The sequence below is a fragment of the Watersipora subatra genome, chromosome 1 (assembly GCF_963576615.1).
Source record: "Watersipora subatra chromosome 1, tzWatSuba1.1, whole genome shotgun sequence".
Taxonomy (NCBI): domain Eukaryota; kingdom Metazoa; phylum Bryozoa; class Gymnolaemata; order Cheilostomatida; family Watersiporidae; genus Watersipora; species Watersipora subatra.
Window position 1 is genome coordinate 4,537,498 of NC_088708.1, and position 125,114 is coordinate 4,662,611.

General features: G+C 37.2%; 5 protein-coding genes and 1 pseudogene across 9 annotated transcripts; 4 read left to right on the forward strand and 2 right to left on the reverse strand.

Moving 5' to 3' along the window:
* The first annotated feature begins 521 nt into the window (after positions 1-521).
* Positions 522-14,710, forward strand: LOC137394958 (protein PHTF2-like). Its single transcript, XM_068081740.1, has 11 exons — positions 522-1,400; positions 1,851-1,963; positions 2,182-2,288; positions 4,717-4,816; positions 7,060-7,071; positions 8,508-8,654; positions 9,704-9,995; positions 11,063-11,245; positions 12,646-12,777; positions 13,326-13,547; positions 13,926-14,710. The coding sequence occupies exons 1-11, from the start codon at positions 777-779 to the stop codon at positions 14,100-14,102; spliced, it is 2,109 nt and encodes a 702-aa protein (XP_067937841.1). The 5' UTR covers positions 522-776; the 3' UTR covers positions 14,103-14,710.
* A 754-nt stretch (positions 14,711-15,464) lies between these two features.
* On the reverse strand, positions 15,465-38,061 carry LOC137385764 (inactive phospholipase C-like protein 2). Of its 2 annotated transcripts, XM_068072311.1 has the most exons (26): positions 37,592-38,061; positions 35,535-35,684; positions 34,217-34,435; positions 32,961-33,017; positions 32,430-32,557; positions 29,957-30,069; positions 29,268-29,334; positions 28,689-28,782; positions 27,953-28,070; positions 27,397-27,482; positions 26,409-26,526; positions 25,152-25,320; positions 24,129-24,230; positions 22,994-23,026; positions 22,294-22,393; positions 21,878-22,063; positions 20,053-20,237; positions 19,223-19,361; positions 18,967-19,113; positions 18,025-18,119; positions 17,754-17,858; positions 17,260-17,445; positions 16,935-17,003; positions 16,741-16,794; positions 16,292-16,384; positions 15,465-16,138 (listed from the first exon to the last, which is right to left on the reverse strand). In XM_068072311.1, the coding sequence occupies exons 1-26, from the start codon at positions 38,013-38,015 to the stop codon at positions 15,986-15,988; spliced, it is 3,390 nt and encodes a 1,129-aa protein (XP_067928412.1). In that variant the 5' UTR covers positions 38,016-38,061; the 3' UTR covers positions 15,465-15,985. The 2 variants fall into 2 exon arrangements, with proteins under 2 accessions (XP_067928412.1, XP_067928413.1); XM_068072312.1 differs by lacking the exon at positions 22,994-23,026.
* Positions 38,062-38,386: 325 nt separating this feature from the next.
* On the forward strand, positions 38,387-47,926 carry LOC137385542 (serine/threonine-protein kinase STK11-like). Its single transcript, XM_068072023.1, has 9 exons — positions 38,387-38,814; positions 39,742-39,825; positions 40,042-40,264; positions 40,381-40,517; positions 40,981-41,108; positions 43,621-43,678; positions 43,846-44,069; positions 47,072-47,212; positions 47,348-47,926. Exons 1-8 carry the CDS (start codon positions 38,516-38,518, stop codon positions 47,164-47,166), a joined length of 1,248 nt encoding a protein of 415 aa, XP_067928124.1. The 5' UTR covers positions 38,387-38,515; the 3' UTR covers positions 47,167-47,212; positions 47,348-47,926.
* A 92-nt stretch (positions 47,927-48,018) lies between these two features.
* On the reverse strand, positions 48,019-93,076 carry LOC137385541 (asparagine synthetase domain-containing protein 1-like). Of its 2 annotated transcripts, XM_068072021.1 has the most exons (10): positions 92,866-93,076; positions 61,245-61,457; positions 60,168-60,290; positions 59,605-59,727; positions 54,635-55,213; positions 53,569-53,603; positions 53,144-53,323; positions 52,124-52,225; positions 48,966-49,056; positions 48,019-48,253 (listed from the first exon to the last, which is right to left on the reverse strand). In XM_068072021.1, exons 1-10 carry the CDS (start codon positions 92,899-92,901, stop codon positions 48,047-48,049), a joined length of 1,689 nt encoding a protein of 562 aa, XP_067928122.1. In that variant the 5' UTR covers positions 92,902-93,076; the 3' UTR covers positions 48,019-48,046. The 2 variants fall into 2 exon arrangements, with proteins under 2 accessions (XP_067928122.1, XP_067928123.1); XM_068072022.1 differs by lacking the exon at positions 61,245-61,457.
* On the forward strand, positions 69,088-69,731 carry LOC137410606 (uncharacterized; annotated as a pseudogene).
* Positions 93,077-93,452: 376 nt separating the features above from the next.
* Positions 93,453-117,858, forward strand: LOC137385256 (phosphoenolpyruvate carboxykinase, cytosolic [GTP]-like). Of its 3 annotated transcripts, none has more exons than XM_068071689.1 (9): positions 93,453-93,596; positions 111,966-112,208; positions 112,297-112,481; positions 113,358-113,561; positions 114,185-114,372; positions 114,495-114,708; positions 115,999-116,209; positions 116,414-116,619; positions 116,835-117,858. In XM_068071689.1, the coding sequence occupies exons 1-9, from the start codon at positions 93,508-93,510 to the stop codon at positions 117,281-117,283; spliced, it is 1,989 nt and encodes a 662-aa protein (XP_067927790.1). In that variant the 5' UTR covers positions 93,453-93,507; the 3' UTR covers positions 117,284-117,858. The 3 variants fall into 3 exon arrangements, with proteins under 3 accessions (XP_067927790.1, XP_067927791.1, XP_067927792.1); XM_068071690.1 differs by lacking the exon at positions 93,453-93,596 and adding an exon at positions 106,747-106,861; XM_068071691.1 differs by lacking the exon at positions 93,453-93,596 and adding an exon at positions 111,609-111,654.
* Positions 117,859-125,114: the final 7,256 nt, after the last annotated feature.

The window sequence follows — 125,114 nt, forward strand, 5'->3', positions numbered from 1 at the left end:
ATTTGCGTTACAAGTCGAATACCTAAATAGCTGCAATTACGTACTATTACAAATAAAATTTTATTCCAACTGGGTAACTTTTGAACTGGATACGCTGTTCATCTAAAAAAATGCTACATTTCATTGGTTGAATGGTAAATATTTCGCCTACAATTGGATATAACATGTTAGTTCGGCCGGCACGCTTTTAAGGTTATTATCTTGTAAAGATCATACCTATACTGCCATTATTCGTTCTCGCAGTCTACGCTCATCTAATACGATCATCGATTTCAGAAAATCCAGCGTGTGGAAACCACATTGTATAGTGAATCTGCGAAAACCCCTCATCATTTCTGCAATATTTGGTCGATAACATTTTTTAAAAACTTTTATCATCTTAATTGTGGACGAAACTGTGTTTTTTATATTGGTGATATGCATTATTTTTTCTTGTCACGGTTTGTTACGTTTTTTTGGTTCCATATACACTTATAAACACTAGAATTACTTATCATTTTCTGTTTTGAAAATAGAGTGATGATGCAGTTTGCTCCAAAAAAGGCAAGGTATTTGGTTATATTAGTGTAATGTAATAAAGTTTCAGATTGCCGTTATCCGAGCTGCGTTTTTGTAAGACTATTTCGCTTAATGAGCTGCATGCCTAAGTAATGTCGTCTTATTTTAACATATCTAATGATATCTTCAAGTAACTTTTTTCCATGTTGCTAAACTGGGTAATTGTTTTGTATTGAATATCATTTTTTAGAAAGTGAATCGAATCGTCAAAAAGTACTATGGCGACATTTAAAAGCACACTCGAGTGGTATCAAACAAAAATCGGAGATCACGACAAGCAGGTTTGGGAGCAAACTGTAGAAGGAAAAATATTAAGGAACATTGAAAGTCTGCCTAAAAGGGACTTTAATCATACGGAGCAAAACAGAGAACTCTTAGATATTGATCTCATAAAAGGATCAACATTCACCAAGGCACCTCCATCGCACACATCTTACATCAGGACATGGAAAGGACTTGTTAGAGTCATGTTTTTACCAATATTTTATAGCTGGTGGATCAAGCATACGACTCGTAAATTCTTTTTAATAGCGCTGGTTCTCTATGTGGCTCAAATCTCTGTAACAGCAGTTTATTTTTGTTGGTCAATCCCTGCATCACCGACAGCTTCTTTGTTTGAAGTGAGCAATCCACTCTTGCTCATGCTTGTCTTAAGTGTTATGCACACTCAGATAGTTTACACACAGACATCTAATAAAACACTTCATTACACAAATACTTCCTCAGCCAACATTTCAACATCTGATAAAACTAAACATACTCCAGCAGGGAAGCGAGTCAAAAAGTGTTCTTCTAAGCTACTAAAAAAGCGGAAACCAAAAGGAATTTCTAACTCTGAAAGCGTAAGTATAATACTATTCAGTAACTTGTATGAGAATAGAACATAGCACCTGGCATGTATCATCCAAGGCATGGACATGGTATAGCCATGGTATAGGTCCAAGGTATAGACATGGCAAGCTTCATATATTGACCGGCTGCTCTGCCAATATCTTTTGTTAAACAAGAACTGTTGTGACCTTGACATCTGCAGATGCAATCATTTTACTTTTTAAGCTTGTAAGTAACAAATGTAGCAATATTGCTTATGTATTTACTCATGGCACCTGCTTATCAGTTTCATTTATTTTTCATTTTAGAAAGCTAAAAGAATTTGTGAATATGGTTAGATATGCGAAAAACCTTTTTATATCTATCCAATAATAGCCCATGCAAAACTTGAATGAAAAGTTGTATACAAAGCTTCAACTAGAAATTAAAAATGAAAGTGTATTACAATCTTGTTTGTAAAGCTCTCCTCAAATATTGGAGCCCATGCCATCCTCACTACCGACTCATCTGAGGCAGGCGAAGAAACTCTAGATATCCAAAGTGGGCTTATCGGACTTGATGATGACGACGATGGGTACATACTTTTACATTCCTTTTTATGTGTATCTGATGTTGGCCTGTAATAGCATGGGTATCTACCATGTCATCAATAGATATGCCTGTGTTCTTTTTTGTTCTATTTTTGGGTTTATGTCCTCAGTTTATGGATTCATTTTTTCAATTGCGGTTAAAGGTGAAAATGAAATACATAGCGAATTTACAGGCTTTTGGTAGTATGTATTTTTGCTGCAGGTCGGTATGTTCGATGAAGGGTGCAGATGATCACATTTGGGAGGGGGAAGCTGTACCTGATGTGGCAGCAGATGCAGCTGGTTTCCATGCTCCCCTGAGGCATCAAGGTACTAGCAGTGTAGTAGAATACCACTATAGAAGAAGGGTTGAAAAATACAGTGCCACCTTTTAATTGAATGCCACCTATTTGCCTGCGACTTTGGCATTATTTGATCTTTAGATACCCATAATAGAAAGTGATCTGTAGAAAACTATCCACAAAATGGTACTAGTAATGTTATAGTAATTATAACATTACTTATACTTATTATAATACTGATTATGATACATCAGTAGCAATTAATTCTGGTGGTTCCAGAACTAATTCGTGGTTACCATTGTTTTAGTGACGATGGACCTGAGAAGGTCCAGACGATGGACCTGAGAAGGTCCATCGTCACAATCATTAAAACTCCACTCTGATTCAGAGTCAATAAGGTTTAAATCTGATCAGATTTAAATCTTTGTCTTCAGATTCATCCATAATGTGGTTTACAATTTGACCTGAAGCCTTTAAAGCATATGATTATACTCTTGAAAAACACCGTACGATGTAATAGCAGCCATTATTATGGCGTATCGAAGTCCATTTTTTAATTCCAAAGTTTTTAAGAATTCTTACGAAAGTTCTTAAGGAAAGAACTCCAAAGTCTTTTCTTTAAAACTTGAGGCGACACCTTCAAAATAATTAATAAAGGTGTCTGGCTAATGTTTTTTTTCTCAAATTAGTTCCTTGTTCAACTCGGTCTGATAATACTGCTTTGCTCGAAGGAGAGTGCAAAATATGAGTGTCAATGGCATCGCCTGTAAAAGGGCTAAATTTATTTTTCCAAAATTCTCATGAGTTAATCAAAAAATACAGCGCCATCCTCTTTTTGAATGTCACTCCTAATTAATGTCAAATAGAGGTTTTACAGTAACTTTATTGGAGGGGTAGATGCTTTAGTCAACAGATATAATTGGTGATCGTATTTGTAGTAAACCTTTAGTTTGTCCTCAGGTAATATTGTGCTATATTTAGCTTCCACTATTTTAACTTCTGATGATGTGAGGCACTATAGTTATGTAACAGTGAACGTTGGCTTCCGGCGGTATGTATGATTAATAAGAGTATAACGAGGCCAGAGAAAGAACTTTGATGCGCTTGCCACGTGCTTATCTCAAGTGAAAATCCCGCCAAAGCCAATGTGATTATGAATAGCTCCACACCACTGCGTTGCCCCCTTGTTGCTGAGCTCAATGATGGCTGAGGTCAATTTTCTAGTAATTAATCAACTCATCTTAACCACCTGTGAAATATTTTGTCTGGCTTCAAGTGAATTGTCTTTATTCGCGTACATTATCGGGTGACCATAGCCCAACCTACCGACCTCTCATTTTTCTTCATGCACCTCAGCTAGTTGATTTGCCTTTTACATGTCTAAATTCCATCTGAAAATGCATTTCAACTGGAAATCCGGCTGAAACCGGATTTATTTATCTCATTGATACATTTTGGATTGGCACACGCTGATATGCACTGCACTGTGTTTAGAAATCAAATGTTGAATCTTGAGAATAATTATGTAAGCTAACTTTTGACATAATTCTTGTATTGAATTCGACTCCATTTCTATAACATTTTTATAACTGCTGAGCAAGAATTCTTCATTCAAGTTGGAGCAGAAATTTTTGCCAATTTTTGAGATTCCAAATTATTTTTACATGGCAAGAGGATGATCACTGAATTGGCTTTACTCAGTGCTACACAACTGCGCGACTTTTTTCCTCCGGATGCTCTGCATTTTTGTGCTATTTCTAGCAGCCTCTGATGCGATAAGTTGTGCTCCAGTACACATTTTCTCATATCTTGTTGGTTGGATTTGGAAACCTGATGGAAATACAACAGAATTATGGAATGAATGCTCAGCTAATGATAGTTAATAATTTTGTTGGTTTAGTGAAAAATACATACACTTTTGAGTTATCTAAACATTGCGTTACTTCATGTGACGCGCGGAGCATCTCAGGTAACCTTAATCTATTCATAGAGCTTAAGATATTTGAAGGCACTATGCGTGTCACTACGCTCGTACTGGAAATAAACAGAATTCTCAGCAATTATGCTGTCATTTAGGGCGCGTTTTCTTATTTAGAAAACATACTTTGATTTAGTGTGCATACTGTAATTGAAAGTTCATACTTCAACTTAGGATACATAATCTCATCTACAGTTCATAGAGGCAATTAAGTGTACATATTGACGTTTATGGTGTATATTGTCTTTAGGATACCCGCTGCCGTTTAGGATATACATGTATACCACGACTTGAGGTGCATATGGTTATTGAGAGTGTGTTCAATTGACAGCCATGGCATGGAGTATGTTTACAAACCCGAAGCCTGGCAATGGTATTATGAAAGGAACAATATGGAAGTCTTAGCCGATATTTATTTAATGAGCCCAAGATCTCTACCTACTTTTCATCTTGCATAAAGATGATAATTTGACTGTAGTTTCTCGACGGCCTGTTGATAACAGAGAGGGTATTTATACTGAAACAGGAGGCATCGTTACATCGGATTTGGACTCGGATCTTGATTTGGAGAACAGCAGGTGGGTACCAGTTCTGAAAAAGTAAGTTTCTCTTGTTATTTCTTAAAGGTTGACTTGCAACAAAATTCACATTACAGTTATTTGATATCAAAAGATTCATCATGTCTTACTCCGTTGTGTTGTAGGTGCAAAATATATGGGAATGTGATTACAAGCTCTTAAAAGCTAAAAACGAACAGTTAATCGCAGCCGCACGAGACCGCCGTAGTTTGGATTCTCTTTCCAAAACGGCTCAAATGTGACATAGTTGTGGGAGATGTTTTTGTTTACACTTTCATGCAACCTTATTCGTCGAAATATTTTCACAAATATACTTCACGCATTCAATAAAACCATGTCTATTGTTCTTACGCATCTGTTTTATCGTCATCGTAATGCTGTCACTTTTAGCAGTGATAACCTATAATTTTTTAACCTTAGCTCGAAGGAGTACATATCATTGTCTGACAAACATGACGAGCCTGTCGGTCACCTGTGATAATCGAAAAGTGCTGCAGAAATTATTTTCGAAGTATTGGGTCACATGATCAGATTACGACTTTCCGATTAGACAAAACCGAAACAAAAATGTACAGTAGCGAGCATCTATATTTGATACGGGGTCTTCGGTAAAACCTGAAGTGTTTGTCATAAACTAGTACTACGATAAGTTTTATATTGAGCTTTTTATTGGCCTTTCAATTCACATGAGAATATCACGTGACAAGACAATAACCAAATTTCATGGCTACATCATCGAAATAAAGAGATTCCAATCTACGGCGGCTTTTCGTTTTTTTGCTTTTAAGAGCTTGTAATCACATTTCCATATATTTTACACCTACAACACAACAGAGTAAGACATGGTGAATCTTTTGATACCAAATAACTGTACTGTGAATTTTGTTGCAAGTCAACCTTTAAGGATTGAAGAGTTGTTAGAGTACATGTAAGTACATGTAAGTAGAGTACATGTAAGTAGAGTACATGTAAGTATAACAAATATCAGTGTACTTCTAAACACAATAAAACTAAATAAGATTTGATTTTTTTACTTAGTTTGAATCTGCTGTTTTGTTCAACAAAAGTCAATGTCTACTAAAATTCCTATTTTCACAAAAATTTATTTTATTGTTTCATTATATTTAGTGAAGAATTCACTCATAGGGCAGATTAAGCTCGGTTCCCTTAAGCTCAAGTCTATTGCCTGGGTCGCTACGGCTCATATACAGAATGCATAAACTATTTTGATATACTTTGTTGTTTACTCAGTGTGAAGGCGCTGGAGAATGTTGACACATGAAAGTTGTGGGTAGAAAACTTGTCTGAATTTCGTGTCATGTCAACTCATGCTTGCCTCAAATACTTTAACTTAAAGCCCTTGCGGTGCGATCATCTGTGTTTTATATCCAGCTCCTAAATGCAAGTCATCTTCAGTGTTTTTACTAAATATAATGTACTGCATTTACGAGTTGGTAAGAAAAGTAATTTTTGTGGTTGACGTTACATTTTTAAAGTGATCAGTTATGAGTGAGTTGGAATCCTACAATATAACCTAAAAATTATTTTGCTATAAATTTTTGCACTTTTTGTGGCACGTTCAACTATACTTTTGGTTGTATGTAGAACATACTGGATGGATGGTGGGTAGGCCTTACTTTAGGGTAGGTAGGCCATACTTTAGGGTGGGTAGGCTGTACTTTAGGGTGGTCGGGCCATAGTTTATGCTATTTGTGATAGTGGGTAGGCTGTATTTGAATATTGGATTGAGGGACCATACCTGATGGTGGTTAGGCTGTGCTTCAGAGTAAGTAGGGCTTATTTGAGAATGAGTACATGCTAATTCAGGTTGGGTAGGCCACACATAATGGTGTGCTAGCCATACTTAGTAGTGGCTGGGTTATGCTTGATTGAGGGTTGGCCATATTTAATGGCAGCTAGGCTATACTTGAAGGTGGGTGGGCTATACTTGAAGGTGGGTGGGCTATACTTAAGGGTGGGTGGGCTATAGTTGAAGTTGGGTGGGCTATAGTTGAAGTTGGGTGGGCTATAGTTGAAGTTGGGTGGGCTATAGTTGAAGTTGGGTGGGCTATAGTTGAAGTTGGGTGGGCTATACCTAGTGCTAGGTAGGAGGTTAAACTGATCATGGATTACAGGTATACCTCAACCTTTTTGTATCATTGTTATTATTTGCTCTGTTTACGTAACTGGAATTCCCATAAATTGTTAGACTGCATAATTTACAATATATTATTTAATTTTAGTCCTCGGAACTGGTTTGTACACATCTACTGTTTTGCTAATGTACTCACCACCTGGTTCTTCAGATAACACTTTCTGCATGCCTAAATTCTTCTTGCAAGGCGTCTTTATCAGCTCTTGTATAGCTCGACGCTTCTAGCTTCTTTTATTTCTAGTTAGATAGAGTCATTTTAGACTGCAGATTATATGTAAAGGTTTCTGTATGCGGTTTGAGTGTAGTTTATAGTACTCCATAGACACTGTCTGGTTATATAGCTTTTGGTTGAGGGTGAGCTGCTAAGAACCCAACTTTTTACATTCTCGAACTTCCCGGCATGTGTATGAGTGAGTTATCAACAAATGCCTCACCTAGCTCTCGACCAGTTGCCTTCTATTATAAAACCTGATTACAACTTATCAAAGATGTTATGTCAAAAGCTGTTCAGAAAGCATCAAATACAACTGTAGCTGCAAGTTTGTCATAATGTCTCTTTTCCTATCATCAATAAAATGTACAGTAAGCACCTTTTGCGATCAAGAATACTGGGTACAGTGAACACCTTTTGCCATCAATAATAATAGGTACAGTGAACACTTGCTCATTGATTTTCGGAATATATTTCACAGTAGTTTCCTAAAGCTGGGGTTGGAGGTGAATCGTTTGTGAATATTAGCAGTTCGTTTCCTCGTACGTACTGTACTGAAACTGTTCTATCGCACTCTTGTTGTCTGATTGAACAAATGTATCAACGTTTTCTGTGGATCGCTGTAGTCTAACAGTTATGGAAGTTATTCCTCGTAAAGTCATCAGCTTAACCTGATTTGCATAAAATAGTGGAGCTATTACATCGAGGAGCACTTCTATTGCATAATGCATTTAATTAATTATTAGCCAGTTACTTTCTTTTTGCCCTGCTTCATTTGCCAGCTTTTAGAATATAAGCTACTCTCCTCTCTCTTAGTACTAACTGATGCTATGCGTTTCTTTTTTGGGTTCTACTGTAGTTGCCCTACCATCTAACTGAACTGCCCACACGCTCAGCTCAGAGTGGCACAATCTCAGGCAATAAGATGCAGAACTATGTACACTAACAGATAAGATGCCGCCATTATAACAATTACACTTGTGCCTTTCTGCCTGTTGCAGCAGCTCTTACTAAATAAAATAATATGTAGCAGGTTTTATACTTTTAATAAGGTTTTTAGTCGCTTTGGCAAACTAGATTATATTATTATATATTATAAACTAGCATATTTTTTGAACAGAGTCATTAAAATATAAAGGTTGACAGCTTGATAAGTTTATCCAAGCTAATCTTATCTTTAATGACAGGCGTATTATGTGTGCAAGTTGTTTGTCTGCAAAAGTAAATCATTATAAAATGATTGGCTAGAAGGTAATAGCATTGTAAGTAGCAGGTAGTATCTTGTCTCTCATGGCATCTGTGATGTGGCATATGGTTGTCTGTAGGGTACGAAACTCGGAGGTAGCTGAGAGCAGCAGTGACACCTGCTCGGATTACGGGACAGATGAACAGCGTGAGGACGCTGAGGAGCCCTTCTCGCTCAACAACAGAAAGCCTCATTCTCTCGCCTATGTACCGTCTTGTCATGACAGGTGAGTAAATGTTAATACATTCTGCTGTCAAGCTTTTCACACTGCCTTTGCATTGCGGGTATATTGTGTCTAGCGGTAGGCATCAACCCCAGATATATTGTGTCTGACAAGGAGCAACGACTGATGATATTGTGTCTGACAAGGGGCAACGACTGTGATGACATTTTGTCTGACAAGTTTAACACAATGTATTTCATTTATCAATCGCTGTCATAAAGCATGGGCAATAGTCAGCTTAGATGAGATATGGCAGAATTGTGCAAGCTTTATGCAGTGCCAACTTTTTCATATGCCTGATTTGTGTTGAAACCAATTTTAGATTAACTTTCATCTGCCTTCTCTTTACGCCGCCGTGTGTTCAAATGCTGCCGATTATAAATTTGAACTGCTGTCTGGGCATATAAGCTTATATAACAGAAAAATGGCAAATGTGGTCTGTTTCCATAATTAAGTCCAGCTAAAAATGTGAGATTCTGCATATACTGTTTTTGCAATATTTTAACAATTGTGATAAAAAAACAAAATTTCAAGTAGCCTAAGATCAAACTTTCGCACTATTATAATAGCAATATTCTATTGCTACTGGATAGCAATTGAATATTGTTATTATAATATCAATATTCTATTTCTATTATAATAGCAATAGAATATCACTATTATAATATCAATATTCTATTTCTATTATAATATCAATAGAATATCGCTATTATAATTTCAATTTTCTAACGCTATTATAATGAGAGTAGCATGGAAATAGGTGTAGTACAAATGCACCCTTAATTATATTCGTAATACGAATTGTTTTTGTGATAGTTATTAGCCTGTTTTAGACTAAGTTTTACAAATTTCTCGAACAATAAAAATTGACCAGGTAATAATGTTTTACACTTTTTGTTCAACTATTTTAGCATTTGCCAGGAAACAAGAACCATTCTGGCAGTTACAGTTTTCCAATCTTGCATAACATTGTTACTTAATATGGATGTGATGAAGCTCTTTAGAATAACGACAGCAGGGAATAACCTCTATTACATTTTGTGTATCGGTAGGATCACATGCATTGTATGGGAGAAGGGGCAGTGCAAAAAGGTTGACCTCTCTTTTGTGGAGCTTGGAGGGCAGATAGAACAGCAGGTGGCCAATATAGACTATGACTCCACAGAGCTTTTCATTTGCTCGGTCACTTTCTCCTTCCTCATCTCTTTCTTTCCCTTTCTCTTCCGCTTCTATTACTCAGCAAAGTTAAGGAGCATGCTGGTTGCCTTGTTACTGGAAAGCAGTGTGCCTGACTCTAGCATGCTGATAGACTCTTTTACCATCCTTGCTGGTTCCTCCTGGCAGGTGAGTGTCTTTTGATACCATTATAAAGACACTAAGATGTTTGTAGTGTTTATCTTTCACATATAAAAGACACTTGACCTTTTATATGTGAAAGATGCATCAAAAAGGTATGGTCACATGTACCAATTTTTTTGTTGATTCTGACCGAAATCACGAAATGAACGAAAAACACAGAATTATTCGGCTGAAATTCACAGAATTGTCAGAGCTGTGCATGCACACTGAAATTGTCGACAAAACGCTTTTAATTAGCTAAGCAAATTATTAGCGAGCACTTTATATAGTCTGAGGCACATAACGCGACACGCAAGAAAAATACTAACACGATTTGTCATAGTAAATACGATGCAATTGACTTGATTGCGCTAAAGATGGCAACTCTTTCTACAACGGAACTTTTGTTGAACGAAACGATTTGTAGCCATTGTGTCCGAACGATATAGAACAAATAATAGTGCATTTTGGGCAGTTGTATCGTATGTACTATGTTGAATTGCGCTGGTACTTTTATTGTGTGTCGTAATACGTGTCTTGGACTATATAAATTGCAAAAGCTGCTAGAATCATGTTCGGCTAATAATTGTTTAGTCAATTAAAAGTGTTTCATCGACGATTTCAGTGTGCATGCACAGCTCTGACAATTCTGTGAATTTCGGTCGAATAATGCTGCGTTTTTCGTTCATTTCGTGATTTCGGTCAGAATCAACAAAAAAATTAGTACGTGTGGCCGTATCTTGAGTGTTATGAAAAAAACTAAAAATATGGGTTTGTTGATAGTAACATAAGACCACAACTTCTCTTAGTACCTGTTGGAACGCAATAATTCCCCCAACTTCTACTTGTTTGCCTTGGTCATTCATAGAACCTAGTTTATCAAATCATTTTTGTGTAACACTTGTACAGGAGTTAATATCTTACAAACATAGAAGCTGTAGACCTGCTGACTGTGGGCTGGCTGCTGGCTGGCTGCTCGCTGCTGAGTGAAGTCGCTATTATCTCAAAGTCAGCGCAAGGACTATGGTTAGACTCAGTCAATGGCTTATTAACGTCAATGGCGTATTTTACAGGAGTTCGTCATCATCATGAATGGTGTGACTCAGAGATTTGTATTGTCCGGCATCTTCTGCTTCTTCGTCAGTGTCGCTGAGAGATCATATTGGCAGCGTCTTCAGTTTGCTAAGTTTTTTACCTATCTTACATCGGCAAGAAGGTCGCGGAAGCACGGTGTCCCCCACTTCAGGCTAAACAAGGTAATCTAGTGTTACTAAGGCTAAACAAGGTAGTCTAGTGTTACTAAGGCTAAAAAAGGTAGTCTAGTGTTACTAAGGCTAAACAACGTTGTCTAGTGTTACTAGTCATCAGACAGCTTGTTGTACTAGTAACTTGTACAACAAGTTACTAGTACAACAAGTTGTACTAGTAACTCGTGGGTTTCTGTCACTTGTTTGGCATTCATAAACAATCTAATGGAGCTCACTGTTGGAAATATATTGCAAGCCCTTCTCCTCCTTTCGCAGTCATATGTGACAGCAGGTAATATTTGCTGGCTATAATCAACCTTCAATGGATTAATCTTATTTACCAATTGTTTCTGTTATTACTAGTTTCAATAGAATAGCTGTAGTACGTCGAACCTTTTGCAAGAAATTGTCTTTTGCAAGAAATGCAAATTACAAATTTTATAATACATTTCATTTTGTCGTTATGCACATGGCACAGACCTTTTCATTGGCAATTTTAGTAAGAATTGAATCCTATCTTATTGTTTCTTTTTTTTATTTTATTTTCTCATAATCACATTAGAGCTCAGCAGTGTTAGCCCTGAAGATTTCATGAAATCCATAAAAATGTCAAGAGATTTAGTAAATCATTAAAAGATTACTGAAAATTAAGGGGTTTTCTCACTCTAATTGTCTATATACATATTTGGTAAAGCTGTGAAACCAGAGATTTGATAAGAAAGTTGAAATTTTTGAAACCACAGATTTTGTTAAGAAGGTTATGAAATGGTAACAGCAAACCTCCTTGTTTGTGGTGTGATGAGTACATTATAAGTTATAATAATGACAGTTGACTTAAGCTTGCTTGGCTCAGCTATATTCCAGTGTTTATTGAAGTGTTTGGAGCCTTTTATATGAGGTGAGGTCAGCAGCAGGTCAGCAGCAGGAATCTCAAGGGATAACTAAACCACCATCTCAGTTGTTTCATTTAATTATTGGTTATTTTGGTGTTTTTGTAAAACTTCCGATTCTACCACGCTTTTAAGAACCTTAAAGAATTCAGGACTAATGAAATTCCTTGTTTTCATCGGCATGTTGCTCTACCTGATCCAACTCAGCTTCTGTTGACTCCTACTTGAAGTAGGTTTGCAGAACTAGTTGTTTTTGTGATTTGTTTGTTGGTCTGATCTGTTGAAGACAGAGTTACATTTAAAGAATCTAGGGCTTCATCTTTTGACTTTTTTGGCACTGGGTGGAATCAAATTAATTAAAACACACATTTATAGTATTCACTATTCGACCGGTCTTTTTTCATGTTCACTTTATTACAAATACAGTAAAGGGGAAAATTGTTTTAGGTCGTAATTGAGTCAATTGGTGTAACTGTACTCACAACATATCCCATTGTCTGGCATGTTTTTATGGTGCAGGTCAAGAACATTAAAATCTGGCTGTCTCTTCGAGCATATCTGAAGAAGAGAGGGCCACAGCGATCGGTCGAAGTAATTGTTGGCTCCGTCTTTGGACTGTTTGTGGTTTTCCTTGCAACAATGTGTGTTCAGGTAGGGAAATTTTACTCATTGAATAGTAGTGAAGGAAGGGATCGTGTTACTCGCGTGTTATGATGTGTAATGTCTTACAATGCTAGTAGCTAAGAATAGCCTATTATTGAACACCTATAGTTAATACGCACTCGGTTGTAGTTGCGTAATGAGCTTCTATATCAGATCAATTAGCTAACTGCAGCGTTCTCACCTTCACTGCATGCAAGCTGGCCGTCAGCATTCAGTTGTAGATGAGAGCATGATCAATTATGCTTGCAGTAATCAGTCTTACGTCACAGAGCTTGGCTTTAACAGTCTGTCTAGATAAATGTGTCTGCCACCTCGTCTCTTGCTTTCAAATGCGTTTCTCGAGGCTGAAATGGTATAATAACTGCCGAAATCGCTACCACAGCTATTTGTATTTAGTGTTAGACCTCGTGGGTGGTACCTTGAAATAGCAATCTTGTTTCTTTTGGCTAATATATAAGATATAGTGCTTGAGAGCAGCTATTGGTGATGCCCACTTTGTATACTGTAGTTCGATAATCAACTCTTTGTTCCGGTAGCTTCTGGCAGATGTAGAAAAGTTTATAAAGCTATATGCAAACTGGGAGCTGACTTTGTGCTGCCTCTTCCTCATGTGCTACCTCCTCAGATTCTACTCGCTTGGCACCAAAATCACCAAGAAGTATAGGAATCTCTCTACCATAATCACGGAGCAAATTAATCTCTTTCTACACATGGAACAAAAACCTCACAAAAAGGAAGAGCTGCTAGTCGCCAACTCGGTAAAGTTGCTACTAGGTTTTGTTTCTGGCTGGTCTCTAACATCGGCTTTAGCTACACAACTATCATGCTATAGGCTATATCTCTCAATACTCCAGTTTATTTACACATCTCTACAGCTCTATTTACATGCATATAAGCGTACTCCCCTGTGGATCCCTTAAGGTTAGCAGATTAGAATTGGGTTAGCTAGTCATTTCTCTGAGGTATTAGTAGAAGGACTTGAAGTTATGAGGCCTACAAATTGATCTTACAGGTCACTTACCTTCTCTAATCGTACAGAAATGCTAGTGAACAGGTGAGACTGTGGATGTTGTCCCGCAGCTGTAGATCTCTGTCACACGGTCACAAGAGTTTACCGCTCACTTTTAACGTTGTAGGTGTTGAAGTTAGCCGAGAGCTTGATGAAGGAAATAGAGAGTCCTTATAAGATGTCAGCAAATATTATCAACCCTGTTGTTTTCAATGTGGCGCGTGTCGCCATGCTCTCCGCATTCTCAGCCGTTATAAGCGAGCTGCTTGGCTTCAAGCTCAAACTTCACAAAGTCAAAATGTAGTTAGTGAGATGAGGAAAGATTTAGCAATGTTTTACTGCTAATTGTTCGAAATCACAACTACAAGAAACATTGATAAGACAAACTCATTGGACCAGGCAATAATTGTCATTCACTGAAGTTAATCATTTTAGAATCTCAGATTTTTAGTCATTGGTAAGTTCTCAAATCTTTTACTGCAATGAGCAAAATATTTTCCTATGTTTTTTGTTGTCGAATTTGTTCTGTCACTTTCAATGTCTCTGTAAAAGTCATAGTATTTTAGTTTACAATTTTACTGTTTTCAAAGTGTACTAATTAATATTGCCGTTATATCAGGTTACAGCTGGCTGCCACATGCATGTCTATTTCGTCTAATTGATCACTGCAACCAAATATTGAATCTCTGCTATTAATGTTCACTCACATCAAACATTCTGACGGTATTCTTGCATTGTTCTGTACATAACACTATCCTTTTGAATTGGATATGTATGAATGCTCTATTTTTCTCCCTGAATAGCTAATGAATGGTTCACTATGTTACCTTTCGCTCAAATACCCACTGTTCGATATCTTCAATTATTATAAGTAGTATGTAAAACAAACAATGATTATGTAAGTCGCAAGAATAAAGGTATTATAATAAGCTCATAGCACTGACTCGAGCTTCGAGTCATGTTTTCTTTAACAATAGATAGGACTTCAGCTGCTTTCCCTTGCGCTGTTGTAGCAGTTGATCTTGGCTAAAGCTAGTTGACTTCATTGTTGATATGCTTGGTTTAGCAGTACTTTGAACCCACTAAATGCATTCTATTGGCTGAACAGCCAGTGCTTCAGGGTTAAATTGCATGTTTTGCTATAACTTCATGTGAATATCTCTTTCCTTCTATACAACTTATTATTTTGCTGTAGGCTAGTAGATTTTACATGTCATTTCATTTCTTGCTCAACTATGATCTGATCAATAGACGCGTGAGAACGTCAGTACCAATAGCATTGACTACTGTTTGGCACAGGCACTGGTGAGTTGCATGCCGCATATGGGTTGTAGCCGCATATAAAATGGCTCACTGTAAACTTGACAGATAAAATCCTGCTGATTCAAACACATTTATACTGCAGGAAGTTGTTTCATCATCCATTGGTAAGACGAAAAACCATGACTCTCGCTATAGGCGAATTAGTGATAAAAATATTTTGCGGACTAACGGTTTCATTGAAAGCAGCTTTGGCAATAAGTGCTTATGCAATTACACAAGTGATATTGCTTCGTTGTTGCCACTTATTTGCTCACGCGTGTTCGCATGTCTTATTCAAACTGAAATGCCATTTCAGTTGAAAATGCGGATAACGAATGTTCAACAACATTTCCACAAATTCTATAGGTTACATACTGTATATTTATAGAATCTCATTTATACAATGATATAAAAATAATTTTATGCTTAACCACAGTACAAAATCATACATAATGCACAAAAATAAAATTGACATTGTGTTCAACAGAATTCAGTGCATTAGAAAGAAATGAATGCGATGAAGAGATGAGCACCTAGTACTCTCTGACACTAACTATTGCAGAAAGGTTTTGAACCAAACTAGGCCATATGGTTGGCTTCATGTAATCACATGCTGTCAGACCTTGAGAGAACTATGGTATCGGAATACCTCTAGGATAACAAAATAAATACACATGGCCAATGATGCACAATCAATAAGTGGCAAAAATAATTCGGAGTATCAACAAAAAAATTAAATTAAAATATTCATAAATAACAATTTTGAAAAAAATATTAGAGATCAGGCCATACATCTCTTCCCAAAACACTGGGCTTTGATAAGACCAAAGAACTGCAGAAATGACTAGATTATATCTAACAAAACAAGCGTGCCCGGTGCCTCAACTAACGGGAGCTATTGTCGACAACCTCTACTCCATAACTCTGCGCTGCCTCTACAACCTTCATAAATGAGTTCTTGCAGGTCTCTGTGTACTGATTCAGAGAGTTTATTTGCTCTGTGAGCACTCTCAAGTTCCACGCATAATTTTCCAGTGCCTAAAAAGCAAAATAAATTCTCACACAAAAAGCAAGATAGATAATTCTTTATTGATATTAGTCATAGGCTAGAGATGCAAAGAACCATGGCCTGTTGACTGAGTAATTGCGTCAACAATGACAATTTGATGTCAGATGATAAAGTGTACACACTTTTTGGGTTTTCTTCTCGCTAACAGATGACTGCTTCATATATGAGCTCATTTCTGGTTCGAGCGTCTGAAGGAGAGCCTTAATTTTGAGCAGCTGCAAAATTGATCACTCGAACTTGAAGGTCATAACACACATGAAGGTAAGCCGAGCATAAAGGTTCAATAAAAGGCGATCATTCTCTTACATATGGCTCTAGCAATACAAAATTATTCGGAGCAAATTTACCAACTAATCCCTTGTTCCCCTAATCAGTTAATTAGTAAGCAAAGGTTGATTGGAGTGTCTCATACAGCCAGCCCTATAAGATTCAGAACTCAAATGTAATTGATGATTGAATAAGTTGCAAAGCACTAGCGGGTTAACTTTCTGTCAGTCAATGATAAAAATCATTGCAACTTATTTCCATATAGAGCATAAGGCAACTCCTGGATACACTCTGACGTACTCACAGATTGGTGTTGGGTCTCTCCTTCATCAATGAGTGAATTGCATTCTTTGCACCACTACAAATCAGAAACGGTAACAAAATCTTACACCAATTATTCACTAAACGCAACAAACTAAGGGATATAAGACAAGATCGTGGATTGTACGATTCAAGATGCCTTCGATACACCGATACAGTGACCTATCAAACACTTACTACATGGTAGGCTTGCAGTGCTTTTTTCAAGATATCGGGTGGTGTCCCTTCAGATATCAGAAACAGTGGCTACAATATAAGATTTATTCATATCAGCTACACAATGTAATAAACCTCTACAACTTTACTGACCATAGTAAATCAGTAATCTAGTAAGCTCCCACCTTTGAGTTAAAGGGTGGGAGAAAATGTAAAAAGCCTGACAAGATTGCGCAGTCTACAAATGTGAATTGCTAGAGAGAAAACATGATGATGAAGGCACTGCACAATGTCATATATAATGAAAGAGTAAAAAGCTGTTTGTTGAGAAGTTGTCTACACTTACAAGGTTTCTGCTGAGCACAAGCTGCAGATTGAGGCCTTTGGTGCTGAAAGCCCTGTTGGCAATCGTCCTGATGCAGTGCTTAATGTTAGCCACACTGCCGACATCACACGCCTCCTTGAATTTGACAAGCGAGTATTCCACATTGTATCGCAGCTCAGCAGCCTCGAGCATATGTGAGTGCATAAGCTAGAAGTATAGATAATTCAAGCGAGTCTGTTTCATCTCCTTATTTAGTTGAGAAGAGAAGAGAGTGACCACAACCTCAATTCCGTACTAACCTTTTCATTGAATTACAATATAGAAGCGGAAAAAGCTACACAATTTAACATAAATACTTCACGCCCTGCCGCACACTGGATAATAGCATTTGATATAAAACTGAGAAGCGATATGGACATACTACAAAAGCAGGACATATCATACGCTATATCATGACATAATACCCATTAAAACAGGTAAAAGTAGGACAAGATGTGGGAATCAATCACACCAACCTTGGACGCTTCATCCATTGCCTTCATCCCTACAGGTTTAATGGTAATAGGCTCCTTAACAACCCGCACCTTGTTCAGTACGCTGTTGCCTCTCCTCATTGGCTTCTGGAATAATACAACCACAGAGCTGTTTGCTAATGTACCGGTCTAGCAGTCAGGCAGCCAGATTATTACAACCATAATATGACTAGACTATCACCAACATATCTAACTGTGCAGCCAGTATGCTAACAGGGTACATAAATACAGTAAATACAAGCATATTACTAACCTTGTCAACAGCAGGGGTGGTAGTTATGTGTACAAATAATGTGCATCCAGGTATCTCATCACCAGCACTTGATAGTAAGTTAATATGCCTGTATCCTACAAATGAGAGACCAAATGCTGTCAATAACTGTGGAAGGAGATATGCCCAAGCAGTAGTAAAAAATGCCATTGCGTATCCATGTGGTAGGGAGGCTATAGCACAACAATACCCATGAACATGGCAGGCAAGGTATAACATACTGGTAATCCTGCACATAGTGGGCAATGTATAGCATGCCAGTACTCAGGCATGTGAAAGGCAGGGTATAACATACCGGTACTCATGAGTGTGAAAGGCAAAGTATAACATACCAGTACTCATGCATGTGAAGGGCAAGGTATAACATACCAGTACTCATGCGTGTGAAGGGCAGGGTATAACATACCGGTACTCATGAGTGTGAAAGGCAAGGTATAACATACCAGTACTCATGCATATGAAGGGCAAGGTATAACATACCAGTACTCCTGTGTGTGAAGGGCAGGGTATAACATACCGGTACTCATGCATGTGAAAGGCAGGGTATAACATACCGGTACTCATGAGTGTGAAAGGCAAGGTATAACATACTATTACTCATGCATGTGAAGGGCAAGGTATAACATACCGGTGCTCATGTGTGTGAAGGGCGAGGTAAAACATACTGGTATTCATGCATGTGAAAGGCAAGGTATAACATACTGGTACTCATGTGTGTGAAGGGCAGGGTATAACATACCGGTACTCATGTGTGTGAAGGGCAGTGTATAACATACCAGTGCTCATGTGTGTGAAAGGCAAGGTATAACATACCGGTACTCATGCACATGAAGGGCAAGGTATAACATACCGGTACTCATGCATGCGAAGGGCAGGGTATAACATACCGGTACTCATGTATGTGAAGGGCAAGGTATAACATACCGGTACTCATGCATGTGAAGGGCAAGGTATACTGAGCTATGAACTCGTCTCCGATGAAGTCATCATCAAGGATGTTGAAGCGAATGAGAGTCATTTCAGGAAAGTGTATATAGAATGTGAAGCTTTCGTCAAAAAAGGGATTTTGTCCTAAAACGAAGCAGGAGGGTTAGAATGCACCAGCTCTTTTATTAGTAATATACATATGACGAAATAAATTTTATCTCATAGCTGTCTGGTAAATGCAGTATATACTAACCATTGCCTGGGACTGTCTTGGTTCTGGCATTGGCACGGTCTACTCTTAGCCCAAATACATCTAAGAGTACGTATGGATCAGTTATGGAGCTCTTCGTGCATGATCCTCTTGGTTTAGGAAACCGATGACCACTGATTATCTGCAGTCATATAAATTAATTTCACAAGAACTCACTCTTTTCTCACATTTTAACAACAGTTTTTACGTAAAAAAGGCCTTTCTTACCTCCTCCTGCCTTCTCCCCTTTGTTATCTCTCCACACTTTCTCTCCCCATCCTTTCCTACAAACCCATGTTTTTTCCCTTCCTTATCTCCTTCATCACACATCCCCTCTTTCACACACACCCCCTTGCCGCTACTACAGTACATTCATCCATTCACGCCTAACTTTTAAATTTGCCCGCTCTGTTTAGATGCCCTTAACACATCCAGTTGCATATTAGCATTCCTAGCATCTACCATAAGAACCGGAAGATATCAAAGATACTAAAAGGTTGGGCCAACTATAATTAGCCTATTAAAAATCCTGGACTTAGTCTTTACAGAGTTTAGAAGACAACAACAAGGCGACGTTATGTCGTGATAATATTCCTTAAGGAGAATAATTAAAGAGCAACAAGCACGCAAGCAGCTGTCCAATGGGACACTAACAAAATAAGCAATTCTGTTATTGAGATCTAATTAGCTAAGAGTCGGTCACCCAGATAGTTGTATTTAGCAAACTGTTTTACCGCTGTACTGTACCTACTGTACTGGTCATCAGACTACGTATAAAATATCAAGTTTAGTCATGAAATAATTAATCATTAATAAACACAATTGCAACAAACCTTGATTTGAAGGAGTTGAGGCACAATGCCTGGAAGGTTTTGCGGGGTACCAGACTGAGGATTGAATGGTATAGACAACTCCCTCAGAAGGGTGGGTTTCAATATGTAGCCACAGCTGCCATTCTGTTTGAATCGGGCTACATTAAGGTCAGACTCCAGACCTTGTGACTGCTGATTGAGTGCAACTATAACAGCAATTTCACCATCGTTGGGGAATATAAAAATGAAGCTAAACATAATTTGGCACTCGAACGTCTTTTGGTGCTAGTCATCCTTGTTCTAACACTATTTGCAGCAGAAGTCTAGTTGTTTGATAATATTAAAAAGCAAGCAAAGTGTGAGTACATGAGATAAATAGTTTTATCGATAGCGCAACAGTAAGTTATGTATGAAAAAGTTTTTGATGAAAGTTGTTCGTAGAATAAAGGGATAGGGTGTCACCAGACAATGAATTCATTATAACTCCAAAACAGTGGAGCGCATTTTCATTAATACATCAAAAGGTGGACTTAGTAAAGCCTATACAGGGTTACATTGTGTTCCGATAAGAAATACGAGTATATCGTGTGGAAAGTACAATCAAGGTGCACATAAATGAGCACGTACATGTTTTTTCATAGAAACTGATGGTTGCGTACTGATTATTGGCAGACGCTTGGGCTATTGCAAAACTCACGGAAATAAAATGTCGACATGTGCTGTCACCAAAATGCACCACCCTTGCCTATGTGTTGGTATAGATAAAATTGTTTACTAAACTTGTTAGACACGTTTGACTGAATGAACTCGAAAAACATTTATGCGAGAATGTTATCTCGCGTGCGACGAACTATTTCTTGTTCAAGCTAAAGATTCCTTAGTGGGCTTAGCTACCTAGACCTGTCTATTGACTACTTACCTACCTAGGCCTGTCTATTGACTACTTACCTACCTATACCTGTCTATTGACTACTTACCTACCTAGACCTGGCTATTGACTACTTACCTACCTAGACCTGTCTATTGACTACTTACCTACCTAGACCTGTCTATTGACTACTTACCTACCTAGACCTGTCTATTGACTAGTTACCTACCTATACCTGTCTATTGACTACTTACCTACCTAGACCTGTCTATTGACTACTTACCTACCTAGACCTGTCTATTGACTACTTACCTACCTAGACCTGTCTATTGACTAGTTACCTACCTAGGCCTGTCTATTGACTACTTACCTACCTAGACCTGTCTATTGACTAGTTACCTACCTATACCTGTCTATTGACTACTTACCTACCTAGACCTGTCTATTGACTACTTACCTACTTAGACCTGTCTATTGACTACTTACCTACCTAGTCCTGTCTATTGACTACTTACCTACCTAGACCTGTCTATTGACTACTTACCTACATAGGACTGTCTATTGACTACTTAGCTACCTAAACCTGTCTAATGACTGCCACGAAAAAGGGTTGTGATGAAAAGCCATCGTAAAATCTGTAAATGAAAAAGTAAAGTATTTTAGATATGTAAACTTAGGGATTAGTCAGAAAGCAAAGGAAGTACATATCTTAAATTGAGAAGGCAATCAATAACACTTCCTTTGCAAACCTTTGTTACGAATTTCACCTACTTTAAGTAATGTAACTGTGGCCTGCAGCACCGTATCAGCCAACTATATGCTAGCTGGTTAAACCAATAGAATTCTTCTTCTAGTAATAGCTGCCTATACCGATGTACATTTACTTGGCGAAAGTGCTTGAAAGCATGCTTCACCCAGATTCCTTATTGAAGGCTTACAAACATACCTACTAACAAAATCACTATTAGTCATACAAACCTATCTGGAAGCCACAGTTCCAGTATGGCTGAGGGTTAAAATTGCTAGAGTCCACTCTGGCACAGCTTGGATAGACCCTGGTTAGGCAATGCTTATTACATGTAATGAACTCATCGATGACTGCGGATGACTCCATACTCTTGTGCACAAACATGTCACTCACCGATGTTATGTGCCAAGGCTTTTCTGTCAGACATACAAAAAGCATTAATAGTTTTTAACCTTCTATATTGAATTCTTAATAATGTCCAAGAAAGAGCGACCTTCTCAGATGAGTTTTTAGAAAGATGAGTTGCAATCATAAAGAAAGTCGTGAGTGCTTTCATGAGTATTCGTCTACTCCAATCAGTATTATATGCTTGGCAACACAATATGTTTTACAAGTGAAATTCAGCAGATCAATTTTGTTAACTTACGAGAGTTTCGGTGATTGTTAAACTTGTCATATGAGCATGATTGGCACCAGTTGACAAGGTCGGATAACTCCCTAAGCATGGAAATCTTCTTAACTGGTTCCTGTAATGATAAAAAACACAGTTGAACATCTGGCTTACACTGCTTTGTATTTCTATGCTCAATACTAGTTGTCAACATTTAATGTTGAGAAGAAAGCCGCAGTGTTAGGTATAACCGTATTTATGACCCGTGATAGCACAGCGAAGTCATATTGTGTTAGATGAAATCATCAAAGATGTGATATCACAGCAAAGGAGGTGTTAGGTGTAATCATAGGTCTCATGATATGAGAATTAGCAGTAACTGAGTGAGTTTGTATTCTCAGCAATTTGGAGTAAATGAGATGTCATTGGAAGAGAAGAGAGAGAGGTTGTTTTCAGAGCAAATACGTTCACTTCCTGTTTACTGCTGATGGCCATGACAGCTAGAAAGGTAATAGCAACAACATGAAGTCAAAAGACTCGTCGATGCTTATGTAAAATGGTTCAAAGAGCTCATGTGCATTTATTGGTGCCCGGACCAAAGATTTCTTGATAAGGAAGTAAATGCAAATGTGTTAGAAGGAAAAGCGGAGGAGTTGGCAATGATGATGGCACAGGAAGCTGAATGGCTGCGTTATGGCTATTGGTTGGATTCAAGAGGAGACAACCACTAGATTACCTTGGGATGCTTAGCCTTGCACTTAAAGGCAATCTACAATGAAAATATGATTTGTCAATTTACTCAAGTGCAAGCTCTGCTGCCGGTGGCTCTTCCTGCTTAGTTATAATTACATGTATTACTAGCGTTTAAATTTTTTCTTTAGATAGAGCGCTTTCAGATTGCCTAAAGGGGTACGCATGACAAAATGTCAAAACTATTTATCATGGATCAAGATAAGCGAGAAACATCCGCATAAATATATTCATAAAATCGGAGTTATCTTCTACTTGTCACTGTCAATGGTATTAGAAAAACAGGGCAATTACTCTATTTAAAACCCGCAAACAAATCCAGTAAAGTATTTTTACCGTACAACAAACATATTTTTTTACCTAGCAACATTAAAATATTCATAAAGATCTGATCTCTGATTTTGTTGCTGTATGACCACACATACGCTTATTCACTGTCAATCCACCCTACCTGATTTGGCTACCTGATCTGATGTACCACCGCGCGGCGAAATCAACACAAAACCACGGTATTTTTACTAAAGTTGTGAGATGAGAACAATTATAACGCAAATGCCTCACATGTACCTGATCGCATACCCCATGTGTAAGGAATCTGAAAGCACCCATAGTCAAATTTAACATGACATATTATTTCCATGGTGAATTCAAAATATAGGTACCAACGATATAAGAATTTCTCAAACTGCATAAGTAAATTATGTTTCCAAACTAATTGCAGAACTCTAACATTTTTTATTCGTCTCGCCACATTTCATTGTAATATGACCAGCATGAGATAATCTCACAAGACCAGATTAGTGCGCAGACATGATTAATCTATTTATAGTCCGTTAGGGATACATTGCAGCATGCCAATCCTTTGTCTTGTCAGGAGGGATATACCCATGCTAATTATCCCATTAGTGCTTTTTCTTGTGCAACACTCAGTGTTATCAAGGATCAGCATCCATTTGCCAATTAGATAACGCATGCTCGCAGCCTTCGTCACCTGGCTAGACACGAGAACTAGATACAAATAACCAACTTCACCAAAATTATAGGGTAAAACAAACTGGATCTATAAAGTACTTGTTCAAATGGTAAAAATGGCTTGGCAGAACATGCAATTATCGTTATACCTTTTTGTGTAATTTTTTCCAGTCAGGATCAATAGATTCGTCTTCCTCCGACACTTCTCCATGTGGAGAAATAATGTGATCATCATCTTCTAACTTCTTGCACTGCAAAATGGCCAACACCTTGCATGACCATCACAACACATGACACTACCCTGTTTGGCTTTCTTATCACAATGACGGTGCGGTTAACACCTTCTCATATGTATACATACACACACAAACATGTGTCAAACCACGAAACAAAAAGGATGCAAATGACAACCACAAACATAAAAATCCAGCAAGTTCTTCAAAATTGCACAATTTCAGCAAATCTGCAATGAGTTAATGAGCTGAAAATTCTGGAGTCACATTTATGATAGTTTTTCTCTTTCTGCGCATGAATCAGCAATAGAAACCTAAAGATTAAAACAATTAAAACTATTCACAATTTAACGTTTCAGAATTCTAACATTACCCCAAGTAAAATCAGATAGTATTATGAGGTACACGCAAATGAGCATGTATTTAATCATAAGTTAAAAGAGTGTGTCTAAATTTGCAGTGGAGTTATTTTGGTGTAAAACCTTTTTCGTGTCCTTGATACACCGGATAAAATAAAAATACTGTATATTTGCTGTTAGCAGCTAATATAATGTATATCTGATGTGAAAGGGTGTCTTTTAGCAGCTCTCAGTAATGTTAAATGTTTGCCCCAGTACAGTTTACAATAAGCAATGACTGGCGTTTTTAAAGATAAATCACCGGTGCCACCATTACCCGTTTTAAAAGCGATTTTTCTAAATGTATAAAAATGATTCCAACGAATGACATGGTGGCAAACTGACAGACATATATAATATATTAGAATTTATTTTAAACATACTTTTAAACCTCCCACCCCGCATCCTACAAAAAAGGCAGGTAAAAAGACAGAAAGAAATGAGGTAGCGATACGATGGATGCTATGATGGAAATCGTCAGACATGTAGCAGCTTCTACTGATTACATACAACATAACAAGAGCTAGTCCAGCCTTCTTACCTTGATAAGAATTTTATACTTGAGTTTTTCAGGACTCGGAAGAGAGTGACTATCATCGCTGATAGGCCAGCTGTAGAGTTTATCTCCAAGAGTGGATTTGAGAGTATTTACAATGAGTTGCTGTTGGTCGAGAGAGCAGTGGTTCTCTATCGACAGTATAACTGGATACCTACACGCAGAGCTCTTTTTTTACAACAAAAATGATCATTTTGGCATAGTTGGAAGCCATTTAGACAGGTAGCTCAGGATATGCAGGACAAGCAGTCGCGAGGCAGGCCAGTCAGTTTGTAAAAGAGATATTTTCACATGTATACTCAGAGTATGTATGTATGTAAGAGCCCTCAGGTCTTTTATTCGGTCTTAAATGAGATGGCTGAGTGCATAGCAAGAGAGGACAATAGCTCCATTTCATTACTAAAATTTACTATCATCAATGGGGAAGAAGCCTCAATATCTACTCAATATCTCTCCCCAAACATATGGCTATACACCAGCAATATTCACAATCACTCAACAACAAAACTTTAACCTAATCATAGCTGCTGTATTAAATCTTTCAATGAATTACTCACAAAGCCAATTAAAGTTACACCTGAAACAAGCTTTACCTCTATGATATCTTTGTATCGCAATTTAGGAAAATATGGGCACTTAGCAAGCATGTTGAGCGAGAAGAGAAAAGAATAATGGAACTAGTCAGTCAGCAGATGGATCAAGGGTGAGCGGTATATTTGACAATAACTTTATATGTAGGTTTATATGTAGGTTTATATGTAGGTTTATATGTAGGTTTATATGTAGGTTTATATGTAGGTTTATATGTAGGTTTATATGTAGGTTTGTGTCTTATCGATGACTTTAACCATTTAAAGCAGTAAACATTTTCCCCTCTTCACTAATTTAACAAGAACAACCAGTAAAGCGTAAGATACACATAAAGTCAATGCTAAAATATTGCGATTGGTTTAGAGTTACAGGAGTAAATGCCATGTAAGAGAAATAAAACAGGCAATTGGTCGGTACAGGGCTGCTATAACAAAGGCACTGTTTTGCTACCGCCAGCCATTAATACTTGTAAAGTTGTGCTCTCTTTACGATGGTAAACGACAATGATTGTAATGATTTTAAAGTACCGATAAACTCTTCACATCGAATGAGTTGCAAATTTCTAAAACCTTCTAAAGAGGTAGAGTAGTCTAAAGCCAGGTTTTAAACTGAACTTGTACTATACACTGAGAGTTAATGGTAGCAACTCACGGAGATGTGGCGAAGGCGTACTCATTGATGGCGGATATGACATCACTAAAGAGAATTCGTGAGGTGAGTGTGCGGCCGTGGTAGACGATCGGCTGACTAGGGCCATCCCAACAGTCAACTGCAAGTAGTCAGCTAAAGGCATGAAAACGTGAATTAATAAAAGAAAATACTTGTGAAAGAAATTAGCAGGAGCTACTTCTTTGATGACCAGCTAAACAAGGTCTGTGGTTGGTAGCGGTTGAGAAAGTAGATGAATACTGGCATCACAAACCGCCTGTAAAGACTAGCAAGTGAAGTGAAACGAAGCAAGTGAAACTAGCAGTGAACTGAGTTGGAGGGTAAAAGAAGGTGATGTGTAAGTTAGAAGTGAAATAAAGGGGTTAAAGAGAAGTGTGAGCAGAACTAGAGTTGGCATGAAATGGGGTGGACATAAGTGTGGGTGGCCTAGATTATGAGCGAGCCTGAGGCTATATGAGCAGATGGTTGAGAGAAAGAGATTAGGTTTATAAAAGCTGGAATAGGTAGGCATGAGGTCGATGATCATATGTTTTTACATTCTTAGACGGATGGGGTCACAAAGTTAGGTGGGCAAGAAGTTGAGTGAGCCCGAAAATGATGGGCTACACATCGGGTGGGGTATAAAGTTGGTTTGGACAACAAGTGGTGTAGTCACGAGATTGATTGGACAACAAGTGGTGTAGTCACGAGATTGGTTGGACAACAAGTGGTGTAGTCACGAGATTGATTGGACAACAAGTGGTGTAGTCACGAGATTGGTTGGACAACAAGTGGTGTAGTCACGAGATTGGCACAGCAAATTCTGCTGCTCACTCAACTCCGACATTAGAACTTTTGATACATGCAGATAGATCAATGAAACAGGCATCATTTGACAACAAGTGATAATGACAGGATCCTGTCGTTACATTACTTTAATTTAATCTATCTCATGCGTCACGTTTTACTGTGATAGAGGAGAGTTACCCACCCTCAATGTATCTGCAGCCTTGTTTAAGAACCCTGCTATATGCGGCAACTGATGAAGGTCCCTTCAACTGGTCTTCTAACAAATAACTACAATGAAAATTTGCATTCCAGCATGACAATGATTTGATCATAAACCACAAAAGCACTCAAAACATATAGTGCCAACCTATGCAGACAACTATTGACGTAGCATAGAGCCATGACTCGCTTCCTCTATTGGTAATAATCGATATACATATGCTAAGCCGGCTGAGGAGGAGCAACTTGAACCGCTAATCCCCTCGCGGTAAGTGGAAGACTATTTATCCATTTACTAATCCTCCAATAGCGGACTACCTGCCCCACCACATCAAAGTTCACAGCTATTATTCAACTGTATATAAGACAAAAGAAATGATTAGGTGAACCTGTTTAGGCGGGTAAATCTGACGGATACGAACTGTAGTTGCAGCATTTGCTTCTATGTGAAATAGAGAATGTGAACTATCATAGCCTTTGATCATTGAGCAGGACTGAGCAGCACGCATCCGCATGAAAGTGAGAGTTTGATTACATACGTCTTGTGTGATGAGTTGATGAAATAGTGAGAGAGCGGCTGGTCCATATCCTGAAAGACTCTGTTCCACTTCTCATCGAATATGTTACATTCTTTACTGAGTAGATAGGCCAGTAGCCCTGTTACACACAGTCATAACATTTAGCGAGTTACATGTCTCTAGAACCAACTAAAGGTTTTACGATGAGTTTTACAAAGTTTTATGAACCAACTATCTAGAAGATTGCACGGCTTGAGACTGAAGGAGGAACATGCATAGTATCAATCAGGTATATAACTGCAAAAGATTCCCTTCCCTTTCGCTCTCCAATCTATCAACAACTACAGCTCTTGTCTTCCGTTGGACATCGGATATATGATGTCAACTCCTTACACTATCTGTATAACAGGATCTAGCTCAGCCAACTCGGGGGCAGCGAATAGATTATCTGCTTAGTCACTGCACATATTTGACAAATCCTAGCAAATATTTAATAATAGCGTAGTAATATAGAGTGAAACTTCTATCCTCTTAAACCAGTTTACCTATCAAGATAAATGTGACCTTCAAGAGACACATAGCACTGAGTCACTTCACCTGTGTGCCCACCTCATCACCTCCCACAGAATCAAACCATTATTTCGAAGGGTGTGAGCAAATTGTTAATGGGAAGTGTCAAATACCACAGCAAAAGTGTATCACAGCTACATATAAAACCACCACATCTTTCACAATAGTAACAATGTTACTCTCTTACCATCTACACCAAGCAGAAGTTTGGATTTGCCTTCTCGTGATGGCTCATATCGACTTATTAACTCTTCACACCTACGTTTACAGACGTCCACGACCTAAAAATACTCATATAGGTATTCATAGATACATTCATAGATACATTCATAGATACATTCATAGATACATTCACAACTCATTAGAGACTTGAAGCAACATAAAAAGGTACGCAGGCAGCATTAGGAGCCTAATAATGCATGGATGTTCATTTCCCTGCGGCCAAAGGACGGAGCTAGTCTAACGCATTTCGAATTCATAGCATGCGCCGTTTGCCAATACATGTACATTTGCGTGTCACCTACCCTGTGCTAATCAAGACATTTCTACATTACAGAGTTTGATGAAAAAGCAAAGCTGGAGGCAGAGTATGTAAAGTGGCAAGATCTAGTTCAACACCATGCCAACATACCGACTCAGACGACAGCTCTATTAGCAAAGATCTGAGAGCATGATGGAAATCAATATGCAGCACATTTTGTATGATGAGAGAGCAACCTAAATCATAGGAAACCCAGTGAACATCCTCTGAGTAGAATTCACTCACCCCTTGCTCGGTTTCCAGAAACAGCATAAGGTCTTCAGCATTCATGCAGTCACTGGAATTGCCATACCTCAAATCATCAGAATTGTATATTAAATTTACTTTATCAAACATTCTCCCAAGCTACGACAAAAACGCAGAGCATACCGCGTCTTTAGCAAGCTATCAGTTAGCAACTAAAAAAGAATAGATCTAATTTGAATGCGTAGATACCCGACTGCAATGAGCAACACGAGGCAGTTCACTAAATATAAAGGAAACAGAAAAGGATTCAGCCTGTGGCCAAGGCCGACGGCCCCTGAACTCACAGATTTACCTAAGCTGGCTTATAAACGTGGAAGGCTGTAGACAATTATATGATCATTATTCACAATAGCGAATATTAGAGCAATTACCTGCGCCACACCAGCGGCGCTAAACAGTATGCTAATTAGGTAAAGCGGAGAGGTAGGAGCTGCTAGATTCTTGGGCTTACACGGGAGACCGAAGATAAAAATGAGAACAGTTCCTTTGTTAATCCGCTCGGCAGACAGAATTTTTAATGCTCGCGCGTGTTGTAACATTGTTTATTCTGAATACAGAAACATCGACCGACCGGTTAAGAGATTTGTTAGAGCGGTGTGCCTTACCTACGTACAAAATGCAGCAATAAAAATAGAGTAGACAAAATGATTGCGTTAGCATCATCATACTTAGTCATTAGGAAATATATTTCTTGTCTGCTTGCCACATCTTTATAGAGGGAAACAAACTCCTGACAGGTAAGCAGTCCTTTACTGTGGGCCCTCTCGCCTGCGTATAGTTCCTGCAAACATTTCAGTAGTCATTGAGCAGTAATAGCGCATGGTACTAGCCCGGAGAATAAACCAACCAGAACGCGGCACAAACTCTACAAGCCGGAGGTTGCGAGTCCCTAGTACAATATTCATGAAGAGTTAGTTTATGATGGATGCACGCATTACCTATAAGGTTAGAAAATCGGACAGAAGGTAACTGAAGTTCATCCAATAACAAGTTAAGGTTACGCTTGTGAAATACTAGTAATAATGTCCGAGTGCCGACTTCATGAGTGTACCATAACAGCGGCACACAGATTGTATGAATAAAAATGTTGCTAATAAGCCTGCAGGTTAATTACAACACTAAATATACCTTTCCTTACAGATAAATTTGTCGGTTTGTGTAAATATTTGATTTTTTCTCTAATATTTCGTGATGAAAGATAAATGTGAATGCGGGAGGTCGTTAGGCGAGCTTAAATTGAAACTATGCAGTACAAAACTGACAAGCACGCGCAATTATGATGCAATAATGGTGCAAATATAAGCCCGTGTAGACAGCAATGGAAAGGCATGCACACTCGCCAAATTGATACACATTTCCCTATTCAATGCCAGCAAACTCATATATTGCAATCACCAGATTAATTTGATGAGTAACAAAAAATTTATTGCGGGATTACCAAAAGGTAGTTGAATATGAAACAAGAAGGCAGCTGAGCAGCGGTATTAGCTACAATCTACCAGGATATTAAAAGTTGCTCCTTAAGCAGACTCTGCACTAAAGGAAAATGCGGGCTGCCCTCAATGACACTACCGAGGTTCTACGGTGCTGGCTAACTAGACAAAAATTTGGATGCGTAATTTAGATACGAGGAGGGTAATGAATGATAGAGCATTCAGGATAGCTCTTTAGACTTTCCTGTCTTACTTTATTACATACAAACACAGCACAGCTAAAAATACCTGAGTAGCACTACGAAAGGCATTTGAGATGCATATTTAGACAGATGGTGTAATGAATTGCAAGGGAAATAACATTTGAAAAATTAAGCTATTAACAAAGCTTGCACTGCAAAGGCGGCATATTACAATTACACAGCATGGTTTGTTTAATAACTCATATTTATAACTACTACATTTCGCTCAAGGTGACATGAAGAGCAGGCTGTGAGCACACGAGTGGCTAGGCTCTCTATGCTATGTTTCCATGACACGCATGAAGCGCATCATTCGGATTTGGAGTTGTGCTCGAGTTGCCTTACCGTGCGAATTAGGTGTTTCTAAAGACATTCACATGATGCGAATTGACTCCGGCGCCATGTTAAAAAAGGAAGGAATTGTACGCTATAAGTTAATAATTAGCGACGCACATGTTAGCGACGCAAACGCGTGAAACCCGATTGAGAAAGGACAACGGAAGTATTGAAAATGTTTAAAATTGAACAGCTGGCGCGGTATTTTAATGTGCATCATTCACAAGTGCTGTTTCCATTATTCGCAAGCGTGATAGATTCGATAAAGTTTTGCAAAACGCAAAATTCGCTTAGCTTGCCATTTCCACGATGCGGTTAACTTGCGGATCGGCTCAAATTTGCCAATCATACGTGCCATGGAAACACAGCGCATACTGCTGAGTGCAAAGAGATACACTCAATGAGATGAATAGCAAGATACCCTTCGCTGCCTTCAATAGCCAATGTTACTATATTGCCCGAGAATAATTTGCTTATCTAAGTGGAAGTAGCTGGGGTATAGACCATTCCTTTACCACATAAAGGCCAGGTATTTTATCATTATTCTTTCGCTCATTTGAAAACGCTAACAAACAATACATCTGTTTATATTAGAAACATTCTACGGTCATCCATAGTCATAATACACCAAATTATAACAAAAATGAGTTTACTTAAAATCAATTTTGCTACAAAAATTTCACCTTTTTGTGAAAAACCGTTTAGGCTTTTTGCTGAGATCAAAAGATTTTTTTTATAAAATTTAAGTAAGTGTGACTAAACTGCTTTCTTTTAATTATGTGAAAAGAATGACTTCCTCAAATAAATGAGTTCATTCGCTGATCACGGCCACCTGCTCACTTGCCAAAAACAAAGATAATAACCACACAACTTGTTTCTCAAACTGTTCAATTCAAATTATTCTCCACTCATTCAACGAGAGTGTTAGCAGAAGAGCAGATACATACATGTGTAGAAACAAGCCACACCAACCCCCAAGTATTGCCAAAACCGAAAGTGCACCACACCACTTCTGAGAGTCAGCGTATTGAAGAAGTAATTGCCGCAAGGGCTGTCTAATCGGGTCAATGATGAAATGGTTTGCAAGCTAATGATAAAAAGGTCAGCAAAAACAGGTGCAATCAACCTGCCTTAAGTTTAAGTTTCATGTACTCGACATCTACAGCAGGGTTGAGGCTCATCACCATGGCGCCAGCCTGTTGCTCCCTCAGCAATTCATCGTATGATCCAGCCTCTTCCACAAACATCTCTACTAGCCATGTGAACATACCGAACATTAAGGAAAAGCAAAAGGGGTTCAAGGCGGAGGAGGCATGATATGACTCGGCAATAGAATATACAGAGTAAACTCAATCTGGCTGGTGGAAAGGTAAATTTGATGACATTGACAGAGGATTATTATGCGACTGAGCGGTCCTTGCACACGAGATTATTATAATACCTGAGCGAGTGACTAGCGGTATGAGGTGTCAAGTCGTACAGAAAAGATTATCTATCAAATACCACCAAACATCGCTTGCCAATAGCCGTAGCCCAGAATCGAAGTTTAAGAGGAAAGCCTGTTCCTGTTATGAGTAGGCAGATGGCCTAATGAGTGATGATGACAAGGGAATACTGAAGACATTTCATTTGATAAATGACTAGAGAGCGATTCAAAGGATATCGATCCCGAATGCTTGATTTTCTTCTTTCCGCAGCATCATCAAGACTCCCTTCCTCTGTAAGAGAGTACTTATTGTGAATGATAAGAAAATGGACACGCAATTAGAGTGTTGAGGTTGACTGCGTGTGAACACAGTGTGATAAGAAGGATGTCAAGATAATGCTATGCTAGTTTCGAGTAGCCCTCTGGTGGAAAAGGGTTGTCTCAGGTCACGAGACTCCCTCTTTGGGCAGCGAGACCACTGAACTTTTACACGAGCAGCGAGACCGCTGAACCTCTAGTCCGGTTGCCTGCGGTTTTAATTGGTGGGTTGATCAAACTTAGCGCTACCTTGGGGAGCCTCAAGGAAACCTTGGAGAGCCTCAAGGAAACCCACCTGCTACAATAACTAAAGTCAAATTACACTTTGCATTATACCTCGACATACGAGCTTAATACATACGTTCTTGCACACAGCTTGTATGTCAATTAACTCGTGCCTCAAAGCACTATTTCCTATATAAAATAACTAACTACAAATTAATCTGTTACCATACTAGGAAAAACCACATAAAATAGGATATTGCGGTGAAAAATTGTGTTTTTAACTGTTGTAATTGAGTAGCTACGGTAGCATTACTATGTACACTACTGTAAGCATTTACCTTAGAGACGGACGTAGTGACTAACACTTTGAGAGAGACTTGACAGCAATGCTTTAGGTACACTAAAATTTTGTGACGATATGTAACAGAAACTTTGAATTTAACTTAAATGAATTTAGTTTCCTAAACAGACACTAGGAGCTGAGTTTTAATTTTTATTACTAAACTTCCTTTAATTTTGTCATCCTGATATTTTATTACAATTTCCAGTTTGGCGGTTTTTGTCTCGCGTTCACTATAACTTTTAGCCACCCTTTTTAATACTTTTTTTCAAACTGATTTGAAAAGAAAGACCGAGTAACGCTATTTTCGAAAACGGCCTCTCGCATACTTGGACATACGATAGTCATCATGAATCGGCTCCTATTTCAAAGATTACTTGTATGTCAAGGAAGAAACTTGCTCAAAACTCTGCTCGCATCTCAATTTTGTTGTATGTTGAGACACTCCTATGTCTAGGTGTGACTGTACATTGATAGTATTGTATTAGGGTATGTAGGGTATGTAGGTGACAAAACAAACAAACTCTATAACTACTACTAATTTTAAATGTGTAACATTTAAAATTTAAAATTCTAACATTTAAGCCTTTGAGTGTCAGGCTGCCCACCTTGACTTTGTACATCACGCTTAGTGATGAGATGGCTGAGACCAGCTAACCAGATGTTTGCTTCATCCGGTGTCTTTGCAATGAGATCCAGAGAGGTATAATTGCTGCCGTAAAGGATAGTCAGCATGTACTCCTCCTGGCAGATGCACTCTATATCCTTGTTCTTGAGGCTGTCCAAACTCCGGCCTCCTTGAACCTCTTTGATTTGATTCACAACAACTACAAAATGATGTGTTGCTTTTCACAGCTGGGAACTTTGTCCTCCGCGTAAGATGACTTACCTTGCGTTGACAACACGCAAAGCTAATTCGCAACAGGATACATCAAATAAACCTTTTTGAATATGACAATTACATAATCATCACAAAACTCAGATACCAATGTATTGGAAATTAATGTAGCTAATCATTTGAAGTAATAATTCATGTACTAGTAGTAAGCAATATCTGACATAGAGCAACAGTCTGATTATCCGCTATAGTTATGATGTTTATCTATTTATTCTACCAAATGAGAAGACATTTAGTGGGAATTACTGTGACGACGATACATGACTATAACATGTGCAATAATACATGATTATTAACAACAAAACTGAATATATGTAATATATGACACTTGTGTATTATATTATAATCACAAGAATACCATGTAAATTTATAACTACCTTTTCATGTAATAAGTTAAACACTAATGTTTGATTTATTATTACACATGTAACAACCATTAATGACTTTCATCGGTTGAAATCTTGAACCAAAATCTGTAACCATTAATTTTTTAGCCTTGACTCTCAAAAGAGTTTTGTACAGATGCGGCGGATTTGCCTAGGATAGATTCAAGCAGGATGTAAAGTTATCAAACCAAGCATTGACCTCTTATTAATTTATGAAGCTATTTAGACATTCATGGTCAATAATGCACTAGCGCTTTGTCTAACTACCGAGTTAGTCTATTCCATCAAAACTATCCTAAACCTATAAAGTACAGTTCGGTTGATTGAAGCGAAGAGTGAGAGCAGTGCTTAGCTTACTCCCTATCTACTTATCTACGAGGAAATAATTGGACCATTACAGACGATTAGGCGAGGCAGCATGTCCCATAAACAACACAATCAAAGTTAGCTGAACAAAAATACAGATTCATCTCAACAATGATTTTCAGACCTACAGTTAACCTTACAGATTCCGTATTGGTAGATTTTAGTCACAATGTGAAGGATAACAATAATATACTAGTCTATTTTGTAATACGGTGTCAGGGTCATGTCTCGGATATGAAAGCTAAGAGCGATAAAAATGACGAATAGTTATCTCACTTTTGGACTTATTGTAGGATTTTGATGTGGGCATCCACCGGATCTCAGTCGAAGCATTATCCAACCAATAGTAGCGCCGATATAGTCGGCCATTTGTTTTTAGCTTTGTTAATTCAGTACCTTCTTGCATGAGAGCTAGACAGTCTTTAGCTACAAGACAAGAAGGACAGCGATGAAAAGATCTTTTAAACAAACTTAAGTGAGTGTGAATACCCACTACATAGAGCCAAGTTTCATGCACGGCCCCCAACAAGCCTGCACACGACACTGACTTGTTAACTTATTGTATGCAAATGCTCACAATGGCCAACAACAATTAATATTAGAGAATGTTGGCTCTCGTATCAGCCATTTCCTTGTATTTATGTAAGCTAAGAACATCCTGTATTTTTCACCGAGTAATACAATATCATAATAAGGCTCTCCAGTACTATCACTCACCTGAAGAGCCTATTCTCTATCATTATAGGAGCTTCCAATATCAGTGATACTTCATGAGTGGTACAATGCATTCTCCGACCACCCATGGTTGTAGGAAGGTAAGTATACAGGTTGCATCAGACCAAAAGATATATCCTATACTAACTAAACACTAGCGCTTAGCTTATCCGCGATAGGACGAACAAGAGGAGAATTAACCTAGTGGATACAAATGTCATAATAACCTTCCATAGCCTTACGCAAAAGTTATGCAAACTGCAACAATGTCAATCTATCTAGCAGCGGCTGGCTAGTGCAATGGTTGGGACTCCCAGCTGTATGACTTGACTTGTATGTGTGTTCATAGTTTTTGCTAACATCATATGGTCAGCTATTGAGGTTATAGACAATGTAGTAAAGGGTAGTAGCAAATTAGGTAATACAAAGAAGCAGAGGTGTGGCATTTAGATAACAATAATCTCGTAAAAAAACAAATAGCTCAACAGAAAACTCATAGAGCTCTCTCATCAATGGGAAACAAATGATTACCAGACTTAATGGCATTGCCAGCTGCAGTAGCTTTCTTTGGTTAAAAACAAGCTAGCCAACATGCGAAACTCATTGTCTTTGCGTTTAAAGATATGAAACTTACAAACTGTGAAAACAAAAAAACTTACAGTATGCTCATACCCAACACTTACGGAAGAGTGTTGAATCCCATGTTGAATCCCGCAAAATTCAGATTGATGCTAATCATAGCAAAATGCATAATAAATGTAAAACTAATGTCCATCATTTGCCATTCTTACAGTTCATATATCTTGTATGGCAATAAATTTACTAAAGTTCTATATTACATACATACTTAAAAAGCATTTCTAGCAAAATGTTAACCATTTGCTCTTTAACAATGTAACATTTATTGTTCAAATGTTGCTGCTCACAAAATGTAAGCAAGGTTTACATATGCACATTACTAATGAACCATCTTTTATGGAATACACGGCCACTCATTTTTTAATACCCACATTGAAGAGGTGAACTCAGCCACATAAATTTCAAACCAAAGTGGCAGTAAACCTTAACTAACAAAAGGCAGTTAGCCTTAACTAACCATATTTGAGTTGCCTTGTTTTTACAATGCAGACAGAGCCAACACTTTTGTTGGCTGCTCAAAGGAACCCACGTTTAGCAAGGCCTAGGGTAGAAGACACAAATATACAGATAGGCTTATATATTATTGTTAGAAACGCAACTATTTCTAATGCATATTAAAAAATGAGCACTCAATACACTTAGTGTAGTGTGAATTATACTATTATGTAAATATAAAACGTACTTAGCTGTTAGTCGATTACTAGAAATTTGTTTCAAATGGATATAGATATGTCCTCGTCAGGTGATAAATTACGATGAAAATGTTATCACCTGATGAGAGCATATCTGTATGTATCTGATAATCTGTATGAATCCATATGCAGGGTTGTAGGCCTATAGACGAACATATACGCATAAAGCAATACACGTATGAACACTAATCTATTCATGAATACCTTGAGACGGCGCTATGCGCTCACAAACAAGATTCCGCAAATAATTTTTATATCTAATTGCGACTACATCAGATGTATACGAACCATTAGACACTCGACGATCTTCAGGCATCGAACAAAAACTGACGGACTTTTTTACTTTTTGTCGACTTGTCCGGTTAGACAAAATGCTAGGATGACGCTTAGGTTTGGATGAAAACCCGTTTCTGGGCACTTCATTTGTAGCACTATTCGTGTCTTGTGGCTCTTTATTGCCACCTGGTTCGGTAGAATATATAAAAGTTTCGTCTCCAGATGCTGGTGATATAGTTCCTCCGCTTGTTGTGCTGTCGGTTTCTGTATCGGTCATTGTTACTGCAACGGAATCAACGATGTCACCTACAAAGCTATTGGAATCTTCTAACGTTTTGCTAGGAAATTGTGAGTGTCTCTGAAACAAAGCTTCTTTTTCTTTGCTTGTAAAACTATGAGACACAGTCATATTGTTTCCAGTGATGTTCTGTGCCATATCTCATTCCTACTGTTGTCTCATGCTCTGCTTTACTAAGTTTTAATTCCATTGGCGTTTTAGCTTTCACGGCCAACCATAGACTGAGGTTACGACGATCACTTTTGCCAGCAGAGACGCCGCTAGGTTCTCGTAATGAGATAATATTTATGGCTAGCATATGATATCCTTAACCTGACGAACTCTTTTCTACGTAAAGTTCTAACTGTTGCCTAAAGATATCAGGGTTATGACACTTCCTGTTGCCAAAGTTCTAAAATCTGAACATTGGCATGAGCTGAAGGCTGGTATCCAATTAGCGCCGGTCAATATTTCTTTAGATTAGAACGTGCAACTTTCGGAGACTCGTTTTCGAAATCAACAAAACCGACACAAGTATTTTAAAGAATAGCAAACAAATCGTCTTGCAAATAAAAAGTGGCTACGATTGTTAATGCCATTATTGTGATAGATCAAATTTACAGAATGCAGACCGCCTAAATGTTACAATTTTTAATGCTATGACATCGCCAAACTTCAATGGCTTTGCCATTTCGCCCGATTCAGAACAGCTGGCAGAGTTTTTAGAAGATGACGGACTACCGAATATAATCAGAATTAACTCGGATGAGATTTTATATCAGCCACCTCAAGCGTCTTTTATTGGAACTAAATATTTAAAAGGAGACCTTTTGGGAGAAGGGTCTTACAGCAAAGTAAAAGAGGTTTTAGATATAGAGACTCTTTGTCGGCGGGCAGTCAAGATTGTGAAATTGAGGAAAATTCGCAGGATACCCAATGGACTCGCAAATGTTAAAAGGTGCGTTATCTTTGTATCTTAAACATTATTTGATTAGCACTATTAGTATTTCTCATATTAGTTAAAAAGACGCATTTTCATTCACATCATGGATGATATAAACTGTTTGATTGTGGTCAGCTGTCTGGTTATCTAGAGATGTTTGTGTTGCTATTGAATTTTTTTTCATTCAGATTAATGTGACAGCTTTCAATAACCAAGTTTGCAAATCAAATAAAGATGTGCAGCAATGATCTTCCAAATACAGTTTCTAGGTTATGCTCGTAGCAGTTACTGTTGCAGCTCATCTACTAATGGTTTTGCCACATTCTAGTTTGTTTTTGGTTTTTGTATTCTTTATATTTGGTTAGAGTATTCTTCAAGTCAGAAAAAAATAATTTTTTTCAAATATTATAAGCCTATCTAAAATTGCTGTGTTTGTATGTGCAAGTCAGGGCAACGCATTGTAGATACCAAAAGTAGCTACCTTTCAATATACGATTCATGTTTCTGTCATTATTTGTCAGTCAATTGATAGTTTACATTCTTCATATAAACAATACCAATAAAACTGTTCAGCCAAATATGCCAGAAACATACATGCTGCAAATTTCGCCTGCTACTACCTTGCATGAAGTTTTTGTTTGAGTGCAGATTTATTCAATTGGTATGAAGCCTAGTTTTTTGTTTGTTTATCTCCCAGACGATGTATCAACCCTGTTTTATGGCAATCAGCCATTTTGCAATTGTGTAGTTCACTGTAAGCTATCATATATCACAAGCACTGTTGTAACCATCATAGGCTTGCCCTTTTTAATGTTTTAATTTGTGTAAGATGATAAACATGTATACAAAATTAATTAAAAGCAACTCTGTAAAGTTTGAAACTTTGTGCATAGTGAAAATATTATAAAATACATTGCAGATATGTTTTACTTTTATTTGTAGGGAGATCAATATAATGAAGAGCTTGAATCACCGCAATGTCATTCGCTTAATTGAAGTATTTTACAATGAAGAGAAGATGAAAAAATATCCTTGCAAATACTCTTGTAATATGGCTCAATGCTCATGCCTGTTTCATGTTTTGGTACTCTGCTATGTCAGTTAGTGCTTCCTTAGTGATGTACACATATATAGTTCTTGAGTACTGCTGCTATGTCAGTTAGTGCGTCCTTAATGATGTACACATATATAGTTCTTGAGTACTGCTGCTATGTCAGTTAGTGCTTCCTTAGTGGTGTACACATATATAGTTCTTGAGTACTGCTGCTGCAATCTTCAAGAAATGTTAGATGAATGTCCAGCTAAGCGGTTCCCTGAATGGCAGACACACTACTATTTTTGCCAACTGGCTGAGGGAGTAGACTATCTGCATTCCAGAGGAATTATTCACAAAGACATAAAACCTGCCAATCTATTATTGACTGTTGATCAGGTTTTGAAGATCACTGATCTGGGCGTGTCAGAGGTATTTTTTCTAGAATCAATCGTCTCATTTTTAGGAACTTGCTTTTCTTGTTCTTCATTGTTCTTTGCTAGTTCTGCAAATCTTTGGTTTTAAGTAATGCGTCATCACTATTGTAGCAACTTGATCGGTTTGCTGAGGATGATTCGATATCCACCAGTCAGGGCTCTCCGGTTTCACAGGCTCCAGAAATTGCTGCAGGCGACGAGACTTTTTCTGGCTTTAAAATAGACATTTGGTCTTGTGGCATCACTCTGTATGTAATCAGCAGGCCGACACGGCTGCCTATTTCAAACCTTCATGTTACTTTTTTTAAGTTGTGTGATCAACCACCTCTAGTAACTCACAGCAAAAATTCACCACGGTGCTTAAGAATTCTATGACCTATTATTATTAGTTATTGGCATTGTAAAACACATGGCAACTAGTCTGCAGTGTGTGACAACTAGTCTGCAGCGTGTGGATCAGTTTCTCAAAGTCAAAGCAATTTACTTTCCCAAACTTTTTAGCTGGAGTTTTGAGATTTTTGATGTTTTTATTTCATAACAGGGATGTTCTTATTCAGACTAGGCATAAAAGCTTTTTAGCAAATAACTTCTCACATTTTTTTATTGTAAGCTGTCACAGTTTATAAAGATTTAAAGAATGGAATAATTTTTTTTTTCGTTCTCGCATGTTTCTGGCCTTACATCGTTAGATTGGTCATTCGTCTCTTAAAGGTACAGAATGTGCGCAACGGACTACCCTTTTGATGGTGAGACTATTTATCGTCTGTATGATGCCATTGCTAAAGCTGAATATACCACACCTGAGAACGCCTCAGAGCACCTACAGGCCCTTATTAAAGGTAAGACCAATATGGTCATGGTATGGTCAGTATCGAGGCCATAATTGCTCACGAATCCTTTATCACTGATTCATCTATGAATATAGCTAATACACCTGTTAGCAGCATGCATTATTTTTAAGGACAATTTTATTTGTCTACCAAAGCCCATAGATATTTTATCTCTACACATGGGCATCATTCCTCATCCTTGTTGATGTTTGCAGATAAGAAAGGATTTATCTCCTCATGCACGAAGGGATAACTCCTTACTAAAATATTACTTGTATCAAGTTTGTTTTACAAGATTTTTTATGTAGTTTCATATTTAAAAAAACATTTTCAAAGCTGTCGTTAACTATCTGATTGAACTTAGTAACATTTATGCAATAAATTCAGTGTATGGACACACTTTTACAAATATTCAACGGTTTACCATCCTACTGCGGTAGTACAGTAGACCCCCGCCATATGGTTGTAATTCACTCCAGTGTTGGCATCGTAAGGTGAAAATGTCGTATAAAGGGTATAGAAGCCCATAGTAATTATCTGATGCAAGCACCCCCGGTGACAAGCATCAACATTTTATATAGGTACTGCACATATTAAAAACGAGTAACAAAATACATGTAGTATGATAGTATGTTAGCCTTGGCAACTATAGTTATCTGCAGTAACTTTAGTGTACTTAGTGATTAAATCTGCAATAAAATGTAAGATTACCATGTACTATGTGCAGTACGTACCATAGGGAGTTCTTACCTTTGAGACAGGCGTATAACATAAATGTTGAATTTAACTTGAAATGAATTTAGCTTACTAAACACATACTTAAAGCTAAGTTTTAGTATGTGTTTTACTAAACTTAACTTCAAATTGGTCATCGTCTGAAATTTTGTCACGTTTCTAGTTTTGTTTTGAATATAATTCATAACGAATAGCGCTGAACTGAGAGAGAGCGAGCATCACATCTCTTTCAAGCATTGTGAGAGAGATTGCAGCGAATAGCATATTGGCATCTCCGTTATTGCAACGTATTCGACATAGAGTAGGGATGGAAAAAAATTGTGTTCCACATCAAGGCGCAAAAAAACTGTATAACAGGGACATCATAACCCGGGGGTTCACTGTAGTTGGAAACATTTTTAAGTTTTTGCTAGTGCATACCATAAATTCCGGCGTACAAGTCGACCCAGCGTACAAGTCGACCCGGCGTACAAGTCTAGGTCTAAAGTTTGGTTTAAAAAATCTTGGTCTCGACATGAACTTGGCATATAAGTCGATCTCCTTCTCTGGTTTAAATTGTTTGAACGCTAAGTTCAATCGGCCTGAGAGGCGAGCGATGCATAGCCGAAGAAGTGGCATTCAAAGATGCCATCAGCAAAAATGCCCATGTTTTTAATGTGCCGTCAGCAATACGTGTAACGATTAACAAAAGAACTAGATACAACAGTAACAGTTCTAGTGAAGACCACAAGGCACAATAAACAATACTTCACCATTGTATTGGCCCACCTCGCCAATGTAACAGAAAAGCCATGCTGCAAAACAGATTTCTGTCAAGAATTGTGATTCGTATACAAGAAAAAGGGTGGACGATAGTGGATGTGTCAAATGGATTACTGAAGTGTGAGCTTGTAGGCAAATACTATGAAAAAAAGCATCAAATTTGAACAAAACATGTTATTCTAGAAGATAATTTTAGCGATGACAATTTGAAAGGTGAAGAATGGGACTTTGTGTTTCATCTCATGTTGAGTAGGATTACTAGGAGTTTACTATTTTATAAATAAATCCTATATCATTTAATTTTGATTTGCGATAGTTTTTTGAAGTTGAATTTTACTAAAATTCGTGTCATGAAAAACGTGACCGCCGTATAAGTCAATGATGGGTTTTAAGCTTGAAATTTAATGTCACATTTTCGACTTATACTCCGGAATTTACGGTACTTGGTTTTATTAAACTTTTACTTTCTTGTAAAGAGTCGATTGTAGTTGAAGAATTAATATATTGTCTCATAAACATGACAAGTGCTCCAAAAATATAGAAGACAGCAATGGTACTACAGTAGAGAAATTTGTTTGACCAGTCAACGCTTGGTGAACATGATTGAAAACACCATAGGTTTTTGCTAATACAATGCTTATTGTTTGTATAAGTGCACATGAAGTGATTGTACAGAACATAGCAAGAGTAAACTGACCATTTCTAAAAAGACCAGTATAGTGAGATTATAATATTATGATACATATATGCAAAGCAACCTCGCGTTTGAACTCCATGCCATATTCCTTGATGGAATGGTAAGTGTAGGCACTAGCTTTATAAGTTTAACCAAAGCCATTTTTTGTAAACAGATATTCTATTATTGTGTTATGATCACCGTACGCTGACAACAGATTTTTTCATGGACCATAAAAAAAATCTGGAAGATTGTTGGCGCATAAATACTTGCATAAAATATTCATGGCTATTATTCTACAGTGTTATTTCGTCCAGGGACTCATATTCTGTTGCAATCTGGTTGTAGGCATGTTGGCAAAAAGAGCGGAGGAAAGGCTTTCTATGAAAGATGTAAAAAATTCAAGGTAGTAAGAATATTGTAGTTAACACAAATGTGTCTGTCTGTCATGCACACTAAATTTTCCGACACGTGATGAGGTCTGTCAAATTTTGTTTATATTTCACTACTTATGTATGCATACAAAAAATGTCACAGGCGCGTGAGGCTGCTAGACTCACGCCTTGTTTGCAGATGGTTTCGAGAACAGAAGGAAATTATTGGCCTAGGTGTGGCTATGCCTTCGGCACCTGATAATCCAGCGTTTTCCATGACTGTCTTGTCTGGTCTCAAAATGTTGGTCGCGCCAGAGGAAGTGCGTGCTGATCAGATAAGTGATGACAATGGTACCGATGAAGTTATTCTAGGCGCTACTGCTTGTTACGATATTACTAACAACGCAGCAACTTCCTTAGAAGGTTAGCAGATTCACATTGGGTTTCTACTCTCAAAAATTTATATATTATATTTTATTAATGTTTGCATTAATTTAAATTGTTGCGTTGCCTGAAAAGGGAGTGATTATTCATCATAAACGTTACCTAGCCATCATGTTTACATTCGTTCATAAGTACAAACTCGTCATTCTACTCATACAATTGTGACAAATATATGGTGTCCTAAAACATTGATACAGGTGGATTATTAGCATTGAAGTGAAGTTCTAGCAACAATCAGAACTATCATTCACATGAGATAGTAAGGTGGCATCTGTAGGCAAACAAGAAGGTTCTAGCATTATCAACTCTTGTAGATGATCTAGTACAATCTTTTCCAGCACACGGATAACGCCAATTTTTACCGCATTATAAATGATCCAATTCTTCTTTCTGTCGCATATAATTGACATCTTTACAACATTTAAAATGTCAGAAGCCACATATGTATTTATTGAAAATCTATGAGAATTTTGAATGTTTGTATGTTGGGGATTAGTTTTGCCAATTTTGCCTCTACGATGTTTCTACTAATTTTGACCCCATGACCCTGTAAGATGCAGTGTTATGTGTCCATTTCTTTTGGCTCACATTGTTGTGTCCTTGATAGCTTTGCTGTTTAAACTTTGGGTGTTGACCTTAGAAGCACTCGCTGCTAATATGGATTATAAGATGCTAAGTTACTACTGCCTTCACAGGGATTTTCTTGGTGTAGGAGTTATGTTATCCATTTGCATATCAGTTAAATTAGAAAGCTTACTAAATTCTTGAAAATATTGCTTATCTCTGTTGTTGCAATTTGCTTCATTAGAGAAAGCAACTCACTTTGCAAGCTGCCTCAAATTTTATAAATTCAGCTTTTGTTTAAAACTACTCTCAAGCTTAAAGGAATCTACTTGACCAAGAGCAGGCAAAATTAGGTTGCATCGGATGAAAGCATTCGCAATAGAGCCTTTTCGCCTATATCGAAGCAATACGTAACAATGATGACGAGTGTTTGATACATTACCATGTTTGTAAAATAAGTACTGTAAAACTAGAGTTCTATGGTGTGTTCCTAAACCGCTTTACGCAAATAGGTCCGCCACAATAAAACACTACATATAATTTCTTTCACTTTGACTTATTACAGAGGTATTCAGGCTAGTAAAAGATAACTGTAATAGTTACTTTTAATTTTTTATATATGGTGTGTGGTGTAGAAGAGTGAGAGTTCGTAGTTTTAATAAGATTAATTATATCTTGAGCTCTATTTCAGTAATGACATACTACACATTTACAACTTGAACAAGTATTACAATCATTAATGGTAGTAGAGCCAGATATATAAACAAATGTGACTTTAAGATGAACAACAATATAAACAAATGTGCATTTAATCATATTTAGGGACAACAAGATGTTCATTTGGTACAAATTGCCGAGTAGCTGAATATTAAACTAATACGTATTCCACAATGCCCAAGCTGACGGAGAATACATAAATACAAATATATAAAATGTATTTTAACAGCACCGTCCTCTTTAATATATAAGTATAGTTTTCGTCTAGGTGATATTGCACAATGTGATGTTTCTAATTTTAGTTCTTAAATTTGTGCTCATTAGTGGTCTATATTTAGGGATTACCATCTCGAGATATACCGACAGACGCACAGACACCACCTGTTTACGCTCTAGCGAGCCAAAATTACCGCCACACAGGGTCAGAAACTGGAAATCGACTACATGCAGAGCCAGTGAGAAACTTGCTATAGTCGAAATAATGTGACTTCACGAAGTTGGAATTTCCGTCTCCACCACACTGTCTTGTAGATCTTCTGGCCAAAAATTAATCTCAAGAGTGGTTGAAACTGTCCAATTGCGGATTCGCCATGTAAGCATGTCCGCGGTGTAAGCATGTCCTAGTGATAGATTTCAGAAACTAAATATTTCCCACGGTATCTTCGTTCACTTTAATAGGTATAAAAATGAGCTCGAATTACTTTGACAAAGAGTTAATCACTAAAGAACTCACCTTTTGCTTTTCCATAAATCAAAGTTGTAAGCCATGTTGTGTTTGAACAACTGGCTTCGACATGCGTGTACCATACCTTGACATCAATGCTTTTCATATTTGTTATAGCCTAGGGTCAATATGTGAAAATACTAAGCTAGACACAATCTTATGCATCTAAACTTCACAGTTACTTTAAATAACAAATATTTCAGTTACACTGCGTGAATTGACTCCGACTCATAATTTGTGTTAGAGATAGTAGTGTGAATAAAATCTAAACATTGTTGATGTTTAGTACTTGTTTATAGGTGTTGCTATAGTGATGATGTGCTAAACTAGCGGAATTGAATATTAGCATTCAAAATAACCAATAACCATGCTTTGTCAGAGGCATTGTTCAAGTAACCAACCAACAAGGACTTCAATGAATCTGATAACATGAAATTGAGCAGTAGTATTACGAAACAATGCATTTTAGATATCGAGTATCTTCTTAGAAATTTTATATCCAAACAATGTTAGTCACAAAACAAATTCTAGTACCTCATCACCAGATTAAACAGTACTTTTTGGCTGAAACATAAACTGGTATTGTTTGTTTTTTAATGCCATCACCTGGTGATAACAATTGAAATTATAGGAACTTTGTAGAAAGAAATATGGGTTAGTTTAGTAGTCATTAAGGAATTAATTGTACGGCTAGACATGTGTACAATTCATTCTTCATTGTATACAGAATGCGTCTTTGATGCATTGAAACTCAGTGTATCTGTTCAGAGCTCATAGGATACAAACTTTTAAAAACAAGCTGGGCAAAACCAAAAGCCGTAGCATAAGCAGCATCCAAAGCAGCCAACAGCACTCATGATATGGTATAAAGCACAAAGGTAGCACATTTATTCCATGACCAGCTTACCATGTCAACATGGTTCTATTAAAAGTGATTCTATTAAAAGGCATGCATACATTTGTTATAAATGCGTAGCTGAGAATACAACGGAGAATGGCCAAAGGAGTTCCAATCACCTCCAAGCTCAAGCACCTACCCACAGAAAGCACCGAAAGTGTACGATAAGCTAGCTACCTAGGAATCACTCTTCTCTAGTCAAGATGGCCTGAATCCTTGGTGAGACTTGAATAATATTAGCTTCCATCTCTCTTTATTCCTATTTGATACATAATAAGTATTTTGGTAGTAATCATAAATTTTTACTTATTTGTGATACAGATGATCTATGTCATTATCGGTATAATTCTCTAGGTTGGGAGTCTAAACTGAGACGTGCTCGTCATACCGAGGTGCTTACTACATGAGCCGATAACTCTTAATTGAGTAAAAGATATCACTAATGACCATATATGAAGACTTACAATTATGAAACGTTCGGCAGTGTATGTGACCCTCTAGCTGTTACCTTTCAACTTATTTAAATTATAATCAAATCTATGCGGAGTGCATTGACCTCCGCAATCCTCCAGTACTGTCTCATATCGATTCGTTGTACCTGGTGCTACATAGAGTATATTTTATGGCATCACCAACACTAGACTACTACATGTGGTAGCAAATGGGTGCTTCCATCTCCAAATTAACATGTTGTTAGACACAGTTCTCCATTTGTTGGTATGTCAATATCTAAAATAATTTGTAAGTGATGCAGTTTTAACTGTTAATGCATCAAGCTGAACTTGATTCCATATCTCTTTCTTTTATCCTCAATTGTGCTGCACAATTCTTACAAGCTTATACATCTGAAATGTTTTTGTTAAACTATACTGACAGTCACTCCAGGCAAATCATCAGGAGTTCTTACCAACACATATTTAGATAACTAAATTGGAGCACTCTCTATCAATGTGTATTTTAAGATGGCAGCCGTTCTAGCTGTAATAACATCAATAGCTGGAAGCTGAAAAAATAGGTTAGGAGATGGTCACGAAGTGATTCCTTGAGCCATAATCATGTGTCATCACAGGAAATGGCATCATTAGTTAACCTCACACAAACGTCAGACCCTTTTTCCTTTCTGTTCTCACATTTGGCTATGCGAGAACCAAACTGTATTGCCCTCTTAGCGAAATGAGCAGTCATTGATAGCCCACAGCGCATGGCGCAAGCACGAAGAAGCAGTTTTTCACCAACTCCTCTGGGTAGCCGCAAATCCATCTGCAACAAAGTGTTGTATATGCATACCCAATAAATCTAAGCGTGTATCATTCAGATTAATTAGGTAACCATTAAGTAATTATTTAGATAACAGTGTTTCATGGCCTGTGTTCCACCCCATTGAACAATACCTTTGTTACTCTACAAGATAGAGGCAAAAGCCTTGGCAAGACAAAATTTCAAGAACTTGAATCTACATGAATCGTCTCAACTACATGTCATCCCCATCTCCTGGCATGTTTGTTTTTGTGGCTTATTAAACAATAGTTCCCAAATTGAAATGATAATTATGGCAATATTTAATAATTGATCATAAGATGATTGATTGATTAAGATGATAAATATGTAAGGCATGCGCAGTATGCAGAAATCAACAAGGTGAGATGACACTGTTTCACAGACTGCCAACATCTTGTTTTCTTCTTCTAATCTATTTAGACTAACAATTGAAACAAATAATTTGCAGCATAGTAATTGCTCAAAGATATGTTATTTTTGTGAGAACTGTTCGAGTGAGTGATTACACGCTGTTTTAAAAGAGCACACCTTAGATATTCCGTATTTGTGCATTAGTAGACTATTCAGGATTGGAGTAAACATTACATTCTATCAGATATATGAAAAAACACCACTCTGTACAATAAGTTTTTTAGTTCGCTCCAAGCACCACCACATGATGGCTTCCAATGATGAAACAAAGTTCATGCAGTACCTTCTTAGAGACTGGCAGCTGGTTTAGGAATGAAACTACCTCCTCATCTAAAAAGGGAAATCGTGCTTCCTTCCCGTGATCAGAAACAACCCTGCAAAAAACATCTGTGATTAAAGTTTGCACTGATGGCCATGTCGATAAAAATTATAAGGCCTTATAGCTCAGGCCTTATTGGAGGTTAGAAATGAGCTACCGTGAAACACAAAAAATGAGAAGCAAATCTAGCCAGCAATCTGTCCGAGACACAAATTACATGACCCACCAGGAGGTTCAGCAAGAGAACCATAACAAAGTTCAGATAGACTAATTGGGCCCATTTTACAGGAATCAGTTGATAAAATGCGGCTGTACAAAATGAATCTCATTTAGCTTTTACACGTATTTGGTAGAACTCAGAGGTCACAAATAACAAATTTTTAGATAATTATAATTGTGTTTGATTTCAACCCCTGCGCTTCATAATTAGCAAATCGGCGTCATTAGTTAGTCTTAGCAACTCGCTTTTAGAATTGAATTAAATTGGAATTAGAATTGAATTCAGAATAAAATATGCCATGTCATAAAATAAAAATACTTCGTCTTACGAAATATGTTTCTAGATACAAAGACTAAAAGGCTTTTCATATTTTGGTCCATCTGTTTCGTTTGCATGAAAAGCAAAACAAAAATAAAAAATGGAAAGCGAAAAAGGAAGTTTAATTTTACTGCGTGCTCATTTTGAATTTAGTGTATGTTTGTTCATTTTCATACATTACATTTGCTCTCACTTGTCGACTATAGGTCACCTCCTCCCACTGGTTTATAATTTGGAGTTACCATATACCACATGTAGAAAAGGACAACTGTAGTTTCCAGACAATTAATTCCGGTTAGTTCTCTGTTTTTCATATGACGACACACAGTTTTTCAGCTCATGTTAATGTAAATAAATCTTTCTACTTATGTTCTTATACTTATTTTGAGCAAAACAAAACCAAGACAGCAATACAACACCTGGCTCCTAAGACCACAGTCTTCTCACTCTCATCAGTCTTTACTTAGCCACGTCTAGACGGCCACGTCCAAAGGTGACCGAACATACCGTTCGTAGTTTTTATTCCTAAGTTCTGTGTTCCTTCTTCTTTCCATGTGCAATTTCTCTTTTTATTAATATTATTAGTAATATAAATCTAATATGTATTTGTTACAGGTTTCAATCATTACATCTATTTAGAACTTGTATAAATATTATGTGGAGGCTTGGAACGGACTAAGGCATTTACATGGTAAAATACGTTTCTGCTCACAAAATTTGATACTTACAAACCGGCTGCCAGAATGAATCAATTTTGTAAGTAGAGGTTCAACTGTATTATTTTAGCGCTGCAAGCGGAGATAATCTGGTCAAACACACCAATTGCAAGGATTATTTGTTGTCAAGCAAAATTGTAAGATATTTGGTGAGCCAGCATGAACTTTATGCAAAGGTTGTCATATCGATTGTGTGCAACTGTTTACTGCAATCAACTTTATTAGATGATTCAGTATACATTGGCCTACAAAATCATTATGTTAAATTCATCATGTTTTAATGTCATATATTTTCAAAATGACCTCAATGTCTACTAAATTTTTATTGGCATATATTATTAGTAAACTCGTTGCTATGACTTTTTGAAATTCGGTATTACAAAGTTATTCGTTATAGTGGTGTTTAAAGATCAATTTTAAAAGCAAGACACGTCCGATATAGAAATCGATGTAGTGATCGAATAAAGTTACCCCACGACTAAACGAGCGGAGCGAGGTTTGAGAGTTTTTATGATAAATGCATGTGCACACAACTTACGAAAATTATTCATCAACAATGAGATGAACCCTTGTCTTGGAATTTTCATCAACAAATTTGACCATCGTTTTGTAAAGTCGTTAAAGTATAATAACGATACAAAACACATACAAACCTATTTAAATATGTTACCAAGTCTTTGGAAACCGTCGTTATTATCTTAAAACTTACCCATCTGATCGGATTATACACAAATAGACAGATTTATTTGGACGAAAATTGCCACAAAACGCTTGAAAAGCTCGGTTTAATTAAAGTTAAGACCAAAAATTGAAACGCCAATAAAGCCGTGCGACAGATAGTAGAACTATTTAGCAGTGCGCATTTCATGAGAAAACCTTGCTAATTTCACCAGTCTGTGGCCTTGTTTACTTGTAATCGAATTTATTCAAAGGTTTCTGTAATAAACGTAGACCGTTTGAGGCGTAGACCGATTTACAGGTACGAAATTGTGGTACACAGTTTATCAGCCAACATTTTTTTGTCCAATCACCGAAGGTTTCATTGAACTATTGAAAACGTTAGCCGAAATTCTTTACAACGTATGTACAAGCTAGGGCCAAACTACAATGCCCCTTTATGACGAGGCATTCCTTCCGATCTAGCATGGGGTTTGATATTTACACAAGAGTCAAGGTCCTACCACAGCTAAAGCTGTCATCGATATAGGCCACCACGGAATGACCGCTGGAATATCGTTTGTTGCTCTCTCTAGAGTTCGAAACATCAATGACTTACATGTTAACAACTTCGCATCACTCGATTAGCTATCAATGACCAAATCTTACAACGCAAAAGAGAGGAGACTAGACTGCGCGACATTTAACAGATACTGTATAGCCTACTTATAACAGATATTGTAATATCAACAATTAACCGATTACTTGTATACCTGGTTTCAACCCAACATTACCTCCAAAATAAATTGTTAGTTCCACCTTTTTAGAGTCGTGCTCCCTCAAATTTATTTTATATCATCTCAAACAAGTCTCATTTACACTATACTCTATCAATTCCTGCTGAGAACTACTTTTTCAACAATCAACAGTACTCTTTCTTTTTTCCATTATCACTTTGGTCGTGGGCTGTATGACAGTGGAATTTCTAGTATTATTTATTCTTATTTCAAGCACTTGAAGTAGTAAATGACGTTCAACTATTTGTGAAGGCATTAATGCCGTTAGTGTCTTAGCACATGTAGCATTTCCATAATACTCTCACCCTCCCTCCCCTAAGTAAAAACGGGAACTTCTAACGAGCTACACACAATTTGCAAAATCTGATGCCACATTTGGATGAATTCGGCACTGAAAAGGCAACTGACACTCACCTATCATCGCGTCCAAGATTACGTGAGGATATGCGCATCAGATCAAGGTTTATCTCATTCAGCAGTGCTGCCTCTCCACCTCCTATAAAACTGGAGCGATGCCTACAATTAGACGGCTTCCACTATAAGGTTTGGCTGATGTGTAGCGCGAGTATTAGCTTTGACTAAAAACAGCAATGCCATTACAGGACACGTCACCTTACTAAATAGACTGACCAATGAGAGTTGATCTCAATCGTGTGAAAACCGTGATGGATTTGTCAATAACATTATTGAAGTATCGCGAGCATATTAATTATTGGATAACTGGCATTGGTACCCAGCGTTGCTCAGTTGAGGGATGTAATTATAATCCTATATTACAATATATCAATGTATTTATCTTCAATCTATCTGCTACCTATCTTCTTTATAAATACAATGCAAAGTTTGTCTATTTTTCTGTCTTTTTGTTCCCTTATAGAAATAAAAATGCATGTATTTAGGTGAAAGCAAACTTGGATTTTATGCAACTTTTTCTTGGTGAAGCTAATTACACTATTTTGAAGAGGGTCCTCTTTGGGGGGTCTAGTGATCCACTTTGTGGACCCTTAAATACTGTAATCTATAAAAAAAAAGGTATAAGAGAACTAAATGTTCCAATTTACACCAGTGACCTTCACATATTTGGCCTTCACATATCTGACCTTCACATATCTGACCTTCAAATATCTGACCTTCACTATCTGATCTAGTCACATCTGAATCTCACATAAAATCAGTTTACATTAGAAATCACTAAGAGAGAATTGAGATTATGGTTATTGCTAATCAATGCTTTTGGATAGCCATAGATGCATCAATTTCTTCTCTACTAAGAGGGCCAACATGTTCATTTTGACATGACGCATTACCAATATATTGTCCACAAACTATTGATTTTGTCAGTGTGCAGAGCGACTCCTAAGACAACTTACAGGCAACAGTTTATCATTCTGTCCATAAAAATCACTCCAAGTGGTAATATAAAAAAGGCTATACCTGGAATATCCTCCTAATTGCTCATCGGCACCAAGGCCTGATAAGACAACTCTGGCGGTGCTGATATAGGGCGTTTCATTAAGACAACCGACACCACGAGACGCAAACCAAAGAGCACAGCCTATGCTATCATCTAAAACGGAATCCAACGGCTGAATGAGGGAGGATATTCTACCAGCCCTAAAAATAGTCAGAACTATGGATAAAGCTGATTTATTGTCTAATAGAGACACAAATAATCAGAACAAACATGCATTGCAAAGAAGGCAATTCAAGTAATGATGTCATCAGTGAAAAAAAGCATATCAAAAACTATGTAGAGTGACTATAAGCTGCCCACAACCGAGTCACCAGCCCATCCCTGAATGATCCGGAAGCAACTGAAACAAGATCGAAAACTTTCCACAGTTGCTTGTAAAACTCACCTGGCTGATTGAAGCTCCTCTCGAGTCACGTTGATCTGTAAGATACAGAAACATTGGCCTTACACACGAGCTATATCAGCTGAAAATTGTTCCCTCAATTCTGCTCGTTAAGTTTGCACTCAAGAGAATATTTACAACAATAAAATTTATTACCAAGGTTACAAATAGCTAAAGATTTATTCCATGACCAGAGTTTTTGGGAGTATATCGTGAATTCAAAGAAAATATAAACTGCTTAAATAAATAACTTCACTTGAGACCAGAATCATTAGAGGACTACTACGATGAAGACTTGGTGTCAACCATAAATGCATATCATGTGTAGTTCATATCATGTATATCGTATTATATATATGTATATGTAGATGCATATAAATGCATATCGTGTGTGTCATCTTAGGACTTAGGATATTCACGGCAACTCTTTATATATGAGCACATATCCAGGTTCCATTTCCACGGCAGCTTTATGAAGACCGCCAAAAATGTTCAACAAAAATAATTCAATAACAGTTGCTATTTGTCCAGCAGAAACTATGACCTGTGTAGTACCGTTGTGGACCGTGTGCGAGACTAGAAATCGCTGCTGTGATTGGCCAATAGCAATCACAACTTAGATTTGAAAATCAGAGCAAAAACAATACTGACTTTTAGTTATACCAGATTCTAGTTGGTAGCGTCTTTATATTGATAACATCATTGTTATATTATATACATTAACTACAGACTCAATACATTTATGTCACAGCCTACTTTTAAATCTGTTTTGAAAAGTTAAGGCATAACAAGAAACAACATAGCAGTTCTTGCTGCAAGCATTATGTCAGCAAAAAAAAAGATCAAACGCAACTAGTCTATCAAGCACACAATTTACCAAGTGACCAAAGGTTCTGTCTAATTTGTACAAGAACATCATTCTCGATGACTCTCAACAAGGTGAAAGAACTAGGGACATACACGCTGTAAACTGCATACTTCAAGCTAAGCTGCCATGTTAGAATGAATATATGTTGGTGAATCATTGCCATTTTTTAAACATAAGAAAACGCTGACATCAAACTCTAACCTCGATAAAGTTCCATTTCCTGTTGGGTGACAGCTCAGAAAGTGCCTGCCATCCGCCCTTTCTGTCAGGGACATCAAAGTTAAAAGAGGTGCCAGTTTGGAAAGCAACATTAAGCAGGTCAATAGGCTGATCTTTTGGGACAAATTGGTGGGCTAGATGGGCTAACATGACAGAGTCAATGCCACCAGAAAACATGACGGCTACATGGGCACTGGAGCACCGTGTGTTTAATGAACACAACGGACAGAAGTAAGAGTTTTGTACAACTCTTCTGGCAACAGCTGTGGAAAGTTTATCAAGCAAGCCATCACACTCTTGCATGAGCAGTTGTGCAGCCAAATGCAGAGGATCAGCATTCACAAGGAGGCTACCAGTTCCGTTCTCTGATGAAATCGTCATGTTTAGGGGCAACATGCAGTGCAATGAAAGTGGTTCGTCGACAGAGGCTTGCAAGCAGTTATTTGGCTGCATGCTGTTGTGCAACCAGGGCCAACAGTGTATATCAAAGCGGGTATTCGTGAGATGCATGGTGTAAATACCTGCAGACGATAATTCTTGCCATTCTCCAACAGAACGAGTCTACAATAGACAAACACATCAATTGAATTGAACGGTAGGCCAACGCGTAACTCATTCTCTTACTAACAGCTAGTATACAGTCTCTTACTAACAGCTAGTATACAGTCTCTTACTAACAGCTAGTGTACAGTCTCTTACTAACAGCTAGTATACAGTCTCTTAATAACAGCTAGTATACAGTCTCTTAATAACAGCTAGTATACAGTCTCTTACTAACAGCTAGTATACAGTCTCTTACTAACAGCTAGTATACAGTCTCTTACTAACAGCTATTATACAGTCTCTTACTAACAGCTAGTATATAGTCTCTTACTAACAGCTATTATATAGTCTCTTACTAACAGCTAGTATACAGTCTCTTACTAACAGCTATTATATAGTCTCTTGTGATGGAAGAGCATCGCGAACGGGGCCAGTGTGATGATCGGTTGCCAGGCCGAGCCGGGCCTCTCCATTATGCTCAGAGGTCTGGCCGGCGATAGAGGGCAAAGATGACTCGGCAGTCCATGGGTCACGTAGGCAGAACAAAGAATAAAGCATTCCGGCGGAAAGCAGAAACCGCAAAGGGGGCAGAGCCAAAAGACGAGAAGATTATTAAAGGAAGAGCGTTTTAGAGAAGCAGGCAGAGCAGCGCAGCTCCCTGCATACAATAGACATGGTGCATTGGTACTTGTTTATTTTTTATGTATGTATGCTTTGACCACTGTTATGATGATGCAAATATATTTATTCTATAAATATATGTTTATGTTCTGATAATAAGTCGGTTTTCTTTATTTACTCGGCTTGTTGATAAAGTCAAGGTGGGACGGTAAAATCCTTCACACTCTTACTAAAAGATAGTATGCTATACTGTAGCACAACAGATGCTCCTATAACGTAAACCTTCTACTTATACTTATTTCACTTACCGTAAAGCATTTAAGTAAAGATTTTGTTTTGAGTGACATAAGAAACTCCATATAACGTGAAGCATCATGCCGGTGCAAGTTCTCTAATTCGATTATAATAATGAAAGGACTATAGCTTTAGAAATAGCGTTTATCTTTGGCGGCACTTGTGAGAGAAAACAATGTATAGGGGTATTTCTATTATACATGTATATGCTAGTACCTTGGCACTCTATAGTATTATGAGAGATAATCAGGTGTCACAATATAGCACAAAGAATTAGTAGCTGCACAATTATTCAGAAACACCTTGGAAAGCAAGCAACTGGTGCGTGTGATAGAGTTTCGGACCACCAAGCTGAATGCCACGAGATGGAGTTGCTTTGAAAGCAATATTTTATCCTAACCTGTAACCCTGGTTTAGGACAGACGGATAAACCACTCTTATTATAGTAAATTTTTGCTTCACTTTGTTTTTGAACAGGGGTCGGACAAAGCGGTCGATATCGACTCTTGGTGTCGATGGGGCTTTCCAAGAGGTCAATGATTGTCTAGGGGTCAAAAGGGAGTCGATGGACTTTCTCTCAAAATAATTTTTCAATTATGAAAGTACAGTCAAACATGGATAACTCGAACTTAACAAGACCGAGCGAAAGTGTTCGAATTATCAGAGCGTTCAAGTTATCAGAGCACTGTCACAAGTCCATGTATTTACTTATTTATTATTAGATACATGTACATATACAAACTATAATATAAATCAAAAGCACAAATGGCTTGTTTCAAATTAAATGCTTCTAATGTAAAGTTTAAAACGTTTTTATCAAAAAGTATAGAGATTTTTTTATCACTTGAGATTGGTTTGTTCTTTGAGGTGATGTTATTGCCAGGACGTTTTTTAGATTGACATTGGCAAAACTTGATTGTTGTTGAAATGCTCAAAAGAAAAGACATCTTTTTCTTTTGAGCGTTTTACCCACGATCAATTTTGCCGATTTTTCTTGAAGTTTATGCAAAGATTACCTCACTTTACCTTGCTTCCGAAGGGCAATCGCTAAGCGGATGTTTGGTATAAATCAAATTTCACCAAACCTTTACAAAAGTCGTTGACAAAAATATTTTGCCGATGGTGGTAATAACGACGCTTATGAATTTCGAAAAGTTGAGGTTCACCTCTATGGCTTGGAATAAAGTGATTTTCTAAAGCGATAACAACCGTTTCGGTAGCCATTGGGAAAAAACAGTTCGAGTTAACAGTGTAGAGTTCGAGTTATCTATAGCAATTTATCATTACGTGGGAACGGACCAAAGAAACCGTTCGAGTTAACCATGTGTTCGAACTATCCGTGGGCGAGTTATCCATGTTTGACTGTATTCATAAAAAGGATCACCTTTACTTTTGATTTTGTAGCCACGCGCAGTATCTTTATTTCTCCATGTAGACCTACATGTATGATAGCGTGACTGTTCACAGTGGCACCAATCCTCCTCGTTGTCATATGCACCAACATGGCATTGTCAGCCTTTAGTGGATACGTGCGCCAATGAGAAAACACACTTTAAATCAATGCATTTACTTGCCGTAGATCTATTAATAGACTATTTAATGTATTAATAGACCCATTAATACATCATGCTACTCAGTCCATCTGGCTGTCCGCTTGCTTCCAGGGATCGCTAAACATATTATGGAAATGTTTACTTTTCCATATCCATTTCCATAAACATAAATATTTCCATAATTTTATGGAAATGGATATGGAAATCTTATTTTAGAAATATGGAAATGTTATGGAAATGGGAATAATATGGAAATTAATTATGGAAATGGAAATAATATGGAAATGGATTATGGAAATGTTATGGAAATGGAAGTAATATGGAAATGAATTATGGAAATGTTATGGAAATGGAAATAATATGGAAATGAATTATGGAAATGGAAATAATATGGAAATGGATTATGTAAACGTTATGGAAATGGAAATAATATGGAAATGAATTATGGAAATGTTATGGAAATAATATGGAAATGAATTATGGAAATTTTATGGAAATGGAAATAATATGGAAATGAATTATGGAAATGGAAATAATATGGAAATGGATTATGGAAATGTTATGAAAATGGAAATTGTATGGGAATCAATTATGGAAATGTTATGGAAATAATATGGAAATGAATTATGGAAATGCTACGAAAATGGAAATAATATGAAAATTAATTCTGGAAATGGTATGGAAATATAATGGAAATGAATTATGGAAATGTTATGGAAATGGAAATAATATGGAAATGAAATAGGGAAATGTTATGGAAATGGAAATGAATTATGGAAATGGAAATAATATGGAAATGAATTATGGAAATGGAAATTGTGACATACACGTAATCCCTGCTTGCTTCTCCCTAATCATAAGCCAGCCAGAAAGCGTGAAACACATGAAGTCGACTTTAAATTGAACGAAATATGAAGCTACATTGCGTTTCACTGAGAAAAAGCATTACAGCAACACATTTTAGTGAAGCAGACTTTCTTGAAACCAGTCGTGTTTTCCAATCCCACAAGTGTTTAGTGAGCTGAATTGTATTTAACAATTTGTTTGAGAACATCGTGCCAATCGTGGTAGCTCATGTTAGTAAAAAAAGATGTCGTTAGCATTTGCATGAATATCTAAGTTTTGAAATTATACTATCATTTAATAATGAAACAGTAGAATAGGTCAACTTTTAAACCATGTTAAAAATTTACTAGAAGTGGGTTTGAACAAAAGGAAGCCCACAAGGGCAACCGATATATTTTGCATAATAAGAGGTCAATATGAGATCGAGTACTCCATGAGCGGTGGTCGATAGTTTAAAAAGTTGGCCAACCCCAATTTTAGACATACACCATTTTTTTCTTTGCATCACTTTACTGCGCATGCAAGGGAAAAAAATCAATGTAAATTGGTTGTTAATTGTGTGCTCCCTTTAACTTAACGTAAAATTACTGTAATCATGCACCCTACACAAAGTAAAAGTGACAAGAAAAAAAGGTTGATTCAAACCAATAATACCTGCTTTTGTACAGTTATTAAATTTAAAAGTTAGGTTTAGTTTTTTTGAAAGGCCATCGGGGTGAGTTAGGGAAGATCTTAGAATGAATTAGGCAATTTACATGTATTTTACTGTTCATATAACATAAAATCTCTATAACGTAGATGTTCAAGAAACGAATCATTCATGTTGTAAAAGCGTCTACTGTATCTCACATCAAGAATGTAAGGGAATATACATATGAATGCTAATAATATGAAGACGAAACAATTTGAACATACTATAGAATGAACCCAGTAACCCAATACATCTACGCACAACTGCAAACATGGATACTGATTGAGGCATACTGAATATTGAGGCATACTGGTGCTGCAAGCAGCACCAGTATGCCTCAATATTCTACTAAGGAGACATTCTAATAGGATCCAAGCCATCGATATCTACTGATCAGTGCTTACCAATGAGTTTTTTGGTAGGACAACAGATGACAAGAGAAATGTACTCCTGTCTGAATCTAAGCAGAAGGTTAAACTTCTCCGCCCAAACACATCTCGAGCAAACCAGATTCTTTTTTTCTTTACCTTCAATTTAAAAAGCATTGAATAGCACGCATATTCATTCATCTTGGTCGTTCAAAACTATGCTAAACATTTTAATATCAATATTATTATGCCAACAAAGATGGCTCTAGCAAACAGTTTGGATAAAATACTGAACTTAGTCATTAGTTGGAAATAAATACCAAAGCTGTGATAAATAATCAGATAGCAGAGCAAATGTTTTTTGCACCAAATGACACCCCCATCAGTTTTTAGCTTAGATTCGTTGAACAAATACCAACCAATTGTTCACAACAGATCTTCCCATTCGGAATAGCTGATCAAAATTTCAATTCTCAATCTTGCGTCTTTAGCTGATGTTCAACTTTGACACTAGTGCTTTACACATGCTCCGTTTCTAATTGAAATTTCTAATTTCAAAACTCCATCTAATTTCAACAGCATAGAACATTATTATTAACCTGTATGAATACAAAAGCATAGGGTCCCTGGATCCGCTGAAATACATCCAGAATAGCTTCATCTGTTTCGCATGCTGACAAAATATTTAATAAGGTATCTCCATCATTGGTTTCATCGGGTACCTTAAAATATACTAAATATATGAGTAATTTCTAACATGTTAGATGCTAAATTTTCCACTCAAGTGTTCGTTTATTCTCATATTTGCTTTCAATTTTTCTTCCTTTCCAAAATTTTTTGTAAGATGTGACAGGACAAGACAAGTGGTAAATGAAACTATGCTCCACAGTTGGTGTATAATGTATCATGATTGGTTATTGAAAGAATTACAAATAAAACTAATCATATACACATTTTAATCAGTTCAGATTTATGGCTAAATTTAAATATGCAAGTTAATTATATATTAACACTAGATGAATGTCCGGTGTTGCCAGGGTAATAACAAAGTTTTGATAGACGATACTGGTACTTCTCAATACTAGTACAAACGTAAAAATGAGATATTGGACTGTCTTTATCTGGTAATTTGCCTGATCAAACGAACAGAGGATGTAGAGGTAATTCCTATTCCAGATAATACAATTGTCCACGTAAAAAGTGTTTAGCTTTTACAGATCTACTGAACTTGGAAATAAGAGTGTAACAGCACATTTGAAATTGATATGGCACATTCGAAAATTACCAGTTAAAAAAATGGGTAATGCGTAATGGTGAAAAAAATAAGCTTTTAAAAAAAATTCTAAAAAAACAATAGTAAAAGGTAATATCAATTAACAATAACAAGTGCATATTCAGCGTCTACAATCGCGATAAAGATAAACCTATATGTAAGAGCTTTAGTAATAATAATAATGGCTTAGCCTAGTGGTTATGCGCGATTGTTGGTAGACTTGCGATTTGAAATTCGCGAGTTGAAATCCTCTGTAAAGCAGATTTTTTAATACTAGATTTTAATCGCTATAACTGGACACAGGGATAAGACAAACAAACACTGAGGTTGATATAGATATATCACCTAGCAATAATAGTGTTCGCCTATTGGCACAAATAGCTACCATAGTGCTTAAGCCTACCTCAACACCACCAAAGATCTCAGCATTCCACATAAAAATATTTCGAGAGCTCGGATGTTCTATTGGTTGAGAGCACAGCCCTCCCCTCATGTGCAGAACAGTGCTGTACAATTCGAGTGACCATGCTTCATCAATGTCGTAGTCTCTTCTCTGTTGGTGATCTGGGCCTCTCCGATTCAGCAGCTCAATGGAGTCGGACACTATTCTTTCACACTTTAAATCAATAAAACTGTGCAGCTTGACAATTTTAAAGCTTACTTAAATGTAATCAATCAACCTTTTGACTATTTTAAAAATATCATTATCGTTACGATTTGAAAAATCCGTGAGAAGCGTGTAAACAGCATTGCTGAGGATATATTGGTAAAGTTAAAACTAAGTTATAAACAGATTATACCGTAGATGGCAGTTTCAAGAATGAAATATCAGCAAACCATAAAAGGATTTCCAGTGCCATTAGAAACACTGGAAGAAAATTCTGAAGAGCCATAGCACAATGTTTAACACTTTGAAGCCTGACCATTCATATAGAAGCAGGTTCACTGATCCTAAATGGTATTAGCAACTTTCCATCGACTGTGAGAAAACTTGGAATAGCTTCCTTTGGAACTAAATATTATTTTGAAGCTTCAAGCTTTATTAACACAATGAAAAGCATGTAATAAGGAGTGGTGTTTTAGAGGTAACTGAAGAAACATAATAGTTGCAGAACACCAAATCTGATAGAGTATGAATAAAAATCAGTTCTAGTGCAAAACTCTTGTACCTGAGAAGCATTTTAGCTTTTTCTAGTTTTTACTAATTCACTACCAATAATTTCAATGAGAGTGTCATTAGCAATTAATGTTCTGGCAGCAGAAAGTTCTCATTAGTCAGTCGGTTAGAAGAGCCCTCATATTTCGGCAACATTTCAAGAACCAATAATCCAATCAAGTTAAAACTTTGGAATTCTATTGAAAACAGTGCACAAAGCGGCCAAAACTTCGCAATCTCACATAAATTGTAAAAATGGACAAAAAACAGCAATACTACGCAGCAAATTTACTCGGGCATAGGATCTGGCAGAAAAGCAGTTCCCCGAATTACCTCAGGCCGAGGCTTCAAAGTGAGTGTTGAGGGAAACTGCAGAATAGATAATGAGGACAGACAAGCAAGCAAAGAGTGAAATCATACGTAAATCTCACAGTGGCCATCAGTTCCTACTGATGCATTATCAAAAAGACCATGGGATTCACTGCACGTTTGTAGATCTGTAAAGGACAAACTTATGGCTTAAATGAGAGGAGTACACGTCATGTAAAATAGATGTGTAAGGTCAGTGAGATGTGCAGGGAGTAGTGACTAACATCAGGATAAAGATAAAACTGTCTCATAACTTTATTCTCATCATCTCTTTAATGCCCTTGAGCAGGAAGCGTTGTGAGGTTTGATGGAAATGACTATGGAAACAATATCGGAGGCAGAAAAAAAAGCTGATTTAAGCCTTGAGTTCAGAAGTTGAACACACCACTAGGATGTTAAAAGAGGACGATGTGTCAAACAAAACAGCACTTATTAATACTACACAAACACAGATGGAGGCACAACTAAAATGCACTGTGTCAGCTGCTGAATGTAAAGGTATTTAGGTACCACTAAGTTGAAGCTCATGAAAATGTAATAAGCGAGTGCCTGATTACAGAAATAGAAAATGATCGAATGGTGTTTAATACAAAAAAGGATGCGCAGAACCTGCTATTTTTGTGACATTGTTGTGTCAGTATTTTTATGATTGCTATCTCTAGCATGGTAGCACAAAAATAGTGGTAACATAAAAATACTGACACAAAAAATGTCACAAATGAGAATGCTTAAGATTGTAATCTGTGTGACTAAAATTCAGATTAGCAAAGAGTACATCAAAAAATGTGAGGGTTAAAATGATTGAAAAATTTATAGCATGTGGTGACATATACATTAAGACAAATGTGTATTTACTGAGAAGTGTGCTGAACATAGCAGCAACTCTGAGTCATATCAGTAATAAACTTATTGTGAAAAGATTTCTATGAGTTTTTTAGATTTCAGGTATGACACTGTCCTACAATTCTAAAATTGGTTAAACAGAGATCACTTACATCCATGACATATAATAGAAAAAAAGTTTAAAACAGTAATTTTGGCATATCAATGTAAGACATCATGCTTTTATTTGTCTACTATCTAATATCTTTAAGGTGAAGGTTTTAATTAAGACATTGGCAAAAGTAATGTAAAACATAGAAAAGGCATGGGCCATCATTCCGTATACCTTGGTTTATATTTTTTCATGTTTATTTTAAAACAAGAAAAACTGACAAAAAGTTTTATTTTTCAAGTGTTTGAAGTGATGATAATTTGATCATCCTTTTCAAAGTAGCGCAGTCCACCTGATCGGGTCCCGATAATGGAGCATTTGCTTTAAGAACATATTCTTTTCTATCTAATTGTGTACAAACTTCACTCCGTATTCAGATCAGGGAAACTCACATGATTGTGTCTATTTGAAGCAAAATGAAGCTAAATGTTACGCACTATAGGTCACGATTCTGACTTTAATGCCGCTAAATTAGGCATAAGAGCTTCGGTATTTGTGTCACAAATCCAGCAGTATGCGCTGTAATTCAATAATCAATCTAATCCTTTCCAAACCTTATTGTGAAATGAAACGATTGAAATAAAATCAACTGGGTCTTGTGTTTGGTAATCACAAATGGAATGTCATCATTTAGCTTCAATGGAAGTTTAATCCTTTACCGCAAGTTTCGAAATCTTCAATCAAGAAAGCTAGAATGGGTAAATCCTGCGCTGCCACACAAACTGAATATCAAAGTATTTGTTGAATATGTACTAGTTGTTGACATTGACCAGTCATTATCTTGTATTTGTATATAGCTGTTGTCAGACTCTTTGTCCATATCAGCTTACTCATCTGTTATGTAATTCTTATGTAATAATCCTTTTACTCTCTTGTCTCACTTATGTAGTAAGTCAGTTGCTGTCTAGCTTTCAAATATACAAGATTAACAGGTTATGGGCCCAGACAGGCAACCAAAGAAGCTGTACACGAGTTTGATACCAGAACAAAGATGATCGGCTATTATATTGACTGACCAACGACTGGTGAACCAGGAATTTAACAGTTGATATCAGGAACAGTAAAACAAGGACTACTGAACCAGAACTTAGATTGTATCTTTCATTCTACAATGGATAGTGATAAATGGACAATAGATAAGTTGGACAGTCAGAACTATCAGACATGGAAGTTTCAGATGAAACACATTTTGCTGGTAAAGGATCTGTACGATATCGTGGATGGCACTGAGAAAGCACCAGAAGGTTCGGCTGATCAAGCGCTGAAAACTGCTTTTACATCCAGGTATCGTAAGGCTTTCTCAGTAATTGCTGTCTGTTAGTACTGAGCTTCTCTACTTAATAACAGATACAGAAGCACCTGATGTAGCGTGGAAGCGGCTTCAAAACCACTTTGAACGCAATACACTAGCAAACAAGTTATTTCTTAAGAAACAATATTTCAGAACAGTAATGAAGGAGGGTACACCTGTAGAACAGCACTTGAAACACATGAAAGGACTTACAGATAAACTCGCCGCTATCGATGCACCAATTTCTGAAGAAGATCAAGTAGTCACGCTCTTAGGCAGCCTTCCAAACAGCTATGCTCATTTTGCAACAGCATTAGAAGCAAGAGTAGACAACTTGAGTCTTGAGTTTGCCCAGCAGTCATTGATAAATGAAAAGTTGAAACGTAGTGAGCGAAACTCCGATGAATCTAGTTCTGCCGGTGCATCTGATTCTGCATTGGTGTCAAGAAAGCAGCCTAGAGCCAGAAAACCTATTATTTGCTACAACTGTAATAAGCCTGGGCACAAGTCACCAGAATGCTCAGAGGACAGGCGCCGACCGAACGCGCAGTTAGTAAGTGAATGTAGAAAAACTGTATGTGAAAGTGACAATGACTGTGTAGGCAATGAATTTACATTTATCACTCATGATGGCAACACATTTTCATTGCACAGTAGCTCACTCTGGCTAATTGACTCTGGAGCATCGTGTCATATGTCACCTAACAGGGAAAGTTTTAACAGCTACAAGAAGCTAGAACATATAGAAATGGTCAGCCTAGGTGATGGTCGAACAGTTGAAGCTGTGGGAGTTGGTGCTGTGAAAGTGATGCTAAAACTCAATCGTAGAGTTCAATGTGCGGCTGTATTTTACAATGTACTTCATGTCCCTCAGCTAGCTAGCAATTTATTTTCAGTTCGAGCTGCCACTAAGAAAGGCTACATTGTTCAGTTCGGCCATACTCGATGTTGGATTAAAGATGCTAATGGTCGAGTTAGGGCCATGGGATCACTAGCTAATAAGCTGTTTAGTCTAGACTGTGTGCAAACTGAAACTCAATACGCAAACACTGCTAGCGCAGAGATTTGGCATCAACGTCTAGTACATGTGAATGACTCTGATCTGAAAAAACTGAGCAAAGGAAATATAGTCTGTGCAACAAGCTTACCTGCAATGAACATTTCCTTCTGTGAAGGCTGTGCTGAAGGGAAAATGACTCGTGAACCCTTCAAACCTGTGGGAGATATCAAGGCTACCCGTAAGCTAGAACTAGTACATTCCGACGTTTGTACAATGGAAACAGAATCAATTGGAGGTAGCAAATATTTCGTTACTTTTATAGACGATTTTTCTAGATGCTGTGCTGTGTATTTTCTTAGAAACAAATCTGAGGTATCTGAGAAGTTAAAAGAGTTTGAAGCATATACAGCCAACCAATCTGAAGAAACCATTCAAACACTGAGATCAGATAGAGGTGGTGAATACTTGTCTCAAGAATTTACTGACTACTTGAAATCTAAAGGTATTCATCATGAACTCACATCAGCCTACTCACCAGCACAAAATGGTGTTGCTGAGCAAATGAATAGAACTCTGTGTGAAGCAGCACATTCAATGTTGTGCCATGCTAAATTGCCAAAGCAATACTGGGCTGAGGCCATTTCTACTGCTGCCTACGTTAGAAATCGGCTTCCCACTTCTTCACACAAGAATGATTTCACACCGTATGAGAAGTGGTATGAACGCAAACCCAACATAGATAATCTAAGGGTGTTTGGATGTATTGCTTATGCTCATGTTCCAGATCAACTACGACAGAAACTTGACAAGAAGCGCCAGAAGCTAAGGTTTATAGGATACAGCAAACAGTCAAAGGCATACCGCCTGCTTGATGAATCGACTGGTAAAGTCACTGCTAGGCGAGACGTGGTATTTGATGAAACAAACTTTACAAACACCGTTAAACCATCATGTGACCAATATACAAAGCAGAAATCTATTGTTGTTGAACATTCAGTAAATGAACAGACAACTCCAAATTTCTCTGGGCAATGCATTGGTGAAGGGCAACAGCGACGCTTATCTGCTCGCAAACGTAGACCTCCGGTTCGCTATGGAATTGATGAGTATGTAAGCCAGGCTCAACATGTCAAAACTATGTGGGAGTGTTGAATATGTACTAGTTGTTGACATTGACCAGTCATTATCTTGTATTTGTATATAGCTGTTGTCAGACTCTTTGTCCATATCAGCTTACTCATCTGTTATGTAATTCTTATGTAATAATCCTTTTACTCTCTTGTCTCACTTATGTAGTAAGTCAGTTGCTGTCTAGCTTTCAAATATACAAGATTAACAGTATTTGACCATCTAAATGAAGCTGGTGGGTGAAATGAGTATGGTTTTTCGTTTGTTTTATTCCAAAAGAATTTCCATTAGTCGTGGAACTGCGACTACTCAGCTCTCCTAGCAAGAGCACTCCCTATATATACATATATTTTCCCCGAACCGTATAATGGAACCAAGTAGGAAACCGTATAAGAATAAATGATTAGAGACGCAACACGTTGGCTTAATTACGACTAAACTAACAAAGTATTAGCGATAAAACACAATAAAGACAGACAAAATATGTAAAATATATATAAGAGTAATTATATGTGAGTAAAATACATAATAAAAACCGACACAATATGCAAAATAAATATAAGAGTATATGCGAGTATATAAAACATCAGAAATAGATTTGTGGCCCGGCATTCGCCAAAATATAACATTAACATAACAGGCTACTACCATTTAATTTACTAACAAATAAATATCATGACAAGCAACACTTTTTTACCAATCAAACATAACCACAATTACTTTGCACTCAACTATGAAAACACTAAGTGAGTCACTAAAGTAAAAATTGTTTAGACAACGAAAAAAGCGCCGTGTCGATCTGTTGTAAGTGGCCATGTTGTTAGTTGTTTGAACATGCTTCTAGGTAATAGCAACAAAAGCGATTTCAGTATTATTTAATATCTTACAGTGTAGTTTTTGTTTACATTTAAAAACTTTTTTAGGTAAATTATACATGTATTTTAATTTTTCAAAAAAATCACAATCATATTTCAACTTTAGAATAATAGCAATATAAGGTTGACAATTTATTGGAACATGAAAGCGGAAAAATGTCCTCCGTACTATCAGACACATTTTCAGACATTGTTGAAAGCATAAACAAGAGAGTGAAGTGCAATATATGCCAGAAAAAATTTGCCTATCACCACAGCACATCATCATTAAAATATCATTCAACTAATTCTCATCATACCGCTCAGAATTCATCACCAGCTGTCGCAGACAATAACTACTACTACTGACTACCGCCACTATTGTCCCTTGTGAGTGGCTATTCTTTAGAGCTGGCAATATTTTATGTAAGAAGAGAGCATCTCTTCGTTCAGATAATGTGAATAAACTGTGCTGCCTCAACTTTTGGCTGGCTTAATTATAGACTTTCATGGGCTCATAATAATTAATACAATGCAGCTTATGTACATTGTTCATAACATGTACTCCTGTACTCCATAATTGTCTCAAATATAATTATTTTATATGTGGCTGTATTATTTGTTTTCAAATATGCTGGTTTTTGCTAGATTAATTATAAGATTAATCGAAGAGTAACTGGTTCAGACCAGTTATTAATCGCGATTAATTTTTATAATGGTTGTGCAGCTCTAATTTAGAACCAATATTCTGACACATTTGTGATTTTGTAATTACATGTAGTTAAAGCCAATATATTGATGTATTTGTTTTTTTGTATTTACATGCACTTGAAATAAATATATTGACTGTGGAAAATGAGAATTACACGTGATGGAAGGAATCATGTTTTGCAAGATATAAAATTCCAGTAATTCAATTATTTGCAATATACGTAGCAGCTATGTGTGGCCGCCAGTCTAGGCTTGACTTTACATAATGGCCCCCACTCTAAAAAGATTATTTAAGAATTTAAGAATATAATTTCGACGTGGCAATGGCAAGCAATGTGCCAGTATTTAGCGGCAAGGCAGAGGCCTCGTTGAAAGACTGGAGAATTATTTCATTATCCAGGGAAATGTGGATGACAAGAAGAAGCACATACTTATCGTGGGTCTACAGGAAAGCCAGTACGAGACACTATCAGATCTTACAATAAGATAAACCAATGAATAAGTCGTTCGACCAGTTGAAAGCTCTTCTTGTGTCTCACTTTGGTGTGTCTAAGAACAAGATAGTGGAAAGGGCGAAGTTTCGCGAGGTGAAAAGGGGTAACAAAGAGTCAATGAGTGACTTTGTTGCCAGGTTGAGAGCTCAGGCTAAAACATGTGAATTTGCTGCAACGTTAGAAGAGAATCTTGTGGAACAATTTCGTATAGGAGTAAACAGCAGATCGGTTAGAAACAGAATTGGAGCTATGCCAAATTAAAAACAGTCAGACTTGAAGGAATTAATAACGGTGGCACAGCAAGTGGAGATAGATGAAAAGATGGATAAAATGTCAGTTAGCGAGCCAGAAACTGTTTCCGCTGTGGGTGGTGCAAGGCACAGAGAACACAAGAACTAAATGACGGTGATCCTATGACTGAGACAACGTGCTTCAGGTGCAATAGGAAAGGAGATCTCAATAACAGCAAACTATGCCCGGCGACAAGTCGTACCTGTAACAGTTGTAGACAGTTCGAATATTTCTCTGGCAGCAAGTATTGTAAAAGAAAGGCAATACTGTCAACAGTAAAAGGAGAAGAGACAGAACAGCAAGACGACCTGTTCAGCATAAACCAGATTAGTTCTAGAATGACTCGACGTACTATCACAATCATGGGTGAGGCAGTTCCGCTCATTCTTGATACAGGGGCTTGTAATAACAATATTGACAGGTAGAAATATGAGAAGATACAAAACAATGTTCATCTTCAACCAGCCTCCAGGGAACTGTTAGCATATGGTAGTGATATGCAGTTGGAAATTTTAAGAAAATTTGACACTAGAGTAGAATGTAACAATAGATTTGCTGATGCAGTTTTTTATGTTTTAGAAAGCTTTGCAAAGTCTTCTTAGTGGCAAAACTGCTAGTGCTTTGCTATTGTTATCGTACAGTGATGATGCGCACATGCTTTCTAATGTAACGCCAGAACCTTACAGGATCATGAAGTGTTTTTCAGAAGTATTTAGTGGGGTGAGAAAACTAAAGGGGTACCGCGCAAAATTTCATATTGACACTATTGTAACTCCAGTGGCTTAACCAGTGTGTAGGCTACTGCTACGTATTCGTTCTAAAACAAAAGCAAAACTCGACGAGTTGTTAGCGAATGACATATTAGAGCCTGTTGTGGAGGTTGGTACTTCATGGCTGATTCCTTTGGTTGCGGGTATGGACAAAACAGCTGACATGCGAAGGGCAAATGAAGCAATTATGCGTGAAAGGCGCCCAATACCTACTACCAAAGAAATCATGGCTTATCTTGAAGGAAGTAAGGTTTTTCAAAGTTAGGTCTCAAACAAGGGTTTCATCAAGTGGAGCTAAATGAGGGGTCGAGAGAGATAACAATCTTTGTCTCACCCTTTGGTGTCTACAGATATAAAAGACTGACTATGGGGGGTCGATGTTAGTTCGAAGCACTTTCAATATGTGATGCAGCAAGCCTTAGCAGGTCTTGAAGGGGTACAAAACATGGCAGATGATACTCTGCGACACGCAAGTAGTCTGCAAGAAAATGACAAGAGATTACAAGCCTTGTTGAAGAAGCTCAGTAATGTAGGACTAACACTAAATCCTAGCATGTGTAAGTTTAGAGCTACAGGAACTGAGGATATTGCTCTTTCTTTGACATATTGGTCAACAAACTCGGCTGCTGTGCAAGATAAAGCACTAACCCTAACAGTAGCTACCATTCTAGACAATTGGTCAGCAATGTTGCCTGACCCTGGTTTATAAGTAACCCTAAACCGAAAAGCTTGTAATCTCAATGACCACCCCTCAATTTTAGGTACAGGCTTTGAACTAGAATTGTTGAAAATAAACTCTAGTGGCTTATGATCTGTTACTAACTGAATTTCTGTGCCCAAAAAGTAGTCTGAAGTGTTCGCATGACCATACTAGAGCCAGGGCTTCTCGCTCTGTTTGACTGTACTTCTGCTCCGTAGGAGAAAGTGATCGGTGGCCATAAGCTATAACCCTATCATGTCCATTTTATGCCTGAACCAATACAGCGCCTATACCAAATGGTGATGCAGCTGCAACAAGCTTTGTGCTACACTTAGGGTCAAAGTGGGCCAAAGTTTCACTATTAGACATCAGTTCTTTGATTTTACAAAATGCAGCATTTTCTGCGCCGCCCCATGAAAAGCAAGCACATTTAACTCTTTCGCTACCGCAAGCCATGTATCGGCTTGCACAGTAATATAAGTACAGATCGTAAGGCGATGTATCGGCTTATCAATAGGGTTTTACTTTTCTTTTGATTACGAAGCCTACACATTAGCTAGACTAATCAAATTTTGTTTCTAACGAAACAACCTTGTTGCCAATCACCGTGTAACCAATAGAAAATTGTTTGGCTCAACAATTCGATTTCTAGTTATTTTTTTAAACGGCAAAACTAGATCGTTATTGTCATGGCAATAAGAAACACAACATTTTCGTTAAACGCAAAGAACAATTGCGAGAGTGAGATTTACTAAACATTTTTATACTTATCTTGTAGAGAATTTTTTTCTGGACAAGTTTCAATTTACAGTAAAACAATACCTGTTTTTTATTCTCAAAATACTGCCTAAATATTAGCAGTATAATGGTTTTTTGAAAATTAGTTAGAATTAATTTGAGCAGAATAATCATTTGTTCAGAATTAAATGCGGTAGCGAAAGAGTTAAGTGGGCTGAGATTGTTCAGCACTCAAAAGAATGTCTTGAAATACAAGCTGTGGTTAAGGATCTGACAGAAAATACATACAAGACATGTGGTGTAGCATATCAGTCTATAATCACAGAGCTATCTGAGGTGGATAATGTGTTGCTTAGGGGTAGTAAAATAGTAATACCAGTTAGCCTGCGAGATTACTTAGTCAGACTGGCACATGAAGGACATATGGGTTTGGTCAAAATAAAACAGCGCTTGAGGTCAAAAGTATGGTGGCCAGGTATGAATAAGCAAGCAGAGCAACTTTGTAAGAGCTGTATGAAGTGTATGACTGTCAGTCAGTCACCCACTAAGCATGACACAGCTTCCAAGAAAGCCATGGTCTTTCCTTGATGCTGAATTTCTGGGCCCATTGCCAAATGATCAGTCAGTTATTGTCCTAGTGGATTACTATAGTAGATACTTTGAGTGTGCTTTTCTAAGATCAACAAGGACAGAAAACATAGGTAGTTGAATTTCTTGACACTGTATTTACTAGACTTGGATATTGTGAAGCACTCAGAACAGATAATGGGCCGCCGTTTGTGTCAGAGGTGTTTCAGAGTTACCTGTATGATCATGACATTACATGGGTGTCCACAATGCCTTTGTGGCCTTCTGCCAATGGTGAAGGCGAGAGATGCAACCGGACATTACTGAAAGCTCTCAAAATAGCTCATGAGAATGGTTAAGTTCTAGGTAGGAAACTCAGAAAGTTTTACAAGCTTACAAGTCTACACCTCATAGCAGTACAGGGGTAGCTCCAATTACATTGCTATGTGGTAGAGAAATGAGAACAAAACTTCCTGCACTAGACGTTGAACATGATCCCACTAATTATGACAAGTCGAAAGATAATGACGCTCTTTTTAAGACCAAGAACAAAACATGCTGATGACCGTAAACAAGCAAAAGATAGTGACATTGAAGTAGGAGATAGGGTTATTGTTTGATATGTATGCACCATCTCTTGAGTTCAGTACTGTTCCCCACCGGGCAGGTGCAACTAATACTTTATAAATGGCTTAGGATGAGTCATGCCCTGATTTTTTGGCTTATTTACCAGCTGGTTGGCTGGCCTCGTTCAGTGTCGAGTTGGCTAGTGTTAACTGTGGTTCAGTTGCTAATAGAGCTGTCTAATTAGAATTTTACATGTGCTTATTGCTTCTTACTATAAGATGTAAGTAATATTGTTAGAAAAAAAAGAAAGGAAAGCTAGATGCAAACTATGGAAAAGAAAGCCATACAGTAATAGGAAAGTAAGGTTTGAACATATTTTGCGAAAATTGTAGAGGAAATTGTACAGTGCGATGCAACTCCACCTTTGTAAAAGTCTTGCTTTTGAGCACAAGCGCTTCTGAACAAAAATCATGTCAATCTAACATGTCTGGCAACAGCTGCAGGCATTGCTGTGGATTCTCCAGGAGGGTCAGGAGGGCGCCACAGATATGGCGCCTACGTGGTTCAAGCACTGGTTGGGAAAAGGGAATACTAGTCTATAAGGTCTAGGTGGATATAACCCCTTACTCTGATTTATCACATTTCCAAATTTGGAGCTTTACAGCAAAGAATTGTTGTGTTTACATAATATTTACATTTTATTGTCTATAATATTTCTGAATGTCGCTAGATAGCTTAACTTAGCAATCATTGTTAGTCTTTTACAACATTTGCTAAATCCAGTAAAATGGATAAGAGATGTAGTGTTGTGGTATAGTCTCTGTTTATATAAATAGTATGTCATCATCGGTGACCTTATTGTTAGCTCATTATCCATCCTATGCTAGTCTATCTTATAGTAATAAAGCAGTCTAGAGTTGCACACCAAAACAGCGAGTCTAATATTATTTAAGCAAGTACACAACTCTAAAACGACCTTTCTGTCATTTTCGGTAGACGCTTATAAAGCTATTGCCTAGTAACAATAAACAAAGGATATAAACGCTAGCAAATCGTAAATGTAATCGGCAAGATATTAGTCAATGAATGACAATATGAAACAATTATTTGGGAGGCGTTGTTGCTTAGTGCTAAAAAAATATGAAATCGCGACTCCTTTGTAAAAAAAATTGAAGTTGGAAAAATCAGTCAACATATGGCTCAGTGCAAAACAAAAAAAAATTTATTTGATCCCGCGGTCCTTAGTGATCTTTTGTCTGATCAGAATGATAATTCTGATGAAGGTAGTGATGTAAACTTTGAAGATTTTGAATATACAGAAAAAAGTGATGATTATGGTAGCTCGGACAATGATGGTGCTATATCCACTCAGGCCGTTGTGAATACTAGAAGCAACTCCATAACAAGTAATAAACGCGATACTAGCTCTAAAACACAGAACTTTCCCATTGAGAGATCAGAAGATGAAGCGAGTATAACCACACAGACTTTTAATGAATAGAAAATGGTTACTGACTTAGATGGTGACAAGCCTCCATCACGCCACAATTTCTCCTCTCACACAGGGCCGAGCTTCACACTACCTGCTGATACTTTACCACTGGCATATTTTGATTACTTTTTTCTTCCTGCCGAGCAAGGTGGAAGTAGTTTGTGGAAGTTCATAGTCGCAGAAACTAGTAAGTACTACAAGTACAATAATGTAAAGATCGGAGGTCTGCAGGCATGGTCTAAACTATATTTATGGGAGAATGCTACCAGCGATTAAGGGCATTTATTGAACTGTGTTTAAACAAGGGATTGTGGAAAGCTCCAAATAATGCAGCTTACTATGATGGAAAATACCCCACCCAAAACTACCCAATATGTCGAGAGACAATGAAACAGGACACATTCAACCTTTTTTGTTGTAGTATATATGTAAATGAATTTTTATATACATAAGATTTTGTTAATAGTAATAAATTTCAGTTTGAACTACATGTATGTATGTTCATAGAATACCTATTAAATTGTTTTTTTAAATTGCATGATTTTTGGTTGTTTTTGCGGGGCTTTTACCCAGCAAAAGGGTTAAACAAAAGATTAAAAATGAACTGGTGGCAGGGGTTAAATCAGATGCCACTTGCCACCCAAATGGACAATTACCAATCTAATGTTATGGCACAACTGACTACATCTATCGCTGTAATAGTGAAGGCTGCTGACAGAAGGTTCACAAACTGGGGTTCACAAGCCCAACAGTGCCAGGCTTACTCTAACACAGTCCTAAGTTTGAGATTACTAGCTAATAAAGCAAAATACATAATATTCGTAATAAATGCTGACATTATGGAAAACGTAGCTATAACCCCTGATGCGAATGTCTTTTCAAGACAATTACATTTCGTAAATGCACCATAATTGGTCATATAAAACCAGTGTGCAAAAAGTCTGGTTGCAGAACTAATGCAGTGGCTCAACAAAGACAAGTAGATAAGGATTGATTTTTCGATACAAGAACATTGGCTAACACTTTCATAGCTGCTAGTAAGTGTAGCTGCTACCTCATCCCCTGCCCAGCGAGCTTTACAGAGACGAAGTTGGCAGTATCAACTTCCAGTAGATTTCTTTGTCTAGAGTGTCTCGGGCAACTGCTAGCGATCCACTGCTGTACAACGTGGCTGGACTAATTTGTAAAAGATGGCGAAACAAAGCAGGTCATGAAAAAACTAGGCCAAGCACCTTGTATCTGCGTAGTCATAAACTATCTGTGGCGGCAAAAGATTCTTATGTAGAACTACCAATTGTTGGCACCAAAAATATTTAGAGCAATGTGATGCAGGAGTTGCATGAGGGAGGTTTAGAGATGACCAAACTGATATAGACTGATCTGTGGTGTGTGGATTAGGACTAAATAATAGTAATTGAGGATGTAGAAAGAAGTTCCGAAACATGTAAGGCAATAAGCAATAAATGAACTGAAAATTTGCAGGCGCATCCCTCGTTACCCGCAACAAAGCCATAATTGTGCATTCATATCGATTATGCTGAGCTAGCGAAAGAAAAGTACATGTACATCCTGCTAGTAGTTGTTAATTCTTTCTTCAAAAGGCAGCCAAAGGTATACATCACAGAATCTATCACTTAAAAATCTACCACTTTCCAGACCAATAATGATGAACTCACAAAATTTTAGTAGATTTTGTCAGAAGGTATCGGTAGTTTTCCATCATTTGCGATTGTTTTTGATGTTTGAGATGATCTGACTGTCAGGGTGTTTCAAGATTGAAATCGGTAAAACTTGATCTCGGTTGAAGTGCTCAAAAGAAAAATACGTGATGAAATGTCACGAGTTGCTCGTCAGGCTGTCTCACGTTATTGATACCAGCTTTTGCGTGTACATGTAAGTTCAACCGTTATGTCTTTTTATTCTGTCAGTCTATTTGCAACTATAGATGTCATAATCACACTTGAAGTTGAGAGTTTCAACCGCAATCAAGTTTTGTCCATCTTAATCTTGAAACATCCTGGTAGTCAGATCACCTTAAACATCAAAAACAATTGCAAATTATAGATACAAAAACTTTCTGATATAATTTACTAAAAGATTTGTGTAAGTTCATTTTTAGTATCTGTGAGGTGGGCCACTCTAAAGGAATTTGTGAGGTGGGCCACTCTAAAGGAATTTGTGAGGTGGGCCACTCTAAAGGAATCTGTGAGGTGGGCCACTCTAAAGGAATTTGTGAGGTGGGCCACTCTAAAGGAATTTGTGAGGTGGGCCACTCTAAAGGAATTTGTGAGGTGGGCCACTCTAAAGGAATCTGTGAGGTGGGCCACTCTAAAGGAATTTGTGAGGTGGGCCACTCTAAAGGAATTTGTGAGGTGGGCCACTCTAAAGGAATTCGTGAGGTGGGCCACTCTAAAGGAATCTGTGAGGTGGGCCACTCTAAAGGAATCTGTGAGGTGGGCCACTCTAAAGGAATTTGTGAGGTGGGCCACTCTAAAGGAATCTGTGAGGTGGGCCACTCTAAAGGAATCTGTGAGGTGGGCCACTCTAAAGGAATTTGTGAGTGGCAATGATACTCAGTTTTGTAGCAATGAGTTTACTGATGTCTTTCTTAGCTTAGCATTCAGCTTAAGTGCACGTGTCCCATCATCCAGCCACCAATGTGTTGACAGAAAGATTCACACAAACTGCACCCATCCAGATCTATAAATTTGATGGGTTTCTCTTGACTTATGTTGACATACACTACATTCGATAACTGGTGTAAGTCCAGCTCAACTGATGTTCGATCGGCTATTAGGAGTGAGAATTTAGTTAGTGATGCCAGGTGTACTGTAAAAGTGAAATGTAGGGGAAACCCAGAAAGTTTAGCATAGAGTCATGCAAATAAGTGAGATGTTATTCAAGCAGAACAAAGTAAAAGAACGGTACAATAGTTGACCAATTTGGGCCTTTGTGTAATTGTATCAATGTAGAAGAATAAAAAGGCAAAAAAAACCCATTGACTAGCTCAAGGGTAGATAAGCATCACAGGACCAGTCTGTCTGTTGATTTGAAACTGGTCTAGATGTCAAAATCTATGTTATTCCCATTTAGACAAACTATTGAGGAGCAGTGAAACACAAACAATCAGTCATACTTTTCCTTTTTATGTTAGTTTAACTCAAGCTAATGTAACTCAATCTAGTTACTTTCCAACTCGCGAGAAGTAGTAAAACATGAAAAGTACAGCCTAAACAGACCTACGATAGAAGACACCATGAACACAACATAACAGAGCTAAAACCCCAGGATAACGTCTATATTCAAGTCGTGGGCAAAAAGCTGTAGTTTTGGAAAAAGCTGCTTCGAGTTCCTACTATATCAAGACTTTTTCAGTAGTTTCACAGAACCATAAAGCATTTGATTGAGATGGAAAAAACCACTTACGAGTGAAGGAGCCGTCGCAGAAGGCCAAGGTCAATGCCGAAAGACTGGTATTCAGGCAAGGCCAGGCCTCATTCACCCAAAATCCAGAGCACAACGGATTCGGTATCGGAAAAGCAAAAAACAGACCTAAATACTCAAACGCCAGAGAGTGTGATGGAGAGCCCCAGTCAAAATAAAATGACTACCTCTTTTCAGGTTCGGTTATTATCAAACCACAGAGGTAAAAAAAATGTCTGCTTACCTGACTGACAATGATGGGAACTAAATCCAGAACCGATCTGACCCTATGAAGTGGATGCTGAGGATAATCGATCTGATATTGATATTTTCTATTATCTTAATGGTTACTAGCCTTTAGCATACTATCGTACATACTCATATTGTTTGAGTTATGCAGCTTGAGGGAAGATGTGAAGTAACTAACTAGATATCAATGTTTCTGTGTGTACCACATCTACTTCTGTTTGACTCACTGCCATAGTAATAATCTTTTGAACCCAATAGGCAGTGGGCCAAGGCAGTTTATCTTGCATTTCCGTTGATTCCTATTTTCAGTAGCAATTTTTTGCACTTACTAGACAGATTTGATGGGTTAGAATTCATAACATACCCAATGAGTTGCCATGCCTACCAATCGGAATGGTAAGAGAATTCCTACATTTTAGGTTTGGTAGATTTTAAAGAATTGTCTCCTTCTATACCAAAATGTAATTTGTTTTTTACTAAGTGAGTCACAGTTTGTTTATTTATTACAACGGTCAAGGTCAAAGCATCACCAGCCTAAATTTATTTTTTGTTTTGCATGCAAGATTTGAGCTTTGACATGGCTTGTGTAGCTCACATAAATGGTTCAAAAAAATTCTTTGATAACATTGACTAAATACACAAGTCAAACATTTAGTCGCTGGGTAGAAAGCTCGAAAATACTTTTTCGAAGAGCCTGAAAAGTCTGTTTTCAACGGTGTATACCTTCAACTTAGCTGCAAAGCTCCCAGATTTCTAGAGCTTGCTATCAGAAGCTTACTAATAAAAGCAAGATTGACTTGCTAAAAAAACTGAGGTATTTTTCTAGACTTGAGATACTTTATCACTTCGACATTTAAGATGAGATAATGTGACTTACAATTATTCTATAAAGTAATTATTTTGTGATTCAATTAATTAACTAATGATTATTATTGAAATGAAAGGAATGCTGACATGGTAATCTGTATAAAACAGTAGTGTTGGCTACTGATCAAGATGCTTGTGTTCAGTTTAAAAAATGACTAAATTCCAATCTAGCTAAGCATTAACCATTAAAGTGCCTTTACACCAGGCCGATTTGTCGGAGTTGTTTCAACTCCGACAAAATCAGCCTGGTGTAAAAGGCAAATCGGTTGTTAAAACTGCCTTGTCTCCATTACCGACACAAAATCGGTGAAATGCTGCATACTATGTTGGTCCGATTTTGACGGCCATCTTTGTCGGAGTGAAACAAGAAATTGACCAATCATATCTTGCAACATTGCAAAAATTCGCAATTGTGCCCGAAATGTAAGCTTAAAATATGCCGTCTATTCTGTTTTACCTAACTATCAGTTAAAACTAACATTAAAATCTATGAGTACTGAGCAGTTACTTGCAGAGTTGCAACCACGGTGTTATATATGGAACTATACGCATCCGGACCATTTTTCACGGGCTCAAAGACAGTATGAGGATCTAGCCAAGTCGCTAAACAGTCCAGGTTAGTAAGACTAGCACTAGTGCGCAGTGCATTGTTCTAGTGTAAACAGCTGATCTAACAATGGTAGTAAACATTTAGTAATTAAACATTATTAATGTTTATGTTAATGTTAATAATTTGTTAATAATTGCAACGAATTTATTAATAATCGCTTTTATTTGAACCCTCGCCAAACTGCAACCTACTTTCATCAATGTTGATGGTGTTCTTACAGATCACCCACTTTTACCTACACAAGAATTTAATCTGTAAATTATTTATTTTATGTTTGTTGTCACATTTTAGTTCAAATTGTCAAAGCCAAATACTAAGGGCTACGCATATACTGGCTGACGGAATACAAAAAGGTGCTCAGTTCCCAGAGGTCAGGCGTAGGGGCTGAAGATACGTATCAACCATCTTGGCCATGTTACACTAGCCCAGGGGTTAGCAACCTGCGGCTCCAGAGCCACATGCGGCTCTTTCATCCCCTCACTGCGGCTCCCTCTGACTTTGGAAAATTTTTTAATTATGATGATAAATCAAACATTTTTGCCTGTTATTGTAAAGGATTTGCCGACCTTTAATCAGGCACGATTTAGATCTGAAGAAATGTTGCATAAATGTAAGATAAATGAACGTCGTTTTTCGTAAGTTTTATTTCGAAGGAAGTTTCATTAGTCGTGGAGCTGCAACTACTCTGCTCTCCTAGCGAAAGCGCTCTCTATGTATACATATAATTTCCCCGGACCGTGTAATGGAACCGGGTAAGAAGCCATACAAAAATAATGATTACTAGAGACGCTAACATGTTGACTTAGTTACGGCCAACTTACAAAGTATTAGCGATAAGACGCATAATGAAAACAGACACAATATGCAAACTATATATAAGAGTAAATGTATGCGTGTAAGACACATAATAAAAACAGACACGACATGCAAAAATATATCTAAGAGTAATTATATGCGAGTATATAAAACATCAAAAATAAATTCGTGGCCCGGCGTCCACCAAATTGTGCGTCATTATTTTTGCGCTAATAAAACCGCCAAAATTACACCAGCCAACCCAACACTTGTTGATTTTTTTTACCCTAAGCAGGCAAACTATGGCGCATACTAAGAAAACAAAAGTGACAGAGGAAAATAGGACATTTAACCCTACGTGAACTGATTCGTTTGCTTTCACAGCTGATGAGACTGGTTCACCAGTTTGCTTAATATGTAGTGAGAAATTTGCAAACAACAAAAAGTCAAATGTCGCAAAACATTTTCAAAATAAACACGCAGCCTTTGCTCGAAAATACCCAGAGGGAGATGAGAGAAAAAAGGCCGTTTTAGAACTGATGCGGAAGGCTAATTTGAGCAAAAACAATTTCAAGAAGTGGGTGAAATCTGAAAATTCAACTACATATGCTAGTTTTGTGGTCGCTCAAGAAATAGTCAGGCATGGAAAGCCGTTCACCAACGGAGAATATATAAATGAATCATTCATTAAGATTTCTGAGCATCTGTTCATGGACTTCAAAAATAAGACTGAAATTGTGCAAAAAATCAGAGATATGCCCCTGTCTGCAAAGACAGGACCATACGAATGGCAGAAAACATCACCAGACAGCAAATAAAAGACATCAATAAAACTGCAGCGTACTCAATTGCTTGTGGTGAATCTAAAGACAAAAGTAATATTGAACAAACAGAATTGTTCTGCTGCTATGTAAACGATGATGGGCCTCCGGAGGAGTTAATCGAGTTAATACTATTGAAAGGCCAAACACGAGGCGAGGACATCTGCGAGGCTGTGTTGAATTGTTTAGGAGTCAAAGAAATAAATACAACTCATCTCGTGTCGGTAACTGATGGGGCACCGAGCATGACAGGGCCACAGAAGGGTTTTGTTGCTTTACTACAGAAGTCACTGGACAGAAAGCTACTGGCCTTCCATTGTATCTTCCACCAAGAGGCCTTATGAGCTCAAACATTTCTTCCAGAATGCATAGATGTAATGGATTTTGTCATTCAGATCATCAATAAAATTATGGCAAAAGATTTAAATCATCGTCAATCCCGAAGTTTATTGGACGAGATGGAAAGCACATATTCTATTCATATTCTTTTGATGCACAATAAGGTCCGGTGGCTCTCTAGGGGGGGACGTACTCAAACGCTTTGCTGAATGTTTTGAAGAAGTAAACTTTTTTCTGAGCAGAAAAGGGCTCTCATATCCTCAGCTTGAACAGTTTGAATGGCTGGAAAAACTCTACTTCATGGTGGAAATGACAGCGCACCTTAACACACTTAATACTAACCTTCAGGAGAAAGGACGCACAGCCATGCACCTGCTGGAGGACGTGCTGGCTTTCGAGCAGAAGTTGAATGTATTTGCCAGAAAGATACAGAGGGGCACACTGTCTCACTTCCCATGGTTGAGAGAGTTCAAACAAGCTCATGACACAGTGAACACGGAATATTTACACTCTGCAATAACCACAATGCAAACATCGTTTGGGAAACGCTTCTGTGAATTCAGATAGGAGAAAGCCACATTATTTTTCCCTGTTGCTCCTTGTTTAGTAAGTCAATCAGATCTTGAGTTGGAACTTGCTGACATCGCGGACAAAGCGATCTGGGTGTCCAAGTTTATAAGCTTGACTGCTGATCTAGAGAATGCTGTTCGTCAAAAAGCCGTTCTTGCACAGAACCACAAATGGAGCGAGATGGAAAACCTCCCAAAACCGGACAAACTCGTGTTCGAAACATGGAAGGCTATCCCCGACATTTACATAAACATAAAAAAGTATGCACTTGGGGTCCTCTCTATCTTCGGATCTACATATGTGTGTGAGCAAGTCTTCTCCAACATGAACTTTATCAAAAACAAGCACCGCATGCGCCTCACAGATAATAGCTTGGGATCCTGTGTAAAGGTGACGGTGACATCATACAGCCCCGACATACAGACGCTGTGCGATGTGGTCCAGGAGCAAAAATCACATTAACCCAGTATAATAGTTAAATATTTTAATTGGCCATTTTGCATATATTCATGTTTTGTCATTGTTTGAACAAATTGTTTTTTATTCTTCAGGTTGACAGCTTACTCACCATAGGCACCAAATGACAGCATGCAGAAGAAATGTAACACATTTGCTGCAGATAAATTCAAGGTCGGGGTTTTGTTAAAAGAAGGACTGAATTAAACATGAAGTTGCAGTTTCTCTTGAAATTAACCTTAAAAGCAACAAAATATTTTCACGTTACGCTCAAGTAATTATCTATTTAATTGTTCTTTGCAAAAATGTAATTTTGTTTCTCAGCAGTTAAATTATTATACATGCCACACCATTTCGTTTTATGATGTAAACATGGTATAAAAGCATCAAAAGCTAAACAAAAATGTTACATGTAAAATTTATTTTAATTTTTAATTTAAAATATCAAAGGGGATTTGGATTTGTGGCTCCTACTGCGTTCTTTCCTGCGAAAAACGGATCCCAATGGCTCTTTGAGTGGAAAAGGTTGCAGACCCCTGCACTAGCCTAATGTTCCTTTCCACAACGGTGCGTGTCAATCAGACTGAGTCTAGTATTGAGATGCCTAGTGAAGGTACATATCTCATTTACAAAATTTTACAATTTTACTGTATGACAAAACTACAAATAACTCATATTCGTCATCTTTTTCAGCACTCACAGACTCAGCCAGTCAAGCTGACATGGATAGGTCAGCTACAACTGATTCATTGGTATTAGCTGTACCAACTGCCTCAAGGAATTGAATGATGAAAGTGCACCCAAACCTGAAACTCCAGTTCAGGCATCTCAGTTGCTGAAGCGCAAGAGGTCAGAGCCTGAACAAATTAGAGCTAAATCTCTAAAAACTATCACAGACAATGATTACAGTGCAAGAAAAGAGGCAAGCCAAATGGACGAGTTTGACTATGCTGGTAAGATGATTGCTGAGCAGCTCCGTCAAATTCCGAACAAACAATTAGCCTCGACCGCATTGTTGAAGATCCAACAAATTCCCCATGAGACTCGGTTTCAAGAACAACCACCGGCACCTATATATGGTCAATCAACTGAAGCAGACAGTGATCCAAGCTATTCAACATCATAGTAATACCAAAAAGTTTTATATAATCATAAGCTTATATTTTCTGCTTATATATCTTTTTTATGGGAATACTAAAATTCTCATTTACAACATGGTTACCCACTGTGCATTTAGTCCACAGCCATAAATTATATATTAAATGTATCCCTTTTTTGTCCTTATTTCAAATATGTAAATAAAACGGTTGTAAAATTATGTTTATAAATCATGAATGATTATCACATTGTTTGAAAAAGTGCTCAATAGCAAAACTAGAGCTGACAAAAATCAAATTTAAGTAAAAGTTACCAAAATGGTTAAAGCATTTTACTGCTAAATAGTTTCATGCATAGTAGGTGCACTCTTCAGGTAAAATGACCAAAGGTTGTTAAAATGTATAAACGCAAGCTAAGCAATTATAGGTTTAAAATAAATAGGATTAAAAGACACTGTAAACGAATGTTGTATGGTAACAGAATTCATGTATGTGACCCAGTCTGTGCTTTCGCGCGTGTCTACATGTCGATATCATTTCTACTCTGTTGTTCAATGTGGATAGCTGTGGCTCGTGAACTATATATAATTTTTCCCATTGACAGAGGTTGCAGAGTTTTGCAGACTGATTAATAGAAGATGCACTGCTTGAGAATTTTTCAGCTTATGTCATAGTTAATGTCACTCTCTTTCAGCAGAAAACGAAACCATAAAATTATATGGTTTCACTCACCATTCTCTAAGAGCACAGCCACAAACATTGGCAAGAAATTCTTCTCTATCTTAAACTCAGAATTCCCAAAGAATCATAAGCTTCATAAACTGTTTAATAAGAACACGAAAAAGATCAGCTACAGCTGCAGCCCTAATATGAAAGATCTTATAAACAAGCACAATAAGGTGTCCAAACCAATTTTAACACCAACAAAGAACTGTAATTGCCGCAACGCAAGTCAATGCCCACTAAACTGGAAATGCTTAACAGAGAGTGTTATATGCCAAGCTGTTGTGAACACAAACAATGCACAATACCTACAACAATCATATGTAGGGCTAACTGAGACATCATTTAAGAAAAGATATTCTAATCACAAATCATCCTTTTATTCTGCCAACAAGAAAAACTCCACCAAACTAAGCGAATAAATAAAAAAGCTGAAAGCGAGTGACATTAACTATAACATAAGCTGGAAAATTCTCAAGCACGCATCTTCTTTTAATCCGTCTACAAAACTCTGCAACCTCTGTCAATGGGAAAAATTCTATATAGTTCACGAGCCACAGCTATCAACATTAAACAACAGAGTAGAAATGATATCGACATGTAGACATGCACGAAAGCACAGACTGGGTCACATTACATGAATTCTGTTACCATACAACATTCGTTTACAGTGTCTTTTAATCTTATTTATTTTAAACCTATAATTGCTTAGCTTGCGTTTATACATTTTAACAACCTTTGGTCATTTAACCTAAAGAGTGCACCTACTATGCATGAAACTACTTAGTAGTAAAATACTTCAACTATGTATTTTGGTAACTTTTACTCAAATTTGATTTTTAAATCATGATGTAGGCTAACTTCTGAACATTTCATCTATTTAATCTTCAACATTTCAAAATATTGAAATGGTCAGAATTCAGCCTACAAAATTATTAAAAAATTACTTTCACAGCTGCTTTGCTTATATATGTGAAGGACAAAAGTAGGATTAATTTAATAGAATTTATGGCCATGGACTAAATTTACAGTGGATAACAAAGTTTGTAAATGAGATTTTTAGTCTCTCAGAAAAGAGGTCCAGTTTATTTTGCACACCACTGTATATGTCATAAGTGTGTGAGAATGTTTTTTACACAGATCAATAGGACTCAAATATTCAATAAGCATGCACTTTAGACACTGCCTGTACCATTGAGCCAAATGTTTAACTGCTGTACAGTAGATGGCAAATACCATAATTGCTGCGATCAAATGAGCTCCTGTAGTGTTGGTTGATGTACATCGAATATAATAATAATTCATCAAACCATGACTGTGTTACCGTTGCTTGACAGATCTAAAACATAGGTAATTCTCATTAACTACTGCAAGAGACAGTCTTAGATATGCTCATCAAACTACAGGTCAACCATGTAAAAAATTTTAAAATGATTGAAATTATTTGTATCACCGTACACAAATTGCTGATGAGAAATGTCAGAACACAAGAGATGAATTTCAAGCAGCTTAGTTATAAAATGCTTTAAATTAAGCTTACCTGTATCATTGTGACAATGCGTACTCTCTCTCTCTGCCACCAGACTGCTCCAACTTTGTTGAGATAATCACAGTACTGTTCCCGAACCATCCTAGCAGCTTCAGTTGGTCTAACAGGTCGAGCTTTAACACTAGGTATAGTGTCCCCTAGATTAGACGGTTCTCGAGGTAACGGTGGCACTGTTACTTCAAGAGGATGGCAAGAACTACGAATGAGGTTGTGAAAAGCGCAGCAAGCCGACAATGGCTCTAGTTTTATCTGGTTGAAGGTCAATGCGACAAAGTAAAATTGGCCATGTCGAAGAGAGAATTCCAAAAGAGTTGTTGATTAGTCTTCTAACTCGTGACAATTGGTAATTAAAAATCCTCTCATCTGTCAAATCCCTTTTCGGATATGGTCGCATAGAGTGAGATTTTTTTAAAAACGCCTCATCGGCTAATATTACATAAGGTAAAGGTTTTTTACACCCTGGCAGCAAGCAGGCAGGCAGTACATTAATATTATTGCTGGTCAATGCTGCCTGTAGCGTACTCACTGTAAAAACACCCCCATCTGAAGCTCGATCTTGTGTCCCAACATTAACATTCGTAAAAGAGTAGTTTGCATCACACATAGCCAGCAAGATAATTGATTCCTGCCCCTTGTAGTTATGGTACTCAGACCCAGCATACCAAGGCTTGTTCATCATGACATGTTTGCCATCAAGGGCACCAATGGCATTTAGGAAATTCCATTTCTGTTCCAAATCAGAGGAGATGTTGAGCCATTCTTTCACACTAGACAGAGTTTTACTAAAGTCATATTTTAAACAATTGTAGAATGCTCTTGAAGTTTCGGAAATTATTTGTGATAAGCTAGCAACTGAGATGTACCATTCATAATGCATCTGAGGTAAACTAGCGCCCATAGCTAAATATCTCTGTTACCAAATCTTTCTTCTGCAGTAATAGCTTCTCTATAGTGGGTATCTAGCTTCTTTATTTCTAGCTCCACTTTTGATAAAACTAAGCGAAACTCTTCTTGAGACAATCGTAAGTAATTTTGGAACGAGCCAACCCGGTTGGATGGTAGCTTGTCATCGCCAGTAGCATCAATTAGCTTTACACAGTTGAATAGAAAGCGCCATGTATGGTACGTGATCCAGTAATTGGATCGACCCACGGTTTACCCTTTCGCAAATTTTCCTACAAATACACAGAACATGCAGTAGTAGAATCATGCGAAAAGTCGGTTTGGGTCACAAATCGAGGAACTATTATCCAGAATAATAATAAGCCATATTTCTCTACCGGTGGGTCTAACCGGGTACAGTGACAATTAATAAAATTCTGTAAATTGAAACATTGGTAAAAAAATCGTGAACAAATTTCTTAAATTGAATGTTCACAATATGAATAGCATAAGTAATAGACTATATAACCAAATTCAAATATATGCGAGCGTACCTGTTTTTCTTCGGCTTCATCTAAAGCTATAATGGCTGCAGCACAACATAGTAGTAAATTGTCGTTGTCTTGTTCCATCATTGCAAAAAATTACTTTAGACGAACTAAATTATTACTGTTATTACTATAAAAATTACTGTAAGAAGCGGTGTGGGCATGATATGCATCAATGGCGAGGTTTTCATTTCCGTTTTTTGTGATAAGCGGTCAAAATTGAATAGGTATCGATGTTGTATTTAATTGGTTAAAATAGTGACCCATTTTGTATAAATTTGTATGTTGGGGTTGGTCCGGTGTAAAAGCCTCTGCAAAAATGTATTTCAAATCATAGATAGACTAGAAGCGGTTCCAACTCCGACTCTATCGGAGTTGAAGCAACTCCAACAAATCGGCCTCGTGTAAACGCACTTTTAGTCTTGCCCTCTTTAGCAAATGGACAAAGCATGAATGAATACTTAACGGTTTATTGGTCTTAACTGACTAACTGATAGTGATTTTCCCACTCATTAATGTTGTCCTGACATTCATTTAGCCATATGAAAAGAGTTGAAAACCTGATACTCATAATACACTTTGTCAAGATGAAAATGAGCCACTAAAAAAATCACAAGATCCAATTCTGCTCTCTACTTCTCCGCATCAAAACCTACGCTTGAGCGTATATGCGTAATTTGTGAAAAGAAAGGTCCGTACTACTCACAAAAATCAACTACTCGCAAATGTAGTTTTTCATGTAGCCAAAACTGAGACTGCTGGCATGTCCATCTATCCTGTAAATTAACTCAAGACATGATTCACTCAGTTGCTTTAACTATGATAGGGAATTTATAAGCAATGTTATGTATTGTTTCCAACTTGTACTAGTATGGTATCAATGATCGGCATCACAACAGTCTGCAAGCAGCTATGACCCTACAGTTGATTTAAACTTCTGTGGAAATGTTCAAGCATGGTTGTGTGTAAACATCTTGCTAGTTTTGCGAGCTGTGCACCTGCTTACATATGCAGGTGGATTGGAAAATGCTGCTACCATCAAACAGAAAGAACATATGCTTGCGCAATTTGATCAGAAAACAGTTGCTTTAGAAATGGCCAAGTTTTATTACGACAAGTATATCTGCATCATGCTCAATAAACAACTGCATAAGTGGTAAAAATATCGATCAATTTTGCCTGGACAGAATAAATTATGAAGATTGTCAACACTTTCTGATGGCACCTCGGAAATTTTTATGTAAAGGAACAAGCAGAGAGCTGCGCCTCAAACTGTAGTTTTTGAATATTTCCGCTCAGGTCACCTGAGAACAACCGAGTCAGAAACCTTTTTAGAGGGTCAGTTCATATCTATGGCAGACATGATCAAACTACCATGAATGCAGTGACTCCAAGCTATTTAGGATGTGCGGTCATCAACGTGGATGCAATGGCATTTATCCTAGCTTTGCCTATCAGTGCTATTCCTTCAACATTCGGACAGCTTGCTGATACCATTATTGATGTGCTTATTGACCATGCTAAGAAATACAAGGCTGCTCGTGTAGATCTTGTGATCGACAATTATTACAGGAAGATAATCAAGGCGAGTGAGCAAAGCAAAAAGTGATGAGTCAAACAAAGCAATCTTCATATTAGTAACAAAGCTCTGAAGATAGCAACTGACTAAAAACCTTTCTAAAGTCTGGAAGCAACAAGGAAGTGGTGTTGCATTCATTGCTACACACTGAAAAACTAAAGGTAGGCGTGATACCCTTATACTCCCCTACGCTACAACAACAAGATTACGCTACCGGCTTAGTAGCAAACCTTATGCTCAACCCACCACTACAGAGGCGCCTACTTTGGCTTGTGATTACGAGGAAGCAAAAAGGCATCTCATGCTGCATGTATGTCACACTGGTGATGACTATGCACAGGATTCGATGATAATTCATCGAATCTTTGGACACAGACGTTGCTATCATGGCACTTGTCCATGGTAAGAATATTAAATGTCGACTTTGTTTTTCTTATTGGACAGAGGGACCAGAAGTGGCCATTAGATGTCAGTGCAATGGCTACTAAGCTCAGAAATAACCTACCAATGTGAGGCTCATAGGTTTGCATCTTTTTTCCAGCTGCGATGCAGTTTTATCCTTTGAAGGCAAAAGGAAAAAAGTCATAGGAAACTTATGCATGTAAAGAAATGACTTGGAGAATCATTTAAGTTTTGGAGCAACTTTATTCTCTTCGTGACACTTACCCATACAAACTCTATGGCCAGAAAAATAGCAACCAGGAAAATGGCCCAGACATCAACTGGTTAAGGTACAGACTATTTGTGTAACTGTAAATACAGGTTATTTGCATACAGGCTATTTGGTGCAAATCAGTCCCTCCCTGCTATCAATCTCTGATAGAACATGTGCATCATGCAGTTATATAACAGCTATATGGAAAGAGGCAGCAACACAACTTTCCAATGTGCCAATTTTCTTTTCACATGGGTGGATACTGGATAAGGAAAATTATGAGTATGCAGTGAAGTGTCATACCAGCATTATTGCCCCACTTGATATTTTGCTAGCATTTCTATGCGGGTGTCAAAAATCTAGCTGCTGAGGAAACAGGTGTATCAAGGAAAAGCTGCATTACACAGAACTTTTGCACATGCGAGCATACAACAAAACTGAAGCAGCAATAGCAGAAAATGCTGATGGTGAGGACAATGACTAAGAACTCAACATATTGAACAAACAGTTAGTATGCGCGATATTTTGAATTAATCCAGTTCATTTTGTAAAACTGTTAATATTAGTGTTACTACTATTAATCACCATGTTCTCATTGCTTGCAGTTTTTTTGTTATTTTTCTATGATTTATCAGTGTCAGGTTACAGAACAGGTCTAGGGAACATATGGCTCTTGAGCCATTTATGGCTTTTTTGATGATTCCATCTGGCTCTTTGATGAATCAGTAAAAAAGACATAATTTTGCTGTTAATTTAATTATCATAATAATACAAATAATGCTGAAATTACAATGACAATAAACAAAATAATGTTCATTTAATACAAATATATTATCATCTGCAACTTTTTGGTGTGGCGCGTGCAGCAAAGAGTTTATTGTGCTTTCTGTACTCCACTCTGCGCAGGTCGCACAGAGACCACACAAGTCATTTTTAGATCAAAAGGTAAACCCTTCAAACCAAAAGATGGCTAAAAGAAAAAGACGAGGAGTGTCGGACATTTCAGCAAAATGTACAAAACAATTTGCCTTTGTGGAGAGAGCAGGTTCTGCAGTGTGTCTAATACCCAATGATAAAATTGCGTCAACGAAACGGTCAAATATAAAGCAACACTGACTCACACTATGCCACAGTTGCAGCGAAATATCCAACAGGAGACAGTAGAAAGATGGCCTGCCAAGACCTTCCATCTAGATTACAAGCTAGCCAGCAGCAGCTCCGTGTATGGGCCCGACAAAGTAACTTTAATTCCTATAGCGTTGCTGGTTCTTTAGCAACTGTGAGAAGCGGGAAACCAATTACAGATGGCGAATATGCCAAACCATTCATGCTAGATGTGACTAATGAACATTTTGGCAACTTCAAAGATAAAGATATGATAATAAAGCGAATTAAAAACAAGCCTGTGTCAGAGAGAACTGTACACGACCGTGCCATTATGAAGGGAAATCAGGTGGAGAAACAACAAATGAGCTACATAAATGCAGCAAAATATTCTTCCCTCACTTTGGACAAATCAACAGATGTCAGTCATTCATCTCAGTTAAGCATCATCGCACAGTACGTTTTAGGTGATACACTGCGCCGGGAAAGTCTCGCTGTTGTATAAAACAAGTAGTCTGCTCTATCGAGATAGTGACATATTTCAGTGGTAGGGCGCTAATGCTCACATGTCTCCTATGCTCAGCCAATTGTCAAAACACTATCTCTGCCTGCAATCAACATCAGTTACCAGTGAAAGAATATTTTCAGTGAGTGGACATATTGTTTCAAAAAGCACACCACCCACAACCCAGAGTGAGTGAACATGCTAACATTTCTGCATCATAATTTAAAGTAACAAGAAGTATCTGAGCATTAGCACTCCACCAAAATTTGTAGCATTTCTATAAAGGCAGATATAGTCTAAGCTGTTGGTTGGGATTTTTTTATGGTCGGATACGTTTTATGTACTAAGTTTTATACCACCCTTACTGTTAGTAAGGGTGGTATAAAACTCTTTAGTTCTTTTACGATCAGATATGGGTTATGTTGCCGGTCTCAAACTGCTATTAATGTTGGGTTGTACTTCTAATTAAATACTCGTTCCTTTGTAATAAAATCGCGAATCAAATTGAAGATCGCATACTTGATATAAAAATAGTCGCAATGATTTTAGTGGGAATCGCCCAGCTCTACTCACCAACTCTGATTTGCAATCATTTATTTGAGTAGAAGGCACTCGTCTAACGGAGTCAACTGGCAGTCTAATGTTACCATCTCGCTGGAGCGTCTAGATGCCTGGCAGACAGCCCAGCACCGAACACTCACGGGGAGGCCTCGACCAACATATCTTTTGATGAGGTTATCACCATGTTCATACATGTTTCTTTGATGTTGTTCCATTTGATTTTCACAAGTCTCATTTGTTCACATGCTTTCAGATCAAGAATGAGTGTGAAACCTGAGCGTACTATCAGTTTCTGATCTTCAGCTTCACCCCCCCCCCCCCTAGTGGCGATACCTTGTTGCCAGTTCATGACGTAAGTGTAGCTTCAGTAGTCTGCAATCACATGACATGGAGTGAACAGCATTGGTAGGATGTTGGCACGTGAACTTGTATCAACATGAAAATTCATGTGCTTGCACTTGCCAAGTATAGATACAGCAGCATAAATGTTCCATTTGTCTTTATTGTTATCTGTTCGACTGACTCAGTCTTTCTTCTGCTGTTCACCTGATGCGTTGTTTCAGATCTTGGTTTGCAAACAGCTGCGAAGTAGTTTGGACGACTGCATTTATTGCACTCTTTGCCATATGCAGGACATCGCTTCTTTACTCTCTGATGGCGCTGCCACCGCAATATTGGCACTGTTGAACATGGGTGCTTTAGAAATTGCAGTGTTTTTATTCTTACTATGTGTACATCATCTGATGATACTGTGAGCTCTCGCACAGTCTTTATAGCAATCTCCTCACTTCTACATATTTTCAATGTCTCATTGAGTTTAAGTGTATTCCCTTGGGCAATCAGCTTGTGGCATGTATTCCCTGATCCAATACGTAGCACCAGCCAATCTCTGAACAATTGATCTCCGAAATTGGCATAGTCACACCTGTTGGCCATCTGTCTCAACTTGGAGAGGTACGTAACAAAATGCTAATCTGGTAACATTCAAAGGACGTTGATTTAACTGTTTTTTATTATTAGCTTCTAACATTTTGATTCATTCGTCTGGTACATAAGGTCTTGTCGAGAATTATCAAGTTACTCAGTTACTTGGTGGGGAGTTGTATTTTTTTCCTTGATTGTGAGATAGCAATTGTCGTGAGAAGTAAAATTGCTGGAACTGGAGCGGAAGCAGGGAAGTGACATCACAGGGATGGGCAAAAAAAGTTCTAGGCAAAAAGAGCCTGATGAGAACTCGTAAAGACATAACTCTTTACTAGAAGTAAGAGTTATTCAAAAGATATTGTAGACGATATTGCAGCTATATTTAATTTCTGTTCCTTTGATTGCGTTTTACAAGATTGGGCTTCAATATGATATTCAGTTAAAAAGGAGTTATGCTACCCTTTGTACTTTTACATGCGGTTAAAAGTTGTTAATACGGTCTAGGATCAGGGGCTTGCTTGGGTATACAAGGGTAGGCTTCAAAGTATTAAACATAACTATTCAAATTGGACGACTAGAATCTACCTGCTTAAAATACTAGAACAAAAGTATATAGTATCAAGAACTAGCATGATTACTGCTTACATTTCGCCTTTTGAGACAAAATAATATTCCGCACATGATTCGTGCTTGGAGTTTCTAGAACGCGACTAGTGTAAATATTCATCTGTTTTTATGACAGCGTGGTTCGCGTCGTTTAATGGCAAAGTTACACGAAAATTCTACATACTAGCCAGGTCGCGTCCCACAAAAGTCAACACTATGAAAATTAGTACCCGAGAGCTTTTGTTACTGGTTTGCTGTTACGTTTTATCGTTCAAAGTTTTTGACGCATCATTTGAAGCGCAAGTACTAGTCCAAACCACGTGTAGTTCTCGCTCAACTGACAAACGGTTGCCAACAGCGTGCATTTCTGTAAGCGCTGAGGCTATCACCTACTAAATTTGCGAGTTTCGTTTTTGTAACGGAGGGATATGATGTACATGTACAAGTAATGTTTTCAACTCTATACTTGATTCATATATTTCAAAATATTAAAAAATCTGACAATCACTTAAATTTATTTTTTATTTAAAATGAACAAAAAATTGTTAAAGCGTCAAATTAATGTTTATAATAAATAGTTTTATCAGCGTAGAGTTACAATCGCAAATGAAACGGCAACTACGCCGGGCATCAACTATGCGATGATCAGCTGTTCCCCTGTCGTCGTACTCAGAGACAAACATGGTTACGAAGATCATTGTTCAAAATTCTGCCTATGGCCTTCTACGTTGTATTTGCAAAACATCTACAAATCGTTGTATTACGTCAAGGTAAGTTTAATAACGATAGTTGTTAAATGCTACTATTCGTGTACAACTCGATACGCTTATCATGTAGATGTTTAAGGTTGTCAGCACTGAAGCATGTCTCGCCGAAGTGAAAGCAACCAGGCTAGCGGCTTTTACAAAACTATTCAAGTTTTTTCGTGCGAATGATATACTGACATCTATTGTATCTCACGTGTATAGGTTAACTCTTTGTGGCAATTGGAGGTTTGCTGGTCATGATGATTTGTAGTATTTTATTAAAGGGAAGATTGTTTACAACGTTCATGATACGAGCTACTAAATCGTGAAAAATTCAATACCAACTTTCTTATGTCCTTAAAGGAATTGAAACGAAGATGATTCTGTTTTGATAGAATAAATTTAGTAAATGCTGTTGCAGTCTTTCTCTAAATACAAAGTTATATAGAGAATGGCTCTTGGAAACTGCATTTGATAATTAATAGAGTTTGTTCTGGCTTTGTTGTATAAAATGCATTATGCATAGTGGTTTTGACTCATATTTCATAAAATTTGAGTAACATGTAGGCCTATGTTAAATTCACTCATTGTAATAGCTCTCACTAATTTAACATTGTTAACACAGATTTTTGTCCAGTTTATCTTGTCCTTCACTGTACAAACCAACAGCCAACAAAGCACAAATTATTCATGTCATTCTTGACTGATTTCAAGCCTATTTTAACTAATTTTTATTTTAATGTCAAATAATTTGATCAAATGTGAAGCCTAAGCGCCTTTTTGTAAAATTCCTGAAAATAACCACTGCCAACAGCACTCTGTCAAAGATTAAATCAATATTTGTAGTTTACTGGAGAAATTGTAGTCAGCAGTTTAGAGAGTTTGAATTTGGCTATCCTCAAAGCTCACCATGTAAAATGATCGAATATACGTGATAGCGGCTGAGACAATTTTCTGTTGTTATTATTAGACAGGTGGTACCATACCATTTGAGCAAACATGCACTTTATCACGTATTTCGGAATGAAGGTACTCAGACTCCTGTCTTTGAATGAGTTGTCAATAGCCTTATCACTGTGTGTTTGCCCATCAGGCCTGACAAGGGAAATTGGCTGTAGGCCAACAATAGAATACACCCTCATCTATAGTGTATCAGTGCAAAATTTATTTGTTGTAATCTCATCTTGACCCAGTTCAAGTCAACAGTTCACGAGCAAAACATTCAAGATCATTCTATGAGGCTACTGCAATTAGTAGCATATTCCTTTACCAAGCCCACAAATTTACATATACCGGTATATGGTCACAAATGCTCTCTAATTGTAGCAGACAATGTACTTAAATGGGTTGGAAGGATGGGAATGCGCTCAAGGGTTTCATCCATTATTACTACGAGCATTCTTATTTTCGCATAATTAGTTGAATTACTAGGAACAGATATTTGCTTGTTGCTATAATTCAGCCACAAAACTTGAAACAACAATGAGAAATGCTATTGATATTTGGACATACATTCACTATGTTTCCATGATGCGCAGTGCTTCGGAGTTGCGCTGTCTCCGAATCATGGAAACCGCGTCTTCGCACTGAAATCACTGCGCACTGATCAGTGCGAAGCCAGTGCAAATTCGCAGCAAGGAAACAGGGACTGCGCAGTGGCTGCGCATAGCTCTCATGCAGTGGAGACGGATTCTTCGAGGGCCATAAACTAGTACAAAGGTTGTCCTGCTAATCTTGTTTTTTTACTATTCTTCCAATCTTCTTTCACCTAAATTTAATTATGGTCTGCATTCACGAGGATGATGAGGTAATTACTTTCCTGGACTTTGTTATCGATGCCAACACTTTTCGAAAAATAGGTGGCAAGTCCTAAATTAACGTTTACATAATATATTACTTAAAAATACTTATTAAAAATATATTACTATGTAAAAAGTGTGTTAAGGTTTGTAAAACCTTGTGAATGTGTATTGTAAATAAAAGTATAATGACGACAGAATCATAAAAAAACCGTTTATGACGTTCGGTATCCGTGATCGATTCTATTTCTCCATCAGGCGATTCGATTTATACAATTTCTCTTCTCTGGCTAATTTGCGGTATTTGCTGAAAACCACTGCGCAGCATGGAAACGTACAATCCCCTCGACTTCGGAGGGGGCTGCTTCGCAGTACTGCGCACCATGGAAACATAGTGATTGTGGGTAGTGGTCAAACCTTCAAAATGTATCTGCATACTTTCATACCATTATGTCGCTTGTCATGGACCAGTCTGGAACGTAAATTTGGCATCTATTATGCAAGACAGTTATGTCAAGGACAAAGGAGCTAGAAATTGCAGCTAAGTTGGATACTAGGGGTATTAGTAAACAGAAAGTGTAGATATTTGAATAAGCTCGCTGTGCAAGTAGTAGCTTCATCTCAGCACCTAGGTTTTCTTACGCCAGGGTTATCCTTAAAGGTTGACTTGCAGCAAAATTCACATTACAGTTATTTGGTATCAAAAGATTCACCATATCTTACTCTGCTGTGTTGTAGGTGCAAAATATGTGGAAATGTAATTACAAGCTTCGAAAAGCTCAAAAACTAACAGTTAATCGCCGCCATCACGAGACTGTCGTAGATTAGAATCTCTTTCCAAAACGGCTCAAATGGGGCCTAGTTGTACAAGATGGCTTTTGTTTACACTTTCACGCAACCTCATTCGTCGAAATATTTTCACAAATATACTTTACGCATTCAATAAAGCTATGTTTATTGTTCTTACGTGTCTATTTTATCGTCATTGTAATGCTGTCACTTTCCACACTGATATCTTTTAACATACCGTAAAAAATCGTTAAATTTTTTAACCTTAGCTCAAAGTAGTGCATATCATTGTCTGATAATCATGACGAGCCTGTTGGTCACCTGTGATAATCGAAATATGCTGCAGAAATTATTCGAAAAGTATGGGTCACATGATCAGATTACGACTAGATGATTAGACCAAGCCGAAACAAAACTGTAAAGTAACGAGCATCTATATTTGATACGGGGTCTTCGGTAAAACCCGAAGTGTTTGTCATAAACTAGTGCTACGAGAAGTTTTACTTAGAGCCTTTTATTGGCTTTTCAATTCTCGTGAGAACATCACGTGACAAAACAATAACCAAATGTAATGACAACGTCAGAAAATAAACTGATTCCAATCTACCGCGGCTTTTCGTTTTTGAGCTTTTAATAGCCTGTAATCACATTTCCACATATTTTGCACCTACAATACAACAGAGTAAGACATGGTGATACCAAGTAAGACAATCTTTTGATACCAAATAACTGTTATGTGAATTTTGTTGCAAGTCAACCTTTAAGAATCGTAATCCATGGGAGACAAGTTGTAGGCTGGGGTAGAAATTTGGGGTTGTCCTCTCATACCCTCAAGACAAATACCAAAACACATGCATTGTATTGACCTTACTAAAAGTGATACCAATCATCGTGTGTCTGCTTCTTAGTGCATGGATAGCCCAGCTCCCTGATGCTTGAGGGTGCAGGTGTGTAGTCTATCTTACGGTAACGTCCTCACTTCCCAGACTGACAACTAGCCAAGGCATGACTGCCAACTGTACTTGCTATGACTGCGCATTGTTGTTGTAACATTGCTTGGGACAATGGCAAAGTTCCAACTATTCTATTATCAACTCCTACAATAAATGACCGAACCTATGGTGTGCTGCAAGTTTAGCCCTTTGGCTGCGGGATATACAAATATGCAGCTGGAATGACACCAATCACACAACCACAAATATGCATAGGAAGCAGTTTATAAAACAACTGAACTTTGTAGATTAATTAGTCTAGAACTTGGCCATAAAACGTAGGCCTACCATAAACCTCACAGGCTTATAAAAAAAAATTCAAAATGTTGCTTTTTAGAATGTTTCAGTGTGTTCTAGCATCATTTCAACAGTATTCAGTCAAAGCAAAAATTCACACCTATTCATAATTAATTCATGTTGCTTTTAACTTTATAAAGTTGTTAATATGACCCGCTCGTGGGTGAGCAAGATGGACACTAGTAACGATTACCCTGTTAAACGGCTATTCGCTTTACGATGTGGAACATGTTTTTTCGTCCCTGCCCCACGAAATTTTTATCGTCATATGATATCAACAACAACTTCCCTCGAAATTGAAATTTGAGAGTAGTTGTGTGAGACATATGTCTGTGCATATATATATATATATATATATATATACACAGTCAAACATGGATAACTCGCCCTCGGAGAGCTCGAACACATGGTTAACTCGAACGGTTTCTTTAGTCCGTTCCCACGTAATGATAAATTGCTTTAGATAACTCGACCTCAACTCTGTTAACTCGAACAGTTTTTTGCCCAACGGCTACCGAGACGGTTGTTATCGCTTTAGAAAATTACTTTATTCCAAGCCATGGAGGTAAACCTCAACTTTTCGTAATTCGTAGGTGTCATTATTACCACCATCGGCAAAATATTTTTGTTAATGATTTTTCTAAAGGTTTGGTGAAATTTGATTTTACCAAACATCCGCTTAGAGATCGCCCTTCGGAAGCAAGGAAAAGTGAGGTAACCTTTGCATAAACTTCAAGAAAAATCGGCAAAATTGATCGTGGGTAAAACGCTCAAAAGAAAAAGATGTCTTTTCTTCTGAGCATTTCAACAACGATCAAGTTTTGCCAATTCTAATCAAAAAAAACGTCCTGGCAATAACATCACCTCAAACAACAAACCAATCTCAAGTGATAGAAAAATCTCTATACTTTTTGATAAAAACGTTTTAAACTTTACATTAGAAGCATTTAATTTGAAACAAGCCATTTATGCTTTTGATTTATATTATAGTTTGTATATGTACATGTATCTACTAATAAATAAATAAATAAATACATGGACTTGTGACAGTGCTCTGATAACTCGAACGCTCTGATAACTCGAACACTTTCGCTCAGTCCCGTGAAGTTGAGTTATCCATGTTTGACTGTATATATATGCACTGTGTATGCATATGATGCTGATATGCTATTTGCTGAAATCCTCACAATGCCTGAAAGAGATACGGTGCTCACTCTGTCTCAGTTCAGCATTATTCGTTGTGAGTTATAGTCAAAATGGAACTGAAAACAGATAAGTGATAAAATTTTAGACGATGAAAAAGTTAAAGTTTAGTTTGGTAAAATACATACTAAAACTTAGCTTTTAGTGTGTTTAGTAAACTAAATTCATTTAAATTCAATGTTTATGTTATACGTCTGTCACGATAACACGGTACGAACTCCTCACGGTATGTACTGAACGTAGTACATTATAATGTTACATTTCATTGCAGATCATAACATCCAAATACACTAAAGTTACTGTAGGTTAAAATACCTATTAACACTAACACTTCAGTTTTGGACTTCAGTGTATAAACAATTATGGTAGAATCTGGTAGCAGTAATGTGTCTGGTATCTTAGTAGCAAATAATTGTATTTAGGTATCGTATTTTGTTGGTAAGCTCTCGCGATTACTATGTTGATCTGTCTATTTTTAACATGTTGTTGATGAATGCACTCTGAGTAGATAACTCAAAGTTGTAAAATATTAGGGCTAGAGAGGCATAGTATGAGTGATCCATGTCCTGTATATTGATTGATTAGCTGTAAGCAAGCTATTGGCTGTCGTCTGCTAGGTAGGAATAGCTCCATTATTGATTTTTATGCCATTGAATAGCAACAGGTAAACCAGTGGCAATCAATGCTACCAGTGGCAATCAATGCTACCATTGGTCAACTTGGCAGCCGTAAATCCCTTGTTGTTCCACTAGTACTACTAGTAGCAAGGCTCAAAGGCCTAGCGGCACATAGCAGTTGAGCATTATAAAGTGGTCTGTCTTCTAGTTGTTGGCTGGTTAAGATGGACATTGCCTGATTACCTTTGGCTGCTGGCCAATATCAGCTAGAAAAGCCATTGAAAGCCCTTGTGCTTGCCTGTGGAGCTCTTCCTTTTGAGCAAACCTACAATATAGTGCACCATGGTTTATTAAAACCTCCTAATTATCGATTGGTTGCAGCCATATTCCCTGGCAATATTAACAATGCAGGCGCTTTCTTCATAGTTATTTATGATCTCTAACTTTGGTATCATAGAAATAATTTGTTACCTTTAAGGTTTTTATCGATCTCAGATTCCATAGCTAACGAATTGAATATATATATATATTTATATATATGTAGTTACATACGTATGGTGAATAAAAGTTTATAGTAAATATGATTATAACGCTAAAAATGAATATTCGCTTACGTACCTTTCACAAACTTTCCCATGAGAAATGCTGAACTGAGGGAAATTGGTCATTATGTCTCTTTCAGGCGTTGTGGAAATGTTTTCGGCGAACAGCATTTTAGCGTCATTGTTATTTCGACGTACATGATAAGCACACCGACTGCCACATTTGAACGCAGGCAAAAATTTTGTTGAGTTCGTATGATGAAATTAGATTCGTACGGCGAGGGGAAAAATCATCATGTTCCTCTTCAAAAGGCAAAAAAATCGTATAACATGGTAATCGTATCCTGAGGGTGCACTGTATTCTAAATAACTTCACTCCTAATCAGGTGTTTGTGGTCTATGGGCATCAATCAGATCAGCTTACGAAACAAACATTGATGACCTAAGGCTATTCTTGCTTTATATGCATGATCAGCCAGTCTTTCCACGTCGCTGGTTTGCTGTAGATGTAAACAGGACACATTCTTATCTAAATATAGGCTATAGCTGTTCTGCTTGGACAAAAAGTTAACCTAGTTAACCTTGCCAGTATATGTCAATTCATCATCTTGCTGCCAGAATCCCTGCCAGCGCTTCAAGGTCATAAGCTATGTCTGCCATCCGCCTAATTTAGTGCAAGTGTACTTGGACATGTTATCTTTTTATCTTTCGACTTAGCTATGATGCGATAAAAGTCTGTATGAGCCTATGAGAAAGATTCATAGACCTTACAAGAGTCCATTTTAAACATTTGTACTCTGTGAGCACACCATTCTAAGAGTATCTGGTCAAGTAAGAATTAATTACTCTTTCTGATAGTGTTCACCACACTGGAACAGTACTAGGAAAACCATAGCTTTGATTCGCATGTCGATTGTTCGGTTGTGACTGAATTTAGTCTCTTAGAGTCAAGAAACAGTCAGAATTTTATATCCGTTTATAGTGGGAGTGTGTGATAAGTTTATAAAGTCAACTTGTGCAGTTTTACTAACTAACAATGTAACAAAAATAAATCTTTGTCTGTTCCAAGTTGATTAAATCTATGCATGGGTTTTCTTTATTAGCCTCAAGTTCTGTTATCCTATCAGTTGTGTTTAAACAATGGATAAATGTTTTATATTGAGTTTTAAAACTTTATATTTTTGGTAATTATTAATGGGTATGTAAAATAACCACTCACCGATTTCTCCAATGAATGAAAAAGAAAGCTTCTCCGTACACCTGGGTTATAGAGAAGCTATACATATATACAGTGAAACTCGGATAACTCAAACTTCAAGGGACCGAGCAAAAGTGTTCGAATTATCAGAGTGTTCAAGTTATCAGAGCACTGTCACAAGTCCATGTATTTACTTATTTATTAGTAGATACATGAACATATACAAACTATAATATAAATCAAAAGCACAAAGGGCTTGTTTCAAATTAAATGCTTCTAATGTAAAGTTTAAAACGTTTTTATCAAAAAGTATAGAGATTTTTCTATCACTTAAGATTGGTTTGTTGTTTGAGGTGATGTTATTGCCAGGACGTTTTTTAGATTGACATTGGCAAAACTTGATCGTTGCTGAAATGCTCAGAGAAAAGACATCTTTTTCTTTTGAGCGTTTTACCCACGATCAATTTTGCCGATCTTTCTTGAAGTTTATGGAAAGATTACCTTACTTTACCTGGGATTCGTTAAGAGCAACACTCCGAGGCAGTTCAATTAAAAGTTTTACGAGGTTTTACGGTACATTGTATATCACTCACGCTTTTTGGATGGATACTTATTGAATGTACACACGTATTTTGTGTTTAGGTCCAACGATGAATAGTTTTTTTTTAGCTAAGACAACGTATACGTTGTCTTAGCTTGTCAATTCTTAAGACGTTTTAAACATTCAACATTCCGACGTTAATTCAACACGGAATCAACGTCGGAAAAATATTCATCACGTGCTAGCCGGGTCACGCACTCAAGGATTTTCGCCACGCAAATACAAAACAAAAACAACATGCTGTTTTTGTTTTGTATGTGCGTGGCGAAAATCCTTGCGCCCGTGACCCGGCTAGCCCGTGCTATTCATCGTTATATTCATCGTTCATTCATTCAGTATAAATCAAATTTCACCAAACCTTTAGAACAGTCGTTGACAAAAATATTTTGCCGATGGAGGTAATAACGACGCTTATGAATTACGAAAAGTTGAGGTTTACCTCTATGGCTTGGAATAAAGTGATTTTCTAAAGCGATAGCAACCGTTTCGGTAGCCGTTGGGCAAAAAACAGTTCGTTATAACAGTGTTGAATTCGAGTTACATAGAGCCATTTATCATTGCGTGGGAACGGACCAAGCAAATCCAGTCGAGTTAATCATGTGTTCGCTATATCCGAGGGCGAGTTATCCATGTTTCACTGTATATTAGTGCTGGGCACGGGTAGTAATACTTGTTGAACTCGCGGGTTTATCTTCTCTCGAGTATCGGGTAATAGAGATTTCAGGTATTCCGGTCCTTCGGGTTCGGGTTTTGACTTTAAAGTTCGGGTTTTGGTACACGGATCCGTCGGGTAGTGTTAACAAAAACTTGGTCTATTGCACCCTGCGCTCTTAGTCTGGGACCACAGGGCATGTCTGTGTCATTTTTGCTAAGGAGGCATGACAATGGGGTTTAACAAGTCTTTAATTTAATAGATAGAATAAAATATATCATACCTTATTTACTATGCCTACTAGAAATATTGCAGTCAGGCAGTGATTACTTGTCATTAAAAGGTGAGAAGAAATACTTACATCAAATTTTATTTGCGCAATTAGCCAAATCGGCTTCGTAAACAAATCTATGCCATTTTTAATACGGCGCGTGTTCGCTATCACCGATAACACATAGGTCCTTAGTCTGTTTCCGCTATCGCCTTGTGAGAAAAAGCTATCAGCGTTGATAGTAGCAGTGAAAATTTAATAACTCTGTTTAAATTGATTACCACAGCTAGCTATTATGGATTACATAATTCATTATAACCAAGTTTCACTAAGCCAACCAGCCTTACTAACGGAAAAGCCGATAATGTAAAGTTTTTTATGAGATTTGGAGCACCATCTACAAAAAGTCAGAGAGGTACATAGAACATGCTTAAGTATTAAGCTACCATAGACCCTATCTTCTGCCACCTGTTGACATGAAAATGGCCTGTAGCTCCAGACTATCTTGACTGTTTAACAATCCACCTGTTAATGCTGCGAGTACGAATGTCAGTCAATGAAAACTGAAAAATGATAAATAAACAGAAAAGAAGTATAATTGCTTTGTAAATTTGAAGATATATCTGTTTAGAAAATTTAAACATACAATCCATATCAACAAACCCGATACCCGAAAAACCCGTAGGCAAAGGAATACCCGAGCCTAGCACTACTAGCTACCCGATACTCGAAAAACCCGAACAGAAGGGGGCGGGTCTAAACCCGTTGACCAAGAAGTACTCGTGCCCAGCACTACTGTATATGGTTATATATACACTTGGCCATCCAAAGCCGAACAGTCATTGGCACCCTATAGGTGCATTTTGGAGGCTAGTCTCCCCAAACCTCAAGTCTACCTAGCTCAAGTTCCTACAAGACTGTCGGATGCGCAGGAGACACCTGCTCATACAGAAAGTACTAGGCCTGTTGTGTTACTATCGCTCGAGAAATACATTTTTCAATCAGATCGTTGGTGGGCAAATTGTTTTTTAGGATAGTAAATACTGATTTTGACTTTTTAGACGTATCAGAAAGATACTACATAATTCATAAGTCTTTAGCAGCAACTTGTTTGCTTTTTAATAGAACAAATCAACGTCTCCTAATATTGCATGAAATAAATGTCCAGTGATTGTGTAACAAGGGAGTTGATTGAGTAGCAACTTTGCAAACAATTTGGAGTTATCTTGTCTGATCTACTGTTGTTAACATTGTGTGATATAAAACTGTTTCGCTTAGACTTTAATAATACATAACATACATGTATATATATATATATGTATATATATGTATGTACATGTAGATGGGGTCTTTAGAAGGCATAGATACCTGTATAATGTGTCCTTTGGAAAGGCGTGTCCATCCTTATCTATGGTACATTCTTATCATTTACAGCTGTAAATAGTTGATAGCATAGTTCAAACATGCCTGCAGTCAAACCTTGATTTAGGGTCACATCTATATACTACTTTGACTTATATTGTAAACAAATACAGTATCTGTCTTGGCACACAAAGTGGTTTTCAATGTGTCTAAAGGTTCTTGAAACATTGCGGTTTTGTAAACTAGTACGAATGCACGCAGTTCTTCTTCAAATAGTTTGGTTCTACCTTGCTCATATAACATTAATAGGGTAAAATAATAGGTCTTAAGGAGACTTGTAGGAGTAGTAGTAGTTTTGTAAAAAGGAAGAAGATAATGTTTTCGGACACAAACAGGTTGACTGACAGCACAATTTTTTATTGTATTAACAGCAGCAGATAACATTACAGATTAGAGTTCCGTTTATACGTGTTTGTAATTTTGGAAATAATACCAGGTTTTATCAATTTTTTCAAGGCAACAAATTACATGGAAAAATTTACATTAGTTGCAAAATTTTGACTAGAAACAGCTGTGACCCTATGTAGATTGTACTAAAATCGCTCGTTTTTCAACTAGATTGTGTAAAAATTGTCTGTTCAAAATCCTTCTTCATGAAAGCAGAGTGTGTGTTAATAGGATTTAAACAGTTGACCTCTGAAATTGGCACATTGTGGCTGACAATTTTTTAAATTTTAAATTTGTGAGGCAAGAATTTCTTGCTAGCACATTCCACGAATTGTATACACATACCGATCGGTATACTTTTATATTTATAAATCTGTGTTTTGCCAAAAAATTACTGCCTAATGTCACAGTTTCGAGCTTGCATGGCAAGTGTTTTCTCTCCTACATTGGTACAAATAGATGTAATTTTAAAATGATGTCAATTAACCTTTAAAACAATAAATAGAAAATTGTGAGCAGACAATTCTAAATCAATTCTTTAAAACTCCAGTCATTTAGTTAGCATGAAAATAAAAGCATGCAGGCAATAAGTAAAAGTAGCTAGGTTGTCGTGATAGTTGAAAATGAAAGTTTACAGCTTATCAAATACAAAAACAAAATTGATATAAATAAGTTAATGTTAATGTATAAGTTCATGTAGTCTAATTTAAACTAGCTTTATGTCTATTGCCATCGTTACCTGCGCCTCATTTGTCTCCTGTATTCACCTGTCTTTATGTCTCTATTGCCGTCGTTACCTGCGCCTCATTTGTCTCCTGTATTCACCTGTCTTTATGTCTCTATTGCCATCGTTACCTGCGCCTCATTTGTCTCCTGTATTCACCTGTCTTTATGTCTCTATTGCCATCGTTACCTGCGCCTCATTTGTCTCCTGTATTCACCTGTCTTTATGTCTCTATTGCCGTCGTTACCTGCGCCTCATTTGTCTCCTGTATTCACCTGTCTTTATGTCTCTTTTGCCATCGTTACCTGCGCCTCATTTGTCTCCTGTATTCACCTGTCTTTATGTCTCTATTGCCATCGTTACCTGCGCCTCATTTGTCTCCTGTATTCACCTGTCTTTATGTCTCTATTGCCATCGTTACCTGCGCCTCATTTGTCTCCTGTATTCACCTGTCTTTATGTCTCTATTGCCATCGTTACCTGCGCCTCATTTGTCTCCTGTATTCACCTGTCTTTATGTCTCTATTGCCATCGTTACCTGCGCCTCATTTGTCTCCTGTATTCACCTGTCTTTATGTCTCTATTGCCATCGTTACCTGCGCCTCATTTGTCTCCTGTATTCACCTGTCTTTATGTCTCTATTGCCATCGTTACCTGCGCCTCATTTGTCTCCTGTATTCACCTGTCTTTATGTCTCTATTGCCATCGTTACCTGCGCCTCATTTGTCTCCTGTATTCACCTGTCTTTATGTTTCTATTGCCATCGTTACCTGCGCCTCATTTGTCTCCTGTATTCACCCGTCTTTAGTTAATTGAAGACAGGTAAACACATTACCTGCTTTAATAACTGTCTTACCTGTCTACCAGATACATTTAAAGGTAATGACATATTACCTTTAAATTAATTGGAAGGTAATATGACAATTAAAAAGTATTTTTATTGATTATTGATCGGTTTCTTGTTTACAATTTAGTATTTACATTTATTTTTTATATAGTTTTATATACGTAATGCATTCATTGTATTGCTATAAGAAAACCAGGAAGTATTTATCATTAATCTTATAGGCTGTAAAACAAATTAAATGCTTTGAGTTCTTATAAGAATATGTTGGTCTCAACGCACGCAGCAAATAACAGCATAGTCTCCTGTGTAAAGGCTTGACGATAATCATTGCTTGTTAGATGTTGTCACCTGGTACAGGCCTCATCTACCCAATGCAATGTCAATTCTTAGGTTCAGCTGGTCAAACAAAGCATTTTAACTGTTAGCTGTTCAGTAAATGTATCACTGAATGGAATCGTTTCCTTTTGTATTCTCAAAACACCACTAAGAAAATAGCCAACAATTATTCATAGTGTTCTGTATTGCAAGGATGTTTGTTTGAAATAATCATAAAATTGATCATTCGAGCATTCTGTGAATGGGTCACGGTGAATGGGTCACGAATTTATAAGCAAATGTTTTCATGGTCTTGCAGTCCAGTAGTATTTGTCATGAGTCATAACACATGATAGATATTTACTTCCTGTTAGAAAAGTATGCCTCAGCTAATCATGGACTAGTTTCCAAATAGAACGAAACTAGGGGTTGTTTGTCTCCGACCGATCAGGAAAAGTACTAAATAGTGATAACAAGTATGAACCACATTTGACTGATTTTAACTGAGAGTGATAAGCTCTGGGTGCTGCCAGAAAGGTTACTCACTACCTCAACCGTCTTAGAGTTTAGCCTTTTATGTTGTGTCATCAGAATGCTGAATAAACCGAAGTATGGCCGCTTCCCTATGCTTCAGGTACACGGATTTACCTAGTCCTATGGCTATAAGACTTCTACCGTAAGACTTGTACCGTAACTCCGTAAGACTTCTACCGTAAGACTTGTACCGTAAGACTTGTACCGTAAGACTTGTACCGTAAGACTTGTACCGTAATACTTGTTCCGTAATACTTGTTCCGTAATACTTGTACCGTAATACTTGTACCGTAAGACTTGTACCGTAAGACTTGTACCGTAATACTTGTTCCGTAATACTTGTACCGTAAGACTTGTACCGTAATACTTGTATCGTAATACTTGTGCCTTAATACTTGTACCGTAAGACTTGTACCTTAATACTTGTACCGTAATACTTGTACCGTAATACTTGTACCTTAATACTTGTGCCGTAAGACTTCTACCGTAAGACTTGTACCCTAAGACTTGTACCGTAAGACTTGTACCGTAAGACTTGTACCGTAAGACTTGTGCCTGAATACTTGTACCGTAAGACTTGTACCGTAAGACTTGTATCGTAAGACTTGTGCCTTAATACTTGTACCGTAATACTTGTACCGTAATACTTGTACCGTAATACTTGTACCTTAATACTTGTGCCTTAATACTTGTACCGTAAGACTTGCACCGTAAGACTTGTGCCTTAATACTTGTACCGTAAGACTTGTACCGTAAGACTTGTATCGTAATACTTGTACCGTAAGACTTGTACCGTAACTCCGTAAGACTTCTACCGTAAGACTTCTACCGTAATGCTTGTGCCTTAATACTTGTGCCTTAATACTTGTACCGTAAGACTTGCACCGTAAGACTTGTACCGTAAGACTTGTACCGTAAGACTTGTACCGTAAGACTTGTACCGTAAGACTTGTACCGTAATACTTGTACCGTAATACTTGTACGGTAATACTTGTACCGTAAGACTTGTACCGTAAGACTTGTACCGTAAGACTTGTATCGTAAGACTTGTATCGTAATACTTGTACCGTAATACTTGTACCGTAATACTTGTACCGTAATACTTGTGCCTTAATACTTGTACCGTAATACTTGTACCGTAATACTTGTATCGTAATACTTGTATCGTAATACTTGTACCGTAAGACTTGTACCGTAACTCCGTAAGACTTCTACCGTAAGACTTGTACCGTAATACTTGTGCCTTAATACTTGTGCCTTAATACTTGTACCGTAAGACTTGCACCGTAAGACTTGTGCCTTAATACTTGTACCGTAAGACTTGTACCGTAAGACTTGTACCGTAATACTTGTATCTTAATACTTGTGCCGTAAGACTTGTACCGTAAGACTTGTACCTTAATACTTGTACCGTAAGACTTGTATCGTAAGACTTGTACCGTAAGACTTGTACCGTAATACTTGTTCCGTAATACTTGTACCGTAAGACTTGTGCCTTAATACTTGTACCGTAAGACTTGTACCGTAATACTTGTACCGTAAGACTTGTATCGTAAGACTTGTACCATAAGACTTGTACCGTAATACTTGTTCCGTAATACTTGTACCGTAAGACTTGTACCTTAATACTTGTACCGTAAGACTTGCACCGTAAGACTTGTGCCTTAATACTTGTACCGTAAGACTTGTACCGTAAGACTTGTATCGTAATACTTGTATCGTAAGACTTGTACCGTAAGACTTGTACCGTAACTCCGTAAGACTTGTACCGTAAGACTTGTGCCTTAATACTTGTGCCTTAATACTTGTACCGTAAGACTTGCACCGTAAGACTTGTACCGTAATACTTGTACCGTAAGACTTGCACCGTAAGACTTGCACCGTAAGACTTGTACCGTAAGACTTGTACCGTAATACTTCTACCGTAAGACTTCTACCGTAAGACTTCTACCTTAAGTACCATATGTATAATCACTATATTTGTTCCCTAAGCAATTCAGAAGAAAACAGGAAATCTAAAGGCTTCAGATTAATGACCACTCATAAACTAGTAGCGTGTTAGTCATAAAGGTTCAAGTCTTTTCCACTAACTACAGTCATTCATCAACTTGGAGTAGCGGCTATCAACTTATACAGACTTTATGGCAGCTATTCTATAAGGTTCAATGCCAAGGTGTTTATAGATTCTCTTAGCAACGTACTTAGTTGTGGAACATACCTATATAGTTGTGGAACCAAATTTTTAGGGAATAAAGCCAGCTTTTTAAACATTCAATTTGTTCTTTGCAAATGCCGGTATTGCGATAAACTTGTGAGCTATTGTACGTATTTCAACACTATTGTTTTGACACTTCAAATGAATATAGACCGGAAGAATAACAGCTTGATAACCTTGCGCCCTCAGCATTGTAGCTATCGAAGTTGGCTGGTCATTTTTTACCGCATTGAATTGGCCATAATAAGCTATGTATAATACAAATATAAAATTTGCTATTAGATCACCACCCAGTTCTGTGTCAACTAATCGGCAATGACTAGCGACCAGTTTAACTGATACTGGGCTATATTTATTTATGCATTTTTATCGGTTTTAAGATGGCATGGTTCGCGGCGATTACTTTTAACGATAGATGAGAAACCTATAACTTTTTTTAATGTTGCCTGGCAATAATTTGTGGCTGCGTTGTAGCTATGAAGTCTTTCATATCTACATCATAGACTACACAAAATTTAACAATAAAAAATAAAGACGCTCAATTTTTAAAACATTTCATTTCAAGTTTTTAACACAATTTTGTATTCTGAGGTGCTGTGTTTTTAAGCGAGTTAAACAATAACATCCTGCTAACTTTTTCCAAAAGTGCTGAATCAGCTAACTACATGTGCACATGTAGTTTGGTACTTGTTGATACCACATATATTTGCATCATAAAATGATGCAATAACTAGCCTCATATTTTAACCAAATGAAGTTATGCCATGCGTTAATGGTACCTTATATAAAATCTGCTCCAAAATATAATATCAAAGGCTGATATAAAATTGCATTCATGTTATTTGGCCTTGACATGAACATTTGTTAAGTAGTCCTTTTCATGTGAATGCCTGTCTTTTTCTGATACTTCCTCAGCACTCTTTTGGCCAGGTTGAAAATTACGATTATTCACGAGCTTCAAATTATTGACTTCTCAACTCTTCAATTGAGACGGCTAGTTTCGGGTGGTCGTTAGATCCCGGAGTGGTAGCCAATCGTATCGCTATATAGTGACACACCTCAGTCACACCTCATTCACGCCTCAGTCACACCTACGCTTGCTCTGGTTGGCCCTCTATACTGTTGTTTACTTCAGTTCGTGCTTATGGATGATACTGTATTTAGCAATCACGTTCGCGTGATACTTGTATTATACAATTTAATAGGCAGGCGTTGTCAACTGTGAAACAGTCACAGCCAGAGCTGTCAACTCTCCCGGATTTTGTGGGACCCTCTTGGAATTGAGAATACCCTCCCGCAAAAATAAAATCTCCCGGTAAACTTCCGGATTTATGTTTTGTGCTCTATGATAAAATACCGAGCCATTTATTTATCAGTCGCTATAGCATTAACGCGATGAACGTAATCTAATGATAACGAAAGACTCGCTGTATCGCCAAATACACGTTCTTATGGCTTTGTGCATAGAATTATCGTTCGGTAATTTTTTGCAAAGCAAAGTTTTAGGATGCTATGGCATTAGAGCGTTACCCCTTACTGACGACTGTAATGATGGCCATCCTCTGTATACCACAGTAATGTAGCAACAGAGCGCGTTTTTTTGTATGCTTAAAAATACATACCGAGGTTAGGACGACCTATGTTCTGAAACTGAATGCTCTGATAGCCACCAAAATAAACTTTTCTATCTGCTGCTCTGAAACAGAGTTGAATACTGACCTACACAAAAGTCTTAAAAATTCAGCCGAAACCTACAGCTTGAAACATCAAGGAGCAGCAGCTACCTCATCTCAAATCAGTACAGACTCAAATGTAGAGATGATATAGCATCCCTGCCTAATTACCAAATTCATTTACAGTAAACATTTGAGAGTTTTGTGTTTACGTTATGTTCATCACCATGGATATGATACAATGTGTTTTGCAGAACTGAAATGTAGAACATTAAGTTCATAAAAGTTGCCCGTGATTTGTTTTTATATTTTTGTAATTCACTTGAGCATAATTTTAGAGCTAAAATATAATGTTAACCTGCCTAGGTCCCCATTTAAAAACTTTTCCGCTAGCGTGAGGTTTTAGACTTTAGAGGCTAATTTCTCCCTCATTTGCATAGCACCAGGCTGACAGGTCTGGTCACAGCCATCTATTAAGTGGCTGATGCAATGTTTTTAGCTATTCAGCAGCGCTTGTGTTCGCTTACGGTGGCCTATTCTGATTGTCCAATAGCATCAAAGTAATGAACCACACCTATTTGTTAGAACCAATCATCTCACAGCTAATTGTTATGTAAAGTTTATGTTTCGTATTGCTAAGCCAATATTTTGTAATGCTACTGTGCTATGACTAGGATAAATCTATTTAAGCTTATGCTTGATATTGCATTCTGAAATCACGTGTGTCCAATACCTCATTATTCAATGTTTATTGTGAAACCAAGTCACGCGATGATGCAGCTGATGCAATGTTTTCAGCCATTCAGTCTTGCTTGAAATTTGCTTACATCATTCCATATTCGCTTGTCCAATGGCATGACAGGTATGCAACACACCCACGTTTAGGACCAATCATCTCGCAGGTATCAGTTGCATATAAGTTCATGCTCCGCATTGCTAAGCCAGTATTTTCACACGAAAGCTCTCAATTCTTTATATCGACGCAAACATGGTAAAAGTTGACAAGTAAGCTGATTCTTTTATATCTTTCAAGTTCAGATTTATGTAGCTTATTTTAGGTTGTCCCAGATTATCATTGTTTCAGCTGGCGTCCTTAGATCTTATTTAAAATGGTTAACATTTAATTGCTAGCCACAAAATGAAGAGTTGAGAACAGTTATATTGTTCACCCATCCTCTAAATCTTCCTCTTCTCGAGTCAAGACTGCCATACGAAGCTATTTCCAAAAAGCCTTGTATGTCGAGGATTGTTTTTGGATGGTGATTACATAAAACCATGAGAGTGATCACCTTAAAAGCTGATTTCCTCATTTTTAGGAAAATAGCGCCGTCTTTACAAGGTAGAACTGACATTCATTCACAAAAACGATACTACACAGTAGTGAATGGCTCTCTCTCAGAACTCTCCCCACTCGTGCGCAGCTATGTCGAAGATAAGGCGCAGCTCTGCGAGCCGGACAAAGTGCATATATGTGATGGATCAGAGGCTGAAAACAAGCGTCTGGTTGACACTTTGGTCAAAAGCAAGATGCTACAGCCTCTTCCAAAATATGAAAACTGGTAAGCTTATTTGTAAAACATCGAGCAATCTCTACATCACTCACAAAATCTGGCAGTTTCTGTTAGTTTGAATGTTTTGCTCTTACAGCTGGCTAGCTCTAACGGACCCGCGGGATGTAGCGAGGATGGAAAGCAAGACCTACATAGTGACTGATGACAAGCGAACAACCACTCCAACTCCGATGGAGGGTGTAGACGGAAAGCTGGCAAAGTGGCTGGCACCAGAAGAGTATGCCGAAAAGTTTCAGAGCAGGTTTCCAGGCTGCATGAAAGGTAACAATTACGGCAGTAAGGTACTTGCAGTAAACAGTGACGCGATACAGTAAAGAGGTTTATGTTAGACCTTTGCTTACACAGTTGTACAATCTAAAATCATCTGCTATTAAAACCATATATCTGTTAACAGTACATCATGAGTAACAGCAACAGTATTTCAGCTTCTTGTGAGCGACTCCTCTGAACTGTTGAAGCAATCCATAGATGTTAAATGTTCAATAACAGGTCACTACACAGCTCTCACTTAGTTACTGTTGTCATGTGACCCATGAATCAGAAACAGTTACACTGAGCATTATTTTTCCTTACATTTGTCTGTTAAATTTTGACTGAGGCGTTTTGATATTAAGATTTAAAAAATTCGACTTATAGGAGTGGCCATCATTCATTGCAGTTATTTTAGAATGAACTGTGAATGGTAGGCCTATATTACAAAGAAACTTAATAGACGCTTGCCTTCACCTCAGATCTTTGTATTTATTTGATTATTTATATTTACTGGGTGTTGACCTATTTCATTATTATTATAATTGCGCCGCCCCTGCGCTGCCATGGTCTTGCCTTTTATTGATTACCATGAATATCCCCACACCCTCTGTCACTCATTGGTCAATAAAGCACGCTAGCGTATCACCTAATTGTCAGCACTTGCTGACCTTTGTTTATTATATGTTCAAATGTTTCTATTGAATAATCATGACGTAAATAGAAAAACACAAATAAACAATGAGGCAGCATGCCCTGTCTGAACCCACAGATTATGTAGTACTTGCTGGTATACACCCATCGCTATGAGTTTTCATGTGAAAAGGGATCTAATATAGCCTTGTAACATTTCGAATTCATAGTCTTTTGCATGTTTTTATCTGTTAGGACGCACCATGTATGTGATACCCTTCAGTATGGGCCCAGTTGGATCTCCTCTTTCGAAAATTGGCATAGAACTGACAGACTCGGCCTATGTGGTGGCCAGCATGAGGATCATGACAAGAATTGGTAAAGACGTACTCGAGAGCCTCGGAGAGCAGACCTTTATTAAGGGCCTCCATTCAGTGGGTCGGCCGCTACCTTTATCAGGTATACAGTTGCATGTTGTTTTAGTAAAAATGACTCAGGCTCGGGCGGTTTCAATAGGATGTTTCCCTCTGAACTCATAGTGCACTTATGGAAAATTTCATTAATCACGGAAAACTTTCAGTTGCGCAAAGGCAACACAAAGGCAACACGCTCATATCCTTGATGATCATGGAAAAGTTCTGGAAAAGCCCTGCCTCTAACCACAAACTATCTAAACTGTCAGTTCTCACATTTTAAATAAATTCCAGTCTGAACTAACTGGATTCTTAATCCTGATTTAGTAAACTTTTTATATCAGCGATATTATCCTTTTTCAAGTTTGTTACTGGCTTGTACAAAAGCTAATTTTTTGCTTAAAAAACCCCTTATATAGTCATTTATTGCTATACATTTTCTTGAGATGCTGAGCCACTATTGGCTATTAAAAATAGAGGAAATGGAGTAAGTTGTTGAAGATGATGTATGATGGAGTCCCACCATAGGGAGTTATCAGTCCCACCATAGGAAGTTATAAGCTGATTCAGATTCCTTTTAGCCTGTCCTCTGGTGTATCTAATTCTACCCTATAATTTGAGTGAAGCTATAGTGTGCTTTTACTTACACCCCTCATTGTCATTCTATAGAGGAACTGGTGAATCACTGGCCATGCAACCCAGATAAGGTGATGGTTGCACACATACCAAGGGACAATGAAATCTGCTCTTTCGGCAGTGGCTACGGTGGCAATTCTTTGCTAGGCAAAAAATGTTTCGCCCTTCGACTTGGAAGTATTCTTGGTCAGAGAGAAGGTTGGCTGGCTGAGCACATGCTGGTATGTTTATAGTTCTTCCCGCTTTATCATTATTGCCATTATCAAATTACCTGCTGAGTGTATGTACAATCAAATACATGCCATTTGTACATCAGTTTCATAATTGTTAGTCTTTTTGACAGATTCTTGGCATCACTGGTCCCGACGGCGTGAAAAAATATATAGCCGCTGCCTTTCCTAGCGCTTGTGGTAAAACTAACCTCGCTATGATGACACCCTCGCTGCCGGGCTTCAAGGTCGAGTGTGTCGGAGATGACATCGCATGGATGAGATTCGATTCAAAGGGACAGCTGCGAGCTATCAACCCAGAGGCAGGCTTTTTTGGGGTGGCTCCAGGTACAGTTTTAACCTCTTCTATTTCATTCAATTGTCTGTTACTCGTTTGTATACCACTCAATTTTCTACTTTCTGCTCATCAAAGTCTCAAAATACTTTTTTTTTAAACAAATTCATACTATGATTTGATAAGATTCAAAATATCGAAAATTAATGAGAATGAGGGAATCACACATGTGTTAACAAAATGTTTAAAAATTGATAAGATGTATCTTAGAGATGTACTCTAGATTTTGAGCAGTAGTTTTACTTTAAATCACTGTAAAAATAATATATGAAGCAGTCTCGCACAATACATTAGTGTGAAAATCTGTTGAGATGCAGCAAAGACTATTCAACTCTTTCGCTACCGAATTTATTTCTACCTCTGCCCGACTTATTTTTTTCTATTCACACAAATGCTGACATAACATCACTAATTGTGTGAGAACTTGAGAAGGAATGAAGATATCCACTTAATTTAAAAAACAGGTTTTTGAAAAGAAGATAATTCATGAGGAAATAAAAAATCCTAAATTAATTTCATTTAAAAACGGTAAAAATCTTGACAAACTTAACCAACAATATTTTGCCAGCATTTTCGATAGTCATATTTTGACTGTCGCCATAATATTCGGTTACTATTACAATTTTTCACATGAAATACATGCACTAGAGGAGTCAAAATCACTCGATATATAGAGTTACTTGAGTCCCAATGGCTAAGAATGTTAGACGCTTCTACAACTTAAACGATCGCGGTATTCCTTTTTGTTCGTGTTTTTTTGCGGTGAACTTTCTGTTTGATAATCAGTGAGCCGCTAGTGAGAGGCTACTAATTAGTCTATATCGTTAGCAACAAGCTTGTTTTCATGGAGACCAAATCTTATTGGTCTATCTGAAGCGAAAGCTGAGTAATTATAAATAAACTAACACGCTGTCTAAAAGCCGATGTATCGGCTTCCGGCCACAAAGAGAAGATAACTCGAACCAATACATCGGCTTGCGGTGGTGACAGAGTTAATACTACGTTAGGCTCTCTGTCATTGACAACAAAACATTAGTTTTTGTACAATTTTAATTTTGTGACCATCAGCTGCTCAATATACCAATTCCAAATAGCCAAGAGGCATTTTTTAACTGCTAGGCCTAAGGCTAGCCAAGAGTTGTTACAAAAATAGTTTTTTGTACTTTTGTATCAAGTTGAGAAAAACTTGGATAAACTCTGAATCCATTATTTATAGTCTATCCAGAGTTTAATCTTTTACTCTGTGCTTGTATTTTAGCTGTTACATCAGTTCATTTTTACAGGTACATCAATGCAAACAAATCCAATAGCAATGAAGACAATACAGTCAAATACTATTTTTACGAATGTGGCCAAGACGAGTGATGGAGGCGTGTACTGGGAAGGCATTGACGAAGATCAAGTCAGTCCAAATGTTACTATCACTTCTTGGAAAAATGAAGAAAACTGGCAGCCCGGAGACCCCAAGAATCTTGCAGCTCATGCTAATTCTAGGTAATTAGCTTTGGACCACTGCCTGCCTTAGAATAGAAAGACTGTTTGTCTTGCTTCTGCTGTCAATTTTCTAAAGAGATCAGTTCCCAATTAGGGAATGATTGATTGTATAGAGATGTGTCTGCCACACTTGAATCACTATGCAAGTCCGTGATGAGCCCGACTAACAAATAAGTCAAAACTGATGATGGTTCTATTTTGAAGGTTTTGTACACCCGCTAAACAATGCCCAATCATGGACCCAGCTTGGGAGGACAGCGCTGGAGTTCCTATATCTGCCATTATATTTGGTGGAAGACGTCCTGAAGGGATACCTCTAATTTATGAAGCTTTTACCTGGCAGCATGGAGTCTTTGTAGGAGCGTCTATGCGATCTGAGGCTACAGCTGCAGCTGAACACAAGAAAAAAGGTATGTAATTCAAAGATAACTTGGTATTTTTATAAAAAAGCATAAAATGTTGGCTAAACAGATACTTTTAGCAGACCTTTTATCCACTCAAAGAATGAGTCAATAATTTTTGCAGATTTAAGCGTATAAGTACTAAAGGCACTACTGTTCTCAATTAATGAAGATTGTGTAGTAGCAACCTACAAAAATATAAAATTATTTTATTTCTTTTGTAGTGGTTATGCATGATCCATTCGCTATGCGACCTTTCTTCGGCTATAACTTTGGCGACTACATCAAGCACTGGTTGAGTCTAGGAACTAACCCCAGCCTTACCATGCCCAAAATCTTTCATGTGAACTGGTTTAGAAAGAATAGCGAAGGAAAATTTATGTGGCCCGGGTTCGGTGAGAATGTTAGAATTCTGCAATGGGTTCTGGAACGTGTGGATAATAAGGATGTAGCCCGAGAAACAGCTATCGGGCTCGTGCCTAAAGATGATGCTGTAAATACGGAGGGCTTGGGTGACATCGACATGAAAGAGCTTGTGACAACAACTTCAGAGTTCTTGACAAAAGAGTGTGACACTTTGGAAAAATACTTCAAAGAACAGGTGAACACGGACTTACCTGATGAGATGTGGAAGGAGTTGAGTGACTTGCGCCGTAGGGCTAGCGATATGTAGTTCTCCTTATATAGCAATACGTTAGCTCTCCTTATATAGCAATACGTTAGCTCTCGGGGAAGAAATCTCGACAAGTATGCTGTTGGTTTACCTCTATTGGATAACTCTACTTTTGCTCAGCTACTCTTTTCATCATACCTTTTAAGTTCTGGTGCTTCAATCGCCTCTGAAATATGTCGTGTTTAGATTCATATTTATTTTATCCATTCCATTAGTTTCATTTTATATTAGTGTGGCGTTACCGGTACTTCAGTGGATTATTTCTAGTATTGATGGTGTTTTATGTTTTCCTAGTTTTTGTTGATGTGCCCTTCAATCTAGAAGCTCCTGTCAATTTGGTCGTATGGCTTTTGTATCTTTGTCCATTTTAGAAGATATTCTAGGAACAATTTATCTCCAATCTTTCTCTTAATTTTTTCACAAACATATACCTTGATTTTAACTCTTTCATAAGACCTACATAGACTTACATATCAAGGCAGCTAGTTGCATACAGACATTCTTAGTCATTGCAGTTTGTCATATTTTGTATGTTTGAGAACCAATTTGTTTGGAATAAAAACATTTGAAAACGATGAGTTTTGTTTGGCAATATTTACATACAGGTCGTTGGTAGTATGTTTTAATTTACCAGTCAAGATAGTTGTCGTTGTCTATTTTCTGGCACCTATTAAAAATATGATCCTGAAAGCATCGTCGTGTTATGACATACACAATCTTTATGGAGAAATTTTTGAGTAAATCCTACAATATATAGATGTAAAGGTTAAACTTCTAACAAGTATTACTGTCAGTATTAATTTCTATGGTGAAACAAGAGGCACCATCTGCGCAAATATTTACACGAAAAATGTTTACACTAGGAGTTGATCACTGACTTCCATATGGGTTAACGAAGGATGTCTAGGGTGAGAAGTGAAGAAAATAGAAAAGACAGGTTTGGTTAGAGAATCATAGATACATTTCTTTAATTGCTCTTAATGGTGTTACAGGTTTATTCTTTCAAATTTGGTAGCGGTAGCTAATCATTTTTAGGGTGAAATGGATATTTTTTACATTTCATTTTAGCGACTGCCAGTGGTTCGCCAATTTGTCCAAATTTTATGTTTTTGCATTTCAATCAGGCAGTTTATGTTGTGGAACCATGAGACTTATAATTTACAACTGTCCATTGGTGTAAAAGTGAAGTTTGCTCATATCCACATACTTGATGACAGCAGATTAGCTAGACGATACTTCTATGCATGCTTTAGTAGTGTACAGACAACTCTCTATTGCATATTAAAGAGGTTAGTATCAAATTTTTATAACCATATAACTATCAAGCCAATTAAACAAAAATTCCCAAGAGTTCAGGGCCGTACTTGCAGGATTTGCCCATGGTTCGTTTGCAATATTCATTAGTACATATAGACCTTTTACACCCACACTCCAAGCTGTCAGCTGGTTTGTTTTCGTCAGGCAATATCATTATCAAAGGGTATCAAAGATTTTAAAGAGGACAAGTTTAAAGCAGCCCACTAGACTGGCTGCTAATCCGTGATGTCAAATCTTTGGATATAGTCAACTGTTTTGTTTTCTTTAGGGCTCATCAAGAGAGTTCAAATTGGCATAAAGACCAAGTACATATTTATAATTTATTTTTATATATATATTAGCCTATATATGTATATTATACATTATATATATGAGTGTCGGTCTGTCCAATTATATCGGTAAAGTTTCAGTAACGAAAAATCCACTTCACAGAGGATTTGAGCTTGCAACAATTGCAACCACAAGGTTACACATATATGCACACATTACCACAAGGCTAAGCTATTCTTATGATTTTGGCTGTCTTATCTATTGTATCGTTATCCAGCTTACAAGTTATAAGCTAAATGAGTATGTACATTGTATTATTAATTTATATTACCTTTTACATTTGTTTTGTTTTAAATTTTTTTAAAGTTATCTACTTCAAAATTCATTACCTATTTTTTTAATTTGTAATTTTCAAATGTGCCGTTTCAATTTCAGATGTGCCGTTACACTTCTATATCTGATTTCTCCTAAGGCAACCGCTAAACCTACAACGTACTCTCGCGTGCTTCACTGCAGTACATTAGTACCAGTATCGAGAGGTAGGCCTACCGTTATTGTCGAAGTCCAAGTCTTGATGAATAGCTTCTGTTGCAACAGTAACCTGTTTTATACACACACTTCTATGCATTCATTGTCATTATTAATTCAACATATTCATGACTTTTATTTTGTTTTGTCAGTTAGTAACAACTGTATCAGTATCAAATCATTTTTCGTGGCAATCATTGGAGCAAAACAGACTGTCTAACCATTACTTGCTAATCGTTTCACATTTAAACACCTTTAGAGTTGTTTTAGTTTTCTAATAATTTATTTGAACTGTACAAAATACTTTTCTCATAATATGAAGTTTAAGAATTAGAATGGTAAATGTTGCACATGTTAAAGATGTGGTTGCACCAAATTTCAGTTGATTCTATCAGAAAATATAGATATTATTCTATCAGTTGCTCTTGTTTTTGATGTTTGAGGTGGCCTGACTGCTAAGATGTTTTAAGATTAAAATCGACAAAACTTTATCGCTGTTAAAAGGCTCAGAAAAAAGAGATGTGCCCAGACTTGCCCAAAATGATGCATATAGTGACACAGCCTGTCTATATATCTCGTATTCACATTGGCTATTGCGATAAAAGTCTAGTCCTAGTCTAGTGTAAGAATAAAATTTTGAATCTAGCTACAGATACATTGTTATAAATGCCTCAAACGGTGTGGTGGATGGGGGTGTGGGAGTAAGGGGAAAGTGTGGAGGGGGCAATATAAACATCCTGTAATCAATAAAACAAATGTAATAAATATATTTCATTCATCAATAGGTCGTTTTAATGCGTATCCACTGAAAACTTTTAATTTGGAAGTCAGATAGATTGTGAGTGAAATATTACAAAATGAACAAATATTTAACAAAAGCATAAGTACGCCAAGCCAACAATTCGAAGCTTTGTTTCTGGGAGTTAAAGATGAGCATCGATCAACCCATTTTCCTCACTTTGTACAAGTGAGAAGTGAACATAAATTCTAATCATAAATCTAATATTCTAGCTAAAACTGCCAAAAAAATTTGAAGCAAATATTATAGCTAAGTGAAACGATAAAAAAGCTAAGAAACGATGACTGGTGATAGCAAAAAAACTCTGAGTCACCTTCGCTAGAACTGGTAGTATTGTTAAAATTCAATTTTTTGTCAATAAAACGTGTCGATGAAGCTTCACGATTTAGTAATTCAGTAAATTCCCTAACAACACGAATCCTCGAGACCAAAGACAACATCATTTATCACTTATCATTTATATTAACTTAAATAAAAATTTTGTGCTGATGATTGGCTAAGAAGAGATAGTTTATTTATTGCTCACGGATCCGTTCATATAATTACGCTCACGATACGCGTCAAGAATAAAGCACCAGCGTAAATCTGAGCGTTTTAAAAAATGATCTCATTCAAACGCTTACATTTCTGGACCGGGCTAGTCTACAAAGGAAAAAATGACACCAAATTGTAGCTGATGTTTCCCCCTTATATCGGTTTGAATTTCATTTGAATGACTTTAATGGTGAAGTCACATCTTTAAACGGAAATGAATTTTCTCTCCAGAAACTTTTTTATTACCCAGGTATTCAACTAGTATATATATACTATTATATATATACTAGTATATATATACTATTATATATATACTAGTATATATATACTATTATATATATACTAGTATATATATATATACTAGTATATATATACTAGTATATATATATATATTTATTTGCAGCACCAGCATTATCAAGTATGGTGTTACTCTGTTTTGACATGATTATACATTAATTGGAACTTTGAATTTGATAAACTAAATGGATCAACTACATGTAATTTTCGAAGGTGAGTTCCTCTGTTGATAAACTCAGCCGTCAGCTAACACGGTCACGCAAGTCCGCAGGCCTGTTGCGCTGGCCTGCGAACAAATGAACAGCTATGAAAGAGCTCAGCTCTAGCAAGCCATTGTATTTATGTATTAGAATGATAACCGAATTCATATCAGTAGATTTTTAAGTTATATTTCATCACAAAATACAACGACCCTAATTTTCAGATGTTTGTAACAATGTGCATACAAACAATCATTTTTAATTCTTACAAAAATAAGGCTTTGTGTAAAGCAGCATGAAGAAGGGGTCCCTTCATAGCCGTCACTAAGTGACGGCGGTTATGACCTTTGACATCCTAATCGATGTCATCCTGACTTCACCAAAACAGATTGCATAATGCACCAGTAGCTCGCTCACCATTAATTCTAAACTTCAAATATAAGATGTCAAAATACAGTGAAATATTTCTGAGATACAAGTTGGTGTTTTTGTCTATCATTTGTCTTAATCATCAGGACCTATTTCAGAACTACCGTACTTTTACTGACAGAGAGTAGCCAGTGCTCTAGTTACCAATGATCCGAGTTGCCACACGCTGTCAGCTGTTTAGTAGCTTTAGCGCTGTTAGCCCTGGCATGTACATTCATCACCTCATTCCTGTTATCACCATTTGGTCTCTATCTGCCGGTTGGTGTCACTTCATTTGACACTGTGGTCAGACGCATACATATAGCCTAAATGTAGCAGTACACATATGCTTGTTGCCATCTAGAAGATACAAATATAGTCTTGGTATCTGATCTGTATTCATAGCATTTTGAAATTGACAAAGTGTGGTTTTTAATAACATTGCAGCCATATTGCATTATTCCCTAAATGTTACTTCTAGTTTATCAACGCTATATGGCCTAATGATGATGATAATTTACATTTCAATGTGACATCCTTTGTCTGCCTCTCTTAATAATAAGTTATACTTGTGATAGCATAGCAGGCATGTGGAAACTGTCTGAACATTCAATACATCCAGCCACTGGTATTAGCATAGGAGGGTAAATAATTGATGAGACGTCTCTAACCAAATTAATAGTGCTACAGCCTTTGATTGACTTTTGAATTGTTTGGCATCATCCCTTGAGACCTTGAGCTCTAAGAACGTTATCCCAATATAATTTATAGTATATTGCTGAGCTCTAACTAAAAATGTTGAACAATTAAACTTATTCTTAGTTATAACTTCAGTCCTTAGTTTTGGTGTAGATGGATAAGCCATAAAGCTGATACTTGCTGGAAAAGATGCTTTATTCCAAAACTTCATCATGGTCTTTAGCTTAAGTTGTAGCTGCAATTGCTGACAGACTGTTGTGTACTTCTACTATTTAGTTGGCCAGTAAGTTATCATTAGGCATAGATATGGTATTTCAGTTTCACAAATGAATAATGTATTATATTTAAAACCAGAGATTCACGTAGCAAAAGTAAATAATAGCCGGTATATATAGGCATATCATAGTAGATGAGGTGTTCCAAGCCTTTTTCATTCAATTCCTCCCTTTTGCCTTTTTTATAAATTTGATTCCCCACGCACTTTTAACTCACATGACTAAAAACAACCGATACAAATTATAATCTCATATTATTGAACATATCTAAACATATAACAACATAATATAAATTTTTATACAGCTCGCATACAACACACAACAATACATGACCTTCGGCATGGCAGTGAATTTGTTTAGGACTAGCTTAACTTACTATCCAATCGAAATCTGGATGGATGTGTTCATACATATCTGGGTTCTGACTAGTAGCTCATTATTAGCAACTAGTGTTGTAGATAAAACCAAAATGTTAAATGATGATACCCAAATTCACACGACCATGCAGGACATAAATTAAAAATTTATCCAATCACACGCCTCTTTATCCCCCCCTCCCGTTGTACATTCAGAGTTCCCTCAGGGGAGAATTCCTCTTTGATTGGTTGATTGGGAACCCCGTAAAGTAGTAGACTCTTTTCAGCAAAATTTCATTGGTCTAATAACCGTGCATGTTGTTTATTATTGCTAAGGTTATACTATGTTACTATTTATCACAAAGCCACAATATGAAGATCCAAAGATAATATTAATTTGAACTAAAACTTGTATTCCTTTGCCTAAAGGTGACTGAATAACCAGATGAATTAAAATCTATACTCAATTACCCTTACAATTGGTTCATCAATAGACTAGTACAATAATTTCATAGTCAATTCCTTTTTGTGCTAAAATGAATATTTGGACAGTTTAGAATGATCTTAGGTTTAATTACATCTATAAATGTTATCTACCATTGATTCTACCACTGATTCTACTGCTGAGTCTACCACTGAGTCTACCGCTTATTCTACCATTGAGTCTACCGCTGATTCTACTACTGATTCTATTACTGATTCTACCACTGATTCTACTACTGAGTCTATCTGAGCAACTAAATTCAACAGCAAAGTCTCATTACTCAATAGGAGAATCATATTGACATAGTTATATGTTTTTATATGTTATAAGTCCTAGATTTCTTTGCAGGAAGATGTTTAGCTCCATCAACCCTTCTCAACTTGTTAGTGTGATCAAGTCATTCCTTTAAAATTTCTTTTTAATTGAAAAATTTGGTATCTTAAAACAATACGCAATACCTAACTCCCAATAATATATGCTAGTGTTTGATAGCTGAACTAGAAAAAAATTGAAATTGTAGTTTAAAATTAAGAGTTGTCTCCTTTAGAGATCATCACTCTAAAATTGTTTGCGAAGTATAAATGAAAATTAGTTATAATAATAACAAAATTATCCGTTGTAATAATAACCAAATTATTTTTTAATTAATTTTTTATTAGTTTTAAGCTAAATAATGCATTGCATGAACAGAATAAAAAACTTTTAATGTTACGAAACCGCTCACGGATTCACAAACAGCTCAGTGACGAGTGTTTACAAACGCGAAATTCAAGTGCGCCGCTACACTTTCGACCATACGTATATTACCATTGATTCGTTTTAGTCAGAGGTAAATTATTTTATGCGGGCTTTGGTGGTCAGCAATATGATATAAATGGACTATATTTTTTTTATTCCCTATTGATTCTTTTGTATACAGAGTTAACATTGACTAAACGTCTGTGTCAAATCAACCTTACTAGTAGTAATGACTCGCTTGAACCCTGAGCATTTGTTATTCATTTTTATTACAAATCAAAGAAATATATCAACACTCTAAATACCAGTATAATTTTTACATCTATGTTTAATCAAAGAAATGCTTTCAATTGTCACTAGAGTAAAAGTGTGCAGACCGGAAAAAATCTTTAATTTGGGGCAGTCATACATTCTGCTAATTAAACAGACGTGTTCTCAAGCTAATTCTTAACAAACAGATTACATTCAGTCAATTATAACATGAGATACTTAATGGCTAACATTGCAGGAGTAAACCTCCCTGAGTATTTATGTAAGTACTGCTCAAGTTAATGGTTTTATTCAGTGTAAGTTTGTAGATTTGCAAATAGGTTAAGCAGTATTGTTACATTATGGTTTAATAGCAAAGCTAGCTGTGAGTTTAATGTGATAACCTTTGAAGCAGTTTGTATCTGTCAGCAACACTGGACTTGTGGTAGAAACAGATATCGGACGAGGAGGTGACCTATTAGTAGGTTATTGCTATACTAATTAACTGATGAGCAACAAAATAAATACTTTACAAGGTACCTTAAAAAAACATATAATATATGTAACTAACTTAGAGACTTACTTTTTTTGATGATTTATGGCTACTTTAAGTGTAAACAATGGTAGCATCCACAATTCCAGACAAATATTTATTATTATTAAGCAACAGCGACCGT

Bases quoted from the DNA above. Each gene is read 5' to 3' on its own strand.
- LOC137394958 (XM_068081740.1), top strand. From the start codon at position 777: ATGGCGACATTTAAAAGCACACTCGAGTGGTATCAAACAAAAATCGGA. The intron at 1,401-1,850 runs GTAAGTATAATA...TTGTTTGTAAAG, and splicing joins GAATTTCTAACTCTGAAAGC to CTCTCCTCAAATATTGGAGC. The intron at 9,996-11,062 runs GTGAGTGTCTTT...CGTATTTTACAG, and splicing joins TTGCTGGTTCCTCCTGGCAG to GAGTTCGTCATCATCATGAA.
- LOC137385764 (XM_068072311.1), bottom strand. From the start codon at position 38,015: ATGGCACAGAACATCACTGGAAACAATATGACTGTGTCTCATAGTTTT. The intron at 35,685-37,591 runs GTTCGTATACAT...CTTGTCTTGTAG, and splicing joins AGATCGTCGAGTGTCTAATG to CTAAAGACTGTCTAGCTCTC. The intron at 16,385-16,740 runs GTGAGTACGTCA...TCAATTTTGCAG, and splicing joins GAGAGACCCAACACCAATCT to CTGCTCAAAATTAAGGCTCT.
- LOC137385542 (XM_068072023.1), top strand. From the start codon at position 38,516: ATGACATCGCCAAACTTCAATGGCTTTGCCATTTCGCCCGATTCAGAA. The intron at 39,826-40,041 runs ATATCCTTGCAA...AGTGGTGTACAC, and splicing joins AATGAAGAGAAGATGAAAAA to ATATATAGTTCTTGAGTACT. The intron at 40,518-40,980 runs GTATGTAATCAG...CGTCTCTTAAAG, and splicing joins TGGTCTTGTGGCATCACTCT to GTACAGAATGTGCGCAACGG.
- LOC137385541 (XM_068072021.1), bottom strand. From the start codon at position 92,901: ATGTGCGGAATATTATTTTGTCTCAAAAGGCGAAAT. The intron at 55,214-59,604 runs GTAAGCACTGAT...TGTCTATTGTAG, and splicing joins TCCTACCAAAAAACTCATTG to ACTCGTTCTGTTGGAGAATG. The intron at 52,226-53,143 runs GTATAGCCTTTT...GTCTAATTGTAG, and splicing joins CAATTAGGAGGATATTCCAG to GCATCGCTCCAGTTTTATAG.
- LOC137385256 (XM_068071689.1), top strand. From the start codon at position 93,508: ATGGTTACGAAGATCATTGTTCAAAATTCTGCCTATGGCCTTCTACGT. The intron at 93,597-111,965 runs GTAAGTTTAATA...CCTCATTTTTAG, and splicing joins AATCGTTGTATTACGTCAAG to GAAAATAGCGCCGTCTTTAC. The intron at 116,620-116,834 runs GTATGTAATTCA...TTTCTTTTGTAG, and splicing joins AGCTGAACACAAGAAAAAAG to TGGTTATGCATGATCCATTC.